At 50.4% G+C, this 129314-nt stretch overlaps 47 protein-coding genes across 47 annotated transcripts in view; 21 read left to right on the plus strand and 26 right to left on the minus strand.

Moving 5' to 3' along the window:
- Positions 1–17323: 17323 nt before the first annotated feature.
- Positions 17324–20787, minus strand: MIND_01061600 (WD-REPEATS-REGION domain-containing protein; the record flags this gene model as incomplete). The annotated part of the gene is made up of 12 exons (XM_037367196.1): positions 17324–17703; positions 17758–17926; positions 17973–18404; positions 18455–18568; positions 18618–18843; positions 18892–18931; positions 18981–19080; positions 19135–19374; positions 19424–19978; positions 20031–20231; positions 20295–20509; positions 20556–20787. 12 exons carry the CDS (start codon positions 20785–20787, stop codon positions 17324–17326), a joined length of 2904 nt encoding a protein of 967 aa, XP_037216590.1.
- A 45-nt stretch (positions 20788–20832) lies between these two features.
- Positions 20833–21422, plus strand: MIND_01061700 (uncharacterized protein; the record flags this gene model as incomplete). Its single annotated transcript, XM_037367197.1, has 2 exons — positions 20833–21224; positions 21275–21422. 2 exons carry the CDS (start codon positions 20833–20835, stop codon positions 21420–21422), a joined length of 540 nt encoding a protein of 179 aa, XP_037216591.1.
- A 12-nt stretch (positions 21423–21434) lies between these two features.
- Positions 21435–21845, minus strand: MIND_01061800 (uncharacterized protein; the record flags this gene model as incomplete). The annotated part of the gene is made up of 2 exons (XM_037367198.1): positions 21702–21845; positions 21435–21656 (listed from the first exon to the last, which is right to left on the minus strand). The coding sequence occupies exons 1-2, from the start codon at positions 21837–21839 to the stop codon at positions 21435–21437; spliced, it is 360 nt and encodes a 119-aa protein (XP_037216592.1). The 5' UTR covers positions 21840–21845.
- A 144-nt stretch (positions 21846–21989) lies between these two features.
- On the minus strand, positions 21990–24712 carry MIND_01061900 (Cell division control protein Cdc5; the record flags this gene model as incomplete). Its single annotated transcript, XM_037367199.1, has 5 exons — positions 24635–24712; positions 24002–24585; positions 23920–23953; positions 23404–23869; positions 21990–23356 (listed from the first exon to the last, which is right to left on the minus strand). Exons 1-5 carry the CDS (start codon positions 24668–24670, stop codon positions 21990–21992), a joined length of 2487 nt encoding a protein of 828 aa, XP_037216593.1. The 5' UTR covers positions 24671–24712.
- Positions 24713–24857: 145 nt separating this feature from the next.
- Positions 24858–27757, plus strand: MIND_01062000 (Zn(2)-C6 fungal-type domain-containing protein; the record flags this gene model as incomplete). Its single annotated transcript, XM_037367200.1, has 17 exons — positions 24858–24871; positions 24920–24977; positions 25031–25140; positions 25188–25539; positions 25588–25607; positions 25655–25736; positions 25786–25857; positions 25903–26070; positions 26115–26248; positions 26306–26450; positions 26498–26639; positions 26689–26786; positions 26839–26943; positions 26995–27054; positions 27102–27339; positions 27390–27622; positions 27674–27757. The coding sequence occupies 17 exons, from the start codon at positions 24858–24860 to the stop codon at positions 27755–27757; spliced, it is 2115 nt and encodes a 704-aa protein (XP_037216594.1).
- An 82-nt stretch (positions 27758–27839) lies between these two features.
- On the minus strand, positions 27840–29132 carry MIND_01062100 (WD-REPEATS-REGION domain-containing protein; the record flags this gene model as incomplete). Its single annotated transcript, XM_037367201.1, has 5 exons — positions 27840–28065; positions 28118–28225; positions 28277–28701; positions 28753–28852; positions 28900–29132. 5 exons carry the CDS (start codon positions 29130–29132, stop codon positions 27840–27842), a joined length of 1092 nt encoding a protein of 363 aa, XP_037216595.1.
- Positions 29133–29357: 225 nt separating this feature from the next.
- On the plus strand, positions 29358–30315 carry MIND_01062200 (Uridylate kinase; the record flags this gene model as incomplete). Its single annotated transcript, XM_037367202.1, has 7 exons — positions 29358–29424; positions 29476–29532; positions 29587–29828; positions 29875–30045; positions 30095–30115; positions 30160–30224; positions 30270–30315. 7 exons carry the CDS (start codon positions 29358–29360, stop codon positions 30313–30315), a joined length of 669 nt encoding a protein of 222 aa, XP_037216596.1.
- On the minus strand, positions 30230–31759 carry MIND_01062300 (DEAD-box protein abstrakt; the record flags this gene model as incomplete). The annotated part of the gene is made up of 7 exons (XM_037367203.1): positions 31685–31759; positions 31506–31632; positions 31145–31450; positions 30998–31098; positions 30749–30944; positions 30424–30696; positions 30230–30375 (listed from the first exon to the last, which is right to left on the minus strand). Exons 1-7 carry the CDS (start codon positions 31733–31735, stop codon positions 30230–30232), a joined length of 1200 nt encoding a protein of 399 aa, XP_037216597.1. The 5' UTR covers positions 31736–31759.
- A 139-nt stretch (positions 31760–31898) lies between these two features.
- Positions 31899–33707, minus strand: MIND_01062400 (Glucose-6-phosphate isomerase; the record flags this gene model as incomplete). Its single annotated transcript, XM_037367204.1, has 4 exons — positions 31899–31943; positions 31996–32456; positions 32498–33637; positions 33686–33707. The coding sequence occupies 4 exons, from the start codon at positions 33705–33707 to the stop codon at positions 31899–31901; spliced, it is 1668 nt and encodes a 555-aa protein (XP_037216598.1).
- Positions 33708–33825: 118 nt separating this feature from the next.
- On the plus strand, positions 33826–34703 carry MIND_01062500 (Snf7-domain-containing protein; the record flags this gene model as incomplete). Its single annotated transcript, XM_037367205.1, has 4 exons — positions 33826–33837; positions 33882–34202; positions 34248–34460; positions 34512–34703. The coding sequence occupies 4 exons, from the start codon at positions 33826–33828 to the stop codon at positions 34701–34703; spliced, it is 738 nt and encodes a 245-aa protein (XP_037216599.1).
- An 11-nt stretch (positions 34704–34714) lies between these two features.
- MIND_01062600 (Cog4 domain-containing protein) lies at positions 34715–37431 on the minus strand (the record flags this gene model as incomplete). The annotated part of the gene is made up of 12 exons (XM_037367206.1): positions 34715–34807; positions 34857–34988; positions 35039–35140; positions 35191–35370; positions 35416–35586; positions 35636–35908; positions 35954–36115; positions 36160–36345; positions 36396–36601; positions 36652–36883; positions 36934–37059; positions 37111–37431. 12 exons carry the CDS (start codon positions 37429–37431, stop codon positions 34715–34717), a joined length of 2184 nt encoding a protein of 727 aa, XP_037216600.1.
- Positions 37112–38812, plus strand: MIND_01062700 (Microtubule binding protein; the record flags this gene model as incomplete). The annotated part of the gene is made up of 3 exons (XM_037367207.1): positions 37112–37794; positions 37846–38398; positions 38444–38812. Exons 1-3 carry the CDS (start codon positions 37121–37123, stop codon positions 38810–38812), a joined length of 1596 nt encoding a protein of 531 aa, XP_037216601.1. The 5' UTR covers positions 37112–37120.
- Positions 38813–39590: 778 nt separating this feature from the next.
- On the minus strand, positions 39591–40123 carry MIND_01062800 (Glucose-6-phosphate isomerase; the record flags this gene model as incomplete). The annotated part of the gene is made up of 2 exons (XM_037367208.1): positions 39591–40013; positions 40082–40123. The coding sequence occupies 2 exons, from the start codon at positions 40121–40123 to the stop codon at positions 39591–39593; spliced, it is 465 nt and encodes a 154-aa protein (XP_037216602.1).
- Positions 40124–40714: 591 nt separating this feature from the next.
- On the plus strand, positions 40715–41366 carry MIND_01062900 (uncharacterized protein; the record flags this gene model as incomplete). Its single annotated transcript, XM_037367209.1, has 6 exons — positions 40715–40868; positions 40915–40968; positions 41025–41062; positions 41107–41188; positions 41236–41300; positions 41349–41366. 6 exons carry the CDS (start codon positions 40715–40717, stop codon positions 41364–41366), a joined length of 411 nt encoding a protein of 136 aa, XP_037216603.1.
- A 66-nt stretch (positions 41367–41432) lies between these two features.
- Positions 41433–42887, minus strand: MIND_01063000 (uncharacterized protein; the record flags this gene model as incomplete). The annotated part of the gene is made up of 6 exons (XM_037367210.1): positions 41433–41722; positions 41770–42433; positions 42489–42588; positions 42641–42703; positions 42753–42802; positions 42852–42887. The coding sequence occupies 6 exons, from the start codon at positions 42885–42887 to the stop codon at positions 41433–41435; spliced, it is 1203 nt and encodes a 400-aa protein (XP_037216604.1).
- Positions 42888–43001: 114 nt separating this feature from the next.
- MIND_01063100 (CN hydrolase domain-containing protein) lies at positions 43002–44493 on the minus strand (the record flags this gene model as incomplete). The annotated part of the gene is made up of 10 exons (XM_037367211.1): positions 43002–43087; positions 43135–43190; positions 43235–43333; positions 43384–43611; positions 43661–43751; positions 43797–43859; positions 43907–43960; positions 44007–44112; positions 44156–44414; positions 44471–44493. The coding sequence occupies 10 exons, from the start codon at positions 44491–44493 to the stop codon at positions 43002–43004; spliced, it is 1065 nt and encodes a 354-aa protein (XP_037216605.1).
- Positions 44384–44921, plus strand: MIND_01063200 (Glucose-6-phosphate isomerase; the record flags this gene model as incomplete). The annotated part of the gene is made up of 3 exons (XM_037367212.1): positions 44384–44428; positions 44477–44730; positions 44777–44921. The coding sequence occupies 3 exons, from the start codon at positions 44384–44386 to the stop codon at positions 44919–44921; spliced, it is 444 nt and encodes a 147-aa protein (XP_037216606.1).
- A 1214-nt stretch (positions 44922–46135) lies between these two features.
- Positions 46136–46504, plus strand: MIND_01063300 (Glucose-6-phosphate isomerase; the record flags this gene model as incomplete). The annotated part of the gene is made up of 2 exons (XM_037367213.1): positions 46136–46285; positions 46334–46504. Exons 1-2 carry the CDS (start codon positions 46172–46174, stop codon positions 46502–46504), a joined length of 285 nt encoding a protein of 94 aa, XP_037216607.1. The 5' UTR covers positions 46136–46171.
- A 65-nt stretch (positions 46505–46569) lies between these two features.
- Positions 46570–52207, minus strand: MIND_01063400 (Myosin 5; the record flags this gene model as incomplete). The annotated part of the gene is made up of 15 exons (XM_037367214.1): positions 46570–46782; positions 46835–46936; positions 46981–47102; positions 47149–47689; positions 47735–48908; positions 48959–49046; positions 49096–49523; positions 49574–50379; positions 50436–50489; positions 50536–51219; positions 51268–51484; positions 51537–51774; positions 51826–51955; positions 52014–52127; positions 52184–52207. The coding sequence occupies 15 exons, from the start codon at positions 52205–52207 to the stop codon at positions 46570–46572; spliced, it is 4935 nt and encodes a 1644-aa protein (XP_037216608.1).
- Positions 52208–52422: 215 nt separating this feature from the next.
- Positions 52423–54357, minus strand: MIND_01063500 (uncharacterized protein; the record flags this gene model as incomplete). Its single annotated transcript, XM_037367215.1, has 7 exons — positions 52423–52842; positions 52893–53182; positions 53235–53445; positions 53494–53562; positions 53608–53906; positions 53954–54013; positions 54060–54357. 7 exons carry the CDS (start codon positions 54355–54357, stop codon positions 52423–52425), a joined length of 1647 nt encoding a protein of 548 aa, XP_037216609.1.
- Positions 54358–54450: 93 nt separating this feature from the next.
- On the minus strand, positions 54451–57530 carry MIND_01063600 (RhoA GTPase effector DIA/Diaphanous; the record flags this gene model as incomplete). The annotated part of the gene is made up of 6 exons (XM_037367216.1): positions 54451–54804; positions 54858–55928; positions 55981–56307; positions 56363–56429; positions 56483–56566; positions 56614–57530. 6 exons carry the CDS (start codon positions 57528–57530, stop codon positions 54451–54453), a joined length of 2820 nt encoding a protein of 939 aa, XP_037216610.1.
- A 99-nt stretch (positions 57531–57629) lies between these two features.
- MIND_01063700 (RhoA GTPase effector DIA/Diaphanous) lies at positions 57630–61897 on the minus strand (the record flags this gene model as incomplete). The annotated part of the gene is made up of 20 exons (XM_037367217.1): positions 61846–61897; positions 61740–61798; positions 61562–61699; positions 61417–61510; positions 60923–61380; positions 60564–60873; positions 60414–60518; positions 60286–60366; positions 60204–60241; positions 60039–60152; positions 59888–60003; positions 59416–59832; positions 59295–59367; positions 58866–58997; positions 58749–58819; positions 58529–58697; positions 58285–58477; positions 58082–58231; positions 57938–58034; positions 57630–57885 (listed from the first exon to the last, which is right to left on the minus strand). Exons 1-20 carry the CDS (start codon positions 61883–61885, stop codon positions 57630–57632), a joined length of 3111 nt encoding a protein of 1036 aa, XP_037216611.1. The 5' UTR covers positions 61886–61897.
- Positions 61898–62303: 406 nt separating this feature from the next.
- Positions 62304–63031, minus strand: MIND_01063800 (5-demethoxyubiquinone hydroxylase, mitochondrial; the record flags this gene model as incomplete). The annotated part of the gene is made up of 3 exons (XM_037367218.1): positions 62804–63031; positions 62558–62757; positions 62304–62511 (listed from the first exon to the last, which is right to left on the minus strand). Exons 1-3 carry the CDS (start codon positions 63020–63022, stop codon positions 62304–62306), a joined length of 627 nt encoding a protein of 208 aa, XP_037216612.1. The 5' UTR covers positions 63023–63031.
- Positions 63032–63071: 40 nt separating this feature from the next.
- Positions 63072–64266, plus strand: MIND_01063900 (uncharacterized protein; the record flags this gene model as incomplete). The annotated part of the gene is made up of 8 exons (XM_037367219.1): positions 63072–63100; positions 63146–63223; positions 63273–63370; positions 63424–63480; positions 63528–63987; positions 64043–64126; positions 64175–64208; positions 64258–64266. Exons 1-8 carry the CDS (start codon positions 63075–63077, stop codon positions 64264–64266), a joined length of 846 nt encoding a protein of 281 aa, XP_037216613.1. The 5' UTR covers positions 63072–63074.
- A 436-nt stretch (positions 64267–64702) lies between these two features.
- On the plus strand, positions 64703–65984 carry MIND_01064000 (uncharacterized protein; the record flags this gene model as incomplete). The annotated part of the gene is made up of 5 exons (XM_037367220.1): positions 64703–64818; positions 64871–65221; positions 65274–65620; positions 65664–65927; positions 65977–65984. The coding sequence occupies exons 1-5, from the start codon at positions 64760–64762 to the stop codon at positions 65982–65984; spliced, it is 1029 nt and encodes a 342-aa protein (XP_037216614.1). The 5' UTR covers positions 64703–64759.
- A 177-nt stretch (positions 65985–66161) lies between these two features.
- Positions 66162–69328, minus strand: MIND_01064100 (Striatin-related protein; the record flags this gene model as incomplete). The annotated part of the gene is made up of 13 exons (XM_037367221.1): positions 66162–66427; positions 66476–66583; positions 66636–67159; positions 67207–67326; positions 67378–68034; positions 68087–68264; positions 68315–68454; positions 68504–68607; positions 68661–68954; positions 68996–69030; positions 69077–69085; positions 69133–69232; positions 69290–69328. The coding sequence occupies 13 exons, from the start codon at positions 69326–69328 to the stop codon at positions 66162–66164; spliced, it is 2574 nt and encodes an 857-aa protein (XP_037216615.1).
- Positions 69329–69470: 142 nt separating this feature from the next.
- On the plus strand, positions 69471–72703 carry MIND_01064200 (uncharacterized protein; the record flags this gene model as incomplete). The annotated part of the gene is made up of 13 exons (XM_037367222.1): positions 69471–69781; positions 69828–69992; positions 70179–70782; positions 70836–71025; positions 71069–71126; positions 71171–71287; positions 71347–71430; positions 71484–71532; positions 71584–71729; positions 71777–71969; positions 72021–72360; positions 72410–72599; positions 72652–72703. The coding sequence occupies 13 exons, from the start codon at positions 69471–69473 to the stop codon at positions 72701–72703; spliced, it is 2499 nt and encodes an 832-aa protein (XP_037216616.1).
- Positions 72704–72759: 56 nt separating this feature from the next.
- Positions 72760–73505, minus strand: MIND_01064300 (uncharacterized protein; the record flags this gene model as incomplete). Its single annotated transcript, XM_037367223.1, has 6 exons — positions 72760–72789; positions 72839–72854; positions 72905–73282; positions 73348–73381; positions 73433–73463; positions 73503–73505. The coding sequence occupies 6 exons, from the start codon at positions 73503–73505 to the stop codon at positions 72760–72762; spliced, it is 492 nt and encodes a 163-aa protein (XP_037216617.1).
- Positions 73506–84091: 10586 nt separating this feature from the next.
- On the plus strand, positions 84092–85986 carry MIND_01064500 (25S rRNA adenine-N(1) methyltransferase; the record flags this gene model as incomplete). The annotated part of the gene is made up of 11 exons (XM_037367224.1): positions 84092–84160; positions 84210–84538; positions 84588–84679; positions 84731–84970; positions 85019–85168; positions 85212–85223; positions 85272–85319; positions 85376–85574; positions 85623–85686; positions 85736–85775; positions 85823–85986. The coding sequence occupies exons 1-11, from the start codon at positions 84131–84133 to the stop codon at positions 85984–85986; spliced, it is 1368 nt and encodes a 455-aa protein (XP_037216618.1). The 5' UTR covers positions 84092–84130.
- A 565-nt stretch (positions 85987–86551) lies between these two features.
- MIND_01064600 (uncharacterized protein) lies at positions 86552–87459 on the plus strand (the record flags this gene model as incomplete). Its single annotated transcript, XM_037367225.1, has 6 exons — positions 86552–86696; positions 86748–86901; positions 86951–87035; positions 87079–87243; positions 87288–87350; positions 87397–87459. The coding sequence occupies 6 exons, from the start codon at positions 86552–86554 to the stop codon at positions 87457–87459; spliced, it is 675 nt and encodes a 224-aa protein (XP_037216619.1).
- A 159-nt stretch (positions 87460–87618) lies between these two features.
- Positions 87619–91337, plus strand: MIND_01064700 (25S rRNA adenine-N(1) methyltransferase; the record flags this gene model as incomplete). Its single annotated transcript, XM_037367226.1, has 19 exons — positions 87619–87856; positions 87907–88137; positions 88183–88249; positions 88303–88405; positions 88459–88510; positions 88698–88883; positions 88931–89044; positions 89085–89152; positions 89206–89324; positions 89373–89507; positions 89555–89564; positions 89610–89913; positions 89967–90124; positions 90175–90310; positions 90361–90490; positions 90538–90735; positions 90782–90894; positions 90945–91251; positions 91298–91337. The coding sequence occupies 19 exons, from the start codon at positions 87619–87621 to the stop codon at positions 91335–91337; spliced, it is 2709 nt and encodes a 902-aa protein (XP_037216620.1).
- A 10-nt stretch (positions 91338–91347) lies between these two features.
- MIND_01064800 (uncharacterized protein) lies at positions 91348–92008 on the minus strand (the record flags this gene model as incomplete). Its single annotated transcript, XM_037367227.1, has 5 exons — positions 91348–91436; positions 91483–91582; positions 91627–91718; positions 91767–91937; positions 91984–92008. 5 exons carry the CDS (start codon positions 92006–92008, stop codon positions 91348–91350), a joined length of 477 nt encoding a protein of 158 aa, XP_037216621.1.
- Positions 92009–94833: 2825 nt separating this feature from the next.
- Positions 94834–96599, plus strand: MIND_01065000 (Glycoside hydrolase family 28 protein; the record flags this gene model as incomplete). The annotated part of the gene is made up of 11 exons (XM_037367228.1): positions 94834–94884; positions 94926–94988; positions 95041–95124; positions 95173–95387; positions 95435–95454; positions 95498–95523; positions 95572–95617; positions 95663–95673; positions 96060–96214; positions 96266–96522; positions 96571–96599. The coding sequence occupies 11 exons, from the start codon at positions 94834–94836 to the stop codon at positions 96597–96599; spliced, it is 957 nt and encodes a 318-aa protein (XP_037216622.1).
- Positions 96600–96846: 247 nt separating this feature from the next.
- On the plus strand, positions 96847–101259 carry MIND_01065100 (FACT complex subunit SPT16; the record flags this gene model as incomplete). The annotated part of the gene is made up of 16 exons (XM_037367229.1): positions 96847–97186; positions 97252–97451; positions 97561–97869; positions 97921–98346; positions 98384–98430; positions 98481–98829; positions 98876–98978; positions 99355–99545; positions 99592–99679; positions 99729–99955; positions 100012–100053; positions 100107–100139; positions 100188–100244; positions 100291–100731; positions 100778–100911; positions 100965–101259. 16 exons carry the CDS (start codon positions 96847–96849, stop codon positions 101257–101259), a joined length of 3282 nt encoding a protein of 1093 aa, XP_037216623.1.
- A 42-nt stretch (positions 101260–101301) lies between these two features.
- On the plus strand, positions 101302–105317 carry MIND_01065200 (FACT complex subunit SPT16; the record flags this gene model as incomplete). The annotated part of the gene is made up of 17 exons (XM_037367230.1): positions 101302–101379; positions 101431–101544; positions 101626–101710; positions 101749–102044; positions 102095–102301; positions 102351–102551; positions 102598–102762; positions 102810–102934; positions 102979–103390; positions 103443–103613; positions 103663–103969; positions 104020–104135; positions 104185–104370; positions 104419–104708; positions 104758–104893; positions 104940–105141; positions 105190–105317. Exons 1-17 carry the CDS (start codon positions 101314–101316, stop codon positions 105315–105317), a joined length of 3207 nt encoding a protein of 1068 aa, XP_037216624.1. The 5' UTR covers positions 101302–101313.
- A 109-nt stretch (positions 105318–105426) lies between these two features.
- On the plus strand, positions 105427–106911 carry MIND_01065300 (FACT complex subunit SPT16; the record flags this gene model as incomplete). Its single annotated transcript, XM_037367231.1, has 12 exons — positions 105427–105481; positions 105529–105561; positions 105602–105677; positions 105723–105747; positions 105801–105862; positions 105915–105966; positions 106020–106116; positions 106162–106250; positions 106295–106320; positions 106368–106497; positions 106549–106644; positions 106690–106911. 12 exons carry the CDS (start codon positions 105427–105429, stop codon positions 106909–106911), a joined length of 963 nt encoding a protein of 320 aa, XP_037216625.1.
- Positions 106912–106987: 76 nt separating this feature from the next.
- Positions 106988–107406, minus strand: MIND_01065400 (uncharacterized protein; the record flags this gene model as incomplete). Its single annotated transcript, XM_037367232.1, has 1 exon — positions 106988–107406. Exon 1 carries the CDS (start codon positions 107330–107332, stop codon positions 106988–106990), a length of 345 nt encoding a protein of 114 aa, XP_037216626.1. The 5' UTR covers positions 107333–107406.
- A 45-nt stretch (positions 107407–107451) lies between these two features.
- Positions 107452–111767, plus strand: MIND_01065500 (uncharacterized protein; the record flags this gene model as incomplete). Its single annotated transcript, XM_037367233.1, has 23 exons — positions 107452–107669; positions 107721–107897; positions 107945–108016; positions 108060–108080; positions 108131–108650; positions 108694–108846; positions 108897–108943; positions 108995–109015; positions 109056–109159; positions 109210–109487; positions 109539–109617; positions 109666–109679; positions 109726–109771; positions 109813–109907; positions 109958–110010; positions 110058–110437; positions 110481–110706; positions 110762–110859; positions 110917–110932; positions 110985–111047; positions 111095–111283; positions 111335–111396; positions 111451–111767. 23 exons carry the CDS (start codon positions 107452–107454, stop codon positions 111765–111767), a joined length of 3249 nt encoding a protein of 1082 aa, XP_037216627.1.
- Positions 111768–111793: 26 nt separating this feature from the next.
- MIND_01065600 (Kinase-like protein) lies at positions 111794–114851 on the minus strand (the record flags this gene model as incomplete). The annotated part of the gene is made up of 12 exons (XM_037367234.1): positions 111794–112306; positions 112356–112727; positions 112780–112845; positions 112902–112985; positions 113032–113121; positions 113178–113224; positions 113276–113719; positions 113772–113957; positions 114005–114245; positions 114299–114393; positions 114444–114516; positions 114561–114851. 12 exons carry the CDS (start codon positions 114849–114851, stop codon positions 111794–111796), a joined length of 2502 nt encoding a protein of 833 aa, XP_037216628.1.
- Positions 114852–115030: 179 nt separating this feature from the next.
- Positions 115031–117720, plus strand: MIND_01065700 (Glycoside hydrolase family 5 protein; the record flags this gene model as incomplete). Its single annotated transcript, XM_037367235.1, has 3 exons — positions 115031–115365; positions 115418–115517; positions 115564–117720. 3 exons carry the CDS (start codon positions 115031–115033, stop codon positions 117718–117720), a joined length of 2592 nt encoding a protein of 863 aa, XP_037216629.1.
- A 725-nt stretch (positions 117721–118445) lies between these two features.
- Positions 118446–119750, minus strand: MIND_01065800 (uncharacterized protein; the record flags this gene model as incomplete). Its single annotated transcript, XM_037367236.1, has 8 exons — positions 119556–119750; positions 119361–119507; positions 119232–119310; positions 119072–119177; positions 119004–119023; positions 118881–118951; positions 118542–118823; positions 118446–118496 (listed from the first exon to the last, which is right to left on the minus strand). The coding sequence occupies exons 1-8, from the start codon at positions 119742–119744 to the stop codon at positions 118446–118448; spliced, it is 945 nt and encodes a 314-aa protein (XP_037216630.1). The 5' UTR covers positions 119745–119750.
- A 358-nt stretch (positions 119751–120108) lies between these two features.
- On the minus strand, positions 120109–121326 carry MIND_01065900 (uncharacterized protein; the record flags this gene model as incomplete). Its single annotated transcript, XM_037367237.1, has 7 exons — positions 120109–120414; positions 120463–120533; positions 120583–120602; positions 120649–120754; positions 120801–120879; positions 120931–121086; positions 121138–121326. The coding sequence occupies 7 exons, from the start codon at positions 121324–121326 to the stop codon at positions 120109–120111; spliced, it is 927 nt and encodes a 308-aa protein (XP_037216631.1).
- Positions 121327–121978: 652 nt separating this feature from the next.
- Positions 121979–123633, minus strand: MIND_01066000 (uncharacterized protein; the record flags this gene model as incomplete). The annotated part of the gene is made up of 13 exons (XM_037367238.1): positions 121979–122048; positions 122101–122155; positions 122205–122311; positions 122359–122532; positions 122582–122744; positions 122793–122816; positions 122861–122885; positions 122931–122949; positions 122999–123115; positions 123167–123341; positions 123400–123425; positions 123474–123486; positions 123531–123633. 13 exons carry the CDS (start codon positions 123631–123633, stop codon positions 121979–121981), a joined length of 1071 nt encoding a protein of 356 aa, XP_037216632.1.
- A 655-nt stretch (positions 123634–124288) lies between these two features.
- Positions 124289–125468, plus strand: MIND_01066100 (uncharacterized protein; the record flags this gene model as incomplete). The annotated part of the gene is made up of 4 exons (XM_037367239.1): positions 124289–124484; positions 124533–125001; positions 125056–125401; positions 125445–125468. 4 exons carry the CDS (start codon positions 124289–124291, stop codon positions 125466–125468), a joined length of 1035 nt encoding a protein of 344 aa, XP_037216633.1.
- A 52-nt stretch (positions 125469–125520) lies between these two features.
- MIND_01066200 (WD40 repeat-like protein) lies at positions 125521–127023 on the minus strand (the record flags this gene model as incomplete). Its single annotated transcript, XM_037367240.1, has 8 exons — positions 126952–127023; positions 126764–126904; positions 126603–126710; positions 126529–126552; positions 126367–126482; positions 126052–126323; positions 125691–125996; positions 125521–125639 (listed from the first exon to the last, which is right to left on the minus strand). Exons 1-8 carry the CDS (start codon positions 127009–127011, stop codon positions 125521–125523), a joined length of 1146 nt encoding a protein of 381 aa, XP_037216634.1. The 5' UTR covers positions 127012–127023.
- Positions 127024–127209: 186 nt separating this feature from the next.
- On the minus strand, positions 127210–128820 carry MIND_01066300 (uncharacterized protein; the record flags this gene model as incomplete). The annotated part of the gene is made up of 1 exon (XM_037367241.1): positions 127210–128820. Exon 1 carries the CDS (start codon positions 128782–128784, stop codon positions 127210–127212), a length of 1575 nt encoding a protein of 524 aa, XP_037216635.1. The 5' UTR covers positions 128785–128820.
- An 84-nt stretch (positions 128821–128904) lies between these two features.
- The window catches only part of MIND_01066400 (uncharacterized protein), a gene marked incomplete at both ends in the record, with an annotated part of 2338 nt that continues 1928 nt past the window's right edge, over positions 128905–129314 (minus strand). The window contains 2 exons of the mRNA XM_037367242.1: positions 128905–129176; positions 129223–129314. The exon at positions 129223–129314 is cut by the window's right edge and continues 256 nt beyond it. Coding sequence (XP_037216636.1) covers positions 128905–129176; positions 129223–129314 — 364 coding nt within the window. The remainder of the gene's footprint in view (positions 129177–129222) is intronic.

Here is a 129314-nt window from a genome sequence, read left to right on the forward strand (position 1 = left end):
TTCCAAGCTGACAGTTCGGAGGTATTGACAGGCGTAAACTGAGCTGGAAGCTTAGTCGGCAGGTTCGAGATATGGTGTTGCCGAAGCTTGACGTCAATAGCTAAGAGAATTTGCCACTTGATGTTTTCTCGGTCGTCTTCATGAACATAGATCTTCTCTGTTGAACGTTGAAGCGTCTTGAGAAAGATGTAGTCTTGGGAATGCAGATTCTCCCGAACTGTCGAGTCAACGGCTTCTAAAAGGTCATCAGGACATATTCGTGTCAATTCAAGCTCATTGAGAAGATCGTCTAGAGGTCCGAGAGCATGAGCAACACTATCATTCAAGATATCATGAGCGAATAATACTCGTTCGATAGGCAGCTTGAAGTGCGACTGGGTAACGGGTATATCACTTCCGGTAGCAGAACAGTGGTGGACTGCCTTGTTGTTGGTAGCAACTCCATGCCATGAGCATTCTTGACAAACTGCTCGGCGAGCACATTTGTTAACGTCGGTCTTGATGATGATCTTGTAAGACTTTGAAACTGCCTTCAAAGCTCTCTTGATGTGGTTACGTTCAGTTAGATTGTGAGGGAATCGCTGTTTGTTGAAGGCAACAAGGGCTTGATGGTTGGCGGCAGCACTGGCAGCTCCTTGCTCAGTACGACCAAGAGCATTGGCTGCTGCGACAATGTTGGTCCCTTCGTCAAGCTCCACAAACCAATCCCGCCACTTCTGTGTCTCTACAGCACGTCCATATGAGCCCACAAAGAAAATATCACCAGATTGACCCGACGCAATATTACGAAGGGCAACATCTTGAAGATAATCCGCCTGTGCCTCTCTCTCTTTGCCCCGAGGTGCTGCTATCCACCCACCCCGCAGATACCCATGGTCGTATGACGGTCCTTTCTGAAGATACTCGGCATGTCGTTGCTGGGAGGGAATGATGCTCCGCATGAAGCCCAACACGGATTCGCGACGTCGGGCACGATATTTCAAATCAACCAGCTGGCTTGTAATACCCACATTATCCAAAATTGTCTCTGCATTAGCAAGCACAGACTGAAGGAAAAGATGTCGTTGATCAGGTGCTGGAGGTGACTGGAAAGCCATATGACGAGCAATATGTTCTAGCGTATGGGCTTGTGCCATAACCAGCACAGTGACAGATTGGAGAAGGTGCATCTGGCGAGGATCATATTTGAAGCGGCCTGGATCTATGCTTGGTACTTGAATGGTTGGGTTAGAGCTGTCTGCTCCAGTCATAACAATTCGGGGTTGTCCCACCATCTCCAGGAATTCTCCAGCAGAACTGGGGGAAGGTTTGTCGTCTATGAGCTTCACTTCATCCTCAAGATCTGCTGCTACCAGCCGACCATCTGCAAAGGCCTTTGACACAATAGATGATTGCGTCAAAGTTACAAGTGGACGTAAATGTTGCAGGAGCTGTGATAACTGTCGAGCATGCCAAGTATAAAATCGTCCACCCAGTATTGTTCGCCAGTAATCAACTCTTGGGGGCATTGTTGGAGTAGTTGAATCAGACCGGGCAATGGCCTGAGCTAGGATACTCCGGATATGAATATCCTCCCGAGGACCAGCACCAGTGTCTCGACTCCAGTAGCCTCCAACGAAACCTTGATGTGTTTCAAAGGGGATGTCCTTGCCAATGTCAAGACGAATCAGCTCCCCATTCACTAGCTCCGACATTTCGATAAGATCCCTTTGAATATTGTCAAAGCAAGTATTGCTGATTGGAGGAAATTGAAACGAGTTCGAAGCTGCTCGTTCTTGTTCGAGTAGCTTTCGAATCTTGATTTGGAGTGCCTGTGGACACTTATCGGGAATAGGGAGACCTTCGAGAGGAAATTGAGCATCAAGTTGGACACCGAGTTGTTGGAGCTCTATCTCCAGTGGTGAAGGAAGAGCCAGATACGGCAGAATCCCACCATCTGTAGAGTTGAGAAGCGAATTTCCACCACTGATTCGGAGAAGGTCGCTCGTAGTAGCTGAAGATGGGTCGATATCGCACTTCCAGGACATTGGAAAGAAATGGGAGCTCCAGTTGAGTGACGCAATATGTTACTGTCGGAAGGCCACTAACTCGAGCAAAGTTTGCATATCTGACTGGGCGCTCATGTTTGACATCATGTTCTCCTCGTTTGTGAGCCTGGACGTGCATATGTCATACCAACATAGAGCAGATACCGAGCAATATGTCGAGTGCCGGCTAGTTCCAAAACTCTAGAGTCTCCGCGTATGGCACGAAAGAGGTATTGAACCACCTCAGAAAAACCTAGAGGGTCGAGCACTGCTACGAGGTCCATCTCCAACTGCAAGGTATTCCCATCGAGCATGATAAGAACGAGTGTAGTCCAGGCCAAGTCGGCAGGATAGCTTGCTGCATATAGGATAAGAGCTTGTCGTAGTGCTTGCGTGGTCTGTGCATCGATAAGGCGGATGTAATACTGACAAGCATGGCGGGAATGTGGCTGGTCCAAATCCAAGCTTTTGTGAAGAACTCCTCGTCGTTCCCATTCCTCAAAATCAATTGAGTCTGGAGCTTGTCGCCAAGCCACAAGAAAGTCGACGAGTGATGGTGGCAACGATTGAATATTCAAGGAATCCAAAGGGAGCTGACTCTTTGTCGTACACCAGGCATTCAACCATCCTTGTACATTGTGTGGAGATGGCAGTTGTAGGCTTAGCTCGCTTTCCATCAGCTCCTGGAACTCGTCCCATAGCTCATCAGAGATTGGTGCTGTCTGCTCAGATATCTTATCGAGTTGCCGCAGTTGATATGCCTCCTCCTCCGAATTGGCTTTTACCCAGTATCATGTAGCCTGATCTTGGGCCTTGCATATTCGCTTCTGTTCCTATGAACAGTTAATGATTAGAAATGTTATCGTGTCAGTACGGACCATTTGTGTCAGTTGGTCACCCTCTTTCCAGGGCTTGGTGATGGTCCGCCAGTTTGAGACTATTCGTTTGTCTTTCTGCCTGGGAGGAGTTTGAATCATAGACTCTGTTGGAATGACTGCCTGCCACTCAGAAACACAGCATTTGTCGACGTTTGGATGGGGGGATGTGAGAGTTGAATGTGTTGGTGGTGGTGGCAAGTGCGACAAGACAGGTGGTGCAGCTCGATAGATTAGAATGTAGGCACTGCGTCGAAATATGCTCTCGCTCATAAAGGGCTGTGATATCTGCAGAGGTGGGCGATCATCGTTGAACTGGAACCATTGACCAGCTTGTTGTCTATAAGCCATATAATGGCCACTGTTTCCCAGTTCGCCTTGATGTATAACGGCGGATTGGAGTGTAAACAGGCATTCTTCCGCACCAGGCACTCCAAGCTGGGACATGAGAAAAACTTCAGGGATTTCCACCTCGTTGGTGACTTTGGCGGTGCTATGAGAGAAACGTTGCAGCTGTACAATGAGGGTTTGTGGCGTTTTTTTGCCATTCCCAGTGAGTGATGACTGGAGAATTGTGACCACATCTGAGAACAAATTCAATCACTGTTGTCGGAAGGATGAGTGGAGATTATACCTTGAGCAGCGCATATCAAGTGTCTCCTCCATGTTCAGTGACATTTGTAGCTGGTGTAGCAAAGAGACGGCAGGGCCATATGGGAGACCAATGGGAACAAGAATGGACTGGAAGGTTTCTAGCCCAAACCTTCGATGCCCAGTACACGAATTTGCGCAACTATTGGGTGTCACACGTATACGCTCCCCAGTTGCATGAGCTAGCAACTCTGGAAAGGCAGTGACTAGTGTTTTTGCCGCCTCATCCACATCATGCTGATCACCGATGGTCAGACCTGGATGAACATCAGCCTATAAAATCACAGAACTTATCCCAACGAACCATAGAAGCCTGCTCGTACTTCATCTGGAACGAGTAAACCTCCATCACCTGTCTGAAGGAATCGTTTCATTATTTGGCTGAAACAGCCATCTGGGCAGTCGAAACCTAGTATCAGATTAGCTACCGTGTTCAAAAAGAGAGATAGGCACGGACAGTGATGGTTGAGAAAAGTTGGAATGAAGCTTGGGACAACAGAGTATGCTTGAATCAAGCTTCCGAGCCAGCACGTGTTGCCGACATTACGAATACCAACGAGTGGGATCTTATCTGACAGTAAGCCTTTGCTATAGTGTTTAGAGTGAAACATACCTTGTCCACCGAAAAAATGGACCTAAATAGACTGTCATTGACCTTCATCTCATTGTCTGAACTCTGTGTTATCAGTCAGCAAGGAATACGCTTGTGTATACAAGTCCTACCTTGCTCAAATCGAAAATAGCAATCTCAGTTGGCTCGTCATCATCAGTCTAGATCATAGTTTGAGTAGATAAATAGTCATCGAACAAGACACGTACATGCGTTAGGTCAATTATTGAGGGACATGCTGTTACGTTTATCTTGGGCTTTTTGACTGCTTTCTTTGGCTGCAGATAGTCTGTGATCTAGAGACAGTCAGTCTAGCCAGTGTATAGTATGGAAGAGGACTGACTTTGCGCTTTACACGTTGCATGACCGACACAAGGAATATTGAGAGCTGTGACCTGACGCGTCTGTCACAAGCGGCACGTGATAAAGAAGAAGGTTTGCTTACCTTGGGCTGTATATGGCGTGGCTTGCGCTAGATCACGTTCTCTTCTAGTGCCTAGAAGAAGTAAGTAGGAAATCTTCGATTGTACGTACTACGTACCTTGCCCTTCGGCAGCATAGATAGTAGTGATGGTAAGAAGTAGTCCAGTAAAGGACAGTGTCACACCCCATCTCTTTTCATGAACCCCAACAACGAAGCACACCGCAAAGCACTTGCAGCTCTTGAAGACGAGGCTGTTGGGTTACGGCAGCGGTTAGCAGAGATTGAGGTTGTAGTGCGGTTCCACCAAGATGCGTTGGATCGAGTAACCTATCCGGTCCTCACACTGCCCAAGGAAACACTCTGCAACATCTTGACTGAGGTGCGAAACGCAAGCGACAATAGCCTTCCCGACCTTGTAGGACTGTTCTCGCCACGGACACAGCTTGCTCCAGTCTGCAAGCGATTTCACGCACTCATCAACACCATCCCTTTCTTTTCGAGATGTTTCCGCATTCGGGGCAACTTCACAGCCCGACATGTCCGCCTTCTTCGCCGAGTTCTCCAACGATACCCCCATGTCTTGTTCACGGTTCAAATAGATGACTATACGCCTACGGCAGAAGTTACCGCGACTCTTGCACCATATCTGCCTCGAATTTCTCAGCTAGTAATCACAGAGCTTGACGCCCGTTATCTCCATCTCTATCCCGAGGCGACATGTCTAAAGCGACTCAAAATTTTGGGGGGGAGAAGCGTGCAGGCTGGGGAGGCAGTGGCTGGTCAAATTCCCGCCAGAGCCTCCAGGTTTCTTCTTAGAGATGGCGACTCCACAATTGGCCCATCTTAAATGCTTTGATGTCGACCAAGCGCGAGTGTCGATAGACTGGGCACATCTCCAAACAGTAGAGTGGGAGCAGGCTTTTGGCACAGCGCCTATCTGGCCCCACCTGTCCAGCTGCCCAAGCCTCGCCCATTTGCGCCTGATTGCTCGCGACAGCACACCCCCAGCAAATCCCATCCACCTTCCAGCACTTCAAACTCTCATCATGGAGCGGCGCTCATGCAACGAAGGGGATGACGGAACAATTGTTGAGATGTTGGAGGCACCCACGCTGCAACGCTTGCAGTTGACACGGAATCTACTCCATCGAGCGCTTGCCTCGGCAGCGGCAATGCTCACAAGCCTGAGCCAGGTGCCAATCCACATTCGCGTCCAGTGCCATACGGACGCAGATAGGCAAGATGTCGAAGCTCTCATCTTGCTATTGGCGACTTCGCAAGGCGTGAATATTTTGGGTGTGGATGCGCATTCACGGGATTGGGCTGAGCAATACTTTGTGTAGTCTTGAGCTGTAAAATAAAATATTAGTCTTAGCAATTGGTATATTTAAGCGATTGTTGTACCATACGACCCTGGTGAAGAAGTCCACCCAGGTCAGCCTGGTCTACTCTAGCACTACGACCAGCACGAGAATGCGTAAAGCAAGTCCCGCCGGTCAGCCATGCAGAGGGGAGAGGGGGAATATACATAAGCGATTGTTGTACCATACGACCCTGGTGAAGAAGTCCACCCAGGTCAGCCTGGTCTACTCTAGCACTACGACCAGCACGAAATGCGTAAAGCAAGTCCACCCGGTCAGCCATGCAGAGGGGAGAGGGGAAAAGAAAAGTAACTAAGTATTCAGACTTGGAAGAGTGAAAAAAAACAGTAATTGAAATGTGAATACTACATAGAATAGTTAGTCCATTTTCATCTTCTTCGACTTTTTCTTCTTCTTCGTCTCCACAACTAGTCGGTCTTTATGGTCGATAATGCGGTCCTTGTTTTGCAGCTTGGCTAGGTCGTGCCCGGAGATTCGGAGTTCATCGACAGTCCAGACTTTCGCCATGGAATTCACACCCTTGGCTGTCACTTGAATTGATGTTCCAAAACGTGTGTACCCCTCCTCGTCCTCGCTCTGAAGGGTCCCATGGAAGTCGATTTGACCCCGCCAGTAAATTTCAACTAGGCCCCTCGCTTTGGCAAAATCAACTCCTACACCATATTCATGCCAGATGAATTCTCCACCTTTAGTTTTCGAGTTGTCGTCGTAGGTGAGTGCCCAGCGAACCTTGGGTTTGTTGGGATTTTGGGTTCGCTCCAAGACGAATTCATCACCAGGTAGATCTTCACTATATCTGTCGCCCTGGACGATTTTTTGAGCACCAAACCAATACCCATAGGCAATGGCTGTTGCGTCGTTATCATGGTGTCCAAAGTTGGCGAATCCATCACGCGTGACGGTGAGGATGTTGGCAAAAGGACGTTCGACGTGGTCTCCGTCGAGGAGATCGCCAAAAGAAAGGATGCCATGCCTAATTCAAATGTTAGTCTCAAGTAGAATCACAAGAAAGAAAAAGAACGCACTTATCAGTGTATTCTTGCATCTCTAGAGCACCCCCAGGAAAGAGGCATGACAGCCCATGGCGATAAAAGGCTGCGATAATGGGAAGTCGCTTGATCAACTCTCGTGCCCGCTCTTGTGACGCCTTGTCCTTGAGGCGGTGGGCATAGCAGGCAAGCGTTTTGCCGAGCTCTTGAGCGTTATGCCATCCAATGGCGTACATTCTCCCCAACGGTTTATACTTGGGGTTGCCCACGGTTTCCCGCGCATGAGATGGGCCATTGGCAGCCGCATTGTTGACGATACTATAGACATGGTCTCCCCAGTCCATGATGTCTTGCAAGATAGCTTCAATAGTCTTGCAAGCCGGTGTGGAGTAGGTTTTCCACGATCTGTAAATCATTAGTCTAGAGATTACTAGAAGAAAAAAAATGTACGTTATTTTGACAGCAAAGACCAGCACTGGTACCTTGTAGCTGTTGTCGTATCCAAAGTGGATACCCGGCTCATGAATGAACTTGAACTCGGGAGCTAGTTCATCAATGTCCTTGCGCGTGAGAGGAGCGCCCTTGGCCTTTTCTCGTTCAAGGAGCTTGGCGCGCAATACCGCGTCCTTCTGTACTGATTCGGCATGAATATCATTTTCATTCATGCGATAAAGCATTGCAAGTGACTATAATAGTTGAGTTGGAATGTATTTACAACTGGGTTAGACTTACCTGCTTAAATGTCTTGACGACTATTGCTTCTTTTTCCCTTTTCTTCTCCTTCTCCCGTTGTTTTGATCTTTTGCGAGATCTTCTGCTGCGTTCTTGCTGACTGAGGGTTAGTATCTGGTGACAAAGAAGATATGTGAAGCTGACCTTTTTCAGTTTAGCCTTGTCTGACTCTGCCGCCACTATTTCGGGCCCAGATTTGGGCTGCTCCGACTCTGCCGCCATCTTTGAGGCTTTTTGTGGCTCAGGTTTAGGCTGCTGCGAGGGCCCCGCCATCTTTGGGGCTGTTTCCGGCTCAGAATCTTCATTATCGGTCGTCAAGGGCGAGTCGCCAAAGACGGAGTTGAGCGCCAGAAGCCACAAAGCGGGAGCAACCTTCTCGAGCGAGTAGTCGCCCGTCGTGGCAGATGGCGGGACCTTACGAGTCGAAGGCTCGTCGTCTGGCTCAGCCGACGAGTCACGTGATCGCCGGTCTTCGGTGATCAAGTCTGGCATGTCGTGGTCGCTGCCGCTGCTCCGCGTGTCTTGACGTGGAGCGTTGACAGGCGTCGGAGGTGCCATTGTCGTGGATTGGGATTCGATGAACACACTTTTAGTAAATTTTTTTCGAACGAACGAAACCCAGGTAATTTAGATAACAGAGTACACTTGATGCCAGGTAAAGACGATGGACCAACTAACGACCTGCAATAATTCGCAAGATCGCAATACGTCTGCGCGCTACCGACAGCAAGTACCTGGGGGTGGCGACGAGAGTGGCGACAAGCGTGGCGATGAGCGTGGCGAAGCGAGGACAGTCGCGAGGACGGTGGCTTTTTTTTTGCCCGAGCTGAACGGAAATGTGTCAGCAAAACGTTCATTGTCTTGAAAAAAAAAACAAGGCAACTTACGTGTGTAGATAGCGTAGAAAAACAACAAGATGGTGCCGAGGTCAAGGTGAGGGAGGGCAGTGGCGAGGGCAGTGGCGAGGGCAGTCGGCAGAGTGGCAAGGACAGCGGCGCCGAGTTCAAGTTGTCGTCCAGCACCGTCGCCGACAACGACAAACGATGAGTGTAGCGAGGGGAGAGGGAAAGAAGGGGGAGAGGGAAGGACTGGCGCGGCCGACAACGGCGAGCACCAGGTTGCTGGAGGGGAAGGTGCTGGGGGATGACGAGAGGGAGATGGTGGTGGTTGAGAAGAAGGAGGGTAACGCGTGATCAGCATCACGCGCGTCACATTGGCACGTGGGCCGTTCCCTTCTTCTTCTCGACCACCACCAAGTCCAACGCGCGCTGAGCTGTTGTCGGCCAGCGCGCTCCGCCCCTCAAGAGAGCTCTCCCCGTCTCTCCTATCGCTGCCCACGACCCCCAATCCCGCCCTCATCATCCTCCCTCGTCGTCTGCGTCGTGACCGCCGCCCTTCTTCTTCTCGACCACCACCACGCGCGCTGAGCTGTTGTCGGCCAGCGTGCTCTACACCTCAAGACCTGTGCCCCCATCTCCCCTGCCGTTGACGCCGCCTCCCGCCCTCGTCGTCCACCCTCGTCGTCCACCCTCGTCGTCCGCCGTCGCCGCCGCCGCCCCTCCTTCTTCCGGACCTCTACCACCAACACGCGCACTTAAGCTCAACGCTACTCCCCTTCGTCCTCGCGATTCCCATTGCCTCCCCTTCCTCGTTCTTCCTCTGCCCTCCAATTCCACCGCCAAGTAAATCGCCGAAATGTCGGCCAACACTTTTCGTCTTGTCCCACGAGCTGGGCTTGGACAGCATGAAACACCGCCGGTATGTGGTCTTTTCCTCAAGTTTTGAAGCAATACTGACTGATTTAGCCCGTCAAGGAATTCAATGGATTGGTCTACAATCGGGGCGCGTTTTACATGGCATTCAACGCGGACAGGGAGTTCATTACGCGAATTCCCACCGCAGAAGAACACCCCGCCCCAAATTACAACACCAATCCCGCCGACATCTGCAAAACGAGCTGGATCAACCCGCTTTACCCCCACACCATGCTTTTGCCCACGCGGAATATCTTTCGCAGCCCATTACCTGGACTGTCTCCATGTCTCTCAGCGCTCGCTAAAAATTATCAGCGAGAAAATGCAAATCAAAGACCATTATGGCTGTTTGACAACGGAACTCCGGTGGAAGCTCGAGCCCACAACGTGCAAACGCTGGCTGAAAGCTGAAGCGTTCTTGCGCAGCGTCCTCGGGTGGGTAACAAGCAGAACAGACCGCCTGTTTCCGTCTGCCTTCCTAGGGAATTCGCCCTTCTTGCCCGGCAAACCAAGGCTACGCTGGCAACTTCGAGACCGAGGCCCTAGCCGTCAAGGCCGCCATCCTCTCGCGCAATTCGTTTGGGCCAGTTATCGCGACAATCGTGTTGCGACTGCTGTTTCTTCAAACAAAGGGCGAATCGTGGCGCGTAGATATTATCGCGGACCTCAATATTCAGCCACAGTTGCGAGACGAACTCGACTACCTATATCAAGACTGTATGCAACTTTGTATGGGTGGTATCATCGACTATTCAACCCCCGAGGCCATCGCTAAAGCACAGCCAATCGAATGGATACTGGAGCTCTTCCTTGAACTTCGAATCTACATTCCTCTATACTTTTGCTTCTCGCAGTCTACACTACAGTCGTTTCTACTGGCAACTCCAATTAAAAGCTTGCACATATCCTTCGAGAACGAAAATTTGGAGCGACTCAAGAAGGACTTGTATCACGAATGGGTCTACGTTGACCCTGACGTTCGTATCCATGGTGTTCTGCGCAACTGGGACTACAAAGCTCCCATCGTCATGCACCCCCACCCGCGAGTTGTTCTGGGCAGTGGGCAAAAGCCAAATGAAACCCGTGTCGGGGTTTTTCAAGCGCCGCGAGGAGACAAACAGGTCTTTGGTGGCCAGGGAAACAGAGACAGAACGCTGGGCCCGAATTAAGTGTAAGAGGATGACAGCTAACTTGTCAGAGACACCGGCGCCTACGATGTCGCGAGTTTATATTTGGGAGGACACCAACAACGATGGGTTCTATATTCGCAAGCCCAAAACCATCAACGAGGCTTTCGATTGTTGGTGGTATTTCCATCCGAAACAACGTAGATATGATAGCTTTTCGAATGAATGGGACCTATGCAAAGCCTTTGCACCGAATGCAGTTCCAGAAACTTATCCCCCATTGGCTGACTATTCGATGGACGTGGATGAACCTTACGAGGAAGAAGATCTCCCCCAGGAAATGCGTGAGATACTGGACAATAGGCACGGCGCTCTCGAGAATATCAAGGAGTTTTATGCAGACAGCCAGGTTGTGGACGAATCCCATGGTGCACCAGTCAATGACCATGAACTGCTTCTACCGTGGTTTGGACTCGTCGAGCCATCAGTACCGACAGGCAAACTGCTGGACATGGATGACTCTCGCAAGACCCTTGGGGGGGATAGGAACGCCAAAAATCCTGCAGACAATATCCGTGCTCTGCTGAAAGCATTGTACGATGCAAAGTTTTTGAATGAAGTCCCCGAGACCCTCTACGATCTACGCCAACCCAATGAATTGGACATCTGGCCAGTCCGCGGAGTCAATATCAAGTTTGTGCGACAGCCAGACGCAGAAGCTCATCAGCGGAACGTCTTTATCCTTGAACCGCTGGGTGAAGGTGCCGATGATATCCACAAGATTGTGCTCTTCGATGCTACAGTCGCCACGTTTATTCTCCGCACTGGCTACAGAGATATATCCAATATTATCGCCCGACTGGTGGAATTAGGCGTGAACTTCCATATTGCAGTTCAAGGGTATGCCCCCAAAGATTGGTACCCTCCGACACTCTATGCCTCAAGTCTGGGTTATCGCCGCCGAAGACTATCAGCCTAAGCCTGTGGAATACCAGGCCTATGAGTACCGACGCAATAGTTTCCTGCGCTCATCGCGTGGCTTCCTTGCTATTTACTGTGGTGGTCTCATTGCTGCCACGCTCGCTCGATACTCGAAGACCCAATCTCGACTGTCCTGGAGGACATAGTTGATATTCATATGGCCGATGCGCGGATCTGTCTTCCGAACAGCGATGAGGCAATGTACTATCATTGCTTGAGTTTAAAGGAGGAGAACTTTATCTGTGGTGTGTATACAATGGAATTGAGTATGTTTGTTGTTTATTATGACTTTTAAAGTACTGATAATTGCAGCTAAACAACGTGAAAAGACTGGAGAAGATGCTATCAAATATGTCTCGTGGTGGCCGTTGCCTCACGCTTTCCATGGTTCGAGCTTGAACATTGGGTATTGGACGCAGAACTGTGAGAGCTGGTATCAAGGAGATCTACGCAAAGCTAAACAGGGCAACATTAAGTTAAAGAACCACGGGAAGTGGAGAAAGGACATACGGTTTGGCAGTACTACACCGCGCATCTATGACCATCATAGACAATTTAGTATAGAGTATCTTGGATCACAGCCATGGGTAACACAAATGTAGAAGCTATGTAATATACTGCTGTACCATACATATATTAAAGTTACTTGCTCTCATCTGAAGTGTGTGAGTCTTTATCTGGTTGGTAGCGCTGGTCCCCGTTCGTCATGTGATTGAGCTGAGTCTCTTGTACTCTCAGGTTCCTTTCCTCCCTTGTGCTCTCTCCACTCACTAAGCCAAGAGATGGCTGAGGTTTCGCCCATGCCGATCACGTTGTCCGGGGTTAAAGTCATTGCCTCTATTAAGCTGGGTGCCGGTCCCCGTTAGTCATGTGATGAGGGAGAGTACGAGAAGCTCCTCATGTCTTGCCCTTCTCCTCTCAGCATTTTATATTCTCTCCTCCTCATAAGTATTGCAAGGATGGGCAATCTTTTCCAAACTAATACTTAGCCTGTGATAGACTAACAAATGCTCGCTTAGCAGTATCTGAGCAACGGACACCGGTGGTCGATAGGGGCTGACTCAGATATCAATAAAGCCAGTTGAATGGCGTACACAGTACAGACACAATTGCTATTCTACTGTCCTCCTCCTACCTTAGTCGGTACACGCTTCATAAAAACACGCAGCTTGTCCTCCAGTCCCTCACTCAACGCTCGCACTATCCCCAGCGCAGCCGCTCTGTTGACAACATACCCTTGACGTGGAGTAGTTGGCGCACTTGCAACAATCTTCGCAACCAGTGTTGGATAAGTTGGTGATGTACGTGTTGGTCGCAGACGGTCAGGCGAGAAGTTTGGATTGAGCAGAATATGTGGGCCAAGCTATTAGGATATTAGAGTAGATACTACAGGCAGAGGCCACTTACAAAATGATACGCCTCCAACAGCCGATTCCGAGCTGTCGTTTCCTTACCATGCTTGCGATCCTTCCATCTAAGATAGTCGCCATACCAGAGCTCGTCAATCTGTGCCGAGCAAGCATCGGAGTCGTCTATGATATCGGTAAAGTGCACTGCGAACTCGGGGTCCCGACAAAAGCGTATGCGGGCGATAGCGTCTTTCTCGTCGTCTCCACATTTGTTGTATTCAGTGGCGAATTCAATGGCAGCCATGGTGCTAAGTATGCTATCAATGAGCTGGGATGTTGCAGAGCGTTGATCAGCCTCTTGAATAATCTGAACATTGTGAGCTTGTATGGAACAAGATAACTGATGAACCTTGTCAAGACGCATCGTAAACTCCAACTTGTCCAAATTCTGCTCCTCCTCCTCGTCAAGCTCTTCTGGGTATTCGGCAATAGCATCTTGACGGTCATCATTCGTGTCAAAGATAGGCTTGAAGGCCTGATACTGAGAACGAGTTAGTATAGAACGACAGAGTAGCATAACTTGCCCAGTGAGCTTGAATCTCGGCAGACCGGTTGCTGGGGATTGGCTTGCTAAACCCTCGGACTGCCCACCCCCACGATATGACCTCGCGACGTCTGTTGTCAGCTGGGTGTAAAACATGTTGCCACAGAAGGTGCGATACTCTGTCTCGGTTACACCATCACAAGCAGCGAGACCCTCATATTGTCACGGATAAGACCCGGCCCGTCCGCTCCGGCGCTGGTGTCGGGCCATTGCGGGCCCGTAACACGCAGCACGTGACGACGGGGAACATGCGCCCCAGTAGGAGGAACGCACACGTGGGAAGCACGTGACCGAGAACGACGCGTCGAGCCGTCGCCCGAGCCCAACTCGACACCAGGGGAATGGGGAGGAGTGCTAGGAGGTCAGGAGTAGCGCCTGGCCCGCAAGGGATGTGCGATCGTCCCCTCTGCGGCCAGGAACGGGAGTGAGGAGGAGGAGGAGGGGCCAGGGTGTCCGATCACCCCCTTTGCGGGCCCGCGTATATAATGCGCGATAGTGTACCCTGTACTCTATCGCTTAGATCGTCTGAATTCGTGTACCGCTGTTTATTTCCTTCTCACCGTCGACACTCCAATTGTTTCTACTGTCGGCTCCAATCAAATCGTTGCATTTGTACATTGACAAGACGGATCTTGAGCACGTTCAGAAGAGCTCGTTCATGGAATGGGTGTATGTTAACCCAAATATTCGTATTCATGGGGTCTTTCGCAATTGGGACTACAAGGGCCCAGTTGTCACCCGCTCACATCCACCGGTTATCCCAGGGAGCGGACAAAAGCCTGATGAAACCTACATCGAGTTTTTCGCTCGTAGAGAGAAGGAGAACCAGCGGACTTTAGCGTCTCAGCAGAAAAACGCCAAAAACTCCAAGGCAATACAGAGCCGAATTGATCGTGAGAAGGCTGCATTGAAGGCAAGAGACCCTCCCAAGAAGGGCCAGGTGTTTGTATGGGAAGACACGGACGATGATAAATTCTTTATTCGTAAACCTCTAACTCGTGGCGAAGCGAGTGAGATCTGGTACGATTTCCATCCCAACCAACGTCGATACGATGGATTCCGACAGGAGTGGGATCTATGTGAGCCTTTGGCTCCGACTGAAGTTTCCCCTCGCTATCTAGACGAGCTTGAAGATGACCCCAATGACCCGAACCATAGCGTCTTCTTCCCCCCCACTACTGCTCTGAAGCCAGCTGAAAGACAAAGCCTTCCTCCCCTTCCCAAGCTTTCTCAGCATATCCGTGATATCTTTGCAGAGCCAGCAAAAGCTTTCGAGAATATTACCGAGTATTACAGCAAGAATGGTGGACATAGAGAAGACATACCCGAGTACGATGATGAAATCCGGGAGCAGGAAGAATTTCCCGGGGCACCAGTCAATGATCACCGACCGCTTCTTCCCTGGTTTGGTCTGATAGAGTCATCCACAGCTATCGGAGATTTGCTTGACGTGAACAAGTCTCTCAAGGCTCTTGGAGATGACACCGCCAAACCTCCAAAAGACAATGCCAGGGCTCTCTTATATGCCCTTCTAAAGGCCAAGTCATTGCAAGATGTTCCCGAATCATTGTACGACCTTCGCAATCCCGACTCCGATGTCTGGCCCGGACGTGGAATCAATGTCAAGTATATACGACAAACTGATTGCCCGAGATATGAGCAAGATGTTTTTGTTCTCGAACCGTACGAGCAAGGGTCTAAGAGCATTCACAAAATCGTTGTTTTTGATCCTGCGATCGTGACCTTTGTCTTGCGAACTGGTTCAAATGACATCGAGGATATCATTGGTTGTTTGGTGGAGCTCGGAGTACAATTTCACCTTGCTGTTGAAGGATACGCTCCACGATACTGGTACCCTCCTCGCCCATTCGTGCAGAGTTTGGGTTTCTCGAGGAAGACTATCGGCCTCATCCAGTTGAATTCGATCATTATGAACACCGACGCAACGACTTTCTACGTTCCCCTCGTGGTATGCTTGCACTCTACCGAGGTGGGATCATTGCCCGCATTGCGCGTCAGATATTCGAATATCCCGAATCGATGGTGATGTCTGATGGTGTTGATATCCAGTCTGCAGATGCACGAATCTGTCTTCCAGATAGTGATAATGCTCTGTACTACCATTGCCTAACACCGGAAGAAGAAGACCTGATTTGTGGAACATATTGGATCGAAATGGGTTTGTTTTCTATTTTACTTGACAACTACAACATATTGACTTGTGTTTGTAGAGCAACAAGATCGCATAACCGGAAAGCACCAAGCCAAGTTTGTGTCGTGGTGGCCCTTACCTGGTGCATTCTCAACATGTGGTTTGAATATTGGATACTGGACACGTAATTGTGAATCGTGGTATCAGCAACAGGTCCACAACGCAAAGCAAGGAAAGGCACTCTTGAGGAATTCTGGGGGATGGACACAGGAAATTCGGTTTATCAGATTACCACTTCAGATCTATCAGAAGCAGAAAGAGTTTAGCTTGAAGTACTTGAAATCTCAGAAATGGGTAATACAAATGTAGAAAAAGTTATAGTCCATTTATGTACATACTAATGAATTCTTTACCTCTATTAAGCTGGGTGCCGGTCCCCGTTAGTCATGTGATGATGAAGACATGAGGAGTGATGGTAAGTGTCTTCTCGTACTCTTGCCTTCTCCTTTCCCTCTGTTATTTTTCTTCTTCTCAGTTCCAAGGACTCGCTTAGCACAGTGGTAGTGCATTGTACTTATGTGGAAACCTGAGATGCAAGGGTCCTGAGTTCGACCCTCAGAGTGAGCACTTTTGTTGATCAATGTGTTCCCTTGTTTTGTTCTTGTTATCCTCGCCAGCGCTTCGCGCTAGCGCCCCTCTCTCTCTCTTCGGTCTTACTTTTTTACACTATGAAGATCTTCAATCTATGCGGCTATACTTCGCCGTCCGCTACTCTCAAGTCCTAGAAATCAAAGACCTCTCGTGTCCCAAAAAGGCAATTTTCACAATGTACCAAGGAATCAAAACTGGTTTCATACTGACTGCCAATGTCAGCACCAACGCCAGCGCTTCGCGCTGGCCGCGCGCATGCTGTATATATGCCAGTACCTCATCAGCATAATTCCTTTGCTTTCCACTGGTCCTATATGAACTGCGATCACTGGCACCTGTCTTCCACTGCCAGCGCTTCGCGCTGGCCACGCGTACGCATGTCGAGGAATATCGGCGGCCAGTACCAGGCTGCTGTGTACACCAGCACAACTAGCTACAGCCCATCTTAGCCCTAATCCTTTGCCTTCCGGTGGTCTTATGTGAATCTGAACTGCTATCACTGGCACCTGTATCCCACTAGCCTCGCCTCGCGCTGGCAGGGAATCCTCCAGTCTGTGGTTTTACGCATATTATTAATAATACAGCTGGCACTGGGAAATTGTCAGTAGGATAACCGCTGAGTCAAAGTGAACAGGACCCATAATTATAGCAAAGGCAACACCAAGACCAACCACAATTCCATATCCATTGCCTTGGCTATATCTGTTGAGCACCAGAGTATCAAAAGCTAAAGAGATGCACTTGAGCAGCCTGGTAAACTCTTTAGCTCCGTGTTATGCCATATTACTCGCTCGCACAAGGGTTTGAATCAGATGTTCTTCATCGCATCCCTACTGAACTCACACTTAAAAATTTGCAGGGACCATATTGTCTCTAACTCAGGCGGCAGGTCGAACCGTTGCAAGACAACAAATTCAATGCTTTGATGAACAACAAAGGTAATAAGTATACAAGGCAAGACAAGATTTCAGTATACATTCTGCTTTTGGGGCGTCAGTCAGTCATTGTCCTCTCTTTACTCTTCCGTCTTTGCTTTTTTTACGCTGGCAATGGTGGGCGGGGCAGCCTTCCCACGAACGCCGACATCCGGGCCGCCATCCGGTTCAACTGCCCGTTTTCTCTTCTCCCCTGTTGGCGCGTCTTCTGCGCCGGTGTTTTCTGTTGCGCGGACGTCTTCAGCAGGACGGGCATCTCGGCCACCTTCCCTTCGGCCACCTCGGCCACGACCACGACCTCGCCCTCCCCTGCCTCCACTGTCCCTCCCGCCGCGACCCCCTCCCCTCCCGCCCCGGCCACCTCGGCCACCTTTTTCTTTTCCCATCCCACTAGCCTGCTCCCACGCCATCCGGGCTGCACTCTGCGCTCGCTCCAATTGGAACTCCTTTTCTTCTTCCTCTAAATCGCGAGTTAGCCAACAAATGCTTACACAGACCAAAGTCAAGCACAAACCTCCCGCGACTGTCCAAGTAATCTCGTTGTTGCCCAGTTTCGGTATCGCCTCCTTGACGAACTTGATATCGTCCTCAGTCAACGCCTTGTGGAACCCAACAAGACCAAACGACGCTCCGGTCGTGTATTTGATGAACGGTGGTCGACCGAACTTTTCCTTCAGCGGCAGCTTTACCCGAGATTAGATCAAGTGAGATATGATTCAATAAAAGCACCTTGATGTCAGTAAACATGACTTTTCCGCCCTCCTCAGCCCCGTCAAACCGCAGCGTAGCGCCTTTGACAAACGGCACATCCGCATCGTTGACCGCCCCCACGCCCTCCTCGTTGCGGTGGATCGCAATCGTCGACCCCATAAACTCAAGGAAAACTTGCTGCGGGGCTGTGGCCGTTTCCGCGGCCGGTTTTGTGTCCACATCCATTTTCGAGGCGGCGTCACGGAACGCGTCGAATTTCCGGCCAGGGGTGTAAAGATTTCGGCGACTGTCGGCTGCCTTGCCTGTCAAGCCCTTCTCTTTAATCTTCATCTGGCAGTAGGCCTCCTTGGACATGACGAGCAGGGGAGTGCCTTCGAAGGTTGGGGGCGGGTCAGCGGAAAGAAACGCGGTACAGGTGTCCATGGAAGAGAACTCTGCAAAAACGGACAGCTGTCCTACGTATTTAGCTCCGACTACAAGTGACAGCGGATAACTCATACTTTGAATTTTTTATCTTGATCTCGCCGCATGCGAACTGCGTTCGTGGGCCCATATTGCTCAAAAAATGCCTCTAGACGTGCCTGGAGGGTGTCATTTTCTTCCGGGAACCCTTTCTGCATGAAATTGTGAGAACTGGAATCCGAGTCAAAAGAGGCCACCAACAGCGTAGACACTGCGCTCGAACTGGTCTTTGGGCTCCTGCACTTCCGTTTTGCGGCGCACATTGGTGCCATCAGCATCAACTTCCAGTTGTGTGCTCTGTTCACGAAGTGCCCGGGCGACCCACTCAACTCCAAGGGGCGTGAATTCCCTCATTCTTTTGAACGATGCGACGGTCGCAAGCGATACCCAATGCTCGGGGGTTTTCGAATGCAGGGTCCACATAAACCTTGTGAGGTTGAATAGCCATACAAGATCAAACCAACCAACCACCTACTTGTCGTAGGGGAGATTGCTGTCCGCAAAGTAGAACTCAACTAGATACCCAATTCAGTACGCCAGAGAAAAAGTAAAAGGGACTCCGACTTTGCCGGACCGCTCGTTGCATGGTCGGGACATCCTCTGGATCGAGAGCAGCCATGGAAGATAAAATCGAAGGAAAAGGATGTGTGTGACAAAAATGTGACTATCGAATTAATCGTGCGTAATCCAACCGGCTGTCTCCTCCCCTCTCTCCAACCTCGCGCTTCGGAAACGCATTCCAGAACCGCAAAGTTTCGTCTCCAGCACCTGTGACGATGGTCTCCCCATCAGGACTCATGGCAAGGTACAACACTCGGTTGGTGTGGCCGGTGAGTGACGCGACCATGTTGAGTGTTGGATACTTCCAAATGCATATCTGGTTCTGCGCTGTTGTTGATGAGAATCCGTGGGTTGATACGAGTTCGTGGGAGGTCAAGGACCATATCAAGTTGCACACCTAACACTCATAAGTTCCAACGGACAGCAATTAAAAAAGGGAAACCAACTTGGCTACCGGTGTCGAGCTCATTCAACATTGCCCCACTGATGGTGTTCCAAAATCGAATGTGCTTGTCTTGAGTGCCCCCACCAGTTGCAAGCACACCAGATATGTGGGGGTCCCAAGCAAGAGCTTTAACGGCGGCAGTGTGTTCATGAAATTTCCAGAGAGGCGTGTCTCCATCGTCTGGCTCTGGTACGGTTGTTGCCCGGGAAGCACTATTGCTCCGCTTCGAGCCACGAAGATCCCATATGCATACTTTGTTGTCGTTGCCTCCGCTAGCAAGATTAGCGGCCCCGACACCACCATCCCCACTCCATTTCAGACCACAGACTTCTTGACGGTGGCCTGCTGAACGCTTGAATGGACGAGTAGCCGACTCGCGAACGTCACGATGGTGTATTATCCTATCACGCGAGCCAGAAGACAAAACATGGGCATTCCAAGCGATGGCTCCGATACGTTGTGTGTGAGCTTGGGTATAGGTGCGTAGTAATGTTATTCGATTCGCATCGTAGACATGTAGTCGCCCAGAAAGCGTACCAACAGCCAGTGTTGAGCCCTGACGACGAATGAGAATAAAAAACACTGTCGAGAAAAACAAATTGACGCACCTTTTGAACCCATGATACGGAGCTTATCGAATCGTTGGTGTCGGAAAGATCGCATAGTCGGTTAACGGCGGCATTGTGGGCTGTCCAGAGATACACACAGCTTCCGAGACCAACCCCCAAAACATTTGTACTCGACCAATCCACAAGGTTGAGGTAGAAGTCTTCAGCCAATTCTGGGGCATCGAGAACGCGATATGGTGTCTTGCAAACGGGTCTCAGTTGACGCCGAGGGCTCTCCAGAAGCTGTCTACTTTCGGCACGAACTGGGCTCATTGAGTAAGCAGAATCGGCTGTGGTATCGAGTCGTCGTGTTGGGGTTGATGGTGCTGAAGCGGAAGGGGAATTGTAGACAAATAGACGGCGTCGAGTTGGTGTAGAAGGTGCGGCAGCGATTGGTGGCGGTGGGCGAGGAGGGGAGGGTGGGTCCGCGGGAGTCACTTCTGTGTGTAATATCGAGTTGAACAAGGCATTCGCTTGCTCTGTAAAAACATCAACAAGGTTTCGGGGTGGGGTGGCAATTCAAACCTTTGAGTGCATCCGACTCTGAAGGGATAATTCTCGACTTTTTCGATGGCGTTGATGGTGTTGAATCGTCCTTGAGGTTGTAAGAAGTCCTCATGTCTCCTCGGTCGCGGGTTGGAATGAAGCGGTCGCCATATTCTCGTGTGTCGTCTGATTCTGGAGTCGGATTTTCTTCTTCCTGTTGTTGGGCTGCACGCAAACGCTTCCCGAATGTCGAGTTGCGGAGGTGGTTCATAGCAAACAATGAGGGTGTGACACGGGATGTGACATAACGCGCCATATGGGTTCATCCCACTCTCAACCCGTTGCCCCCGTCGAATTCGACCAAAACCTCCTTAATGCCTTGGCAGACAATGCACTCTCTCCAAACCCCTCTCCCGCCCGCCAAAACTCGTTAGATGCCCAGATCCAAGCCCGTATTCAGGCCGAATTAGAGCAACTTCGGGCTGAGGAAAAGAAGGTCCGGGAGCAAATCGAGGCGGCTCTGGAAAAAGAAAATCTTGACCGAGAAAGGGCGTTGGCCAATGATCCAGACTCGGTCGCATCGTCTGCCTCTCTTTTGGTCGACCTGGACGAAGTTCGTGCAAAGGTCGACCGTTTCCACGCCCGTAAAGATCTCGCCCAATATCCCATCGTTCAAGAGGCCAGAGACAAACTCGTCGCTTGCTACAAGTGTGTTGTCATCCATTACGCTATTCTTCTCGCTGACCTTTCCCTCCCAGAAATAACACAACTACTCCCCTCGACTGTTGGCAGCAAGTATCATTGTTCAAAACATCAGTATCGCAATTAGAGCAGGTTCGTCCGTTCTACTTCATCGTCCTACAATTATATCATCTCCGCCAGCAACACATCAAGTCTTTACAGTAATAGTCCACAAATTCATACCCGGGCCCATGCTTCCCCGCTTTCCGTCGAGTACACAGATACCGAGCTGACTGTTGATGGCAGTCGAGGCACCCCAACCAACCTTGTAGCGGCCCTTAGATGCCTGGCTGGATGAAGGAGTTGGTCTGCAAATTGAACTCTCGTTGGTCTCGCTGGAAGCAGTACTTGTGATTTCGCTTTCAGGATTGTGGGTGATGCAACCTCTGAGATGTCGGGCTGTTTCTTGTAAGGCAAGCCTGTGATTTCAAGGCCGCTACTTACGGCGCGTGAAACAACTTTGGTTCTCCTTCTACCATATAAACACCAACCCGCAATGAACACAAGAGCGATGGCGATGCCTCCGCAAAGCCCACCCACTAAGGCAGGGAGAGGGACAGAATTGGAGTCGATAGCGGGCATATGCGACCGTAGCCAGCCACGCGAAAGCAGACCCTCTTTTTATATCTCTGACAGACAAAGAATGTCAGCCAATGAAAGCTACAAAGGGGACCACGCCTCGACCTCGAGGCGTGAATCGATTGCCCTAAAATACAAACAAACAGGAGTTTTTTACTCCTCCATCGTGGCAAGTTGAGCTTCGTTAAGAGCCTCTGCATCATCCATCATACGCTCTTCCGCCACTCGGACGCGTTCTTCCGCATCACGTCTTTCTGCTTCCAATTCCCCGTACCTCTCCTGCAATCTCCGCTCTCTTTGTTCCAGTTTGTCAACCTCTTCTTTTAGCACTTCCAAACGACGTGGCCCAACCGCCGACTCGTTCATCCTTAGCCGTGAAAAACTCTCGTATTCAATCAATGTGTGTTGAAGTTCTCCAAATGCGTCGCCAAGTCGTTTCGAAAGAGTTTGAGAGCGGGACAGATAGCCCCCGAGCACAACCCCCAACTTCTTCTCTGATTTGGCGGCCTTTGCTGCCTCCTTTCCCATCCGCTCGCGATGACTGTCTAGAACGGCAGCATAGCCGTCTCGGCGAGCGTCTGGTGAGAGTGTTTCTGGTTCTACCCATATCTTTCGAGCCGCATCAAAAGTGAGTGTTTGCCGAACGTTCCCCCACGAAACTCCTTCTTCCACTGTGTCGTTCTTCGATAACGCCAGCAAGCCTTGATGTAACTGCTCAGGGCTGACATTCGTAAACCCTACAGCAGACGCCAATTCGAGATGGATCAAGCCTTTCGCCGTTTCCACATCGTCGTCCTCAGGCATGACATACATTGAGCGTGTCCCTCCAACCTGAGTGGTCCCAGGTAGTGGGTGCGATATAGCGTCGTGCTGGAGCAAGTCAACAATCTCTTGGTTAATTAATGCTTGAGCGGGCGAAGCGTCTTCATCAACTTGGAGTCGTTGCAACAATGTTTCGACATCAACATTGGCTGGCCGTGGCAAGCCTCTTTGAACAACTTGTGAGCGTCGAGCCAACGCCTTACGTTCAGCCTCCTCTCTCAAGCGGGCTGCTCTTGCATCTCTTTCCGCCGCGTCCTCTTCTGAAAGACCGACCCCGGTACCAGCCGATTCTTCTTCATCGTCTGGAACAAGCAGCTCAAAATTGTTCTCGGGTGTCGGAAGATTTTTAAACCCGGCTTGAAGCGCTCGTTTAGCGGAATTTGTTCGAAGACGCTGATCGCGAGGCGTGGCTGAAACTGACGAGAAGGATTCTGCGTTGATAGCCAAATTGTCGCGGATGGGAGTCCTCATCGGGGTCGTTAGCCCACCAGGAGTTGCTGAGCCATCCATGCCATCGGCACGTAGTGGTGTTGCGAGTGGGTTAGGTGTGAATGCTACATTATGGCGTGGAGTAGCACTTTCGAATCCGGTACCGCCTCCAGGATTGGCATGGAGCGGAGTGTTCTCTTCACCAAGTAGAGGAGTCTGAGCAATTGACATGTTTCGAAGGTTCCGAGCCTCGTTTAAAATGTTGTCCTCTTTCATGTTGTCAGTTTCTCGTAGAGGATCAGAAATAAAAACGCACCCTGAGGAGCTGTACGTGGGGTACGCGCCATGCGCGCATTTTCCAGGCCCGGATACTCGCCCAGGAGTTGCCCACTAGCATCACTACCGCCCTCCACCAATGTCTTGGCACTTTCGCCAGCATGTCCGATTTTGACAATATCTTCCAACTCCGCCTCACCTACTTGCGCAGTGGGTAAAACCAGCTTCCTCCTCCTGCCAATTGACTCTGCCTCTTTGAGTTTTTGTATTTGGGCGTCCCGAGCCGCGATAAACTTGGTCTGATTCCCAGAAGAGCTATCAGCGCCTTTTCCGTCCCTCTTTTGACGTTTTTTCCGCTCAGCATCTTCTTCGTCTCCTTGTTTACGCTTGTTTTCGAGACGGCGCAATGAACGGCCGACTGGAGCAGCGGCAATGCGCGCTTGTTCGTCCGAGGTGTCGTAAAACCCGGCTGCTGGTTTTTTCTCGAAGGGAATGTCGGTATTGTACTGAAAAACGTGATTAGATAGGAAAAGGGGAGACTGCTTGTATTACGCACATCCATGCCTTTCCTTTTCGTCTTGCTCCGCATTCTTCACACATGTCAGCATGTTGGGGGGAGCAGAATTGTTCAAACTCACATGATGCCTGCCGCTTTGAGCTCCCGCTTCTTTTGTAGAACAGCCAGTCGTCGTGCCTCCTCCAGTTGACGTTCACGAGCTTTGCGTTTGGCCTTTTTGCCTTGAGTGTTGGCAAGACGAGCGCGAGCCTCAGACAACATTTCCTTCTCGTCTTCGTCCATATCTATCGGGTCTGGCCGCGCAGGTTTGGTTTCTGGGTCTGGGTCGATTTCACCCGGCCGCAAACGACGAACGTCATCAGCACTTGGACCACTGTCGTTTGTCCCAGCCAAACCAAGCTCCTCGTTATCCTTCGCTTCCGCCTCATCAAGCAGCTTCTGGTAGCGCTCAAGACATTGTGTCGCAGTCCGGCCAACTATGGGAGCAATGGTCCGCCATTGAGTTGGCATGAGCTTTGCGAGGTGGAGTAGCTTTTCGTCCTCGGTTTTGGACCACTCCGTCTTCTTTATGGACGGATCGAGCCATTCATACCAGCGGGCTTTGCATTGCTTGGGTGTTTTGCGCACGAGAAGAGATGAAATTCTCGCCCACTGGTTCTTGCCATACTTCGCAATGGCAGCTTTGAGGACCTCGTCTTCGGTGTTCTAGCCGGAGTTTGAGTGGCAAGAAATTAGCTCGTCATTGTATACGCACCTTCCAGACGCCGCCCTTGATGATTATTCTGACCATTGGAGCAACACCGACGCGACTCGAGAGTTGAAGTGAAGTGAGTTGCCGTCACCTGATTCGGGGTCAATTTTTTTGGTCCCAAACTCGGCAACATCTGACAAATCCGATCAGGTCGCGACTGAAGAGGTCTAGATAAGTCGTGGTTGGCTCAGACTTCCGTCTGCCCTCACAGTCGACGTCCAATTCCATGGAGGATGACAGGTAGTTTCCTCTTTTTTCTCAGTCTCATAAAGGCTAACATTAGTCTAGTTCTAAACCTATGGTTGTTCGGGGGGCGCGTGCCTGCACTGTCTGTCGGCAGGCAAAGGTCACACACAATTACCCGCCGTTCATTCTAGTTGCCTCACCCTTGACTACCAGATGAAATGCGTCGGTGCAGAGGATGGTCAAAAGCAGTGTCAACGCTGCCAACGCGCCAAGGTTGAGTGTGTCTTTGAAAAACATCGTCGCGGTAGAAAACCGGGGTCAAAGTGGGCATAACTTTTCTCTCATCATTCCCAAATTCGACCCAGTGCAGACTCTCCGAGGCATCTAAAATGCTACGTCGCCTCGAAAAGGGCCTCAACAGCGCGAAGCTCAAGTCACACGTGGCTGAACAACCACACGCGTCTGCGTCCCCAAACGAGATACCAGAGCAGTCTGGTCGGGAGATGGATGAAGACGAGGACGACCCAGACCCAGAAAATCGCGCTCTTTTCCCCGCAAAACTCATTGGCAAAGAAAACCAACGCAACTCTTTCTTTCGCACAATCCTTAATCCGGCGGACCCTAATCCATCCCCCTCGCGTCCGTTGAATTCGCCTACGAGCGGGGCTCCACTGGATGCAATCAGTGCTGGTATAGTGGACGACGAACTTGCAGCCATTCTGGTGTGCTTAATCACCCTTGTACCAATTCTTTAGCTAACGAGACTTAAGTTCGACCTGTTATTCCTACGGTAATGTCTCCCGCACTTGCGCCGAGTTTGAAACTCATTGCACCAAGGTTAAACCCCTTCATCAACCTGTTCGATGTTACTCTACATACCCCACAACGAGTCCGCGCTCGATGTCCACTACTTTTCACGGTATTGTCGGTTCGCTACTTCGATATCAAGACTCATCATCCGTATTCAGACGCTAATCGCCGCAGCCACCAAATTCTTCAGACCTGAACTCTACAAATCATGTCAAAAACTCGCACACGATGTTTGTCCCTCGCCTACAAGTCACGTCAACTGAAGTACATAACAGCTTGCTGTTCGCGCCTTCGCTGAGGCCTGGAAGCGGGTGGAAGTAGTCCAAGCTTTTGCTTGCTTAACGTATTGGAGGGACCCAGACGACAACGCAAGTCAAAATCCATGCGACACTAGGTTTGACTTATCTTTCTATAGCGCACCTGGACCTACATCGGTTATGTTGGTGTTCCTTTTTACCAAACTTCTTCTTCTCATCTGATCACATAGGCCAGCCGCATGGCAATTGAACTGGGACTCAATCGCTATTGTTCAACCCCTCCGCCGAACGAAACCGAACTCCAGCGCCTTGAACGAAGGAACCGCGAAAGGACTTATCTTGTGCTCTTCATACACGACCGAAGGTGAGTAATAAAGGCGAGCCATCACTTATATATATTGATTTGAACCATCTTTACTAGTTTAAGCACTCAGACCGGCAGATCTTGGATGCTCCCCGAAGATGAGCTCGTTCGTCATGCTGCCACCTGGCATGAGAATGGGGGAGCGACTCTTCGGCCAGAGGATGTCATTGTCGCCGCTTTCGTCCAGCTTCGCCGCATTTCGGTGAGTGTGCTACCACACCATTGACTCGAGTTTAAACCTTGGTCCAGTCAGAAACCACAGATATGTTCTACACAAAAGGCGGGGTTCCGAATGGGAGCCATAATGATGTCAACTACGAGGTCGTTCTCCGCAACTGCAACGGAAAACTCACCCAGTGGTCGGACACTTGGCAGGCGGAGATGCAGCGGGGTCAGTTCTATTTCGTGCCGTTCTCCATGAAGCTGATAAACAGCATCAGCCGGCGGGGAATCATTCCATTTCTCGGTCCTCAGTTATTTCGGTCTACATGTTCGCCTCTTTCTCAACAGCTTTGGTATTCAAGAGTCCATGTCGCCTGTCAGTTTCTCTCACTACACCGGTCCACCCAACAAACCTAATCTTCTTGTAGTCCAGCCGAGCTAGTCCGAGCTTACAAGCATTATCGGCTTGTTGCACGAGTGCGATGGATAGTCTGAAGATCGTTTCCAAAGACTTTCCTTCTATGAGCATGCTTGTGCGTTTCTTTCCGTCGTGAATGTGGTCATTGCCGCTAATGTGTAGACAGCGATATAGCCAAGACTCGGTCACTGTGATGTCTGCATATTCTGCAGTGTTTCTTCTCAAGGTAAAAGAAGCTTTCTTCTGTTGATCAGACCCTGATACTCCAAGTAGCTGCTGCGTAGCTCGAACACCCTTGCCCAACTTCACGAAGGCGCCGCGCATGACATCAACTCCCTTATTTCCAAGACTGCTGACGCTTTCTACGATGCCTCAATGCTATCCCCAACATCAACTTCGGCTGCCTACCATGCACGTTTCCTACGGAGTTTGTTGACGAACGATATCTTCAAGGCCCGACAGTCAGAACCGGACCGATTCAACGGAATGCCGCTTGATCCCCGACTGTCAGGTAACAAAATAGTCTATCTCCACCTTCGAAAACTGATTCGTATTGTTCAGCTGTTCAAACTCAACCAGTCCTATACAACCAGCAACAAATTTCACCCACCCATGACCAACCCCAGTCATATCAATACTCCTCCGTCTCTCCCACGCACGAGCAGTATCAGGGCGAGACCGCTCCTCGACACGCCGCTGCCTATTCATCCCATGCGGAGACAAACTATGTCCCGTCAATCAACCACGCCTCTGAATTGGATGCACACTATTGGCGAAGCATGTTTGTCGAGCTGGTGGGTGATTTGAAACTCTAATCTATGTTGAGTTGCTTACGTTTCTAAAAGGGTTTTGGCGACTCTCAGTCAGACCACTCGCGCGGGGGTCATCCCCAGGGCGGCAACCATTATATGCATCCAATCCACTATTGACCCTGCCACATTTGTTTGACCTTTTCGCTGTCGCTTTTTTGTACTGCTAGTGTACTACTCTTTTGGATAATCCAGTTGTTCGTCATGTATCAATTTCTACACGGAGAATCATAATCCTTCGCCCCACTGCAGCCGCGATTCGAGGAGTTCGCAAGAAAATCCAATCAAAGTCCCTGACGAAATGTGGTCTTGGAGCAAGGACGATCGTAGTGGGAGACGAAGCATGGGTCAGTTGGTGGATGTTTAGCGTAGCGCCTTTGGTGGGCGAGCGACTGGAAATGGCAAAGGCCGGTAAAGTAGGGGACCACCTCAAGGTTTGGTTAACACGTGACGTACCACAACTTGAAAAAAACCACCTACCGGAAACGATCTGCGCCTTCAAGACAGACATTCCCAATCAAGGGCTTCCCACCTTGAAGTCTTGAAATGTCCCATACAGAGAACCGCGACCCGAAGACGGCGCCGACACTTGCAACAGGTCAGACAAGATGTTCAACCCAAACGAGAAATACGATCTACATGTCCACGTTGTCTTTTTTCCAGGACGCGCAACCACCAACCGGCGCAGATATCGATGCAGCTAATGCGTAAGGGTCGACGAGCTCAAACAGCCGCCACCCATCAGTGCCGGTTTCCTCTGGGTCCGACCGCCAGTCAGTGAGGAATATAGAGCCACGAGCATCCGCAACTAGAAATTCTTTCGAGCTAGATGGATGAGAGCATACTGAGCGCAGCTCGTGCGGAAAGGAGATCGTATAAGCAGTAGGTTGGGCCCGGGGTGGTGGGGACAGCGACAGGTCAGCGGAAGAAGGCGAGGAAGGAGTGGAGGTTGGATAGAGGTCCCAGATCAACATAAGAGCGTCTGCTGAAACTGTCGCTACATAACGAGCAGCATCATCTCCGAATCCACCGCAAAATGATATATCGTTCACGCAGCCGTGGTGCTATAAGGAGCTGGTTGGGACACAGGTAATTCTCAATCAAACAAGACTTACTCCACTCAGACCACCTCCAAAGGCGAAAATATGTTCGTTTGAGGCATGACTACTTTTAGTGAGGAGATGTAAGCCGAAATTGGCACTCGCAGCGACGATCCTGCCAAAACATCAGCAGTGGTAGACTTTGATGAGGAAAGCGCCTACTCGATAAACCAATCTTGACTGCGAGAAGGAGACACTGTTTTAGGGGAGAATCCAAGCGCAGTGACGCGCTGGCCGATATGAAATGACGCGACTGGTGTAAAGCTGTTGTCCTCTACGGTGAAAACTTCTACGGAGTGCTCTGTTCCAACAGCAATAAGATTGGTGGAGTCTTCTAGGGAAGCACGAAGCACATAGATATCGGCCCCGAGCTCTGTAGAGTGCGTTGTCGACATTTCAGCAGATGAGGACGCGAGAGAACAAGGATGGCATATGTCACGTCGCGTGATACGTGTCATTTCGTGCTGATCTGGGACTTTCCCTCCAAAATCAGCCGATTTAGTGCATGAACCAACAGCCACGACGGAATCCGAACCCTTTCGCATTCGCATTCCTCGCCCTCGTATCGTTTGGTGCCTTTGCATACGTCCTCAAAACCAGAGAGCAAGACCCCCGCAAGAATGGCCTCCCCCGTGTTCGACCATAGCAAGGTTACCGTCGTTTTCGTGCTAGGAGGGCCCGGCGCAGGTGGTTTCCCTCCGTCCAGCGTTGCTACCCTCTGATTTCATCGGCCCTCAGGGAAAGGCACCCAATGCGCCTATCTCGTAGACGATTTCGGCTTCTGCCATCTCTCTGGTCAGTTCCGTCCCGATTCAAACAACCACTGGAACCAACAACGTTGATTGGTAGCCGGCGACTTGCTGCGTGCGGAACAACACCGTGAAGGCTCGGAATTCGGTCAATTGATTCAAACATGCATTAAAGAGGGCACCATCGTTCCCATGGAAGTCACCATAAAGCTATTGGAGAACGCGATGAGCGCTGCGTTGAAAGAGGGCCGGGCGGGCGATGGATGGAAAGAGGGGCGGGGCCGCTTCCTTGTTGACGGTTTCCCTCGTAAAATGGACCAGGCCCTAAAGTTCGATGACGAGGTGGGCAACTGCTACAGTTTTCCCTCTCCTGTTAATACTTTCTGAGGTTTGCATGGCATCGGCCGTGCTCTTCTTCTCCACAACTGAGGAGGTGATGCTTTCACGTCTTCTCGAACGCGGTAAAACAAGTGGCCGCGAAGACGATAATGCAGAGAGTATCAAGAAGCGATTCAGCACGTCCCTCCCTCTCAATTTCAGGGTCAAAACTTACACCCCGGTTAGACACTTATAAGGAGACTACGATGCCCGTTATCAAACACTACGAGCAACTGGGCCGCGTAATTGAGGTATGGGTTATCTTGAATGTGATCATCAACTAAAGTTACTCCAGATCGACAGCAGCCCCGCCGTCGAGACAGTCCACGCGAGAGCGAAAGAGGCGGTAGGAAAGCTATTGTAATTCAAACATAAACCCTGAATCCACCGTTTGCGTCTGGAGAGGCCGCTGTGCAAACAAGCCGACCATCAGACTCGATCTTGGATATGATGCCATCAGTGCAGAGGTAGTGAGCAGACTCGTCTTCAGGATCTGGGATCCATTCAAACCCTGAGCAAAAAATCAGCTTCCGCAGACACTTCTCCTTTATGGCTTCACCTCCGCATCGAATATATTCGACAACTGTTTCGCCATCTCCAGTCGCAGTCGGAGCACCCTCCTCATCGTAAGTCAGATCGACATGTCCGCCTCCCCTGTAAGCTTCACCGAATGTCTTCCACAAAATAGGAACAAATGCGGCTCGTGCATCTGGCGTGTCGGATTCCACTGCTGGAGAGCGCAGCGGCCGCACTATGACTATATCGCAAGTTGCTTCTGTTGAGGGAAACTTGGAAGCGAGAGGCGTAATAACAAAATTAGGCTCCAACCGATCTAGAACAAGCTAAGCACAAGAAAACCACAAGAACTTTTTCGAATCACTGACCGACATTCACCGTCGCCAGGAAATACGAGAATGGCCCATCCATATCGACAATTGCGTCTTCGTCCGGATCTGACTCGGGATGGGCGATGAAAGCTTTGGTGACGGGATCGTATATCTGGACGACGCCCGCATTCGGCGCCGGGAGTAGTTTCACAGCGCTGTTGGACCATGTATTGGCATTCTGCTCTGCAGCCACCTGGATGGATCACTTCATTTTTGTGTTTTGATGAAGCTTGAATGGGTACTTGCTTTAAACCGCTCGACCCCGGGCATCTCGGCCCGTAGCTTTTCCGAGTCCTTCAAGATGGCGGCGTGCAAGCACGTGGAGACAACGACGGCAGAAACCCTAACTGCAGCGGGTCAGATGAAGGCGTCCACTAACAGGGGTATATTTACCTTCTGGTCGTTTGCGGCGGAACGGGGCTGAGGAAAGAGTGGAAATTGCCAGATGAAGAGGAACCGTTTTCGATCTGTTTATCAAGGCATTGACAGACTGAAGACGATAGTCTACTTCCGGCTGCTCTGGCTGAGGCGGAAAGAGCGTCGAGTAGAGCGCATTCGCCGTCCCACACGGGACCAGCGCAAACGAGACACGATGTGACCCCGAAGTAGCCCGCTTGCCGATGAACGGCGCTTTGGACAGCGCAGTCATGCACTCGTTCAGCGTGCCGTCTCCAGACCCCAGCACTACCGAGATTTCGCCTGATGTTCGTGGTAAGTAAGCAGAGATCGAAAGCTAAGTAATTTCCCCATGCACCTTCATGCGCCTCCATGAATTTTACGAGTATCTCGCCTGCATGGTCTGCGCGCTCCGTACTCGCAACGATATCAACACCGACGTCATTCTTCTTTAGTAGCGGAAGGACATGGTCCTCAAAGAAAGCCTGCAGAGATCGCAATGAGGGCAAGGTAGGGCGGGAGGAATGTGAAGGAGACCTTGGCAGAGCCACTACCGCTCACTGGGTTATAGAGGACGAGGAGCGGCATTTGGCAGGCTCTAAGCAGTTGAAGATTAAGACGCGGATGTTGACAGCATCCCATCACGCTAAGATCTACCTGACGTCATACCCTGATTTTATCTTTCGTCTTGGTACAAGTACAACGTCTATGTATCGTCTAAGTACATTTCAATTTGTTAGCCACGTTCCACTCATTCCTGGCGATGCTTCTGGTAGTAGTGGATCAGGCCAGTCGTCTATGAAATTAGGTTCAGAGCTGCTCAGCATGTATTTGTAAAGGGGACATACCGAGCTGTCGTGGCCTTTAACGTCCGCAGGCGCACCGAGCTGGGCCAAAATATTCTTCGCCAGCACTTTACCCAGTTCGACACCCATCTGGTCGAACGAATTGATACCCCACACAACACCTTGGACGAAGATCTTGTGTTCGTACAGCGCAATCAGCGCACCAAGCGTTGCGGGGGTCAGTTTGGGGAACATTAAACTGTTGCTCGGCTTGTTGCCTTCAAAGACTTTACTCTTATAGAGCGCCTCTGACTGGCCAGGGCCCAGCTCCTTGCGGACTTCCTCCTCCGTCTTGCCAAACGCCAGTGCCTCTGGCTGGGCGAAGAAGTTGGACAACAGGATGCGGTGGTGCTTAGACTGCGCGATGGGGTTGTGTGTCGTTGCTGGCGCAAGGAAGTCAGCGGGAATGATCTTGGTGCCCTGGTGGATGAGTTGGTAAAAGGAGTGTTGGCCATTGGTGCCTGCTGCACCCCAAATGATGGGCTGGGAACCGGTGAGAAAGCACAAACACCGGAAAATGTGACGCTACTTGCCCCGGTCTGGTAGGTTACACGTTGGCCGCCTTTCGTGACCGTCTTCCCGTTAGACTCCATGTCGCCTTGCTGGAAGTAGTCCGCAAATTTGTGCAAGTACTGGTCGTAGGGCAGGAGCACGTGTGTCTGGGCACCATAGAAGTCGTTATACCAAATCCCGATAACAGCTAGCAGAACCGGTAGATTGTTTTCGAGTGGTGTGTTAAGGAAGTGTTGATCCATCGCATGAGCGCCTTTCAGCAGTTGTTCAAAGTTATCGAATCCGATCACCAGTGCAATCGACAAGCCAATCGCACTCCAAAGACTGTAACGACCGCCAACCCAATCCCAGAACTGGAACATGTTTTCTTCGGCGATTCCAAATGCGGTAACAGCGGCGGTATTTGTGCTCAGGGCAACAAAGTGTTTAGCAACGTGGGCCTTGTCTTTTGCGGTAGCGAGGAACCAGTCCCGTGCGCTCTCGGCGTTGGTGATAGTTTCCTGAGTTGTAAACGTCTTGCTGGCGATGATAAAGAGGGTTGTTTCCGGGTTGCAAAGCTTAACGGTCTCTGCAAGGTGAGTTCCATCGATATTTGAGACAAAGTGCGCGGTGAGGTCGCGTTTGGAGTACGCCTTGAGTGCTTCTGTGACCATGACCGGCCCCAAATCGGAACCGCCAATACCGATGTTGACAATCGTGTCGATAGTTTTACCGGTATAACCCTTCCATTCGCCGCTCCGGACCGCATTTGAGAAAACCTTCATATGTTCCAGGACCTTGGCCACCTCGTCCGTGCCCGCCTCGGAAATGGAAAAGTCGTTGAAATTACGCAGCGCAATGTGGAGGACGGCGCGGTCTTCTGATGTGTTGATGTGTTCTCCAGCAAACATTTTGTTGCGGAAAGACTCGACTTGGGCTTCGCGGGCAAGCGACAGAAGTGTGTCGAGGATGGGTTGGGTGATCAGGTTCTTCGAGTAGTCGAGGAGGAAAGTTACATCTGGACCAGAGGTGGACGTATACTCTTTGGAGAACTTGGAGAAGCGGTCTGGGTCCTGGGCAAACAGATCGCGGAGAATAAGCCGCGAGTGCTCAGCGTCATATATCTGCTGAAGCTTTGTCCAAGAAGGGTATTCTGATTGAGTCAGAGGACATCCAAGGTGCAAAGGAGACGGCTACCGACCAGTTGCAGGGATCCCAGACATGATGGTGGTTGGGAAGAGAAACGGGCAAGTTCGGCGGTCGTGAGTGTGACCACGGAAGGAAGATAATCTTGTCACACCGGATCGACCTGCTTTCAGCGCAGTCTTGCCACTTTCACCCATGAACATTATCGCAAGTATCTGGATGTCGCTGATTCATCGCTCATTGTCTTCTAGGAAACACTGTTTGGCAGAACTGTCACACCCGCGGAACGTCTTCGCCAACACCAACGCTCCATAGCCAAAGCGCAGCGTGAACTGGACCGAGAAAGAACGAAACTCGAGGCCAGCGAGAAGAAGTTAGTGGCAGACATCAAACGGGCCGCCAAAGATGGCCAACTCAACGCGTGCAAGATCATGGCCAAAGACCTCGTTCGCACACGGCGTTATGTCCAGAAATTCTACCAGATGAGGACCCAACTCCAGGCTGTTGGGCTGCGCATACAAACCCTCCGCAGTAACCAGCAAATGGCGGAAGCAATGCGTGGCGCGACTCGGGTAGGCAAACCCACGAATCTGGTTCAATGCCAATAACGCTTATAGGCTATGGCATCCATGAATCGGGGCTTAAACCTCCCTGCTATCCAGCGTATCATGACCGAATTCGAGAAAGAGAGCTCCATGATGGACATGAAGGAGGAGATGATGTCAGATGCAGTGGACGATGTTATGGACGACGAAGAAGACGAGGAACTAGAAGGGGACAAGATTCTCAAACAAGTGTTGGATGAGATAGGCGTGGATTTGTCGCAACAAGTGCGTTCAAACCATTTCGACTGTCATGGAGATGCTTAATCACTCTTTCAGCTCACTGAGGCACCAACAGGCCTGGGGTCAACTACAGCACAACTGGCAAATAGACAACCAGTTGCGCTGGGCGAAGCAGTTGGGTCATCAGGGCCCAAAGGTGGTGACAGTGGCGGTGGTGGTGGACCTGTTGGAGGGGACACTGACGAAGACGCCCTCCAAGCAAGATTAGACGCTTTGCGGCGCGGTTGATATTTAATTTATCATAATTTTAAAGCTGCAACCGCCCGAGCCTCTTGGGCACTCAGCTTCCATGTAATACCCGATCCATTGTAAAACTCGTCCACATCCTCGTCCTGCGTTCGCATAATCAGCTTATCGTCCAGAACTGGTGGTTCTGCTTACGGCATCAAGATTGATGATGGTTGAGAATTGTTGCAGCCGCAAGAACTTTTCTCTCGCATCGCCAAACGCCGTCTGCGACGAGAGGTAGGTAGTTATAGCCCGGAGGTCTCTGTCGAATCGGATGGCACCCAGCTGGAGATTCTGAGTCAAACATTGTCTGTGCTTGATTGAAAAGACATTACCTCAGTGAACCGAAGCCCCATCATGAATTTCTCCCAAGGGCGCAACACGACATCTAGCGCGAGACCAAAGAAAAGTCGGTAGTTTGAGTCAGTGAAATTATCCTGTTGAAAAATTGGCCATCTTCCATTGACAAATACCCCCAAACTAATACCTTGTACCCGTCAACAAGGCTTTCCCAAGCTTTGACGAACCGTTTCCGCACAACATCTTGATACTCTGCCGCCGCGTACGCGTCTTCGTCCAGCACATAAGACACGTCCTTGTACACCTCGGTCGTCAAAGTCCGTAATTTGGGCCGCAGAAGTTGGTTGAACAGTTGCTCGATGCCAGACTGACCAAGTTTAGCGGTATGTAGAGAATAGTACAGTCCACTCACTCGAAGCGCGGATCGGATCTTTGCAGATATATTCGCAAATACAGTGATGTGCTCCTTGACCGTGGTTTGCTGAGTTACAAGGAAATGCTGCGTGATGGTGGGGCTCGTCATCACATCTCGAGTCAACCGCTCCAAATGCGACACTGAGAGATCGAGGTCGTTGAGCAGGATCTGGAACAAAATCCCATTAAGTCAGCCAAAGAAGACATAGGCAACACACAATAAATGCAGTACGATTGTCGCGTTCTTGCTTTTGGGCATTCGGCCCAGTCGGCCCGGATGTCCGATACACATCCTCGAGCTTCTTCTTGATGACGCCCACATAGTCTTTCTCAAGAATATCGCGCAGCTGCTGAAACATTTTCTCGACAGCATTCAAGGACCCCGTCGACAACAGCCGAGAAACGACCGTTTTGAGGATATAAAACACGTCGTCGGGGGTCGTGGTCGTCACAGGTGACTGGGAGGTATCAGGACTCGAAAGTCGATGAGCCTAACATAATCAAGTCAGTTGATTCCTTTCAAAGCAAGATCTGACCTTATCAATTGTAGTTCGTGTGTACCAGACTTCGAATGGAATGTAGCGTGAACGAAGGAGGTCTTCGAACAACGTTTGAGACGCTGTACTCTGGAGAGCAACAAGCTCGGGCGATTCTACCTGTTCGGGTGTTTTGTCGTCATCCTCATCAACATTGTCGTCCTACGAAAGGTAAGAAACTAAAAAAAAAGAGAAACAAATCTTACTTTGAGGCTCTCCGAAAGAAACTTCTTGAAAAGATTCCAACGGCCCGCCATGCCAGCCGTTTCTGAGCACAATCGGTCGATTTCCCGGGGATCAATGAGGTCCTCATCCGGTAGAGTAGATCCTTGTGGTTTACTACGAGTGCTCTGATTTAACGTGACGGGGGGATGCTCTGAGACGTCTGTCAACTATTTGGCGTGGTCAGCTCTAACCTTAGACAAGTAAAAGAAATACATACTCTGCGCTGAACACTTCGTTCTTCGTCCCAGCCCTCAATAATGCCTTTGACCACTCGATCACACTCTTCCAGCAGTCTTACCACGACCCTTTGCATCTTGCCTTTCCCATAGTATTTTTCGACGACAGGCTGATGTTGGTCTACAATCAAGGCAATGCTCTCAAACAATGCAGTGAGGGCGGTTATATAGTATAGCGGGGACGACGCTGTACGACTAGTTAATACGCAGGTCATTCCAATAAATGGCACGATATACTTTTAGCAGAAGCGGGGGCGCGCACTCGCACAAGATCGACGATGAACGCGGCGTAGGCCTGAAGACCCTCTTCTTCCCAGCCAATTTCAGGAAACAGCTTGAAGAAACGACTTGTGGTTGCCGAGTCCCGCGAACGCGACGCTTGCTCGAATTGTTGACGGAAGATGGTCAATAGATGTTCACGGGCAGCCTGTAGTGTCTGTGCGGGAGGAAGGTGACTGTCCGAAGTCGGCTGGCCTGAGGGCATGAGACATGCTCAACTAAAGCGTGATATTCACGTACCACAGCGGTTTCAGCGAATGGCCCAGAAATTACTTGGATCGGAAGTGACATGGCACGGGCGCAGTGTCGTGTCGCAGCCTCCCAGTCTTGAGATTGGATGGCTGATTGGAGGGCTGAAAGGGAAGTCTGGAGGAGTATTTGGGAAAATCAAAGTGCTTTGGGTTTATATTGACGCACCTTGAGTTCCATGACCTGGCCAACGCGGTCAGCTGCTTCTCTAACACGCCGCATTTCTTCATCCAGCGATCTCACGCGGCCTCCTACTCGTTCCGCTGTTGTCGCCGTTGCCGAGACCGTCCGAGACAAAAGAGTTGCATCCTCGGTAAGAGTGTCGAGGGAAGGAATCAAGGATTGCAGACGCGCGAGGGAGGCTACGATAGGCTCTCTGGCAGAAAGCAGTTCAGACAGGGAGTTGGAGAGTTGTGCTTCTTCAGATTGGTATTCGGATATTGAAGACAGAATTTCTTGCAAGCTTGTCGTTGAACGCGGAGACCGCATCTCGGTCACGCGTCACGACGCGCTCTTTTTTTGCTCAGCCATGGCATCCCAGCCGGCTGTTTTCACTACTCAGACGCCCTATCCTCTGCCGCCACAGTCTTTCATGATTCCGACAGCATGGTCTCGATACCAGCTATCTCAACTGATCAACAAAGCGCTTTCCCTTCCAAAGCCGATCCCTTTCGACTTCCTGCTCCGGGGAGACATCCTCAAAACATCCCTTGCTGACTGGTGCTCTCAAAATGCTGTGGGGGAAGAAGAGACCCTCGAAATAGAATATATCGAGTCTGTTTTACCGCCTCAAAAAATGGCAGATCTGCCTCACGACGACTGGGTATCCGCCGTCTCCTGCAAACTTGATCGGTGCGAGCGAAGTGGGACATACTGAAACCTTAGTCTGACCAGTCTTGCCAGATACTTCCTGACTGCCTCCTATGATGGGCAACTACGTGCTTTTGATTACTCCCAAAAGCAAAAATGGAGCACATCAATCCACCGCGCTGCTATAACATCATTTTGCATTGTCCCGGCCCCTGAAATGTGCCTAGTCGCAACCGCCTCTCATGACCTAACCGCTCAGCTTACGCGGATTTCGGTTGACGACTCCTCAGAAGCAAGCAAGCCGTTGGCTTCTTTACATTTGCACACAGAGCCAGTTTCCGCCATTGCCAGCAATGCGTCGGGGTCACAGCTTCTGACTGCCTCGTGGGATGGACTGGTTGGGCTGTGGACCACCGAAATACCTGACCAAGATGAGGTCTCCGAGCCCGTCCTGCCTGAGCGCAAGAAACGGAGAAAGGTCGAGGAAAATCGACCGAAAAAGAAAGCACCGTTGACGGTGTTGAAATCACACACAGGACGCGTTTCAGATGTCGCGTTTGGCGAAGAGCTGAATGCACACAGCTGTGGATTCGACTCCAGTCTGCGGTTATGGAACCTCGAGCTTGGTGTTTGTGCAACAACAATCGTATGTTCGATTTCTATGGGCCCTTATCATTCTTACACTATCTAGAACTGCTCCGAGCGTCCATTTGTAGCACTTTCCGCCTCGTCTGCAACAGTTGTAGCGGCTTCTACGGATCGGACCGTCTCTCAATACGACTTTAGAGAATCCAATCCAACACCTTCGGCTATAATGACCCATCCAGCAACGCCTTCATGTCTCGTCCGTTCACCGAGTAGTCCCCATCAGGTTCTCAGTGGCGCGTACGATGGAGTAGCGAGAATATGGGATCTGCGCAGTGTCAAAACATCGACGCCAGTTGCCAGCTTTAAGGTCTGGGAGGACAGCAAAAAAATCCTGAGTATCGACTGGCGAGTGGGCGGAACGGTAGCAGTTGGGGGGGAGCGTGGTCTGGGCGTCTGGAAGGTGGTATCGTGATTAGTAGACTGGTGGCTGTACTATCTTTTTCGTGCTCTGCTGTCATGCTCATGAGTGCGCCTGCTGAAAGATTGAACAACAACTTATATTAAGTAATCAAGTATAAATTCCAAGAGTGCTAGTAGACGTTGCAGCCCATCGTGTGTCGTTCGTACCTGGCATTCTTAGCGGTAGTTTTCGAATCAACAGGTCTTATGTATCTGCGCATGCAAGCAGGTCGCCTGTTTGAATTCTCGTCCGACTCGAGGGCCACATTAAAGCAGGTAGGATTCGACCTACCTCCCGTTCAGGCCGATACCGCAGTCCCCGACCCGCACAACCCGGGGCGCTACATGCAGCGCAGCCAGGCAGGCAATGGAAGACTCGGTGTGCTGACCTTTGCGGGGGCCACTCTCCAAAGTCACCCGGCCTATTGAAGATACGAGGCTCTCGGTCTGTGTGTGTCAAGACCCACATGGGCAACGCGGACCAGAAAATCGGGTGGGGCGGCCGTGGAGGTTGACCATCATCGAGTCTGTTGGTTGAGCATTTCACTGTAACTCCCAGGACGTTAAATATGTTTTTCTGAAACATGGAAAACCACGGATGTTTGATTCTATGTAGCGGATGCTCGGGTATACTGATGAGTGTGGAGAACGTCAGACAACGGAATGGAATGGAGGTGGTAAGTGTTGGCACTACTGGTAGTAATGGATCAGGCAGGCCAGTCGTCTATCGAACTTAATTCAGAGCCGCTCACTGGGAATGGTCAAGGGGACATACCGAGCTGTCGTGGCCTTTAACGTCCGCAGCGCCAAAATATGCGCACTACACCCAGTTCGACGCCCATTTGATAGAACGAATTGATACCCCACACAACACCTTGGACGAAAATCTTGTGTTCGTACAGCGCAATCAGCGCACCAAGCGCTGCGGGGGTTAGTTTGGGGAACATCAAGCTGTTGCCTTCAAAGACTTCACTCTTGTAGAGCGCCTCTGAGCCCAGCTCCTTGCGGACTTCCTCCTCCGTCTTGCCAAACGCCAGTGCCTCTGGCTGGGCGAAGAAGTTGGAGAGCAAGATGCGGTGGTGCTTGGACTGCGCAATGGGGTTGTGTGTCGTTGCCGGCGCAAGGAAGTCAGTAGGAATGATATTGATGCCCTGGTGGATGAGTTGGTGAAACGAGTGTTGACCATTGGTCCCCGCCGCGCCCCAAACGATTGGCTGGGAAAGGGTGAGAAAGCACAAACACCGGAAAATGCGACGCTACTTGCCCCGTCTTGGGAGGTTACACGTTGGCCGCCTTTCGTGACCGTCTTCCCGTTAGACTCCATGGCGAGCTATTACTTCCATGGAGTCTAACTTCCAAGTAATCCCGATCCATTGTGAAACTCGTCAACGTCAGCGTCCTGCATTCGCATAATCAGCTTCTCGTCCAGAACTGGTGGTTCTGCAAGATTTATAATGATTGAGAATTGTTGCAGCCGCAAGAACTTTTCTCTCGCATCGCCAAACGCCGTCTGCGACGAGAGGTAGGTGGTTATAGCCCGGAGATCTCTGATGGCACCCAGCTGGAGATTCTGAGTCAAACATTGTCTGTGCTCGATAGAAAAGACATAGGCAACACACAATAAATGCAGTACGATTGTCGCGTTCTTGCTTTTGGGCATTCGGCCCGGATGTCCGATACACGTCCTCCAGCTTCTCAGGTTCTCACTGGCGCGTCCGGTGGAGTAGGGGATCTGCGCAGTGTCAAAACATCGACGCCAGTTGCCAGCTTTATATAAGGTCTGGGACGATAGCAAAAAATCCCGAGTATATCGACTGGCGAGTGGGCGGAATTGGGGGAGCGTGGTCTGGGCGTCTGGAAGGTGGCATCGTGATTTCTACTAGACGTGACTGTACATACTCTATCTTTTTCCGTCATGCTCACCAACGAAGCGCTCCCCACAACATCGGCAACGGTCACTCTACGCATAATCAAGTCGTTTGAGTTTCGTACGGAGCGGAGTCTAGTTTTGCATAGCGTAAATCTCGAAACGACCACTGTCGGCCAGCTGAAAGAGATGGCGCGGGGAGGTAACAACTCACCCACCGCGACACTCATCCACATACCGCCCGCTAGCCGTGACAACCGAACGGGCATGGAGGCCATATCATAGCATCGCCGCGTCTCTGGGTCTGCATTTGCCCCCGTTTTGATGGGTCGATTGACTCATTCAACGCGTTCGTTAGATACGCTGAAATTATACTCTCATGCCCATGGCGCCAAGGTACCCCGATCCTCAACCGATTTCCGAGACGCTCAATAGTGCAGACCACAAATCTCATCATAAATCTTGACCACGACGACTGGATATTTGACGACGACAGCAAGCTGCTGGTTGACCTTGGTTTCGGTATGTTTGCCGCGATGTCCATCAAGCAATACTCATAAAGAGTAAAGAAAACGAGACGGAAGTGAGCTTCTTCAACTACGAGGACTATACCCGCTTCAAGGCAAATCCAGAAGTGAGCTCAAACCACCACCACCACGGCGCAATCTCATGACCACTACAGACTCGCTGGGATGCTTAGGGAATATTACGTATAGGTAGCACAATTGACAGCAACACACAGACTCTATAGAAAAAATGCACACAATCACTGGTTAGCGCACTGCACCCGCGGCTCCTCCGTGTCCTCGTCCATAGCCTCCTCGCGAAGCGGATTCCTGGTCCGCATATCGACCTCGTCCATGCTGACCTCATCCAAAATAATATTCTTGGGGAACGTCTTGACGGGGTTCCGAGGAGGGAGCGCTTTTTCGAGCAATGAGATAGCAGTGGGATCGATGCTCTCTGGGAATTTGACGCTCAGCTTGACGTACATGTCACCAGGCTCATGGTGTCGCTGTGAGGGCATTCCCTGTCCCCGAATGACCTTGACATCCCCTGCGGAGAACAATAAGCATTGCGAGAGAGAAAGTAGTAGATCATACCATGTTTGACCACTTCGCCAGGCTCTATTTTGACGACGAGGGCCCGGTCATCAAGATGCTTGACAACGAATTGGCCACCCGCGAGAGCAGTTAGCAAGTCAACCTCGACCTCGATGATAAGATCGTTCTCTTGTCGTTTGAACTGCTCGTGTGGCTTTTCTTCGATGACGATAACGACGTCGCCTGGCTCTGCTGTTGGCGATTCGTCGCTCTCTCCGCGGAATTGAACCGTTTGCCCGCCCTTCATGCCCTTGTCTATATGAACCTCGAGTACCTTCTTCTCTGGTAGAACCTTCTTGCCCTTGCACTGAGTACACCGATCTTTAGCGTTGATAACCTCTCCCGTCCCAGAGCAATCGTCGCAAGGAGACTGGATTTGCTGGATCATCGGGCCCATTTGACGAAGCGTGACTTTTATTCCACGACCACTGCAGGTGTTGCAAGACCGGACAGCGCCGTCCTTGCCGCCCTTGCCTTTGCATTTGGAGCAAATTCGGTTCCGTGTGAGGGCAAGTTTCGTTGTCTTGCCCTTGTACAAGTCTTCAAGCGTGACGTGTACACGGTGGACAAGATCTTTTGTCTTGCGGGGGCCAGCGCTGCGTCCGCCACCGCCTCCACCAAAGAAGCCGCCTCCTCCCCCGCCGAAAAGATGACTAAACAAGTCCTGATCGTCGATTAGTACGCTTGCAAAGGAGTTAGATAAAATATCGATCGCGTACTTGAGGGTCCATGCCGCCCATTCCTCCACCCTGTTCCAGTCCAGCCTCCCCTCGCGTATCATAGATGTTGCGCCTGTCTGGGTCAGATAGGACTTCATATCTTCAAATTCGGTGAGAGGGTTGGAAAAAAGCATGACTTATAAACCACCTACGCATGTGTGACCTCTTTGAAAAGCTCGGGATCGCCACCCTTGTCGGGGTGTAGCCTCAAAGCTCTAAAAAATGGGTCTTAAAACGTGAGCGGCTGTCGACGAAAAAATATACTTTTTGCGGTACGCCTTTTTAAGATCGGATTCGGACGCATTGGGAGGGACCTACATAGACTGCATTGAGTATGGTCACCTCTAAACAAGGAGTGCTTACTTCGAGAAGATCGTAGAACTTGGTTTCGCGGACCATGATGGATGGGAGGGGGCGGTCGTGGTGGAAGTGAAGGGTTAAAAGGCGTTAGCACAGCAGTCTGCCAAATGCGGATGGAATACGCTAGAAATTGCTGACTAAAATACATGACTACTACTTGCTCACATCCGGGTACACATCGAATCGACGCTGCTTCGTGACTGGAATGCCTGCTCTGGCGCTCTCCATCACAGAAGGGTCTACAGTCGTTATTAACCATGATTTGAACTGGGCAAGAACAACTTACCAATGTCAGCAAAGACAATTTCTTCGCCTTCTGCAGCCTCTACCAGGACACTCGCCCTAAAACGAGTCAGCGAGCCTGTTAAAAAAAATTGCATCCGTACATTGGGTCTACAACCATGGAATGGCCCCACGCATGGTAATTTGCTGTTAAATCCCGTGCGGGACTACACATAGCAAAGAATACTTGGTTGTCAACAGCACTTGACCCTATTTGAACAGATAGGTTTGAATGACACAGAAGAAAGCAAACCGTGATCTTTGAAGTACTTCCCAGTGCAGCGGACCAGTGGTCGTGTTAAACGCGCCAGGATAAATGAGGACATGACAGCCTGAAAAGATGTTGGATGACGAAGGAGTAACGGCGCGAGTACCTTTGCGGGCGGAAATCATTGCCAGTTCGGGAAACCTCACGTCGTAGCATATTCCAAGCCCGATGCGGGCAAACTCTGTGTCGAAGGAATTGATGGTCGTGCCAGGACTCAGCGTTTCGCTTTCCTAACCCAATTTCCTGAGTTGAATCTCAAGACCTTGAGTTGTTGTTACTTGCCTTGAACGTTATCTTCCCTGGAATGTCGATGTCGAATAGGTGGATCTTGCGGTAAGTAGCCACGAGATCGCCTGGTAGCTCTTATTTTATTGTTCGTGGCAGTTGAGTATAGCTACCTTGTGGGTTAAATACTGTACAGGTATTGTACAAATTGTCTCCGTCACTTTCAGGAATGGTGCCTAAACCAGAATTCATCATGTTGAAAAAGGTCAAGCGACGAAGTAACCTCCGATAAGCCACGTTTCGGTTAATTTTGCCGCTCTTGAGAGCATTTTTACGCCTAGAATGAGTTGAGTAGCTGCAGCATTCCACTCGTTTTGCCGCACTTTCACTCTCAGTATTCGCAACATCGTACCGCTTGCCGTCGATGAAGCCGATTTTCTCGGCGTAAACGGGAAAATGGACGTGGCCATATGGAGAGTTGAAGCACTCCTGGATCGGTGTGAGCTTGTAGAGAGGCTCTGGCAAGAAGCACAACAGGCAGGACGATAAGCTCGGGTCTCTTGCTGTTTGCGGTGGCCCTGAGGATCATATCATGAGCATGCTTGAGATTTTTGGACTTGTTGGCAGTAATTTCCCCGAGCTGGATGAGAGCCACCGTAAAAGGTTTGAAGGAGGGAACCATGGTGAGTATACGGAAGAGAGAGAAGGCTGCCCGGACAGTGACGCGTCTTCTCTTCCACCGTGACGATCCACTACTAGTATGCTGCAAATCGGCGCGCAATGTTCGCACTCTGACTGTGGCGAGGTGAGGCTGCTGCTCTCGCTGTCAGCGCCTTGAACGACGCACCTCGAGGTCGACTTTCTGCCCATCCTCTGTGTGGCCTGCAAAGACTATTTTTGTCGCTTTCACGCAACAGTCGACGGCCACTCTTGTAAAAGCGCCAGATTAGGTCAACAAGCACCAGCAACTAGCTCTTCTCCTCTTCTACGTTGCAGCGCTGGTAACTGTGGGAAGCCCAGTCTTGAAGCCTTCATCGCCGCTGCCTCTGATGACCAAGGCCGGACACCCGCCAAATGCACACAATGTCAACAGTCCTTTTGCGCCGAGTAAGTTCAGGCCAAACACTTCATACGCTGACTCATCCTCTACCAGACACCGCCATCCCAAATCTCATGGCTGCTCTGAACAAGCACCCGCCCCGCCGCCAAAGAACGACAAGGCGCGGGCTTTGCTCGCCAAACACTTTTCCTCTACCAAATCCACTACTGCCACCCGCACAGCGTCAAAGCTGTGTTGAAGAAACTAGACAAAATATTCGATGTTTATTAGAGTAGGACTACCAAGTATTTATACTACTCTCTTTATTCTAGTATATTCTGTATTCTGAGTCAATAGAAAGTGGGAGAACATTCCCGACGCGCCGAGCGTCGGTGATGGCGCAGCCGCTGACGTCATCTCTCGGCGATGACTCGGGTTCGCCAACCCGCTTACTTCAACACTCCCCCTCGAACACACGAGTCGAGCCGTGCTTTCGCAAGCATGGTGCGCAGTGGAATACCTCGCCTGGGTTAGAGGCTTTCTTGTGGTGTTGTAGACTCCCCCTTTCTCCATGCAGTCTCTGATGCTGACTGTAAATCCCAGTGTCTGTTGCCCATGTGCCGTTTGCTGCTTGGCCGTTCCTATGGTCCTTCCTGGCCGCCCTCGGCGCCAGCGTCAACCCGGAGTCCATGCCGTGCCCATACCAAATCCGTTGCCGCGGCCCATAAGCCCTCGGTGTCCATGTCCGTGTCCGCGAGTACATTCCCATGTCGTGTCGGTAGCCTCCGGCCCGGTTCCAGTTCAAGTCCATCCAATTCCGAGTCCGACTGTGATCCAGCCCATCGTGGCGATCCCTTTCGTGACTCTGTTCCATTCCATTCCAGGTCCCAACCAACTGATCCAGCCCATTGGCGATCCCATGGCGGTAACCCATCCCAAGCCAAGTCCATGCCGCTCCGGCGCGCCGGCCGTGAGCCCGAAGCTGTGTCGATGACCGATCTGTGCTGACCATGCTCATCTGTCCGTGTGCTGGCGATGCTGAGCCATCTGCCATCCGTGATCGAGTGTCCGGTACGTGTCGTTCCCTTCGCCGCTCTTTCCCGCGCTGCTCTGCCAGCCCATTGCCGTAGAGGGATCACATCCCAAAAGGCTGCTCCATGGAGCCGTCCCATCGCGTGGTCGCTGTGTGTCGGAGGAGGGTGGTGCAGGGGATAATAAGTGGTGTCGCTACTGTGGGGTGCTTGGCCAATGTGAGGTGCCGGGCCCCATAACCTGTTGAAGAAACTAGACAAAATATTCGATGTTTATTAGAGTAGGACTACCAAGTATTTATACTACTCTCTTTATTCTAGTATATTCTGTATTCTGAGTCAATAGAAAGTGGGAGAACATTCCCGACGCGCCGAGCGTCGGTGATGGCGCAGCCGCTGACGTCATCTCTCGGCGATGACTCGGGTTCGCCAACCCGCTTACTTCAACAAGCTGCCCGCCGACCCCGCAAAAGCACTGATGGTCATAAAACACCGTGCGGTCCCGCTCGACCCCAAGGACAAGTCATCCGCACTCGCGCCCAGCGAGCGCTTCATTTTCAGAGCAGAAGACAAGGTGTTCTGGACGCGAAAAGTAAAAGTGTGACTCACAATAGACAAACGCTAAACTGACGGCGCGCAGAATGTTGGAGCGGGGCGTGTCGCTGACTTGATCGCAACACAGCTCAAGCGAAGTTCTACAAAGGCACTCTTTCTCGCGAAAGAGTCTGGTGACCGATGTCAGAACGATTTGTCGCTTTCGAGCCAGCTTGTCGAAGGGGGGCTGGTCACGCTTTGTGAGGAAGACATTTAAAATTTTAAATACATTCTTGGTCGTAGGAGAGCGCAAGGTATCATGAGTGTAAAATGCAAGAGAGTCTACGTATAAGAAACGAGGGCAGCAAGCCGCCGCAGGTGTGACACATTCAGATACGCTGGCACGTAAGTCTCCAGGCCAGACACCTCTCGCGGCAGTGGCAGTTCGTAAGGGCCAACTTCCTCTGTCTCAAGTGGAAGCAGCAGATGGTCGTTTCGGTCATTAGCCTGTACCCGCGAGGCTACTACCTTCAGGATTTCAGGCGATATCGGGTTCTGACGATAGGGTTAGCAACAGCACTATGCTCTGGAAAGGGATACCACCCACCTCATAGTCAGCGACATAGTAGTTCGTGCACATTCGTTGGATCTGCATCGGACTCAACATCCAGCAGACGTCGTAAATTATTTCGATGTCAGCCGCAGTCGCCTAATTCATCAGACACTACTTTTAGGCGCAACACATCAACACACCTTCTTCAGTTGGAGGAGCTTGGTGGCCTGCATCAAGTGCTCCAATTGCAATGTACCCTCAGGCATGTCGTGTGATTTGCACCACTCCTCAATACGAGTAATGTTGTATTGTATTTGCATTGCTGTAAAAAAAACTTGTCAACAAAACAAAAAAGTGGCCCAAGAAACCGTTCTTGCCTCGTTTCCACGAAGAGAAGTTGCGTCGCATGAGAAGATCGTTGAAACTCGTGACTCCAATAAGCTTGAGCAGCTCCGTGACGACCTGCTGCACAACCGATTCCTCCATGTAGTAGCTCTTCAAGCTCTTCCACACCTTGTTCAGCAAATTGAGGATGTCGTCCATCGAGTAAGCAGGTGTGCTGTTGGCATTCAGCAGTCGGTTGAACAACCGCCCGCCGCCATCGCTCGTCGTAAACCCAGGAAGTGACTGGCTTTCAATAAGCGCCGGAATGACCATCTTGGACAGCTTCTTCTTCGTCTCCAGCATCCAGGTGTGGTAGATGTTGTACTCTAAACTGTCCAGGTCGTGCTTGACCACAGAGACAAGTCGCTCGTAGTCATTCCAGTCAAACGAGCGGACAGCGTTTTCTTCACCTGGACCAATGCCTTGCAGCATATCGCTCTCGGCGACGCAGATAAATGACAGCATCTCGTGAACGTTGGAAAGCCAGAATATGCCGGGGACGATGGCCTCTTCACCCGTGAAAGACTACACACATTAGTTTAGAATATATCAAAGCAGATTATGACTGACCATAACATGCCCTTGGATTGTCTGCATGACGTTTGCCAAGAACCGCTCGCTCTCCGGTATGAGCCCATATTTCCACATTTCGTTTGTGACGAGACTGATGAGGTTTGCGGGGAAGAGGATCTCCTTGACGGCGGACGGGTTGGTGAGGCTGGGGGCGGGGATCTTCAGGCCGCGGACAAGACCATCCAAGATATCCTCATCAAGCCGTTTAACGTCCTGCATGAGTCGGATTTTCTCTTCGGCAGGGTCATCGAAGTCGCGAATGTCGGGCAAGCCATTTGAGCGCATGCGAAGGTAGTTGTCTTCGCCGTTGTAGGCAACCGACACCGCCCGCGGGTTGAGTGCTTGGGTCTTCTTGACGCTGAACATAATTTCGTCTGTCGATGTCCGATGATCTGATGGTGCGATGTTGAAGACACCTGCTGAGCTGTGTCGTCGCTGGTGCCTTTGACCAGCGGCTCCCTGACCAATGGGAACAGTACCGTTTTGTTGTTGCTGTTGCTGCTGCTGCTGCTCCAACGCGCGCAAAGCTGGCGCAAAAGTGGGGGACAGTGGTGGGTCGGCACGAGAACCACGAGTCAGAGCATTAAGAGCATTCGAGCGGTTAAGTTGCTCCCGCAGACTGCTGACTTCGTTCTTGAGAGTCATAATCACTGAACTATCTTCATGGTTGCGAGAAGGAGCAGTGTCAATAGCCTTCTGCTGCTGCTCCAATTGAGCAGCTTGTCGGGAAACATCGTCCGTAAGCTTCTGAATGATCTCCTCCTTCTCGATCGCCTTCGAAAGCGCCTCTTCCAGACGCTTTTCTACCTCCGCTTTGGTTTGCAATAATTCATCGCGACGAGACAGTTCCGCTTCTGCTGTACGAAGAGATGCCTGAGATTGTTTGGTCCGTGCATCCAGCTCTTCGTGACGATTGATCCATTGCTGGAGCTGTTGCTCGAGCTCTGACACCCGGACTTGAAGTTGTTTCCGCTCTTCTGTCCGAGCTTGAAGAGTTTGCGTAAGCTCGACGACCTTATTCTCAAGCCTGTAGGATGCCTCTTTGTATGTGTTGACCGAGCGCGCCTCGGCACGTAATTCGCGTAGTTTCTTGCGGGCGTAACGCCGGCGGATACAAGACTGCAGATATACCACGTGACGAACATCGGCACGATGATGGCGGCGGCATAACCTTGGGTAATCAATTCAGACAATATTCAACAGAAAGCAGACAATACGAACAGGCCTCTGAAAAGACTCTGCAAGAGGACGGCGCCTTGCGTTTTGCGATCTTGAACAAACTGTGCACGAGCCTGGATACCGCGCACACCTTTGATGGAAATCAGTGATGTCATCATGGTTGATGATGGAACACATACGGCTTTGGAAGCGTCGGATGGAATGGCTGATATCCAAAAACTTTTTGCGCTGAACGAAGCGACGAACGGCAGTCTGCAAGCGTTTGGCCGAGACCTCCCGCCTGATGTGCTGAACAAGGCGCTTGGCCATAATCCCTCTCCACCATGTTTGGATCTGAATGGTGGCTTTCCGAAGCTGCTGGTACTTCTTGACTGCCATACGCCGACGCATGTTCTTCTGTACAACGGTAACCATAGCGTTGAGTCGATCGGAACGGAAGGCTTCCAGAGAAGCCAACATTCCCGCCCGGAAAAAGATCTTGGTCAGCCCATTCTGATACTTGTCTTTGTCAGTAATGGACTTTTCGAGGATGATCGTGCAAAGTTTTCGAAGATCCATAGACTTGATGAGCGGCTGCCAGTCAGTCGAGGGAACCAACATATAATAGCTAGCAAAAACTTAGATTGAAGAAAAGTGGGAAAGAGAAAATTGATGCACCGTTCAGCAAACTCCTCGTATGTCCAACGAGTAGGGTAGCCGGCACAGCTGATTCGAATTGTCTCGAGAACACCACAAGCACGAAGCTGGCCCAGGACTTGTTGAGGTTGGAACTCCCAAGGCCGTTTCTTCTCATTTGGTTTAATGCAACGGATGTAGTGCACATTAGTGACGCTGAGAGTATCCATGAGTGTGATTAGGGACGCTTTGAAGATGGATCCCTGAGTGGGTTTCTTCACAGCGCCAGGCCGTTTAGCCCCAGTAGCTGATGTCGGTGTCGCTGCATTACCGACAAACGACTGTCGACCAGGATCTGGAATGACAGACGAGCGTCGAGAGCCAGCTCCTGCACTTCCAGACTCTGAAGAGCCAGGATTGGGACTGTCAGGTGACTTGGTGGTAAGAAGTGCAGCATCGAGAACTTCCTTAAGGAACGGGTTTTTGGTGCTTGCCAATAGAGCCATGTGTTCATCTGGCACAGTATCTCTGTTCTTCTCCAAGAAGCCTTCGACTTCGTAGGTGACGTCGAGAGCATAATGGGCGATGGTAAAAGCAGAGTTACCGAACCTGGGCTTCTTGTAAACGTCCTTGAACTCGGGCTTCAATAATTGGGTGTTGAGCTTTTGTAGGAACGAGCCATCGCTACCAGAAGGCAGACGAGACTCTTCGTCAAGTAGAGCCAGGACACCCAATTTGCCCTCAATGACATCAATACACGGCTGGTTGTCAGAGAAGTCAATGAAGGTCCAGTTGATCTCCTCCTTGACGTATTCCTCCTGCTCGAGTTTGAAGACGTGGGAATTGAACTGGAAAGAGACAAAATTAGTCTTCGTGTATAGCCTTCCTTGCAAGTGATACGCACTTCTTGCTGAAGCTTTTCGTTGGCGTAGTTGATGCTAAACTGTTCGAACGAGTTCTGGAGGGGCAATTAGCGGTAGAACGGTCAAAGGTTATGTATATACCTTCTGGAAGTGCTCAAAGCCATAAATATCAAGCACGCCAATGAACATCTCTGCCCTGGTCGCCGCATCACCGTTCTCTCCAGCTAAACTCTCATTCACAATGGCCACCAGCCATTCGAACATGCAGGCATACACAAACTTGGCCACACTGTCCCTGACCACTGTCGCCTGGCCTGCGTTGAGGGCCGTTACGATCTTCTCTGAACGCGTCGTAATCTGTTTCTTGACAGTCCACTTCTTGAACTCTGCCACATTGACACCAAGGAAACGCGTAGCGAGTAAAAGTGCGGCATCGTCGTCGTCGATAATTGCGTCCGTCCGTGTTTGTGTGATTTTCACGTTACCCAGGTGAAGCATACCCGCAAGCAAACGGAAGACGGCCCATTGCTTCTCAACACTGATCCCGACGGTAGACAGCGCCTGTTGTGTTGCTCTGAACTCCTCGGAATCGTCCACGCCGTTGATAGGCGTAGAGCTAGGTCCTCCTTGCTTCAAGTAGAAGAATTTGTTGATATCAGGATCGAGACCAAGATCTTTACGTTCCTTCAACGGGGCACCAGCACACAGTTGATAGAATATGTGGTAATTTCGCTCCGTCAACGGTTGGAAGACGATTCTTGAACGCTCCAAAAGGTAGGTTCGTATCCGTGCACCGACAATTTCTTGCTTTCCATCAAACAAAATCTGGTGTGAGTTTAGTGTTAAGATCACCAGACAAGCGATGAACCCCACCTGGATGTACTTTCCGAACCGAGAAGAATTGTCATTCCTCGTGGTCTTCGCGTTACCAAAGGCCTCGAGGATAGGGTTGGTCGCGAGAATTTGTCGCTCGATTTCGCTCGAGTCGTCCAAAGAGAACTTGGCTTTGGCCTTGGCATTAGAGTCCGGGGGATTGACTGAGGCGAGGTATCGCATGATGAATTTGGCAGACTCTGTCTTTCCCGCTCCACTGAACACTCCGTCAATACGCCACCTCCAAAAAGTGTGCAGCGAAAGCATACCTCTCTCCGGAAACGATGATGGTCTGGCCCTCGCCGTCCCGCCTCATAGCGGTATAAGCGTCTTCCGCAATAGCGAAAAGATGGGGCTCCAGCTCCCCTCTCCTCCGTCCACTATACGCCTGGATAATGTCGGGGCCATACATAGTCACGCGCTGGAAGGGGTTGACCGCAATGAGCACAATTCCGCTGTACGTGTAAATGCTATGCTGGGCATATCGGTTGCGGATGGTGTGGAGGACTGACACAGATTATTGAGTTCACCAGAAAGCAGGGGGTACGCTCGACAAACCGGATGGCTCGTTTAGATGGGAAAGAGTCGCGAGATCATCGGCGGTCTCGAGTAGTGGAGGGTTGCGCAATGGGGGGAGGCCATCTTTGCCGTCGCGAATATCTTGCACAGTAGTGTTGACTACAATTTCCTAGATAGAAGATTCGGGTTGAGCTACTTGGCGGGAAGCCAAATATGTAAGAACGCACTTTGCCTCGCTCATCGACAAAAACGAGCTTGAGCGCATCACCAGTTCTGCTCACTGACGAAACCTCAGCCGACACCCATGCAAGCTCCTTGTCCTCAAAGTAGGCCCGGGTGCCCTTAGAAGAGAGAATTAACCGGGGAAAACGAGCCAGAGAGTGAAACGACGACAAACCTTTGTGTAGATGTTTTCCGCCATAATGGGAGTTAGGATCAAGCTGCAAAACGTCTAAGCCGTATTTGACGTCTACACCGGACAGATTTGAGTCCTCTGGCAGTGCTGGCGCGGGCGCGGACACAAATTTATGGTGGCTGTTGTCCGCGACCAGGTTCGCTGGTCGGGAGAGATTTGGGTTACGTAATGATGCAGTCCTTCGTAGATGCCAAATAAAAATACAATGCGTAAATTAGTCATCATGCTTCAGTATCTGTCGTTGGGCTGGCCAGGTCCTCATTTTCTGACGCCAAATCCCGTCGTCTCCGCCTTCGTTGAGCCACCCCGATTGTGGGTGACGCCGGTGTGACAAATCCATCGGACTGTAATCGTGCCAGCATGTCCCTGGCAACATCAGCGGTTGCAGCTGGCGTGTCTCCATCCAGATTGAGCGAAGCAGGAACTCCAACTCCATCTCCCCTTGTTCTCCTTGTTCTTCGACTGACAGCGTCTCCGTTGCGTAACTTCTCCAGAAGCGTATCGAGAACATCGTCCGCTTCGTTGCTTCCTGCCTCGTCCAAGATCTTTTGTCGGTTGGCTTTTATTTCGTCGGCAGCCTGCCTCCGCTTTTCTACCGCCAGTCGCTCCTCCAAAAGCGTCTGGTTTTCTGACTTGCATTTCTACACACAACTTGGTCAGAAAACAAGTTCGCTGCGAGATATTCTCTTACCTTGTAGGAAGTTACAAAAGTCTTGAACACCGCGTAGAACTCGGACGAATTCATCGCTTTTTCGTCCTCGCCATAGTACTTGATGGCCTCCGTGAACGTTGTGTCAGCGAGGTTGACGCTATCGGTAAGGTCTTCCAGTTGCGCATTCGCCTTCCCAACAAAAGTCCACATCTGCTTCCCGTACTTTTCGCTCTGGTCCATATCAGCATAATGATCCGCGAGCTCTTGACGAATTCGTTTTAGGCCATCACGCAAGTCTCCCAGCCCCTTTCTCAAGTCTTGAAGGTTCACTGGATAGGAAATCAGATAACATCTCACGTTGATCAGGCCGTAAGAACCGACCTCGGTATGCCTCCGCAGGCTTCGCAAGCTCGTCCAAGAACGTTTCCATATCTGGGAAATGTTTTGCGACCGTCCGTTCCAAGAAATGCAGCAATGTAGTGTTGTTGACGGATTTAGTGTCGACCATCTTGTTGATACTACTGACACGGAATCCAAACGCCCCTCCCTTGATGCCCGTTCCGTTCATATAGTTGCCAATCAAAAGGATGAGCTGCAAGCCGTCAATCCACATTCAGAACCAGTGCGAGTTGTCACCAACACTGAGTAACTCCTTGAACGCTCGGGCATCTAGAAGCGATTGACTAGCTTCTGAAAGTTTCCGTGCAGACTGAGTGATTGTTAGAGCGGCATTATGAGAGGAGAACAAATATACCTCATCAAGCAGTGACCATTGCTCCTCAAAGTCACATTTGTAGAGCATGCCTTCTATGCGAGGCCCTAGTCGGTCTATTTGAATGAGTTTGACCATGAGACGGTCGGAAGGATGAAGGCCAGCGAGTTCCTCGGCATCAGAATTGCGATATACGTTCAGTTTCCCGACTTGCTCTGGAGATGGGAGGACGGGCTTGAGCTCGCTTAGGAAGCCTTGCGTACACAGATCTTGATCGAACTGTTGTATCTTGAAAGCGATTTCTTCGGGTTGGAGCTGCTTGACTCGCTGGATTAGAATTTCTATGCCCACGTTCAGGTTGTGGCCCTCTTCAATCCAAATCACGTACCGACTCGTTTCTTCGTCTGCGGATCCAGCACACTCTTGAGCTCGGCATGCTTCTGTCGGGCTATGGCCTGTGTAAGAACAAAATCAGATGTGCGCGAGTAACGAACCCATGAGATTGATGACGAGCTGTTTCGCTTTGAAGTCCTCCTCCATTTCCATCCACACACCATCGATTTGAAGCTTGTTGATGATCTCTTTCTCTCGCTCTGGTGGTTCGTCGTTGAAAACAGTCTTGGCAGCTTGTTGTTGAGGAAGCTTGTCCCACTGAAGCTGCTTCATCTTTGTGCTTGGCGGGGGGATAGGGAGATCTTTCCGAGCAGACAATAATGAATTGATATTTGCACCCAAAAGAGATGTTCGGGCCGAGTTTGGAACAGAGTTGGCGACTGATCCGGGCATGGACATTGGTGGTGGTGGAGGGGGTGGCGGAGGAGCGGAAGATGATCCGGGAGGCGGTGGGGGGGGGCGGGGGGCGGAGGAGGCGTGGCTGTGCCAACCCTAAAGGCTGGCGGTGGAGGCGGTGGAGGCGGCGGAGGGGGGAGGAGGAGGAGGTGGTGGCGGCGGCGGCGGTGGTGGTGGCGATGCACCTTCTTCTGGTATTGGACTGGCTGCACCTCTAGCAAGTAAATGCTTGCTTAATTGTTCTGCCAGTGTTCCAGGTGCTGCTCTCTCATCTTCTGTTGGCCCAGGTGATGATGACCGACTATAATCACTATTTTCCGCATCCTCTCCACGAGCACGCAGATTGCTTGATTTGTAAGGCATATCGCCTCCCAGCGGTGGTCGATCCGCCCGTCGAGGTGAGCCTCGGACACTTCTTGAGCTGGAGAGTGGACCATCTCGTTGTGGATACTGGGATGATAAAATTCAAGAGAAAGAACAAAAAAATCAAAGTGGGAACTTACAATCTTGACACCGGCAGCGATTTGTTGTTGGATTTGCTCATCAGCCGCATCATCGTCCGCATCCATAAATTGAGAAACTCGTCCATTCTCCTCCGGTTTCGGCCGCATGGATTTAGTTAACACTGAACGTCGCAGACTTCCTTTCTTGCCAGGAGTCCCATCTGGATCCTCACCACGTTGTCTCCAATTCTCCGAGCCTTCGAGGATTCCAATCGTTTTGGCGCGTTGATAGTGCTTTTCGAGTGTCTCAATCAGAGTCTTGCGGTCCAACTGTCCTGAACTCGAGTCGAGAATGCTATCAACCCCCCGACCCATCTCCTTAAGCATCTTGAAAAGCTCCATAATTTGAGCCTCCAGCTGGGCTATCCGCTCCTCATAGCCCTCTCGTTGGGCCTCAATTTGCCCTTGCAAGCGGACTGTGGTTTCCCTCGATATACTCAGTTTCTCATCCATATGCGCCACTTGACTCTTGAGTCGCCCGACGAGGCCATCTTGTCCCTGAGAAACCTCTTCATCCAGCATTTCCTTCTCCAGCCTTAACCGGGTTAGCTCTGCTCTTGCCTCAGCAGCCTCCTCCTCGATTATTTTGTACCGATCCGCCTCATTGAATTGCGCGATTATCCGCTCAACAGACTGGCCCATTCGCTGTTCTGCCCCCGCCAATTTCTTGTCTAGCACAACATCCGTCACCAGCGAGTCAATGAGCTGATAGTAGTGCACCATGGGTTGGCCGTCTTCCCGTATCAACAGCAGATGCTGCATCATCGACAAGAAATAGTCTCGCGCCTTGGTGTCCTGTGTCTTCGCAAAAATCGCATTGTACACGTCTTGCGGGTTGTTGAGGTCGCGAAGGATTTCCTGGTCGAGACGCTCTCGGAATTTCGCCTCGTCATCATCCAACACAGTTTGCAGGATTTTGAGCTGTTTATCGATCGTAGGCACTCCGAAGCCTTTGCACAACTCAATGATACGCTTGAGACCAGCGGCGTCCATTTGAGATCGATGGTGCAGTCGCAAATCCAGGTCCTCGACGAAGCCAATAACACCATTGATCAGGACTAAATTCGCCACCTAGAAAAATAATCATTATTATTCGCCTCTCCAGAGAGGATTCGCTACTTACCGCATACTCGTTCAGATTGGTATCGATTCCACCAGTCTTCTTGACCTCATCACTGGCGCCGACAAGACTGCCCATTTTCCCGCGTCCTGACAGTGACAATTCCATTGACTTGAACCAGTAGGCGTAACAACCCGAGCCTTCATCGTTCGCGGAGCTGAGGGCATCTAACGCAGCCACCACAAGTGGATGGGTTTCGCCATCATTCCAATAGGCAAGGAAAGATAATAGGTCGAGGAGAAGTTTGCGTGTGGGGAGATGGGGGGTATTGAGAGACGAGGCAACTTGCGTGACAATAAGATGGTGTGTTAAAGCTTCATTAGTAGCGGACTGGAATCGACTTTCAGTTCGCTATTCGTGCTGTCACAAAAAAAAAGCTACACACTGGATTATTGAGGATTTGCTTCAAACACTTGACGACTTCATATTCCAGGTTTATGTCAACTTCCCGTCTTTAAATCCTATCAGAGAACTGACACCTACAAAAGAATGAGAGCAAGCTTACCGAGAAGTGCGTTTCCGACTGATATGGGTTAGGGTCTGAGCAAGCACAGATGTTCCGCGCAGGGAGATAAATTGTCGAAACCAGCTGTGGCGAGTTAGATCTACGTCGTCAGCATACGATAGTCCACACACCTCAACTCTTTACTCCGTAACGATACCAATAGACTACTTGCTTGTTTGGGTGTAATGGTCTTGTCAAGAAACTTGCGGATGAACCACTCAGGCGACTCGTGCATTATGGGCGCAGGCTGACCCGAATCCACCTGTCGGCGGGCTTGGTCTTCCCTAGCCTTTTCCTCTTTCCACCGTATGTGATAGTCGTTGTACACCATGTGCCACTTTTGCTCGATGGGGAGGTTGGGCATGTCGCCCAGGTCGCGGGTGCGCTTGACGTTCTCGAATAGCGCCTCGATTTCGTCATCCGTCTCTGGACGAGGGAAGTTGAAATCGTCTGACCCGTTTGCGTGTCTGTGGAGATGGAAATGGGGTATATGCGAGCCTTCGGAGTATGTGAATGAGGGAGCGTATTTGGAGGACCTATTTTCATTTGAACGAGTAGTCATGGCTGACACTGGACGCATCGTTGCAGCCGACGGCGATTGGGGGAAGGCTGAAGAAAAGCCAGGTGATGAGGGGAACCCAACGGCGCTATTTGGAGTGGGCGGAGGGAATTGGCCAAAGTCTGACATTGCTGGAGAGCGCAGGCCAGATGATGAGGTAAAAGATGTCCGGGAGTTGGACGATGAAGCAAACGAGTCGGTGTAGAGCGTTGAAGAAGAGTCGGATATGGAGGAAGCGGAGGAGGCTGTAAACGCGTCGTAGGCCTTGTCGCGTTCTTGTTTAGAGCGCTGCATCGCATACTTGTTGAGTTCGGTCCCATTGGTAGTGAGCGTTGGGTTGGTGATTGGTGCTGAAATGAAGGCTGAGTTTGGAGGTCGGTTGGGAGACTTTGGCGCTGGGCCCAGTCGGTCATACGGAACCGAACGATCCCCCAAGTCGCCTGAGGGCACCCGAGACTTGTGTCTCTTCCTGCCAAACAGGCTGTCCATGAATAGGGAAAGACGCGACTCGAACTTGGTCGAGAGATGAGATCAAGAGAATATGGTCACGATCACGAGTAGTTACAATTAGATGGGTTAGTACATTTTTTACACCATATTATCGCCATTCTGTACACGAGCTCCATTTGTTGCTGCCCCACCGCCCAGACCTAACGCAGTAGCATCACCAGGTGCGCCAACAACTCCCTCTGCACCACCCAACCCCCAGCCTCCCTCTCTTGTGAAAGGTAGTTGATGAGACGAATATTCTGCCTGTCGCGAATAATCGAAGAAAGGCATTATATCACCAGCGCCATGGCGATGGAACAGTGAAGTTGCTCGAGGAAGAGCTATGTGATTGTACCTGTGCAGTGGACGGTCAGAAATTGACACTATCAACAGAGGCTCAGTTTTACCTGAAGTCGGTGACAGCGGCAAAAGTTGAGCGAAAGGCGACTATCGCCGTGCTGATACCGATGATAGCTCCAGCAAGCACATCATACCAGTTGTGAACTGAGTCACCTGTAAGTAGAATTCAAGCCTCAACAATTCTAACCCACATTCGTCAATCGTCAAAGCCCCTGAAATCAAGGTTGCTCCAAGAAGAGGGCAGAACATGAGTATCATCTTCCAATATGCCGAGTTATGCGCGCTCATGACCTTCAATTGAGCATTGAAGTATAAGGAAAGATAGAATAAGCCAGCCCAAGCTTTTATCAGGCTCGTCAGTCTCGTTGTGGAAGGGAGGTGAAGCAGTAAGTACCGGCTGTTGAATGTCCTGATGGCATGGACTCGAGCGAGTCGTTGATCGTCTTTTCATCGCCTGTGCAGATACTCCGGTCGTACATAATCGACGCAAAGCCATTCCCAGAAGGTGCAGCCCCAGGTTGTATGTTGGGCATACACGCAACAAGGAAATGGGGTCGCAAGCCACCAATCAACCATTTCACCCATACCTACAAGTCGCGTTTGAGGAAAATTGGCATTAGAAGAAAAAGCACCCTTACTTGGAACACTGCGGCAGTGATAAGACTCTTCAATAGCCCAAGCGTTGTTGTGCACAGGTCCTCGAGACTTCGGCGTCGAAGTTGGAACAGACAGAAAAAGAAAAATGGCACAAAGAACGCTATCAACGCTGCAGCGACAATGGGCACAATTTCTTTACGCATTGGGTATCTGGTAGCAGAGCATCAGCTTCAGTCACCGACAAATACTGCAAAATCGTACGCGAATTGTGGATAGACCACTTGTCCGTCCTGAAAGTAGACAGGAAATGACCTGCTCGGAGCAGGAGGAGCCTGAACGAATTTTAGTGTTTCACTCCAAAAACATTGACGATAGCACCTCATAGATCCCAAGGCCAAGGGCGCCCATCAGGGCCATGGTAATGAGGTCGACACCGTGAAGTCGAATCCAAGATCCGAAACGGAATTTCTGGTTGGCTTTCTGGTGGGGCATTGCGTTGAAAGTGGACTTCTTGCAACCAGCTCATTCATATACGGTCGACGCGTTTGTGGAGCGCACTTCAACTTCGTCATCGGTGACACACAAAGCGGGGAGAAGATGAGAAAATCATCGTGTCGTTGTGTGAAACTCGTGAGTCTGACGCGTGCCACATCCTCATCCTGAGCGAATAAAAATAGATGCAATATGAGGAGTCACATTCTGTTACATCAAAAAAAAATTACATAAGCGAATACTACCGTCGATTACCCTGATAGTGAAGACGTTGAGAACAGGGCGACCGCACAGGGAATGACCCAGTCGACGTACCGAGGTGATCGTCGTAATATCCTTCCCTTTCATAGCACCCAGACCAACTCCCTGAGCGTAAACTGCGGCAGATCTGGGAAGTTTTCTCAGTAACTGATGGACACGAAAACAGAATATTTACATTGGGTCTACGCGGCCTTCGCCACTAGTTCCTAGGCCTGTGCCTTCGGTCCAGCCCATCATCTTGAGCAGTTTGTTGCCGACATTGCTGTCATCCTGGCCTGGATTGACAGGCGCTGGTGGAGGAGAAGGCGGCGGCGGTGGGCCATCTGCTTGTCGCTTTCGAGTGCCCGTTTTGTTGTTGTCTTTCTCTGGGACAGGAACTTCGGGTTGATTGAAGAGCACTCGTCGTTCAGAGGCTCGGTCTCTATATTTCGGCTGTTCCGACCCACTTGCGGCCTTTCGTGTGGCGACCTTCTGTCGTGCAACATCGCGAAGATTTGCGTCCTTGAGGTTTTTCTGTGGGTAGCAGAGCATGCCGGAAAGTTGCGTTAGCCCAGTCTCGCCAATAAGAAAACATAGCAGCATAGATGCGAGCCTTATGAAGTCCAGATTCTTTATTGTGCCGCCCCAATTGATCGGCACCTTTGAACTGTCGCGCACAGAGGAGACAGGTCAACGCATCGAGATCGGAAAACTCGAAGTCGTCCTCTGGAGGCTGGGTATCGACCACCATGGAAGCAACAGGTTCACTCTTCTTAACAGGCGCCTGCATAGACGGTGAGCATTCAGAACCAGAGTAACCCAGATTTTCGGGAGGTATAGCCAAAAGAAGGTCACCAGAGAAGAGGTTGTTTGAGGGGCAGAATCTTTCAGCTCTTCTTGGACTTGATTCCATTTGTTGATGTTGGTTGCCGTCTGGAAATCCCATATCAGTATGATGTACATATTGCGATCAACCGAACCGACCTTCTTGCTCGCCATTAGAGGAACAACTCGTGCAGAGCCTGCGAAATTGTTAGCTCTTCCCTTGAACCCAAGGAACGCAAACCTTTGGCACGCTCCTCTTCTACTTCATTATCGATACCACCGTCATCGAGGGAAAACGCCGGGTTAACAGGCTTAGCAGGAACTGTCGAGCGGGTCAACTGGAAATCTTTGGATCAGCAACCAACATACCAGGACCTGCCCGCCCAAGACCTTTGTTGAAGCTTAGGGTAACAGGTTTGTCGGAAACTGGTAACGCAGATGCAGCCGCCGGCATATCCTGGACAACCTCCGTATCTGGTCAAGTCAACTTGTGAGGATGACAAAGAAATAAGTGAGTACCTCGGTGCTTCTTCTTTTCTTTTTTGTCCTTGGTTGTCGCAGTGGCCGCGGTGGGCTGAGTAGATTCCTCGACTTCAAACTCCAAATGGGCAATCGTTGATGTCTCGTCCCAATACCTGACCAATGTGTTGTCCTCTCCGCCGAGACTTGTTGACCCAGCTATGCAGGCGTCGTCGCGGATCATCAGGTCTGCAATAGGTTGAAATGAGTATGGATGAGCGAACGAAACAGCGACAGGTCGGTCGGAAATTCGAAAGCCGGATGGATGGATTTGAGGCGACATCGTTGCACCGAGGACAGTGCTTGCCGCCTAAAACTGTATGAGAGGAAGAAAATACGGTATACGGAGCGTAGGGCACCTGAATATCCACAAACTCGACGAAGGCGAAACCCAAACTGGCCAAAGTCGTCTTGTCTTTGATCAATATGATTCGTTTCATGCCCTTGGCACCGATTTTTCCCGGTCCTGAGGATGAAAGCATAGCTTGATAAATCGCCTGAGGACCGGAAAGAGGGTCCAGTCCACGGAAAAGTAGAACGGCCGCTGGTGCACTGCCAATGTCACGAGTTCCGTCGTTTGCGTTTGCCCTGTTTCCTTTCCCTCTGTCGCTTGGGTTGACGCTTTGTGAGAAATCGATTTTGACTCGACGACCATTGTGAGGAACACCACTCTCAATCGCCTTATAGAAAGTTGCAGTGGCAGTGGCTCCATGTGAGGCGGGAGGCGGTATTTGAACAAAAGGGAATCGTGGGTCGACAAAAGTCCGCGCGTGTTCGATGGAGGAAAAGCAAGCGAATCCAAAGCCCTTGGAGGCACCTTGCAAGTGCGCATAACGTCAATAGAGGTCCACACGATGGAATACGAATGAGCAAGTGCCTGATGTTCTCTCGCGGATAATTGTGACAGACTCGATGCTACAGCCAAGTGAGACGAGATACTTTTGCAGCTACGAGAAATTTGAGCATGATGAGAATATAATGAAGCAATGAACAAATACATCAGCTTCGTTGAAGTCAGGATCCAGTCCAAGGAAGATGACATGTGGACTGGGTTCCGAGGGTTGGAGGCGCTTTTTCGGAAAAGACGCCCCTGCTCCGTTGTCGTAGTCGGTGTAAGCTTGAGACGCTTCATAACCCTGAACGGAGTCAGAGTGATCATTAATGGGGTTGAGAGACAAGTATAAGAACCCCAGAATTAAATTTTCGGCGTTTGCTGTCAGCATAGTGGTCGTCATCTGAGCCAAGTTGAGCTATTGGTTTGGTTTTATGGCATGCAACGCACAAGATGGTTTGCCCTGGTCCCATTCGCGATGGTAAGCCATGGAGGTCAGGAGAGTGGCGCAGTGTCACATCAGGTCACAATCACACAACTCTCAAATCCACACATGACTGACCACGGTTCGTATCGGAACGCAGCTACTCAGCTCACTCAGTCTTTACAGCCCATGTAAAGGTCCAGGATGCGGCCATAGAACGCCAGTCTTTTATGGTTCGTCTTCCCGTTGTCTAAGATATGGCTAATTCGTCGTTAAGCGTGAGGAGCAATTCCGACACTTTCGTTGGACATCCAGAACACTGCGAACAACATTTTGGGGGGCCATTATCATACCGTTTGGTCTTTATTTGACCATCAGCGCGTCAACGGTATATTTCCAGTTCCCACTTACTGGGCCGACTAATACCTTCTCAGAACAAGTGGGATTGGACTGGAAAGAAGAAGGGCGAGTCATTATCGAAATCTTAGACTCTTTTGCACAATTCTATCGCAACCTTGCAACCTGCCCCAATGACACTGCTTAAAAGCGCGTGAGCCGGGGCCCGTTGAGCGTTGTGGTCAACCGCAATATCCAGATGCTCCAACTCGTCATCTCGAAACTCTCGAATCACATCTCGCAACAGTGCTACGCTTGGATCGCCAGAGGGAAGCGATTCCATTTCTTTCAGTTGACTGGCCTACGAGTCGGTCATCCAGTACACCAATGAACAACACTCACTCGTCATAGTGCTCTCCAATCACAGTTTCAACAGCCTCAGTGCATGCCATTGCTGCCTCCTTCCCCATCAGGGCCGTCGCAGCACCCAAACCGAAGCCTGCTACCTTGGCGACTTCAGTGAAGAGTGTCGGGCGCACGCGGTGTTGGAGCTGAAGCTTGTCCATAACTTGAAGATGTTTCTTCTCTTGTTCCCACATGTCCTAGATATCATTGAGCCTTGCTTCGACACCAATAATAATAAGTAACCTGGATAAGTGGCTTTAATGCGGGGTTTCTCCCTAAAATCATCATTTGGCCCATATAGATGTAGTTGGCCGCGATTTCGCCTGCTTGGTCGACGCGCAACGCGCTATCCAGTTTCTCTCTTTGCGCATGCGAGAGAGCCGGAGTGGTGGACACGGAGGGAAGAGTTGAGCTGGCTTTGTTCAAATAGACTGCTGAAGCTTGGACGCGACCACGCAGCATGGAATGCCAGTGTGACGGATGTGACCGAGACGCGCACCGTGACTGCTCATTAATGCGCTCATTGACAACCATGTCTACGTGCGTTTCCCGCTTAGTTCGCGTTAATGCTTTCTTATTAAACAGATTCAATCCGACTTCGCCGATAAATATGGCAAGTGAGAAAGATTGGGCTGCGAATCTGGGTATCTTGGACTGGGATACGTGGGTGGCTTACCCTCATGCGATTGGTTTTTGTTTAATGGCAGCGCAGAACCCAGATCGTCTTCACTAAACGCTCTTTGATCGAGTTTCTTAAATATACGGGCACCACGGTAGACACCAACTTCTCAAACATTCAAAAGTTACCTCGTGAGGACTGTCCGAGTCTACCCACTCGGCTTGCCGATCAACGCGTTTCTTAGGTTATGCGAAATTTGGCAAGCTCACTGAAGGGCCTGCCGGAGTCACTAAAGCATCCGGTAAATTCCTGCATATCAGCGTTTTCCCCATCCATTGCCCAACACAGAGCAAACCTCAACAACTTCGGTTACTTCCTCACAATCGTCGGACGATTTCAAGCCAACACGCCGTGTCCGAGATCCTCCAGGCGGGGCTCGTAGCAATATCTTTGGGGACGATGACGTTGTAGACGCTCTTGCTTTGGCGCCGCCCAAAGAGTCGGCGACTGAATCGACGGAATTCAAACCGACTCGTCGTGTCAGGGAACTCCCCGGTGGCGCTCGAAGCAACATTTTTGGCGATGAAGACGAAGAAGATGTTCCTACTTCAGTACCTCCTACCGAGTCGGCTGAATTCAAACCAACTCGTCGGGTCCGAGAACTCCCTGGTGGCGCTCGCAGTAACATCTTTGGTGACGACGATGAAGTCGATGCCCTTGCTTCGGCTCCGCCCAAACAACAGCCAGTTGTTGCAGATACTGCAACCGCTGAACAACCAACAGCCGCCTCAGGCTTCAAACCCACACGGTGAGCCTTTATGATTCCCTCCAGTTTCTAAATCAGCCTGATCAATACGGGCCAGACGTGTGCGAGAGGGTCCAGGCGGTAATAGCAGCGTGAACTCATTCTGGGGAGACGAACCCGAAGAATTCAAACCAACCCGCAGGTATGGAATCTTTTCCCTAGGCCAGGGCATTCTCCGACAATGAGACAGAGTTCGGCAAGCGCCAGGAGGTGGAACTTCCGGTGTCTGTGTGCATACTTCTCAAAAACTACACCATGACTCATTTTTATTAGATCTTTTAATGTGCTTAGTGTATACCAAGCAAACAATGTTGTTGCTCAACTTCCATGTATTGATTGAAAGAGACTTTCGGCTGACGTAGCTCAAATAGACACGGGGTAAGCCATACCTCACAATTGTGGAACGCAACACAAGAACTGTAGCTCAGTGGCTTAGAGCATACGATTGCAACCAGCTCTTGGTTATCGTGAGGTCGCGTGTTCGATCCACGCCAGTTCCTTTGTTTTGTCCTGTTTGGCCTTCGTCAGTGGAAGACAGTCATGTCTTTTTCCATTTTCTGATTTAGTTCATCTTTTTTTTTTTTCCTTTGTCCTCCATTTATCTCATTACGAATCATGCGCGCAGTCATGATTGGACAGAATTGGAACAAAGTCCCGTGTCATTGAGAGTCATGTTAGCTGTCGCCGTCGATCATCACAGCCATCAACCCAGCCTTATAACATCGGGTCACTCTGTTCATCCAGCATCGCGCCTGTCTACGCGTCCCCGTTGTTCATGTTCGACCTTGTCGTCGTCGGGGAAGGCGGTGGGCCCGATGAAACCAACTTATCAGGGTAGGAGCCACTAACTTTTACGCGTCGTGTGTTTCCTAACGCTGCCATCCAGCTATCTTTTGAAGCCCTCAGACAAGGACTGGAAGGACGGAATAATTGCTCTCGAAGCGGGTTCGGGTCTTGGTGCACTCCAAAAGCTCATCAACAACGATTCCCGTCTGTTCAACTCGACATCGGCTCTCGAGGTCTACTCATATGTGCATTGCTTCCTCGTCACCCACGCCCATCTCGACCACGTAAATGGGTTAGTGCTATCTGCTGGCACGCTTTCCGGCCCCCGCAAACGTGTCTATGCGTCGCGACAAACGCTTCAGGATCTCGAAAGTGTTTTCGCCGATCGAATTTGGCCAAACCTGGCTTCGTGGGATAAGGACGACGGAGACTATAAGCTGCTCTACACGGTGTCAGTATGAGCCTCTTCGAATTCCACTGTGTTTTTTTTTTACTTGGCATAGGATTGGGACGCGGGACCTCTACGAGCAAATTATCCCTGGCGTCTCTGTGCGCTACTTTCCTGTCTCCCATGGCCACAATGAGCGAGGGGACTACGATTCCGCTGCTTTCTTCATTCGCCACAACCCCACTGGCCATGAATTTCTGTTTTTCGGCGACGTTGAACCCGATCTGGTTTCCCGCTCTCCTAAGACTATTAATGTTTGGCGTGCTGCCGCTCCTAAAATCCCTGCCACGCTTCAAACAATATTCATCGAGTGCTCCTGGCCGTCCTCCCGCAGCGACGATACGCTCTATGGACACCTGAGTCCTGTCCACCTAGTTCATGAACTTGAAACACTTGCGAGTGGTAAGCAAAGCAGATCCCCGTGTACCCATTTCACGTGCTGCAGAGATCGTCAAGGTGCGAAATTCGACTCGTACCTCCTCAAGCCTCGTTCGGCCAAAACGGAAAAAGCAGCGTTTGGATCCGGCGCCAGTCGATTTGCGAGGATCTTTGACTGGTCTGCGGGTATTTGTGACCCATTGCAAAGACACGCTCAATGGTGCACCTGATCGGCCCAACCAGACACTTATAATGGAAGAGATAAAGGCCTTGTTGGAGCCAAAGGAATTAGGAGTGGAAATCATCGCAGCCCGTCAAGGAATGCGTGTCCGTACGTGGCGCTCTTTGCACCGTCTTACTGACCAGAACCAACCCAACAGAAATCTGAGTCAGCTTTCTATTACTCCAGTGTATCAGTAGTCCTCCTGTAGCTATAGCATGCTTTGTGAATTGTTTGATTAGTGGACGTTTTTTTCCAGGTATGAATTGCGGCGTAAACAGTCGTTAAGAACATGGGTGGGTACAAAGAAAGAGCAATCTAGTTGAAAAGCAAAAACCAAAGCGACTACGAAGAAGCATATAGCTTCACCACACCATCGGCACCAGCGCTAGCCATGAACGGAAGCGAAGGGTGGAACTCGGTGTCTAACACGCCTTCACGCGCCTTTTCTCGATGTGTGGTAACCTCTTGCACGCATTGATGGGAATCCAGCAAGTCCCAGAACCGGACAGAGCAGTCATGGCTGCCGGATACCAACGAGAAGCCAGCGGGGTCAATGGAAAGCGAGGTAACACCATCCAAATGAGCCAACATTGAATGCGTGCATTGTCCTGATCTAACGTTATATTCTTCCTTTCAGAGAGACAAGGTTCACGAACCTGTGACAATGTCGAATATCCGAATGTACTTGTCTTCATGGGCAGTGACGAGCAGAGACATGGTGGGGTGCGACACAATACGGTTGATCTGTGTGGCTGGCGTGCCATCTAGCAGAAGAAAATGAATCAGAAGAGGTAAGAAAAGGGTGTGTCGGCGTACCATAACTAATATCAGTTGGTAACCGCGTCAGCTCCTTGCCATTCTCAATGTCGAAAATCTTCACGACGGCGTTCTGATAAGCTACAGCGACCTTTTTAAGGTCACTTTTAAGTGCCTCGACCGCTGTAGCACCAGGAGCATCCAAATCGTCATGCATATCTTCAGACGTTTCCAGCCCAGCCCATCCCCATGTGAGCTTCAGTGACCCGCCACCAGAAAGACCACTGACATCCCAGACCTTAACGGCTCCCTCTGCGCCACCGCTAATCAGAGTGTTTTCGTCACGAACGAGAGCTAGATCCCAGACAGCATCGGTGTGTCCAATGAGTTCACCACGGGCTCGAGTCTCGTCGTAGGGTGCGTAAGTTGTATGTGACGGCGCTGGCAATGCCCATACACGAATTGACGAGTCAAGCGAGGCTGAATATAGCAGTCCTTTGGAAGGAGCATGGATGAGCCGGGTGATAGCAGCTGAATGGCCCCGGAGAGTAAGTTGAGGCTCAATCTCCGTTGTTGGACGTGATCTAAGCCTATGAGAACGAAGAACAAGATATAAAAGCAGATTACTCACGCAGAGGAAGCGACACCAGCCACATCCATCCGCCAAATTTTAACAGTACAATCATCTCCACCAGTTGCAAGCGACAACTCGTGAGGATGGAAAGCAAGGGCTCGAACAGCGTCCAAATGGCTGCTCGAGGGTGAGAACTCAAACAGTAAACATGACTGCTAATAAACGCACTTTCTTAGTGTCCGCTTTGGTCGCCACACTTTGCTGCCCTCGCCCTCGCCCGTAACGACGTTGGTTTCATCGTCTTCGAGTTCTCCTTCGTCTTCTTTTCCGTCGTCATCTTCAGTTCTTCGATCCCAACCTTGTTGACTTTCTCGGGCAAACCGAGCCTGCTCTGACGCCTCGTGTGACAATCGTAGCTTCTCTTTCCATTCTCCAGCGTCGTCTGGCCGGAAAATTGCCGTGAGTTGCCGGGGTTCGTCGCCGTCTCTGTCCCGGTCCGAATTAGGAGGTGGCGTTTGTGAAGGCACAATGTTTTGCTGCATCATAGACATGTTGGGTGAGGATTGTTGAGGTGGTTGTTGCATGTGTTGAAGCTGTAAGAGTCCAGGATTGATTGGGTTACTCCTTTCCAGATTGTGCATTTGTGGGCCAGCTGCAGCTGGGGCAGAGGATGGACCTGACATAAGGTTCATATTTCCGTTTAACATCGGAAACTCTTTGCCAGTGTCGGGTAAATGCTTGCGGGGGCGTCCATTGAAAGCCATCTGTTCAAACGACGGCGCATTGGGAAGAGTGAGCGGCATATTGCCGTTATTGAGCAGTGGTCTGTTCGGAAGCGGGTTCATGGCCTGGGGGGAAGTAAGATACGAGACTTCCTGAAGACATCTTGAGGTAATAAGAGTTCAGTACAGGGAGTTGACCGAGAGGAAACGCGCACTGTTTGAGGTAATCGCGACTGCGTGCTCGGCTTTTTGGGTCGCGACCTGGAGGTGGTTTCCCTAATCCAGCTACAGTCCCAGCCAACGGTCCATTAGGCCAATTCGAGCCTCCCCATGACATTGGTCTCCCTACAGCAGAAGCGACACCATTGACACGCCCATCTGGGAGTGGTGAATCTACGACAGCACATGAGCAAAAAGTTGCAGGTCAACCACAAGAAGCCAACCTTCGCTGCGAGGAGAGCTGCCACTACTATCTTCTTTGTGGCTACTTGACTCGTCTTTTTGAGAGGTAAGTGCTTGGATGGCAGCTAATTTCGCTGGCGGCGGCTGAGAGGTTGCTGGAGGTTGTGTGAGTTGCTTTGAACTGCAACACGGTCAGAAGGAGGATATTATGGCTGGTTCTTGCCACGCACCGTTCCATACGGAGCGCATATTCAAGCATTTTTATTCGTCGCATGAGGTCGAGCTTGACATTCTCAAACGAGCGACGTTCACCTTCCAAGAGGGCAATTCGAGCCTGGCTGGCAGTCAGCACGCGCCAAACAAGCGGCAACGAGGCCGTAGGCGTACCCGCATCTCAGCGCGCTCAATTTCCCACTCGTTTCTGTCGCGTTCATACTTGCGCCATTCAGTTTGGAGATAGTGGAGAACACTTGAGAGATTCCAGTCCTGGCCGCTCTGAAACGGAGGGGGAGGTATTTGGTTTTGTTGGAGTTGAGGTTGGGGAGGGCCCTGCTGCTGGGGATTCGGGTTCGGTTGAAGACCCGGCAACATGCGTGAAGAAGGCAAGAGACAAATGCTTTGTGATGTACAATATGGCAAAAACTCTACTACGATTCCCTGCATTCTTACTTCTTGCCAGACCTACAATTCAATGAGATTCGAGTTATAAAAGCCGTATTCACCCACTTCTTGATACCAGCACCACCCATTGGCCCAGCTGACGTATGTTTATGGCAAACTCTCCAAAAGAATTCATAACTCACCCTTGACCGCTATATCCAGGCGTTAGCCTCGCAGATCCATTAACCAAATAGCTCACCTTTGGCCTGTGCAGCCTTGAGAGCTTCGGCATCGGCTTTCTGCTTGGCCTTGAAGGCAAGATCATCTTCATCGGCCTCTTTTTTCTCTTTCTTCGCAGCCTATTTTCCCTTTTGTGTGAGACACCATTCCATCCCATAAGCACGCTAGCAACTGACCTTCAAAGGTTTAAGTTTGCCTCCTTGCCGACCAGACATCGTGGTGAAGTTGCTCACTTACAGTCACGATACATATACTTCTCGTCACAGAGCTTGTCCAGTGCTTGTCCTCAAAAGACCTGCATACTCAGGCATTGGGCTTTACTAAGCCTTCGGCCGGAGAGGCCTCATCTGGATCCAGATGCTCACTCTGGTCTTGCTCTTGTCTGTCGTCGCCGCCATGAACATTGACCTTGACATTCAAACCACTCTCACGACTGAGAAAGCCTCTTGGACTCTGGAATTGTCTCGCACATGGGATGTCCTTGGACCGTTTCCAATTCACGCCCGCGAACAACATTTCCTTTCGCCATCTTTTCCCATCAATATCTCGGAGCCTCTTGACTTAGAGAAAACATACCCTTCGGCATATGCAGACAACGGGACTGTTGGATGGTCAACAGCGGAGGCCTCCGCCGAGGGTAATCTCGCTATAAGCTTCCCAGATATTCGGTAGGTGCAATGTTGTGATATATACTCCGTTGTTTACTTATTACAGTTGGTCTGAGCTTCGTGCGACGGAAGGTTGGAGCGCTTTACAACACCACGCTGTTCTCCACACGACCTTGACGGCTTACCCTCCAATTGGAGTCACGAATACTGCACCTCCTCGTTTGATTTTGCAGCTGATCCAAGGCGCTTATGTCACTATTCTCGACTCCAAGTTCTCAACGATTCCCCAATGGCACGCCGGCAATATCTATGCAATGGACAGAACCTTGCCACGAGCCATAGAATTTCCATCTGCACCTTCAGTCACTTCTCCGACAACATATCATCTCTTCGTAAGCGGAGACTACGAGGCATGTTGTGCTTCCATTTAAAAGTGTTGACTCTGAGCCCATCATAGATTCGACTCTTTGGAGGCCCCAAAGACCATCCCCCCCACACAAGATATCAAATTGACAATTGACATTGAAGCTGTCACACCCAATGTGCACTTGGAGCCTTCGCAAAACGTTATTTGTGACTTTATCGACGGACATGCGTTTGGTGATGCTCTCGGTGTGGGGCTGCACAGTGTAGGAGGCTGGTGGACCGTGCTTTCTGCCAAGGCGGAGAATTTCTCCCTCGAGCTTACGCGGAAAGTGGTCCTGGCTCCTTCACAATCTCGCATCGTGCCTTTGCGGGTTCTTCAAACAGCGGAATATCCTGACTCGACATTAAATATCACGCTCGTCGTTGCTTCAAATGAAGGACGGGAAATAGAAGTTGCTGTTACTCTCGCCGTGAATCAGCTTACTTCTGATGCTGCTTTCATTTTTGCGTCTCATTTCGCCGCTGGTGTGCCGATGATTTTCACGGCTATTTCGCCGATATCGGAGAGCAGCGGGCCGCCAATCCTGGCCTTACATGGTGCTGGTGTGGACATCGTATCAAACTCTTTCTGGGCGGAGGCACTTCCGCGTCAGCAAGACAGATGGATCGTTGCCCCTTCTGGCCGCACGGCATGGGTACTACGACTTTGGTCCTCTCTCCTCTCTTAACCTTGGCTTACTCCGGGCAGGGTTTGGATTGGCACGGCCCCAGTGCATTAGAAGCATGGGCGTGTGTTGATTCTCTGGTTTCAATTCTTCGGTCAAGTAAACCCTCAATGGCTTTAGAATATGGAACACCCGTTCTATTGCTAGGCCATTCCAATGGTGGACAAGGGTCCTGGTATCTGGCTTCGCGCTTCCCTGACAGAGTCATTGGAGGTCAGAGCATGTCTATCTTGGAATGCTCGCTCAATCAGTGCAGTGATTCCGCAAGCCGCATATATCAAGTCTCAAGCCTACGTCCCACTGACTATGTCGCGGTAAACCTAAGTTTGGTATCGTGAACCATTTTGACTTGCAACAGATCAGCTCACTTCATCGATCCCGCCGTTCGTGCCATCTTGGAAACCTCGTTGACCCCGGATGATAACGACCTTTTCCTCTCCAATCTCGTCGATACCCCAATTCTTGCGCTGCATGGGTGTGTGAACAAGCTATTCATGATTTCAACGCTATTCACCCTCCAACTTACTTCTGCAGTGGCGCCGACGATAATGTACCAGTCTGGCACTCACGCGAGACTCTAAGTGTCCTCAAGACATGGGACAGCGGAGTAAATGCAACGTATAGTAGCTCTTTATCACTACTGGGGAAACCCTTACCCATCGAAACCACAGGTTCAGAGAGGATCCTGGAATGCCTCATTGGTATCCGGACATCATGATAGTCAGTTTTGGCCTGTTCTTCGCGCTTTGTCACTGACCATTCGTTCCTCAGAACGACCGGGTGCAGTCTTTCATCGATCAAGTATTCTCGTCTCAGTCACGTGCACCACCAAACACTTTTACCTTGACGGTAGCAATCCCTACTGAGAGTGGATCTCTACATGGCTTCACGATCGAGTGTCTGACTACTCCTGGCAGGTTAGTTGCTTGACCTGGATAACTGATGACACCTAAAATTCCTGGAGACTAGCGAGATTGACGGTCCATGTCAGTGCTAATGGCCAACTGCAAGTGTCCTCGACCAATGTCCAACGTTTCTCTATTGCCTCGGGCAAATGGAACTTGAGCACAATCGTGATCGATAATTCGCCACTGCTTCATATCGCGCCGGATCTCGTTACTGCTACATTTGAAAGGCTTAACCGCAAGTCCTGGAAGGTACTAGTAGAGACAGTCTCTGAGTGCCCCCACTTCTAAGAATACTTCCAGCTTGCCGACGCAATCGAGGGTGCTGGCCCACAACCCTCGGGCCGGATGCAGTCCTTCCTGACATCGAAGGCACCTTATCATCTGCTCGTACTAGACGGTTCAAACACGCAGCACCTGTCTCTCGCTTTGCGGATCGCTCATGATCTGAACACATACCATCGACTTGATTCTGAGATCCACGTTGGCCCCACCGACATCGCACAGGAAGGAAATATTCTGGTGATTGCCCATACCAGTGACCCCCGGCTTGCCGAGCTTCTCCGAGATCAACGAACCCCGTTCAAAATAGAAAACAAGCATCTCGCCCTGCGAGAAGCTGTGTTTGATGAGCCAGGTTTAGGTGATTATAGTCTTCCTGTAAACGTTACCTCTTTTATGACGCATCCAAGGCATTCTATTCCTTCACCCTCACCCTCAAGATCCAAAGGGACAGATGCTATTCTTGCTGTGTACAGATGACGCAGGATTAGAGCGCGCTGGAAAATTGTTTCCGATCCGAACAGGGGTTACCGTCCCCGACTGGCTTGTCATCAGTAGTCGAGCAGATCAGATGGGTGCGGGCGGCATCATTGGCGCAGGGTAAGTAAAGCACCCCCGGAATGCATCTAGCGTGTAATAATGCTTCTCGTAGGGTGTACGGAAATAACTGGAGCTATAACGACGTGGCCTCGTGGCTATATTGAGTGTGCTGCCACCGCTGACTGCAGAGCCCTCGCAATAATACCCTAATAAAAAATGATCAGGACAGAGTTGAGCCACAATCAGTTATCTGGGGCCAAAGTCAGTCGACATGTGTGTACTAGTCGAAAGTCCCTCACCGTCATACCACCATTACTGGCGAAGCCCACGTCAGGATGCGCTCCTTGTAAAACCGCGTCAAATACGAGCAGTCAGCGCGGATGCTGTGATCTCGAATGACCCTTTCCAAGCTTTCCACAAAGCTGGATATGCTCGACGCTTTCTGCCACGCAATGTGACCACGGGCACACAGCTCAGACAAGACGCTGAGGACGAAGGTACGGCAGGTAATGCCGCGCCGTCTATTCTCGCAGACGGTCGTATAGCTCGTTATAAAAGTCGCTGCACAGATTTCTTGGAAGATGTTGGGAGCTGGGGGGGAAAAGTCGGAAATTTTATAATAGCCCAACACTACGTGTCCTGTCAGCGACTTTGGCTGGACAATCTGGGACCCGTAGCCCTCTATCGCGGTTGAAGCCGCATTGGGCGGTATTTGGTGCCAATGGTGTCTCGTTGCGACACAACTATCGTCCGTTTGAACGAGCGCCCAGTGAAATCGAGCAGCTTCGGAGAGTTGAGTAGTAGTCACATAAAGACTGTTTTCTGCCAGTAAGATTGACATTCTAATAGCTCGGGTGAGTGGTTAGTTCTCGGAACTCGTCCCAAAAACCGACTTGGTTTATAACAACTCGGGCAATACGAGGTCTGGGCGAGAGCACCCTAGAAAGCACCGGAGTGATCCACCATGAGGCAGAGCGACGCAGAACCAATCTGGTTAGTAGTGGTGGGAAGAAAGTTTAACTTGCAACTAGTGCCGAAGCGGAGTCAAAGCCTGAAAATGGAGTGGGAAAAATGGATATAGTGATACAAGAGTACAATGTGCAGAACCCGATAATAAATGGTACGAGATAGCAATGAAACAGCGACAATACTCTATGGGAAAATGGATCGAGCGACCTGGAAGAACGGGTGGTCAGTCACATTTGTCAGGGAGTGGCAGAAAAACACTCGTACACTTTCAAGGAGCATGGTAACTTCTGGTGCAATCCGAACAAAGTCCTTGCTCCAAAAGTCATATTTGGAGTTCCTCAGCAACTCAATGAAGGTGACCAGGGCCCCCCATGGATGTGGTCGATGAACAATGAACCGCTCAAGAAGAACCTTGGTCATGATTTCCCTGAACCGATCGTCCTTGACCTCTGCGAATAGGTGGAGAAGCAAGGAGCTGAACCAGTGCGTATGAGCGTTGGGATAGCGCAGATGCAGTACCATGGCGCTCAGAAGATGGTGATTGCCTACAAGGACAGATAATCAACACGTGGCAATAGAACAAGATTGTTGGAAAAATACCTTCATCGTCCAGGTTTGTCGTCAAATATTGGAGAAGCACGACACCTGGGTCACTTGCAACAAAGACCAAAGACCCATTGCGGGCCTTGAGCTGGGCAGTTGAAGAAACACCGGTATACATCACGAGTGAGTTGATGAGCGAAAGGTTGTAGCCATCTGGAGCATTGTCAGATACGCCTGAGAGCCTCAAACGACTTTTGAGGGATGGTAGGAAGGCTGGATTCCCACGATGGAGAAGGTAATTCTCCAGATCATTGCCAAGGCTAGCATTTTTCAGGACGGTCGAAAAGTCGGACAAAATGGGAGGAATTGGGCCCATTTCGGGGATATTTTCAAATGCCATATGAGGGTCGGGTAGAATTAGGGTGGGGGGGAAGGCACTGAGGATGATGTTGCGCAGTTGAATGCATCGCGGAGGTATCACATCACATAGGCTGAAGTAATATTCACTCAAGAACTCTGGGAAGTCGTGCAAGAGTACGAGCAAGAGTCGAAGAGCACCGCGATACAAGTCTTTGAACGCAAGTTGGAGGTTGGCATCTTTGAGGAATGGCGAGAGGAACTTGAATAGCGAAAGCAGCAATTTGTGGAAGGCAGACCATCCCTGAGAGATGCATTAGAGTGGGGTACGAAAAAAAGTAGCAGATAGCCGACCTCGCGGTTGTCGGAAAGGAGCAGCTTCGGCATGAACGATCTGTGCGATATGAGGCTCATCCACGAGAACGCAAAACCCGGGAAGTATGTGGGCTGCAGTGAGCTCAAAGTGTCACTTGAAAGGGCGGGTGGTGAGCATCAGAAATAATTATTGACAGTTGCCAAATACCTAATGGCGATCAGGAGTTGGAAATAGACGGTCCCCAGATGGGACTCGAGGGATTGCAGGTCGTTGATCAGACTCGAGAAAAATCTGAAAAACGGTTTTTGCTGGAATGATGGACCTTGTTCTTCGTGCATGTTGGCCAAAACAAGCACAAATATGGAGAGGATTTTAGTCAGATAATGGACCTTGGCCTGGTCGTTGTTTACGCCAGAAGCATCGCCATGATATTTAATCATGTAGACGATCAGCCTCGACATAGCATCCAGCGCTTGGAAAGCATAGTCGAAGTCACCGTTGGCGATGCACTTGACGTAATTATTGACACTGGCCTCCGCGCAAACACGGAAAAAGAAAGACGACACGTCTTCAACCTTGAGAATGCCTTGCTTGGTGAGCTGAGTGATGAAAGGCACAAAGTTCTTCTCGGGCGAAGGTGATCTTTGGAAGATGTTGACCCATTGCTGGAACCAGATGAAGAGGCGCTCTCGCAGCTGCTCTGTTTCTGGTTTGACGACTGGAGCTGTGGGACGCTGCTGGCTGTCGGGAGCAGTACGTCTAACACCGCGGAGATCGTCAAGAAGCCTATTTGCACTACGGTCGCTCAGCGCCAGAACATTATTGGAAGAAAAATCGACTGACGCATCATTAGCCTTGCCATCACGCGACAGCTGGTTCAAAACTTCGATCGAGAAGTGAAACTGCGTTTGTGTTGCAACAGGGGGATCATTCGACAAGCATTCGCGCACGAGAGCGGAAACATAGCTCAAGAGTGACGGTCGGGCATCAGTAAAAAGAACCTTGGCCAATTGCTGGTCGAGCAAGGCGATGTTGAGCAAACCACTCCGTAACAAAGTGACGGTGACAGGAACATTGAACTTGCGCTGTGGATGAATCAGAATCTCAAACTTGCGCTATCGTGAGTTCCTAACCTCGTCTTCGGCGTATAGAAGCCACGTGATGGCTTCCTTGGCGACATCATCAAACGCCTGACAAAGTTGTTCCAGGAGAGCCACATATAGCTCTCGTCCAAGCTGAGACGGAGTTTTATACAACAACTGCACAATCTTCTGGGACATCAACAGTGGAGTTCGTGATCGATCAGCAGACTGGGCTGCCAGGATCAGCACCTGCCGCACAAGATGGCGCAAATCATGGTTTGCAGGGAGGCTGGCGAGTGACTGAACAGGAAGTTGTGACATGACGGCCTCCAAGTCGCGAGTTAAGACCTGTTTCGATGAGAATACTATCAGCTTTTCAAGAATGTACACTTACACCGAATCGCTCCATTGCATCTTGATGATTGAAGTAGGACGGGACATCCGGCGCGGGCGACGGGGGGTAGAGCGCAGGCGTGAATGAGGTCGTAGAACTAGGCCGACTTGAAACAATGCCCCCAACTACGCTTCCACGTTTGTTGTCCATGCCTATGACTCGATCAGTCCCTTCGTTGCACCACAACAAATTTGAAAACCAACCAAAATCTTCATAAACGCTCTGGTGCAGTTGTAGTCCGTGTGGCTTGACGCGCAGCGGGTCCGGCAGGGTTACGGAGAAACTGGATGGCGCCGCATTAGGATCCCAGAAGCTTTGAGTGTTGCGGGACTACGATGCACATAAAACAGTCAGGAAAGAGTGCAAATAGAGACAAAAGGTACAATTACCTCGCGATGACGACGACGAGCTTCGAACGAAGTCGCAAAGGCCTCGTCCACATCCGAGACTGCTCGCTCCATGGCCGCTTTTTCGATTGCGTTGCAGGCCACTTCAAGATTGTCTTGCACTAAGAGGGCAACCACCTGGTCAGACGCAACCTGAAAAAATGGTCAGTATCCTCTAATCACGGTGTCATCAATCACACCTCATTGAATCCATTGTCGACCAAGAACTGGCGAACATGGGTTGACATGTTACTCTTGAGAGGTTCTTTGCACGTGACCAGTGCAAGGCTTCCCGCAAGCTTTTGCGCCATTAAATGTCCAGCCTTCCGGAGTTTCTCTTCGTTGGTCTCTGTTGCAAAGTCTTTGGTCACCAGCTCCCGGGTGGAGATGCCAGCAATGGTGACAGACCGTTCAACGACAGGAACGATTATTTCACGAACTGCACGGTCGACCGCGAGAGCAACAGCTCGCTTGAAGCTGTGGTTTACACTCAGAGGGCCAAGTTGCTGGCTGATTTGAACATGCAACGCTAGAGCGGACAGGATTGACTCGATGTGCGCTCCTACAGCCCGAGAAGGATCGGAGGCGGTAGCAGCTCCTAGTCCAATAACCTGCGGCTCGCTTGAAGGATGAGTTGAAGCGTAGTCATCAATGGGGAGGGAGGATATATCGCCAACATAGTCGGGAAGTTGTGGACCGGCATCAGTCAGTGGCCGACTTCTCAAAATTGTCGAGGGTTCCACAGTGTCCAACGGGATCTCGAGTCCTTTGCAGAGAACTTCAATTTCGAACTTGAGGTTCAATTTGAGCTCTGCAAAGTGGTACAACTCCACCAATAAAGCAAGAAGACCCATAAGCCACGGATTAGGAAATTTGAAGACTTTGGATTTGGCACATGGCTCAAGCGTCTTGCAAACGAAGGGAATGGCGACCATAAGTCGACCGCTGTCGTAGCCCTCGATCAATAAATCCTTGAAAGAGATGTTCTTGTGCTTGATTGGACGATCACGTGCAAGAGTGAGAGCGCCCAAGAATGCAGCGACATTTTTGAGTGTGTTGCGGTCCGCTGCAGACTGCATCGACCTTTCAGAGTTGAGCATCGCGGCCGACTTGATGAATGTTTCCTGAAGAACCAGCTTAGATAACGACTGGCGCTCAAGCGCGTCCAGGAAACGGAGGTAAAGTGAGTGGTTGTTAGGTTCTGTGCTGATTCGTTGGTCGACCAGATAGTTGGCGAACCAACGAGAGAATTGGTCGTCAAACTGCTCCCTCATTTCGGAAAGCTTCGAATCGAAATTTGTCGGTGCGAGATTATTGATGATGAAGAGGATCTTGTCGGAAAGCTCCTCGGGAGGGTTGTGGATGTCGCCCATGATTGGATCAGGTCGGATAGCAGTGAAAACTAGCGTGGGTTCGGGGGCAATGGCGTTACGAGGGTCAGTGGTGTTGTTACTGTCTTCAGCGATGGCCAGAGCTCGCTGAATATTAGCGAACAAATCAGGCCGCGCTTCGGAAAGATGAGGGATACGGAGAAGGCGGGAGCAGAGTGGCTGCCATTCTGACAGGCGTGCTTCAAAACGGCCTAGTGCGGTTACACCAAAGCGAAACAGGTTGGTCTCCGGTGGGCAGTTCAGAGCATCAATGATGTATCGTATGGCGATCCCCAAAGGAATATAGTCGATGAGTTGGTGCTGAATCAGCGACCCGAAAAGGTAAGCGGTCATGGCTAATTCGCGAGCGGGGTAGTAGGATTGGAAGAATTTGTACTCGTCGAAAAGGAAATGCAACATGCAGGCAAAAATTTCGTGGTCGCGAGGATTGTTGGATTCCTTGTGGCGCTGGAGCATCCCAATGACTTCGTCGATGGTTGTTTGCTCGTCATACATCTGACGGTAAATGCCATCGACCTCGGTCTCTATTTCCGCGGAGTAGGTGACGACAGAGAAGCCAGGTTCAACATCAGAGCCGGGGATCAAGCTCATAAGACGTGGATGGATTTGCAGGCAAATGTTTCGGACTTCAACGCAATACCCTTTGTCGGCTTCATCCATAGAGCTAGCACTATTAAAATGATCAAAACAACACGGCGAAGGGAGGCTTGCAGTTGCTCACCTATTACGAAGGACGCGAAGAATGATCGCGATGGTATTGGGACTTAACGCCATTGTTCGACTTTCAACAGCTGGATCTGACATTCGCGACACTTTCTCGCTATCCATCTTTTGGTCCAGGAAGAGGATGATGGAGTGAAGAAATTCCCCTCCGTGATTGGTGACATTATCAGCCAACCACTTATCGAGGTTGAGATATTCCCTCCTAGACGCAAGGGCAGCGACATCGAGAGCAAACACGAAGGGGCGAACTTCCAGGAGGGATTCGAGTATCTGGTCGACGTTAGTATGGTAAGAGAGTTCAGAGAGAAGTGGAATACTTTGAGGTCTTGTGCAACATCAAGGATCCGCGTAATGTTGAGTGGATTCTCTTCGTAAAAGTCTCTGAATGCGTCGGTAAGATATGTTGGCTCGATTTGCCATATCCGCATGAAGACAAGTTGATGGTTTGGGTGTCCCGCAAGAAACATACCCAAAAGGCGGCGGGAGTATTCTCGTCGTATTTCGTTCCAAGGCAGATCCTGTCACACTTGAGTAATTTTCGGTGTGGAACCGAGTCGCACTTACTGGGACCTGCAGAAGACCCATGTGTACCAACTCCGCGCTGATCTTTATAGCTTTATCCAGCATTTCCCTCACACAGCTCCGAATTTCCAACGACTCCGAGTCCGCAAGGCGCACTAAAACTTCGAACAACTCGAGGGAGTTCCAGGTATGTCCTTGGACATTGGCAGCCAATGACTTGATCGTAGGGCTGGCGATAGAAACATCGTCAACAGTAACGATCCGCTTTCCGGGGAGCTGCACGAAGTTGAAAGTATCAGCAGGTAAGGAAAGCAAAGCGTCCAGAAGTCGTAATTGGTACAGCGAGTTGGACCAAGTTGTCCAGAAACCCGCAACGGCGTGGGGCTCTGCATCCCGCGGGCTATTGACCAAGATGGCAATAAGTAGCTTGAGCGTAGCTGTATCAACCCCAAGCCGATCCGGCCAATCGAAGGATTTGATGACATTTGCCCAGTTCAGGCCAGCAGACTGTGGAAGATCAATAGTGAGCGGGTGAGCTTTGAGATGACGCACAAAGCTGCTTAGAGCCCGGACCAGTGCACCAACATCACACAAGCTGCCCCCCTCTGACGCCAGACGACTCAACGTTGAAATTGTGTCCACCACTAAAGCATCTCGCGGAGGATTCGACTCCGAGATATTGAAGCGCGAAAGAACTGCTCGCACAATTTCAGTTTCGTTAGTGACCTCGGGACCCAGTTGAACAAGAGTGTGTATGAATGTTGCCCCGACAGGTAAACTAGGTCAATTAGGAGAGCACAGCAGGGGAGGTCATGAACAACTAACCTCAGGTTTTGAAGGATACGCTGGAGGATAGGAAGCAGCACATCTTTGCCATATTTGGATTGGGCTGCGACAATGAGCGCTTGCCGCTGTGTGGCATCAAGAACAGGCGCGTCAGAGGGTGGGTCGGAAAGAAGATTGGACATGAGTTTGGAGAGTTGAGTAGAATTCAGGTCGGAGTTGTCAAAGCAGGGATTGTGGCAGAAGGCCAGGATTGCATTGTCGAACTCGACACGTATGATGTTCGAAGCTTGGGTGGCGAGCTCCTTCCGCGTAGGAGAGGCTACGACTGAGGCCGCAAGAACAATTCTTTCCAGCGGCCTCAAGCCAACTCGATCCGAGAATCGCACAAGATCGAACTGGCGGAAGAGTTCGCCCTCGCCTTTGTCAATGCCTTCGCGAAAACGAGCCGCTAAAAGCGGGTCACGCGCCAAACGCTGAGTTTCTTGGACGAGAAGCCGGAATGTGAGGGAGTTGGATAGTTCAAAGGCGGAAGGAGTAGCGGAAGGAGACAGGCGGGATTGGGAGTGTACGATGAGGCGGCGGATGAAGTGAAGGTAGGTGTCTACGCCATGCTGCTCTGACAACTGAGCGCGTCAACAGATTAGTTTTGGTTCAAGTTCAAGTCTAAAATGACATACCGAGCGGATTTCAATCTGGTTCCTCTCAAAGTTTTCTTCGGTGAGTGTGGAGAGCAGAAAGACGATCTGGGCTTTGACAATGGTATGGATGTTTGTGTTGGAGGACGTTGGCGGATTGTTGTCCATGGAAACCTCCTCGGGAGCGCGTGGAGCGTGGAGCCGGGGCAATCGTGGTGCCCGACTCACACTCAACTGGGTGTCTGCACCAAGTTCGTTCGTCGCTCGAGGGAGTCACAAGTCACACAGGCAGGTCACGCAGTCATAAGCTTCGCTTCGAATGTCCCAGCTCCACAAGTACTATACAACGCCACGCGTACTACCGCAAACCCAAATGTAGTGTAAAAACCATCAGCAGTAAAGATATAATAGGTCCCACAACCGCACTCCGAAGTGAAGCTGACGATTGCGTCACCTTTTGTGTCGTTGAACCATCCGAATGGAAAGCATCTATTGTTGAGCCACATAGACCTGATTTCTTCAGTATTGACTCCTCTGCCAACACCACGGCAACACCGCCCTTGGTGTATTCCACCTCCAGGTAACCCCTAATATGCAGTGAGAGGAAAGAAGGAGAAGACGCAACCGCACGTACTGAGAAGCAACGACGAATTGTCGACATCCAATCACACTAGCGGTATCGTCAAAACGCAAAAGCAACTCAAAGTCTGTGATACTTACTCGATTGTGACTGTCCCTGTTGGCCATGATGACTTGAACGCAATATTGGTGCCATTTTGTGGCGGGGCGCCGATGTTGGTTAAGATGGTCACGGCTTGCCCTTTCTGAAAAGCAATGGCGCGGTTATTCGTGGCCAGGACATTGACGTGTTGTGTCGCAAAGTCGGTGGTATTCAAGAGGAAATTTCTGAACTGTTGGCTCATTAGAAGTGACCAACACATGAAATCAGAGCGCGACTTTGTTGAGAGTAGTCATTAGCTGATATGTAGTAGTATTCGTGTAATTCGACGGCCACAGCGGCTCTCGATTATACTGCAGGAATGTCAGTAGTTCGCAAGGAAAGGAAAGAGTATTTACCGGATCAGCATTACCGCTGAAGCCTTGTTCTTGGCCATAATAGACGATTGGGATTCTGAAAGAGAAGTTCCCTGTTGCCAAAGGATGACCAGTGAAGCACATACCCGTCCGACATGAATGTGAACGTCATCGCATTACTGGAGTGCATCAGCAGCCAACAAGGAGAAAAGATCAAGTCGCACTATAAGCTTTGAGGATCGACAGAAAGATTGTGCCATCGTGGAACATCATGGTTTTCCAGAAAGTTTCCCAAGCTGCGTGAAGCATTAAGTAACTAGCAATGGATGGATGGCCAATCATACAGGGTAGTGTCCTGAATGCATTAGATCAAGCTTCTGGGCGAAACAGTGGCAAATACCTTATATTGCGACTTGGACAGTGCCAGATTCTCCGTCAATGCACTCATATTCTGTGGTCCGGGAATTTGGAAGGCGGTTTGGAGTGCAGTCCGCAGAGGAAAGTTGAGAACAGAGTCCAGAGCATCGGGACCTTGGAACTCCGCAACAGCGCTATAAACACATTAGGCCAGAAAGGATCCATGATATTTTCCATACGATACGGCTGGATCAAACACTTCGCCAATGCAAAACACGCCAGCACTCTTCACGAATCCGGGCCAGAATTGTTTCTTGACATGCCTGAAAAAGCCTGAGTTCCCAGGCGGGCAATATGAATCAAGTTTCTACTTCGCAGCGTCTATTCGGAGACCATCGATAGCGTAAGTCTTCACCAGATCGGCCACCCAGTCGGAGTATTTGGAAACTACCGTTGGATTCTCTGTGTTGATGTCGGGAAGAGGAACTTTGGTGTCTCCTAACCAGCATTGTTGTGCCGACGTCGTGTTGGCAAAATCAACAGGGCAGTAAGGATGATATAATGACTAGAGAGAGTGTGTCAATCATCTGTGTTTGATTCTGGATTGCTGACAAACCTTGTCCTTGAACATGTATTTCGAGAAATCCGGAGTCAAAGATGTGCTCATGACATTGTTCACGACAACATCGACCTGATGATGCCTTTAAAATAACGGACTTAGAGCGATAGCAACCAACCATAAGGTACATGCCCCTGCGATGAACCTGTGTTTCCGTGTGAAAGCGAGAAACGCGAGAGTCAATGAGCGCACCTCCGCTGACAGCGCCTTAAGATCGTCCGCAGTACCAAACTATCGATGCTGAGAGACGTAAACAGAGTACACGCGACTATACCTTCTCATTTAATTGGGTATTGTCTGCTATCCAGTATCCTGAATTTCACTGAGCAAAATTACGCAACACAGCGTCGGCAACGATATACCATGGTATGGATCGCCATAAGGAGTGCGTGCGCCTTGATAGTTCTGGTTAACAGGACTAATCCAAACTTCAAGACGAAGTGAGAATGGGCTGCGGGTAGTATTGAAGTGGTGCATACTGGCCGTGAATCCAGCCTTCTGGATGTAATCCAAATTTTGGCGGATACTGTGTCAACATAAGGCCATAGTCATGAAGAAAGTATGTGTGCACGCACCTATTCCAATTGCCTCCACACCATGTCTGGTCTTGAACATTACATGTCGGGACAACCGCGTTAGGTTCGAGCGCAAAGCGATCAGTTATAATTTGGTAGATGCTTCGAGACTATCATTCCGCTTGAGTGTGAGGAAGCTGGAGACGTAACGAAGACAAACCCTCCACTGCTCAGCAGTTGCTGCGAGGACCACGGGAGTTGCGCAGAGGGTTGCGAAGATGAGTGAGAGCATTATCAGGCGTAAAAACGAGAGGCGGGGAATGAGTGACGGAGGGTTGACCTCCAAAGGACAGCCAACGAGCGGTCAGAAGCAGGCAATTGAGCAAGAGCGAAACAGAGTGAGGACGGAGCACATGTCCGCCTGTCAAAGCGTTGTGATATGTGATTTGCTAACGACTGTTGTCGACATCCAAAACACGACACAAACCTCCACCCTTCTCTTGTAAAAATTGTCTGTGGGCCTTAAAGTGTGGTCGCTTTTAAGCTTTTACGCGTCAAGCGGATGGTGGCGCCAGGCGCGTTGTCGATCATAGCTGCTGTCAGAGCCACGTTTTCGGAGAACTCAACGAAGCCAAAGAGGGGTCTACATCGCAAGGAGTGAGGGGTTTGACGTCGTCACTCGGAATCCACGTATGACTTCAAGAAAAATGTAAGCTCGAATGCACGCATTGTGTAAGCGCAGCAATCTGGGATTTCACAAAATGTATAAAAAAAGTGTTGGGTCTGGGGCGAAAAAAAAACGGCGGCGACATTGATATTGAGTGCTGAACGGTTGTTGTTGTTACACGGTAATAATGCCTTGTTCAACTTGAACTTGTTGTCGCAATACGCTTCAGCGGCCGACTCATTGGAGCACTGTTATGTAATCCATCAGAGTCCCACACTTACAGGACCGCATAACATGCCTCGCAATGGCGAGCAGTTCACGCAGGTAGTACATTCTCGTCGTATCGCAGTCTCCTATTGAACAATGCGAGAAGACAGGATGGTTGGTCTGCGCCTGGGTGCTAGTGACCCCATTCAACTATGGCTACCACATCAGCCTCCTCAACCAAATACAAACTGTCTTGACCTGCAAGGATGTTTCTCCAAACATTCCCACTGCTGGATGCATTCCTATGTCCGACTTCGTGTTCTCAAGTGTCACCGCAATCTTCACAGCTGGAGGTCTTGTTGGGAGCTTGGTGGCCAACTATTTCATGGAGCGCTCAGGTCGCAAAGGTGCTTCACGTATGTCTGCGATATTTGTGGCGGTTGGCTCTGCCCTCATGGGCATCAGTACCTCCGTTGGCACTCTAGCCTTTGGCCGGTATGTTTGCTCAAATTCGTCTTCCGAGATTGTTAATGAAGACCTATAGACTGCTTGTTGGTATCGGTGCTGGCATAGGCATTTGCGTTTCCCCCCTATATTTAGCAGAAATTGCCCCATCCAAGATTAGCGGTAACGTGGGTGAGTGAGGCTTCACACGAAATCAGTCCGCTAAACGACTATGGTTCTTAGGGGTTCTAACTCAACTTGGGATCGTTCTTGGGATTATGATCACCCAAGCGATAGGCCTCCGTTTTGCGACTCCGTCTGAGTGGCGATATGTGTTGTTTCTATCTTCCGGCATCGCCATAGCCCAACTCTTCCTCAGTCCAGCAATTGTTGAATCGCCCGCTTGGTTGGGAAGTAAAGGTCATGTCGAACTGAAGAAAGCCGCTGTTATCAAGCTTTGGGGCTCCGCCGCCCCTACTACCCGTACGCATATCGTGCGGGTCTCTCAAAGGTGTCTTATTTTGCATCTAGCTTCATTGGAGGACCCGCTATTGGACAATCTCGAAGCACATCGCAATGAGCAAATAACTGCTCTTACCGTCCCTCAAGCTCTTTCTGCTGAAGACATCAGACGACCTCTCGCGACTGTGTGTTTCGCAATGCTTTCTCAACAGCTTTCAGGTACTGTTGCTTACCCAAGTTAGAACTTGCTCATCCCGTCTAGGTATCAATGCAGGTCTGTTACGACTTCGTACTCAAAAATCAGTTTATGAGCTTTTTCCAGTTCTTTATTATAGTAACGACATTTTATCCAAGTCATTGCCGAACCTGGGTAAGTTGCAAGATGGCGCGTTGAAAAGCATCGTCTTGATTTCGCTGCATATGTAGGCCCTTACGTGTCTCTTGGAATCACTGTTGTCAATGTTGTCATGACATTCCCCCCCATCCTCCTCATCGACCGCATCGGCAGACGGCAACTTCTCTACATCTCAAGCATTGGCGCAATCTCATCCCTTGTTCTTGTTGGGTTTGGGCTCAACCTTGGCTTCGGAACGCTGAGCAGTATCGCGATTTTGTCGTTTGTGACGTCCGTCTCGCCTTTTTTCTTCTTTTCTTGCTCTTACCCTTGTCGCAGCTCCTTTGCTTGTGGATTAGGACCCATTCCTTTTGTGCTCATTCCAGAAATATCACCCTTCCATGTGAGTCTTCGTGAACCAGTCGTGAAGCCCTGTGTGACGTTGTTGCTAGGCGGTTTCTGCCCTCTCATCTATCGCTCTGTCGTTGAACTGTATATTTTCGTCCACAGCTACGTGATTTGTACTCATCTTCTGGTAGGGTCCGCCAACTTTTTAGTTGGGCTTGTTTTCCTACCACTCCGGAACGCATTGGCAGGACATGGAGAGGGAACGGTCTTCTTCGTATTCGCTGTTGCCCTCTTGTGTTCGATGGGTCTTGGCTTTCGAACTGCGGACAAAGGACTTCGGAGACGTGGACCGTAATAGTTGGTTTGCGGTAGAATCGTTTCACCTTATGTCCGGTATCTGTGATGTCAATGGGTAAACGGGAAAATTCGACGACCCATGTACATGCCAAGATCGGCCGTTGGCTTGACCGGGACGGAAGAGAAGGAATTGACGGGTGTTGTGCTTCCAAGTAAAAGTTCCAAGATCGTGATTTAGGGTGATGCTTCTTGGATGGCAACACCCAAGTGATCATTGTTGAGCCTGTCCCGCTGCTACTTATATCTAGAAACGCTGTGTTTCTCGTCTCCTCTTGGTTTCGGTTCGAGTTTTCCGGGCTTGTTTCTTCTTTTATGCTTTTCGAGTGCTAAACGCGCTGCACGTTGAACGTCCTTTCTTCTCTCCTCTTGCTTTGGGTCTTCCTCTCTGAGAGAGTCTGCAATTTAACCAAGCCAACCTACATTCGCTTATTTGCATCGTGCGTGTAACTGTTTTTTCTTCAAGAGCAAGCTGAACCTAACCAAGTCTAGATTTCCTAGTACCAGTCTGTGCGTGACACGCCGCGGCGAGACATAAAACTGAATGTCTCTTCAGCGCCTTGTAGATGGTGTCGAAGGGGTTGATGGGCTTCTGGGCCTTTCTTGATCTTCTCCTGCTGGGTGCGGGGGGGATGAGTATTGCCGTGTCGATCATGTGGAGAAAACCAGACGAACTGATGAACCTCACTATCCACGACGACTTCCTAACAGGTGTGTGGTGTTGTTCGATAGCCAAGGTCGCTCATTAACCGCTTTGAGTAGCCGGGATGGTGTTGGGTATCGCGTTGTGTGCGACGTTCGTCATATCGTTGGGGGCAGTCATCCAGCGAAACCACATTACTATCGGTTTCGTCATCCTCAACTATGTCCTCATCATCGACTCGATCATCGTACTCGTGGTGGGGACAATGATCTGGTCCATTGTTCTCTTTCCCAATGGCGCGGTGTACTCAGAAGAATTCCAGGTTTTTCTCTCTCCGACAACGAGCTGAATTCCACACGCGATGGAGTGCCCTACCTGCTGTTGACAGAATCACACTGCAAGACCAGGTGAGGCGGTCCCTTAAACGTCGGCCAATACCAAATGTTCTAGCTCAAATGCTGTGGTTATTTTAACGCGACGGACACTGAGGTTGGTGGCAATTTCTGTGTGTCTCAAGACTTCGCAAATCGCCTTGCAACCAATGTCACCACAAACTTTTGTGTTTCCCCCATCACCAAGTTCACCGATTATACTCTGGAAAACACGTTCACGACCGTAGGCGGCCAATTTTCTATGGGGGTTCAATAATGACTTGTCAGATCTACGGCTACATGTCCATCGTTCTCAGTCTTCTTATCTGCTCGTTGTGTGTCATAAAAAAGGTGCATATCCTACTCCTCCGAAGCATGGGTTCTGAGCCCTCTTTAGAGACAAGAAGAAGAACGCTTCAAACGGATTGACGCCAAACGAGGGGGCGGGGGATTCGTGTGAGAGGGGGCCTCAAAGTAAGGGTATCCGTAGAGAGGATTTTTTTGCGTATTGTACCATGGATTCTTCACCTTCTTTATATCCCGTAATGTATTTCTAGAGCCCGGCTCTGTGAGGACTCTTGGCCGCACGTGATCGTGATATAACTATCCGCAAAACCTGATGGGCAAAACAACTCGTAAACGAAAAACGCCGGTGACAACGACCCACCAAAACTCGTCTTCTAAGCCTGAGTCAACGCGTCATGTAATCCGAGCATACCATGGTCTGTTGAAGAAGCGAATGGCTCTTCAAAATCGTCCATCTCGCGACCCTGAAGTGTTGGAAGACTTGGAACAGGTACAAGCTCAAATAGACCAGCTCGGCGGCCTGGAATCTTACCAACACATGTCTGCTATCGGTATTCCTTTCGTTTTCGTTTCTTCTCAGACGCTTCACTGAAATTCGTAGGCCAGGGTCACGATAGAGGCGGTGGTAGCGAGAGGATCGCCATCGACTGGTTTAAAGAGGTATTCAAGCCACCTCGCACCACGTCGTGTAGGTATGACATCTATAGTCCTTTTCAATCTCTGTTGAGCCCTTCAAGGCTTCTGGAGGTCGGAGCATTGAAACCAGACAATTATCGGTCCTGCCGTAGTTGGATGAAAACAACACCAATAGATTTGCACTCCAGACATGCAGGTCAGCCTACAATGGCTCGTACTACCTACCTCCTGAATATGCTAGATATCTTGGAGCAAGATTTTCTTACCATGGATGAAACCGAAAACTTGGGAAAATGGGATGCTATTAGGTACGCTTCTGTGCCAATGTGGGGGGTCTACATGTTCTCATGACAGCCGTTAGTCTCAGTCTGGTCCTCAACTTTGTCCCAGAAGCCCGCGATCGTGGTCGCATGCTCAGCTTGGCTCATCGCTTTTTGGTCCCAGAAGGACTACTATTTCTTGTCGTACGTCGTAGGCCTAGCATTGCTTCCTGTCGTGTTACTGATCCAACTCGTAGCTTCCCCTTCCCTGCGTTTCCAACTCTCGATATCTGACCATCGACCACCTTCGTGCGCTGATGCAGAATGTAGGATTTTCTCAGTTAAAAGAGCGCTGGAAGCCGGGAGGGAAAATCATCTATCTGCTGTACAGGAAAGCAGAAAGCGGAGGCTTAGTCACGTCATTCAGCAGGAAATCTGTCCTACGGACAGGAAATAGAAACAATTTCTGTATCTTACTCTAACGATCACATGTCAGAATTGCTCTTGAATCTTGATTCCCCGCGTCGATCCATATTGTCTGCTGAACACACAATGCAACTGAAAATTCTGCATTTCAACGACGTCTACCGTTGTGCACCGCAGAAACTCACTCCAGGATCGCCGGAGACAATTGACGTAACCCAGTTCGCTGCTCTTTTGGATGGTCTACGATCTCCCGATAGTAAGTTATATGCTGGGTTTGGGTCAGCTCTGTTCACACCATTGCAGGTCTGGTGTTGTTTTCTGGAGATGTCTTCTCGCCCTCCGTGGAGAGTTCAGTGACTAGGGGAAGCCATATGGTACCGGTCATGAACGAACTCCGCCCAGCGGTGGCCCTAACCGGTGTGTACAATTCTTCAAAGGGACAATACTGTACAAACAGAAAAAGGAAATCACGATTTCGACTTTGGCTACATTCATCTTGCGAAACTCGTCCAAGCTACCAACTTTGTGGGTCCATCCTGCGCCCTACGTGATGGCTGGGCTATAGATTTGGTCTACAGCCCTGGCTCCTCAGCAACATAATCGACACGGAGACATCTCGGGTTCCAGCTGGTTTAAACGAATTTGTGGTCATCGAGCGCCCACAACTCAGGATTGGAATCATCGGGCTTGTTGAGAAGTGCGTCACGGTCTTACGATCAACTTGAACCCTAACCGCGGCTCGAAGAGAATGGATCGGGACCGTGGCCACTTGGCCAAGCAACTTCGAGTACAAAGACATGAAAACTGTTGGACTAAAACTATCAAAACGTCTGAGAGGCGAGCAGAACTGTGATATTGTCATCGCACTGACCCATTGCCGGTACGCGTCCACTTCATGTCGACTCCTTCTTCAAATCTTAGTAACAGAGTCCCCAATGTACGTTCTTCTTGATATTCTAGCTTGACTTGACCATTCTCGCAGGACATCGCTTTAGCCCGCGGACTGAACGCCCTATCTCCATCTGCTCAGAACGAGTCATTCGCTTCTTTGCAGGGCGTTGATCTCGTTCTCGGTGGCCACGACCATCTATACTACGCCAGTCGTGGCATGTCTTCATGGGTGGATTATGACCTTACCCAGGAAGTTCTCGGTGCAGAGGCTGACAACGGCGACGTTTTGGTGTGCAAAAGCGGAACAGATTTCCGAGATTTGAGCGAAATAGATCTCGAACTGGTCGAAACGCCGCCGGGTAGTGTGAGGAGGAAATTAGTCCACACAATCAGGGGTCAGTGGCGAAAATGAATGCTGTTGACTAACTAATCTCATGGCCACCGACAGGCAAGAAGCATTCAACAAAACCGGGCTCTGATTCTTCCCCAAAGCTGAAAGAGATTCTGGACACAGTGCTGTCCTCGGTTTCTTCTTCTCTAAAGTCGCCAGTTTGCAACACTGATGTTGCGCTCGATGTCCGCTCTCAGTACATCCGAACTGAAGAGGTATGTCGTGCTACACTCATAGGTCTTCTTCTTCGCCGACCATCCTGCAGTCCGCGGTTTGCAATTGGTTTGCTGACATCATTCGCCATGTATACGATGACACCCTCACCATGTCTGGTTGCGGAGGGTCCGACGCTGTTCTTGTTTGTGCTGGTACATTCCGCGGCGATTCGGTTTATGGCCCTGGTCAATGCCTAGCATCTCGAGCATCTCAAATCATTGAAATTGTTCAATAGGACCCGTCACTCTGGGTGACATTCTAGAGATTTTGCCTTTCGAGGATCCCATCGTCGTTATAGAGCTTGATGGAGCATCACTGTGGGATGCGCTGGAGAGCTCTTTAGCAACGTGGCCAGCACAAGAAGGGTGATTCCATTGCGGAAATAAATCAGCTCGGGACTCAATCCTTCCAGACGATTCCCAGTTGTTTCAGGTCTGAGGGTCTCATGGGACTCGAGACGCAAACCGGGCGAAAGAGTGTTGGGGGTCTGGTTGACAAAAGAAGTCGAAGATAGCCATACCCATGGTGAAAGTGGACACGACACTCCGCAAATTATCGACTCTATGCCAATTGAGAGATCGAGCGGCCAGACTTTCAAGATTGTGACCAGGTACATGCGAAATTATCATTGAACTGGACACTGAATTGTTCCCCAGGGAATATATGGCGGAGGGACACGATGGCTTCGAGGCTTTGAAGCGAGGCAGGCACCTGATCGACGACGAGAGTGGCCAAATCATGAGCACACTCGTCCGCAAATATCTGATGGGTGAAGTTCGACTCTTGCAACCTGGAGCTACCGGGCTGACGTACAATAAGGTTCCCACTTCGTCAACATTATGTCGAAACTTGTATCATCAAGTCACGAATTGGCGAATTTGCATCCTACGACCCAGTCGGTGATCGAACGAGAACAAGCAAGAAAGTCTGCCTCTACGCGGTGGAAACACGCCGCGAAACTTGCTTTACATTGGCACAAGTCTCAAGCGCATTATCAAGACCACCTTCGCGTCCCAATCATGGAGAGCATGCATGCAGTCGATCCATGTGATGGAGAGAAAATGCGTCGTGGCCATGTTCAGAATGAACCCGTTTCGGTTCAAGATGAAGACCTTCTCAGAATCAGGTCGGTGACCCTTGCTTCAAAACGTCACAGGCTGAACCATTCGCAGTCCAGCAGTTGATGGAAGGTTGAAAGACGAGAGCCATTAAGTCATCTATATCAAACGCTAGCAGGATTATTGGACATTCTCTTCAGATGATGTACCATGAATCCTGACCCATATCCCCAAGTTAACCCTCCAGTCGTCACTGTGAAGCATGAGTTTTGTCGTTATGAATAGGACATGAAAATTACGGTAGACGAGACTAGCTCTAGTCCAGAAAACCGCAGGGACAACGCAAACACCTAAAACTGCGCCGATTGTAGCGAAATCATCTTGGCGACGTCGAGAAACCTATCGACAGGTTAGACTTCTGGAGAAAAGTACAGTATTATTACACTGGTAGAGAGTAGCAAGCGCCGCTTTTTCAGTGTCGCAGCATCTGAAAGGGAGTTCCGTGAGAATTCAACCAGCCCTCCTGCAGTAGCCGCTGGAGAACTAATGAGTGCGAAAGCTTCAAAAGCGCGTGGTGCATTACCTCCAACGCCGGCAAGTGAAGAGCTATTCAACAACTCCTGGATAGAAAGGGATTTATTCCTTTTTCTCAGGTGGTATACCGAGTACAGAGGGAGTCCGACAACAGTTCCGAGCGCGAAGTAGGTTTTCATAGACTGCACAGTGAGATAATTGCTATCAGAGTCCCAGGTTTCTAGATACAGATGACAGCAAGTATAGTTGGCTCGAGACCCTCTTGCCTGGTGAACTTGCAACTTGAACCATTTCGTCCACCCTGAGTCGATGTCGACTTCACCTGACTAGGAAGAATGTGACTTGCGTGACACACTTCCAGACAACGCCCACCATGTCCATGGTCTACGACACACATATGGACTTCATGTCAGCCGACGTCGACATGGGCCACACATGGTTCGATGCTGAGGCTCCAATGGAAGATGATCAGGCGCACTATTCAGACCATGCAAGCACTCAAAGCGTTGAGGTCGACATGGATGGAGAATACCTTGAAAACGAGTATGAGATGGCTGACGAAGAGCTCTACGAGGAAATGAGTGGAGATCTGGTCGATATTGAAGTTTTACAGCCCTCAGAAGCGTCATCGCTTCCTCCTGCCCTACCACTAGACTTGGCCGTTGAACCGACAGAACCACTTGCTCCTTCGCCGCTGCCTCCAACGGACGCCGACCTTCTTGATGCGACGGCTGACTCACTCTCTGCTACCGCCCAACATGGGGCGGACGAGGCGCCTTCCCCATTACAAGATGCTGATTCATCGGTCGTTGTGGAAGAATTGACCCAGGTTGTCGATTCACATCCGACTGACGAAGTAGAATCTGGGGTCCTACACGAGACAACTCTCGAGAATGACGGTCATGAGGAGGGAAATCAAGCGTCAGCAGAAGAAGAGTCGGTCGTGACAGAGGTTCAGCAGTCGTTGCAAGAGCCACATGCTGGCGAAGAGCAGAACGGGGAAGTCGATCCCCACGAAATATCTGATGGCGTTTACATCGACCCTCCTCCAGCCATTTTGGTGTCGTTCGACCTACCGAATGTTTCTGAAATTTCTTTGTTCAATCAGCCGCCTGTTTCTCGCTCACCTAGCCCTGCACGTGACGCCGAATCTCATCAAGTCCTTTTACACAATCGTCCCATTTTGTACTATGAGCCACTTGCGACTGTCTTTGAAGCGCTTCGTCGAGAAGAATTTTTCGGGCGCATCGCTAATCTAGCTGATTCGGAACTGATCTTCGATGCATACGACTTGCAATTAGTCATATCCGAGGTATGCTATGTTTTCTTCTGCTCAACAAATTCCGTTAACTCGCTTGTCTAGGACAACGTTTACACTCGCGAAGTTTCTTTACACGATTTGAATGTTCTTCATGACGCTTCAAACATAACTGGGCCACTACGACTCCGTTTGAATACAATGCGGCCACGCTTCATCGTCCGCTACCACGCATTACAGGCGCAGACTACTCGCCAGAATGTAGTGGACGGGGACGAAAGTCAAGAGCTTCTCGCTAGCAACAACTTGAATGAACCTCAAGGTAATTTCCAGTACTTGCTTGAGAATTTAGTATTGACATAACTGCCTAGAAGTCCACGAGCCTCAAACAGACAATCATGAAGATGAAGAGGAAACCGAAGCTTTGCAGCCCTCTATTAAGGCCACCTCGACTGAAGAAACCTCAATCATCGAATCATCCGTCGGTCAACCGAATGAGGAGGACAATGACGACAACGCACAAACCGAAGAGCCAGAGAAGGACGCATCCGGTGAGAACCCAGCGCAAGGCGGAGTTGACGAGGTAGAAGGTGTTCCACCATCTGCCCCCCAAGAGGAAGAACAAGAAGAAGAGCCACAACAAGTGGAAGAGTTGTTACAAGAGGAAGAGACACCCCAAGAAGAGGGATTCGTCGTCGTCGAGTCCTCGCAAGTACCTGAACCCAACCCAGATGAAGGTAGACTGAACCTTCTATCATATCTCTCCTCTAACTTTAGCTCGTCTAGATTCGGCCAGTGTGTTGACAGAATCCTTCTCTGCAATTCCTACAACTGAAAATATTGTTCCAGCAGGTTTGTCGCTGTTCTCGATTTGTAGATCGTTTAATTGAGTCCCCCCTAGGTCCTTCTAAGCCCTTGACAACTCCTGCTAATGAGCAGCAAGAACATTTACTTCCAGCTAGTGAGCACGCCTGGGCTGACAACTGGTTCGATGACTCATATGGGGTAGACGATTCAGCAGATGGATCATATGATGATGAGAGTTATGAGGAGCAGTGGGATGAGCAGGAGACAGGCGACGTCGATCCTGACACGACTTGGGAAGCTGATGTGGAGCAAGATACGCTTTCCAACCAAAGTTCAGTCACCTTGTCAAGTAAAGCATCCAAACGCTCCATCGATGAGGTCGATGTCGAAGACGACCAGTTTGGCGTGTCTCCACCTAGCTCCCCAGGTGCGTTTTCAAACTTGATTCGTTCTTGCCAACTCAAAGATCTCTTCTCTAGGCACAAAACGGACAAGGGTGGAATAAGGCCCGTTTCTTTTCTTTCCTGAGCAACCTTTCCCGCACATTCAGCATATTTTTATCGCACTCCAAGGCTAGGTTTTCTTTGTTTCCATTCGTCATACCACATCGTAAGTTGCTGACTTCTAGGCACAACCCTCAAGTGTAGAATAGTAGTTCACATTTCTTGGTGTATACTTAGCTCCTTCAAAATAATCAACGACGCCGGCCCGGCTAGTATGGCGCGTGACATTTTCCGAGTTTATAAAACCATCCAATGAAGGCTTCCAATGGACAATGTTACCTATCCTTCTGTTCTTCGCCTTCATTGCTGCGGCAACGTCGAAACCAACTTGCACCATCTCTCCGCTGGGTGTTGGATTCGATGATACTGAGCAGGTCAGCTGACAACTGAAACTTAATGCTCCACGAAAACAAAACTGCAGGTTATTTCCGCAATATCACTCTGCGGCCACGGCGGCCATACAATTTTTGAATCTGGCTCTTACAACATTACACGGCTAGTTCCTTGTTCCTCAACTCGGCGCACTTGACTGACAGCGAGGTAGAAAAATGACTTGGGACCTGGTTGACGCGAAGGTGGATTTATATGGGTCGCTCAGCGTGCGTATTTTCTCTTTAAAGCACTCATCTAAATTTCGCAGTTCGTCCCTGACATCGACTACTGGCTTGACCCAAACAACACCTACCGTGTTGTGTTTGTACAGGTCGGGATGAGCCTGAAATGCTTGTAGCCCGACTGAACAAACTGAAAAATAGAGCCAAGCGTCCTGGTTTGTCGTGACTGGCAGCGATTTTGAGATTGACGCGCACAACCTGGGCGGCATTCAAGGGAACGGCCAGGTTTGCCGTTGACATGTGACCGCGATTATGCCATTGAAATCCCTCTAGCCATGGTGGGAGTATTTTAGCTCCCACACCAAAGCGGACGGAGACGGCCGGCCTATTTCTCTGACGGTTTATCGCGCTGAACGCGGTGTCGTTCGCAACTTTGCCATCCAAGCCCAACCGTTTTGGTGCAATTGTGTCGCCGAGTCTCGAGACATTGTCTATGATGGGATGCGTTGCAATGCAAGCAATACCAACCCTTCCTTCGCCGGAAAGAAGTGCGTGCTTCGAGGCTTGGATTTCTCAGAGTTGATCTTGAGACCAGCATTGTTCCAAACACGGACGGTGGGTCCAATTCATCGCCAATGCCAACTCTTATCTACCGTAGGAATAAATACCTATCGAAGCGACAATGTCTGTTCTCCTGATTGATTCAAAGGTTTGGCTGATGATTGCGTCGAGGTTTCCTTGTTGCATTGGGACGTAACTTGTGGTGACGATTGTCTAGGTGTGTCTAAAATGCTGTAGACCACTTCTATACTGATGTTCACAGCTATCAAGGGAGTGAGTGTTTATCCTCAAACCCGTATGATCAGCGACACACAAGTATGGCTAGAACTCGACTAACATCGTTGCCCGCGATATAACCTGTCGCGGAGGAAATGGGATCGCGTTCGGATCGTTGGGTCAATATAATAATCTGGTGAAACAACCGGCCCGTGGAAGCGAATGCATACTGACCGGGAGATGCTGCTTAGAGTGACATCGTCCAACAAGTCTTGCTCGAAGATGTTCAGGTGGTTGGTCTTGCTGATCGGGGGATGCACTGGTTGACGGTTAAATCGAGCTCATCCGGATCAATGCTTCGATCCAGCCCAATATGCAAAACGGAGTATGGCGCGGCGGAAGCAAGTAGTAACGGTTTCCGTTTGGTCTGACGAAGCCGACAGGTTTACTTCAAGTCTTGGGATGGCTCTATCAACGGTGTGCCGCCAACAGGTGGCGGAGGAGGTACAGGCCAAGTGAGGAATGTGGTTGCTCGCAACATCAATCTGGTTGGCGTCAACCTGCCGATTCACCTCTATCAAACCAACGGCGGACATTCGTGAGCACGCTTTCGTTGCTACGATTGAGCCCTGACTGAGAGCTGGCGAAGTCTTGATCTAAAGTCAACACTGAGCTTCGGAGGGTTGCGATTCGAGAATTGGACTGGCACGGCACTTGCCAACAAGCGTGAGAGATTTATTTTCGTGGCGGTCGTGACAGCCAATGAAGTTCGTCTTGCAACAGTTGTTGACATCGAATGCGCGGTCGACTGCAACGATGTCGAGTTTTTTTCGTTCGAAATCAAGCCACCCGCGGGTCAAGCGCCACGCTATATTTGTCAAAATGTGACACAACTAGTTTTCGATAGTGAGACGCCTTGAGGTGTTCTGCTACTTCAAGCTGAATTCTGCCCAGTGCCGTGCAACGCGACTGGATTAGCCTGAGTGCTGTGATTGGTTGTAGTCTTGGCAATAGTTATGACCTGAATATTTATGTCTTGGATGCCGGAGATCGGCTTTGTTTCATCAAGGAGACGGAGTCTAGACCCCCAAGCGACTTGATAGGCCGAGAGTATCTCAGCAACGCCCTTTGACTCTGCCCCCCTCCCTTCCCTTCTCTCTCTTTTCTTCTCCAAACTGACCAGCAGGCCGGTCTCCATTTTGTTCAACTTATTCAGAGCACCCACCAACTATGCCATCCCGCTCTTCCGGTTTGGACTTTTCGGATCGCTTGCCCGCTCTGGACCAGCATCCAGACGTGGCTAATGTCAAAGGCGCGGCCCTCCAACGCAACAAGACGGAGCGAGGCCGGCTCCAGACCCTCCAACGCAACAACACTACGGCTAAGAAGAACACTGGTCCTCTGACTTTAACTCAGAAAATCGACCTATGGATGATCAACGAGGGACAGCGTCATATCTTTTTCGCAGTCTTCCTGTTTCTCCATCTAATTCTCGCGGTCTTCGCTTGGTTCCACTATGCTCTTAAGGATAACTTGACGAATGCCCGTGCTACTTTCGGCGTGACCTTTGGTGAGTCAGCAACACTTTTGGTTTGATTTGGCATGTACTGACTTGCACTTGCTCCTTCCTTCTAGTCATTGCTCGTTCAGCTGCAGTGGTCCTACATGTCGATGTTATCTTCATCTTACTGCCTGTCTGCCGAAATTTCGTGTCAATATTGCGCAGAACGCCTCTTGGGACGGTTATACCCTTCGACAAGAACCTTACGCTCCACAAAGCTACGGGATGGAGCATCTTCATTGGCAGCTGGGTGCACACACTCGCGCATATATATGTCGGGCCGCTTTCTATCTAACCAAATACTGACAATGTATTTCCCTTCTCCACAGTGAATGTGAGTTGTGGGACAGTGCTTTTTCTTGGTATTTCTCATCATTCTTCAGCTCTACCGTCTAACAATGGCCGACACTTCTGCAACTACCACCGGAGACCGTGTCAAGTTCTTCATTGTTGCAAACTTCATCATTGGCCCGCTCATTACAGGCTGGATCATGCTCATCTTCTTGTGCGTTATGGTCTGGTTTGCTATGGAGAGGCGTCGTCGTCAGAAAAATGGAGGATTTGAAAAGTTCTGGTATACTCACCACCTTTTCATCCCCTTCTTTGTCCTCTGGCAATTCCATGGCATGTTCTGCATGATCAAACCAGATCGTCCACCTTTCTGCTCTTTTAACACCATCGGTGTCTTCTGGGTGCGTGTTCTCTTGTGAATCAGTTAATCCTGATTTCTAACCCCCTTCTAGCGTTACTGGATTGTTGGTGGACTTATTTGGATTTGCGAGCGTATCCTCCGTGAAGTCCGTTCTCGACATGTCACCTACATTTCCAAGGTCGTCCAGCATCCTTCTGGTGTTATGGAAGTACAGATCAAGAAAGAAAAGACGACAACTCGCGCTGGCCAATACATCTTCATCAACTGCCCTGAAGTTTCATACTTCCAATGGCACCCTTTCACCCTCACCAGCGCTCCCGAAGAAGACTACATTTCGGTTCATATCCGTGTCGAAGGAGACTTCACCACCGCATTCGCCAAGGCTCTAGGCTGCGATTTCGGCAAAGGAAAGGACAAAGACAAGGAGAAGGGTGCTGCGGCTGGTGGTAAAGTTATCGGCACAAACACGAACCCTCCTCTTCAATCGGACTCTACCTCGCGTCATGGTCGACGGACCGTTCGGGACTTCGTCCGAGGAATTCCTGAATTTCGAGACTGTCCTTCTCGTTGGTGCTGGTATTGGCGTCACTCCTTTCGCTTCGTACGCGTTTTATTTCGTCTACTTGCTGTTTGCTGACGGGCTCCGTGTAGCATCCTGAAGAACATCTGGTATCGCATGAACAACTTCAACACTTCGAAGCCGACGCGGTTGTCCAAAGTTTACTTCACTTGGGTCATTCGTGACTTCGGGACAGCGGAATGGTTCCACAGCTTGTTGCATGCTATTGAAGAGCAGGACACACAAAACCGTATCGAAATCAACATCTACCTTACTGCCAAGATAAAGGAAGACGACATGAACAACATTATTGTTCAGGACGTTGGAGCTGAGAAGGATGCTATCACTTCTCTTCGTGCGCCGACCCACTTTGGACGACCTAACTGGGACAAGATATTTTCTTCCATTGCTGAGAAACATCCAGAGTCGGATGTCGGTGTGGTATGTAGCATTGTCTGGCAGTTGATGATGGTCTAATCTGCGTTAGTTCTTCTGTGGACCTGCCGCCATTGCTCGCGATCTTCATATCAAGTCGAATAAGCACTCCGATATAACTCAGAAGGGAGGCACCCGTTTCTTCTTCGGCAAGGGTAAGAATATTTTGCGCTAGCTTTTGTTGGCTCTCTAAATTCCCCCCACAGAGAACTTCTAGACGACGTAGGGATCTGACAATATACTGTACGGCGTAGCCTTTGTATATTTATTACCATAGTCTTTCATTTTTTCGACCTCAGAATGCATGGCCATCATATGGGGGAGTCCTATCACGTGACCGACCGACTTCTCTTTTTGTCGCATAAATTATGGCTGATGCGCAAACGACGCGTTTGTGTACTCACATTATCCACTCCCATTTCGGACCGCTCACTGCTGTACGACTGGTCTCATCCCTGTCGTCAACTTGACGTTTTCACTAGAAAGTCGCGTCCGTCCTGTTGACTCGAGGTCGATTAACTTTACCGCAAGTTGTGCGCTTTACATCCATCAAGCCGAGGACAGTGCGAGCCTCCATCATTGTCTTGGTCCAACACAATGTTCTCTGGCATGCCAACTCAGAGGAAGAAGGAGAAGTTTTTGAGATGAACATCGAGGAATGTCTCTTGCGTCTGCGCTTTGGCCGCTTCGTCTGGCAGGCAACACAGATCTTTGGCGATGCGGTATAAAACTCCAGCCTCACCCGGAACTGTGGCTTATAGTTTGTAGGAAGCAGAAATTGTGCAACTTATTCTTGACCATGGGAAGTTACGACAACCAGAAATCATCTCCCACCTCTCTTACGGGGACGCCCAAGGTTCAATGTTGTTTATGCCGAGAACCTTTCTCACTCTGGTCATCCACAGCCGCCATTGCCTACACTCAGGCGATGCATACTCTCGTGACGGCCTCGTACCTCAAACCCTCCACTATTTTGGCTCATGTGTCGCCCCGAGACAAGCGTATTCGCTATGAAGCTGAAGAAAAAGCTAAAATCAATGGTTTTCCAACCGCAAAAGAGCTCCGCGAAGCCAAGGAGACCGCGGAAGCGCGTCTCAAACGCGAGGAGGCGGAAGCCGAGAAAGTTGGACTGGTGAGTACTCCAAATCCTGCCTAGTTTTCGTGTGTAAATCATGCAGTGATGTACAGAAGCGTAAAGTGGTTGAACAAAAAGCGCCGCGGTCAACAAAGGTAAGGTTTATCCAAATGAAATGTGTGTGTGACTTTGACCAGCGTATTCTCAGCGTAAAACTTCTCAAGAGGAAGAAGAGGTAGACGTACGTGTCACTAACTCAATCATTTCCTTGATTTTACTCCATTTGTAGCCCACTGTTTATTTTCGCGTGAACTGCGATAGGTTCAATGTTCATATTCGCAACGCTGTGGGTATCATCACCAGCTCCTTCATTGCCGCTCAATCCTGCTTAGCTGATCGTCAAGCTTGCCAGCGAGCGTTACAACCGTAGCGCGGCTGTCGTTCTACAAACAGTTCTTAAGGCCACGGAAACCAAGCAGAAAGATGTCTCCGAAGTCAGAACAGACCCCGTTTCCATTTCCAATATTACCCTATCATTGGCAGACGAGGAGGACCTTTCTTCAGGTCTGATACAACGCACAAAAAATCCAAGCAACTCTGCTTGCATCAAAGACTACGTCGGCATTCTGTCTGGGGCCGACAACCCCACACCGGAAGGCCGGGCTGGCGCATTTTTATCATTCGGGTCATCCAAAGTGCAAGTCGAATTCGAAACCATATGTAGAAGACTGAGACGACGAGTGCTCGAGTCTGTTACCAGAGAACGATATCAGACGGAAGGGCTACGCATTCTTCGACTTTTACTAGATACCGGCAAAATGGACGAAAAACAAGTGAGAGTTGCCTTTTCTGCCGTCTTGGTCTTTTTAACCTGTATAGATCTCAAAAGTTGTCATGATACCACAGAACGACGTTCGAAAACTGTTGGCAAAAATGTCTGCGGAATCGATAATAAGCACACAAGAAGTACCCAAAAGTGCTGACCGCAATCCCGCGCGGATGTTCTACCTCTGGTCAGTAAACTCTTTGTCCTGCTCCTCTGAATCGACATCTAACCAAATTCCAGGCACGTGGATGTCCCAAAAGCAGTTTCCGTCATTCTGGGAAATTTGTACAAGACGCTTTACAACATATCAGTCCGTAGACAAGCCGAGCGAGAGGAGCCCATGGTCAAGGCGGTTTTAGACAAGCGAGAACGTAGCGATGTGAGCCAAAACGAGGAGGAATTCATGTCACGTATGGAGCTCGACATACTTCGTGAATGGGAAGGGAAACAAGAGAAGTTGACTGTCTTGGAAAAGAGGGTTGAGGAGAGTGTGTTTATTTTACGCGATCTTGGTGTATTCAGCGGACAAGAGTGACCTTTTGGCGGTGTGACAGTGTGACAAACCGCGTCTCGCTCTCTTCCTTTCGCCATGCTCGTGGAGCTGAACAAAACTGCATTTCAAAGCAGAATTCAAACTATCTACCAAGGCTGGCGTGTAAGTCGGGAGACTTTCATGATAACACTCAATCAGTAACTCAATTCTCAGAACGCGGCACAAAACGAAGAATTGAGCTCAATCGACGGCGTAGATGCTCTTCTTCTTGTAGCTGGAGACCCGGCGCCTGAAGATGAACCCGCGCGGAAAGGCACAGCGATTCAAGTATGTGCTTTTGCTTGCCACTGAGACGTCCTTGCCTGGCCCCGATTTGGTGTTTGGTACTCACAAATAATGACTCAACAGCAATGGCTCCTTGGATATGAATTTCCCTCCACATTAATACTTTTTGCGGAAGACAAGATCACTATTCTCTGCTCAGCGTCTAAAGGTGCGACCGTTTATCTGCTCGTGCTCCATATTTACTAGACGCGTTTTCACCACCAGCCAAAATATTGTCGCAAATTCAAGGCTCGTCAGCTACGGTCCCGGTTGAAATCATTGCGCAGGCAAAAAGCAAAGAGCCCACCAACGACGCCTTCCCACGCTTCTTTTCCCTATACGCGTCGAAAAAGCGTGTCGGATCCCTGCCAAAGGAAGCCCACCGAGGGAAACTCATCGATGAATGGAAAAAAGCACTCGCAGACGCGCAGGAAAAGCCGGAAGTTGTCGAAATGAGTCCAGCGTTTTCAGCATTTATGGCAGTCAAGGACGAGGAAGAATTGGTGTGTTTTGAATTCCACACTCTGAGTGAAATTTCACGATCATGTCGTAGAAATGCCTTCAACTCGCTAGCGTTCTAACCTCAACGTTATTGAAACACTATGTCGCCGACAAGCTAGAGTCGATTCTGGACAAGGAGTCCAAAATTTCTCACGAACTTCTCGCCGCTCAGATTGAAGCAAGGTTAGGCACCGGGGAAGGAGATAATGCAAAGCCCCCAGATGCCAAGGTCTGGAGTAAGGGTAAAGGCTTGAGTGATGTGCGTCCTAGATCCCATACTGCAACCTCACCTAACCGCAACCGCTTAGATTGATTGGCCATTAGTCGAATTTTGTTACCCGCCCATAATCATCTCCCGCTCTAGCAGCACCGGCTACGATCTACGATATACCGCCGAATCATCAGCTGACAACATTTCACACAAGGGCGTGCTACTGGTCGCTTTTGGCCTTCGTTACAAGTCATACTGTGCCAATGTCGGACGAACATTTATCGTTGATCCCACTCCGGTCTGTCTGTCGGTGGACCATTCTTTTTTCGGCTGACGTTCTCCAGGAACAAGAGGCACAATACAACCTGCTGCTTTCGTTGCAGCAAGAGCTACTGTCGAAGATCAAGCACGGAATTTCTGCTCAGAGTGCATATGAGGCCGCACTTGCCTTCGTCAAGGAGAAGAACCCCGAACTCGAAAAACATTTCCAGAAGAATATCGGATTCGTCGTAAGTCTCAGGCATTATATGAAAGCATTATTGCTCACACCTACCAGACCGGCATTGAGTTTCGGGATTCTGCCTACTTGCTCAATTCCAAGAATGGCAAAGTGCTGAAAGAGAACATGGTGATCAGTCTTGGTCTGGGCTTTACCGATCTTGTTGACGCCAGCGGCAAAAAGTGAGAATCGTGACCTGACGCTGAACTAAACATTCATGTTCTAGATATGCTCTGCAGCTTGTTGACACAATCAAGGTTGAATCCTCCAAGTCTACACTTCTCACCGATGGGACCCGCTCGGTCAAGGACACAATGTTTTTCCTGACACCAGAGGACGAAGTTGAAGAGAAACCGAGGAAGAAGGCACCTACAGTTCCTCGTTCGCCTGTCAAGAAGACGGCTGGTGGCAAAGTTCTTCGGAATCAACCTCGCCGAACCCAGGATGAAGTGCACCAGAGTGCTGCTGCGAAACTAGCCGAACATCAGAGAGAAATTCACCGCGAACTTCAGACTCGGGGTCTGGCCAAATTTTCAGAGGAAGGTGCAGCACAGGAAGGAAAAGAAGGCAAGGGCTGGAAAAAGTTTCAAAGCTACAAGGGCGAAGGAGGACTGCCCCCAGAGGTTGAACGTCTGCGGGTGAGTGGTATATTGCTTCGCTTTTGTTTCCGTTCAGCGCGTCTTTTTCTAGATTTTCGTTGATCGCAAAGGTCAATCAGTTATTTTGCCCATCAACGGCTTCGCAGTGCCCTTCCATATCAACACAATCAAGAATGCGAGCAAAAACGACGAGGGAGAATACACATATCTTCGTGTCAACTTCCAGACCCCTGGTCAATTGGCAGGCAAGAAGGAAGACACGGTCAGTTAGGCTCTCTTGTAGTTCGATGTCGGCTCATTGTGTTGGCCAGCCCTTTGAGGATCCCGATGCAACCTTTGTTCGATCCGTCGTCTTCCGTTCGCCCGATAATCACCGCTTCGACAATATCTACAAGCAGATTACAGAACTCAAAAAAGAGGCCAATAAGCGGGAGCAGCAAAAGAAAGAGATGGCCGATGTTATCGAACAAGACAATCTCATTGAAGTCAAGGCCCGAAGACCAGCCAAACTACCAGAAGCATTTATTCGACCAGCACTTGATGGTAAACGACTAGCAGGCGAAGTTGAGATCCACCAGAACGGTGTTCGATACCTTTCACCCAATGGCCAGAAAGTCGGTATGTGATTTTGCCTGCATATGGCAAGCACGAGTTGTAACTCTAGCCAGACGTGTTGTTCAGCAACGTCAAGCACCTCTTCTTCCAGCCTTGCGATCATGAACTCCTGGCCATCATCCATTTCCATCTGAAGGCGCCGATTATGATTGGTAAGAAGAAGACCCACGTAAGTTGTGCTAAGGTTATGGTCGTGGAACCGTCTGACTGCTATTTAGGACGTCCAATTTGTTCGCGAAGCCACAGATGCCCAATTTGACGAGACTGGTAATCGAAAGCGGAAACACCGATACGGCGACGAGGACGAAATTGAACAAGAGCATCAAGAGCGAAAGCGTCGACAAGCGCTGAATAACGAGATGCAGAGTTTCTCCAAAAAGATTTCAGATGCTGCTGGTACCTCGGTAAGTTGTTATACTTTGTGTCGCCTATTGGACTGACAGCTTAATCAGGGTGGCGACCCACTTGAAGTGGACCTCCCATACCGAGATCTGTCCTTCGAGGGCGTCCCCCACCGAACCAGTGTCCGCCTACAACCGACTACTGAATGTCTAGTGCATTTGACCGATCCCCCATTCCTGGTTGTGACATTGTCCGAAATCGAAATTGCATCGCTGGAGCGTGTTCAATATAACCTGAAGCAGTTTGATCTCTGCTTCATCATGAAGGACTTCACTAAGCCGCCTCTCCACATCAACTCCATCCAGAGCGGTCAGATGGACGACGTCAAGATTTGGTTGGAGTGCGTGTAATCGCATCGTGTTGTTGCGGCTTCTCTAATCCTTCTCAAGTTCGGTCGACATTCCCATGACGGAAAGCCCAGTCAACTTCAATTGGGGACCTATCATGAAAACCATTAACGAGGACCCACACGGTTTCTTCCAAAATGGCGGTTGGACCTTCCTTGGAAGAGGAAATGGGGCTGATGTGAGTTGTTGGTTTTAACCACTCGTGATGTACTGACGAGCAACAGAGCGACCATTCTGACGATGGTTCTGAAACTGAGTCTGAATTCGAAGCTGATTCCGAGGAAATGAAGGAGGTTGAGAGCACGGACGATGAGAGTGCCTATGGGAACTCTGGAGGAAGCGACGAAAGTGGATCTGACTTTGGTGGCGGTTCCGATGAGAGCGAAGGCGAAGACTGGGATGAATTGGAGCGCAAGGCTGCCAAATGTACGTCTTTCCCGAGTGATATTCGCTGACACTCACACATGAACACAGCGGACCTGAAAAGAGCTGAAGGCCTCAAAAAGACAGGCTCGGACGATTCCGACTCGGATAGACCCAAGAAGAAAAAAGCCAGCAAGCCTAACGGAAAACCGAATGGGAAAGTTAAGGGCAAGCGGTAGCTTGCTCTCATGCATTTGTGTACTATATTTCTGCATATATTCTCTGTAGCTTAATCTCTTAGTCTCAATTTTTTGTTTGCACTGAGTGAAATCACATGTCACACCGATCATGACTGTTGAGCACCTCCCCACCATCTTCAGCAGGGCTACTTGTACTGACCGAGGTTTTTATTGAGCTGAAATGACCGTTTCAAGTGCTCACACTTGCTAGGATTATGTCCCGTTACGCGCCTTCGCAACCAAGGTACTTCGAACAACCTGTGAATAGCACTCATTTTTTTCAGTGGAGGCTATCGAAAGTCATTCGTTGTACTATGAAGTACACGGTACCGGACCCAAGAAAGTGGTTTTCATTATGGGGTTTGTCGTTTGCTTCGTTCACGGCTAGCATTCAACGAAACAAAGGCTCAATTCGTCGTCTTTTGCATGGGTAGTCATCCCGCGTCGGCTATTTTATCGGCGTTATCCTGAACTGCTTGACAGGCCGAACAAGCTGCACACTTTGGACAAAATCCGGAGTACTCTATTGTGTTGTTCGACAACCGGTAAGTCGAGGCGTTCTGTGCAAAGCAGATTGAATGACGTGGACGGGTCCAGCGGTGTTGGCCATTCGTCCACTCCTCGAGGACCGTATACTACGAGTGGGATGGTAAGTCCCGTCTACAGTTCTAGGCTGCATTCTCGTAAGCAACAACAATTCAGGCGGCAGATGTCATCGTCTTGCTTGACTATCTCGGGTGGAAGGCGGAGCGACAGCTTCATGTTGTGGGTACTTCTATGGGAGGGATGATTGCGCAAGGTATAGCAGCTCAGCATGAGTCAACCATACTAACCAATACCTCAGAGCTTGCCCTCAAGATACCTGGTCGGATAATATCGCTGACACTGGCTGTAACCACACCAGGCGGCCCTCCGTGGACCAACTTGCCTCCCGTATGCTTGCGTTTCCGATAACAAGCGAAGCTCAAGAGTTTTAGTGGAAAGGTGCCCTTTCGTTGGCCAAGTAGGATTTGCATTGCAACGCTTGAACGCTGGTTGACTATTTCCAAGGCTCATGTTCACGACAGACATCGAGAAAAAGATACCCATTATCTTGGAGATGGTCTATCCATTGGCGTGGTTAGAGGCGACCGCGGAAGACGACGAGCAAGGGCGGACAAATCGTGAAATCCAGATCATGGTAGGGCCCTTTGTTCGCACAACTTGAACCTGAACTGAGGAGGCCATATAGACGTATCGCAAAAGAATGTTGACCACTGCTCCTCAGCATTTCCTGGGTGCCGTGTCACAGATGTCTGCTGGCCTCACCCACCATGTAACCCCACCCGTAAGTTTAGTGTGTCCGACAGAGCAACGATTAAGCTTCTTTCAGCGCCTAAAAAAGATATCCGACTCGATTCCCTACGTTCATATCGTCACTGGTGATCAAGATAATTTGGTTTCACCCGAGAATAGTCGACTGATCAAGAGCTGTATGCCCGATGCTGAGTTGGAGGAGTGGGAGAAAACTGGCCACGCTCTCCATGTACAATACCCGCATAAATTCAACCGGATGCTGGAGAGAGTGTTCGCGCAAGGAGAAAGGAGGTGTTAATCGGAGTACTTCTACAAACAGCTGTTTAATACTGAGGAACATTTACTTTCGGATACCAAAAAAGGACACTCACGCGTCAAGTCTCCCTCAACATCCGTTTCAGCTTCGACCTGATCCCCATTTTCACCGGCTCCCATGTTTGTCTGCTGATGACCGGCTCTATACGCAAGTTGGGTGGCCAATCTTCTGGCGCATTTTTTTGTCGAGCCAGCAGTGTTTCCAGTAAGCTCGGCGGTTTGAAGTGCTGGGATTTAGGTGCCGGGGCAGAGAGAATCGCAGTACCGTCCGCTACTTTGTCGCGAGGTATGATTCGGGGTAATGTCGACGGCGGTTGTGCAAGCCTGTCCAGATGGAATACTTGAACTTTGAACTTCAATGGCTTCGGCAGCTTGCGCGCAAGACAGACTGGAGAGCTGCGCATCCTGGACTACAGGAAAGATCAACCGCGTAGAATAAAAATCGGGAAAGGCTGACGGTGGTCAAAGCACGAAATGTCACACACCGTGACCATGTGACGTTCTTGGACGACACCAGTCGACCATGGCTCCAACACGCAAAAAAAGGAAACTTAACGAGCCTAATCCTGAACAATGGCCAAGCCACTTTCAGGACCTGTATAAAGTGTTCAAGGCACTCAACACCGTGCTCGCCTTTGTTTCGTCCAGGAAACAGATGGCCAGCTCGTTTCAGTCCATCAGGGCGTCTGTGGAGAGTCTCTTGAAGCGCCCACTCGACCTGGAGAGTGTGGCGGAGCTCAAGTAAAGATTCAGGATCCTGTTTGCTGCCCAATTTACTCATGGTGTGGAAAGGAGTCTGCTTCCGGATCTCGTCAAGTTCGCCTACATCCCGCGCAGTGAAGCGCTTGCACACCAGGAGCCTTCGCGAGAACCTGATTTTCGGCTCCGTGACGCTAGTACCCACGACGAGCATATTCTCGTCCTTGAATTCGTTGACAAGTCGCACGGCAAGGCGATCCAAGACCAGTCGTAACTTCAACTTAATGCATGCTAATAATTTCTCAAAACTGTTGTAGACAGATGCTCAGCGCTCCGACGACCCTGACTCCCGCTGCGATGAAAAAACTCATCGAAAAAAGGAATCAACGGTGTGCCATCCAACCGAATGAGGATCGAGACTGATCTCTGTAGGTTCGAACAGACAGTCAACGAGTGAGTTTAACACGCGCGTGCGGCCTGGAATGCCCTCATTCGCGGAACAGACTGCTTCTGACTGCTGCACCCGGGGAAGACTCTGTTGCACTTCTTCAAGCTGCAGCACGAGACCATCTACCCGTCCAACCGAGCCACTCGTCGACCTTGCCGATCTCTGCTCCAAGCGCGGAAAATCGCCCCTCGGTGCACGCGGTCTTGGATGAGGTCATCCAGCAAGACTGGTACCTGGACCAAATCGTCGAACGTCGAAGTGTGCCCGCAAAATCTGCAGCCATCGGTGCTTATTGGGTCCTCTTACGCCCGGTTGAATTGAACACTAATATTCCAGGATCTCTGGAATTTGCGCTCTCCGATGGTATCGCGGACGCCTTGCGACATTCCCGAAAGATCACGAGCTTCTACACTCACCAGGCAGAGGCACTGAATGCGATAAACCGCAGGAAACATGTTATTGTCAGTACAAGTACGGCAACGGGGAAGAGTGTCACGTACCAAGTTCCCATCTTGCGGTTCTTGGAGTCAGACAGAAACTCGACTGCGTTGCTTGTTTATCCTACGAAGGTTGCCGTTTGTCTACTAAAAGTGTGCTTTCTCTCAAGCCCTTCTTTAGGCTCTGGCGCAAGATCAGCGCGCAGCTCTCGAGCAACTTTTGGCATCGTGTCCAGGGTTGGAAGACGTCCAAGTTGCTACCTATGACGGCGACACGCCTCCGGAGCTCCGGGCCGGTATCCGCGAGAACGCCTCTATCATCTTGACGAACTTCGTATGTTTGACTTGTCTGTCCGCCTCATGTAACTTGATGCATCTGGGTAGGACATGATCCACGCTGGCATTCTACCATTCGAGGATCTGTGGAGAAGGTATCGTTCTCTTCTAACGCTCGATGTTGCTTTCCGACTCCGTTGATGCAGATTCCTTAAGAATGTCAAAGTGTGTGTCACAGGCTTTCTTCGTTGATGTGCAATGAACCAGGCAGCTTTTGGCGGTGGACGAGCTTCACTACTACTCGGGTGTTCTGGGCAGCCATGTTGCGCTGATAGTCCGCAGATTGCGGCGCGTATTGGCTGCGTTGGGAAGTATACTTTTTCTCTCTGCATCCACATTCTGCAAGTTCAACGAAAACCAGATCGGTCTTTTATCTGCGTCTCGTGCAGCGCGACATTGTCCAAGCCCGCTCTCCACATGCAGCGTATATTCGGCTTTGACGCGGCGGAAATCCAGGTTGTCGACGCGGAGTCGGCGCCGTCTGGCCCCAAGGAATTCGTTATATGGAGTCCACCTTCCAACACCACAACAGATCGGCCGATCAGCTGCATCTCCGAAGCCACCACCTTGATGGCGTTTTTGATGCAACACGGAATACGCGTCATATTGTTCTGCAAGCACCGGAAAGTCTGTGAACTGGTATGTTGTCGAGCACTTTTTCATCGAGCGGCAAACTGACATTGAGAAAAGGTGATGAAAAGCCTGCGCTATGAGTTGACGAAAGCAGGCCGATATGACGTCTTGAACCGTGTGAAATCATATCGTGGCGGTTTGTTTGTTGCTTTTATCTGTTGACTCTGGTATTGATACCGCGCAGGTTACTCTCAACAGGTGAGAATGTACGCTAAGCAGATGAACTCGTCATTGAATTGCGTAGGATCGGCGTCAAATAGAACACGATGCATTTACTGGTCACCTTTTAGGTATGGCACGAACCCTATTTCTTCTTCTCAACTCCCCCCAGGAATCGTTGCGACGAACGCTCTCGAACTTGGGGTTGACATCGGGAGCTTGGACGCCGTCATTATGCTCGGTTTCCCTTCCTCGGTCGCAAGCTTTGTACAAGGATACTTACTTGAAATGTCCAGAATCACCGATTTCTTTTATAGCGTCAGCAAGCTGGCAGAGCAGGTCGTCGTACCCGGGACTCGTTGGCCATATTGTCTGTCTCGATTATGTCACCTACAAAACTCTGAACCGCCAGTATAGCGTCGCCGAAGCACTGCCCATCGACCAGTACTACGCCAAGCATCCGGACAGGATTTTCGATGGCGACGTTGGGGATCTGATGGTCGAGTTGGACAACAAGATCCTGCTTGAGCGTATGCCGTCAAGCGTCCCCTCAGCGCTAATTTTCATCCCACTTAGCCCACCTGCAATGCGCCGCCCAGGAGATGCCCCTTTGCGACGCCGATTCTTCCTATTTCGGCCCGCTGATGAAGGAGATTTGTCAGGGGCACCTCCGCGTCGACAACGAAGGATGGCACGTCGCCCTTTTTTTCTCACTATGGTGAATGTTGGTGACCTCGGCTACAGGTACCACCCGCACGCCAAGTTCCTGCCCTTCCCCTCCAAGTTCATCTCGATCCGTAGGTCGTTAGGTAACCATTTATTTGCTCTAATCGTCTGCAGGGAATATTCAGGACGACCGCTATATGGTGGTGGACACCACGGTGCTGGGCCGCCCGCGGCTGCTCGAGGAAATCGAGGTGTCGAGGGCGCAGTTCGAGATCTACGAGGGCGGCGTGTTCTTGCATCAGGGGCGTTCATTTATCGTCCAGGATATTAGTCACGATGCGAAGCGCGCGTCGGTAGTCGAGGCGGACATCAACTGGCATACGTCTCCACGGGACATCACGTGCGTATCCGCTATTCTTTTTTGTCGTCGTCGCCGGTCGGTAAATCATCTTCAGGAACGTTGACGCAGTGCAAACGCATCGCATCAAGGAAATCAGAGACTCGCCGCATCGGGCATACTATGGACGCGTCAGCATCCAGACGCTCGTTTTTGGTGCGCAATGTCTTCCGCGAAAATGTCACGTGCCTCTCATACGTAGGTGTCATCCAGGATTTTTGAAGATCAGGTAAGAGGAATTAATCGACCACGATGAAGCTCGCTTTGACATGAGAACCTAGAAATGGTAGCATTCTCGACACTGTGGCGTTGCAGAACGAACCATGGGAGCATGAGACTACTGGGTTCGTTCCACTGCCCTCCCAAGTTATATTGCTCACTTGGCAACTAGTTGCTGGATCGACGTGCCCGCATCCGTCCTCGCGCTTCTGCGGATCAAGCGGTTTAAACCCGCAGCTGCTATCCACTCTGCACAACACGCGATAATGAACCAGTTCGTGCTCAAACAAGTCGAAACAGAATGCAAGGCCGCCGAGAAGGAGTTCAAGAAGAAGGAAAGCGCGCGCAAGCGGCCTGCCAGGTTGGTTCCCTTGTGTCTTGCGTCAATTTGTTAATTTTTTTTTGTTTCAAGGCTGATATTCTTCGATCCTATCGGGACGGAGAGCGGCGCCTCGTCCAAGGCGTTTGACAATGGTGTGGTTCATCGTATTTCGCCTTGGGCTTATATGATACTGACTGACCTGTTAGTGCACGAATTGTTGCGGAGCGCTGAACATGCAATTGCGGTCTGTGCTTGTGAAGAGGGGTGCGGCGAATGTGAGAGCATCAATTCCTCTCCACAAATTAACCTCCTCGCAGGCATCCACAGCGGCAAGTGCAAAGAAAAGAACGTCATCTCGTCCAAACTCGGGGCACGCCTGATTCTGCAGGGTATACTCGACATGCCCATCGACCCAGAGAGCATCGCAGTGCAAACAGACGACGAGCGCGGCCACGACACTATCGTCGAGCCGCCGACAGTGGGAGAGCTTATAGGCATTGATGTGGAGCGTGCAAATACATAAGTATGGATTAAATTAACGTGATTAGCTCATCCTAACGGGTCGAAATCCGCCCAGTCGTCCTTGCTTGGCTTGGACGCAGTCGACCAGGACGGTTGGGCGGGTTTGGAAGGCGCCAGGACACCGCTGCCCATCGTGAGCGGTGCGGCCATCATTGGCGAGGACGTGAACATTGGTGGTGTCGTCGCCGCCATTGGCGCGCTGGGCGTTAGGGAGATGTTGTAATTCGGTTTCGGGGGCTGCGGCTGCGGCTGGGGATTCGAGGACATTATGGGCGTGGTGGACAGCGATATGTTGTAGTTGGGTTTCGGAGGCCCCGACGGGAATGCCGGCATCGCTGACGTCATCGAATTCAAAGACGGCCGCGACAACGGCGGGGAGGGGAAAGAAAATGGTGTCGGTGTGGCAGTCGAAGCGCCGCCACCCAATGGCGACGGGCGTGATTGGAAAGTCGACTGTTGAGGGGAGGAAGGCATGGAGCGAACGGGAGGAAGTGTGACGGGGGATGTGGGCATGGCTGGGGAGGTCTGGAAAGACGGGGGCTACATAACAAACTCAGTGCTTTGACCATTCATGTTGAGAAGAACGTACATCATCGTTGAGCATGGTAGCCCATGGATCGTCATCCCAACCAGTGCTTGCTTCCGAGTCGGGCTTGACAGAGGCCCCATTTGCCCGACCGACAAGACTCGCAAAGTCCACGGAGCCTGCTGCTTGCGAACCGTTGCCGTTCATCGCCGTTGCCGACCGGTCTTCCAGTCTCTGCGAGTCACGAAGGAACTGCTTATGCTCTTCCTCGACACGTTCGCCTAGTTTCCGGATAACCCCCATAAAGCGCTGGAATTGGTCCAGATTAAGCAAGGGTCCCATCGACATCGTCCAGAGCTGGGGAAGAACCAGAGTAGCGACCGCCTCGCGGTCTACTTTCATGCCCATGGCCTCCTGCACGTTGAGCGTGGCCATCTAAAGAGAAGCCATTGATTGACCAGCTAGTGGAGGTGATCATATTACTCACTGTTACAGCCGGTTCTTTGGTGCGAATTTTCGACAGAAGCGGGACCAGCTTTTGTGTTAGGCTGCTCTTTTTGAAGAACATATCTATCAGACCAAGAAGAGCACAAACGCAAAAGGGCGTACTTGATCCAGCGTTTTTACCATTGCGAGGAAAGTAGTAAGCGTGGCCACCTTCACGGTCAGGACCCGGGTTTTCGAAAAGACCATCTATTTCCTTGTCAAAATTGATTCAAGAATCCAGCAGTTGACAAACGGCGACACGAGGGAATAAGACTCCTTGGACTTCCGCATAGTCGATGCTCTCGCAGAGTTCTGGGACAGTCTTTAATGCGCGCTCTTGAACCTGACATCATTTGTTGTCAATTGGGAAGCTGTGCTTAAAAGATTCAGAACACTGACCACCGCGTGCTCAGACTCCAGAGCATTATAAACCAAAGGCAAAACCTCTAGACTAGAATTCAGTCGCTGCAGCCAACTTTGCATATATTCCCACATACGCTCTCGGAAAGTATTCTTGTCTGTTTTGTTCTGCAGCATAAGAAGATTGTCGAGTAGCGTCAACATATTTTGCGGAGGCTCTTTGATGACGAACAATGGCTTCAGGCTTGGAAGGACCATTCCAGCGAACTGAGGAGCAGAGAGAATGTTGGATATCGAGAAAACGTTTGGCAGGATGTAGGGAAGGAGGTGGGTGTCCTTCATTTCCTCGAGCAAACTAGGGAGGATTTTGCGTGTTCTCAATCCTTCGGAAAAGCGTTCCAAAACAGAAGCCAAGCCTTTCATGAAAGAGATCTTCTCCTCTCGCGTTTTTGTCGCAAACGTCGAGCGATCCAGGAAGTTGAGCGTGGAAATAGGCAGACTGCTGAAGAATGGGTAGGAAGGGAGAGTGGTCGGAGTTGGGCGACTGGTAGCTTGTCGTGTGATGAGAGTTCGTAGCAGATCTATTATTAGATGAGGCGACACACTTTTTTTCAAAGCCGAGAGGGAACGTACTTTGTAAATCTGGGTCCAACGACTCCATTGCAGGGACAGGCTTTCCCGCATTGTCACGAAGCCCGCTCAAACTGCCGTGATTCTTGAATGGGGGTCTTCCTTTGCAATGGACTGCGTAGATGACACAGCCCAAAGAAAACATATCAGATGCTGTCAAGAGCTGCTCATCGAGAGCATATTCGGGTGCTGCATATGACTTCAGCATTCCGGTCTGGAGGCGAGCTTTGAATTACCCATGTAGTCAAACGATCGTTGGATGTAGGAGGGGACATGGCCGTCGAAAGTTGGGAACTCCCATCTCGTGGGTCCACCGCCAGGAGCCATTAGAGGAATTGTGAGACCAAGCCCCGCGATTTTCCAGTCGCCAGAGCTGTTGATTATGATGCTTTCCGTCCCAAGATTTGAGTGAATCAACTGCGCTGACGAGTGCAGGAACGAAAGACCCTTGCAAATTTGCAAGATGCCTTTTTGAATCTGGAGTGAGGTTAATAGACATGTCCTGCGAGTCAGAATACCATGCAAGTTACCTCAACCTCGTCCAGATCTACGATTGGTGTTCTGCCCATACCGGGGATGGAAAGCTCCAACGACGATAACACGGGTTCGGTGGCAAAAATAAGCTCTTGAGCAGAATGAGAAAAGATTAGTAGAGCAAAGATTAATTCACGCAACCTGTCCGTGTATCCTCCAAGGGTTCCACCATCTCCAGAATTGAAGGGTGTCGTAGTCGCGTCAACGACGAAGCCTATTCCATGTTCAGTGAAGAGGTTGAATCGGAAGAAAACACACCTCTGCTTTCAAGACTTCAAGAGTGCGATCCTTTGCAAGGGGCCGGAGCCGCTCCATTTCTGGACTGCGTTTATCGAAGGACCAGACACTGACGCGTTTGTTGGTGACTTTGTGTGTGGCCGACTGGACGCGCCATAAACCGATATTGAGGGGCGGTGAATATGTGGGTGATGAGGATGAATTGCTTGGCCCTGGGGTAGACGAGCGACTGCCGGGAGTGGATGAAGAGGAAAGGTTATAAGAAGCAGAAATATTTGAGCGAGCAAAGAAGCTCGTGGCCGCAGCAAACATGGTTCTGGATCAAGAGTCCAGCTCGTCGTCACACTTGACTCGCACTTTTACCGTCAACGGGCCAGAAATGTAGAACTCGAGGGTGGTAGGCAACGGACCGAGGTCTACAATTGATCGTATAATTACTACCCGTGACCGACCAAGTGGTGCGACTCTGCTAATTATCGACCACCACCTCCATGCCTACCGTCCCCTCCCATTCTCCCGCAACCGGTAGTGCAACCTCGTCATCCTATATTCATACGACCGACTGCAATTTTGTCGACAACGCTGGTCGAACCCTGCTTCTTCGTGGAGTGAACTTGTCTGGCTCCTCTAAAGCGCCTGTAGACCGCCCATCATATATTCGAGAAGACTTTTGGGAAACAGCAGAAGCCGGAGGAGAGTCATTCATTGGGAGGCCACTCAACATCGACGATGGTTCAGCAGACGTTCACCTAGCACGTCTCAGTGGGTGGGGCTTTAACATGCTTCGCTTTCCTGTCACCTGGGAATCGTTGGAGCACGAAGGCCCGTAAGAGCTTTCCGTCTAAATCTTTCTATACGTTGGTCCTCATCCTATCTAGGGGAAAATTCGACTATGACTTCATGGACTACACTGTTCGTGTGTTACGAAAGTGCAAAGAATATGGCTTCCGCGTGTATATGGACCCCCACCAAGACATTGTAGGTGAAACAACCTATCCTTATATCCACTCTTCATTGTGTCTAGTGGTCGCGTTTCTCTGGCGGTTCGGGAGCCCCGTTTTGGACCCTAGCTGCTTGTGGTATCAACCCCCGGAATTTCACCGCAACCCAAGCCGCCATCCTCCACTGTGAATACCCGCTTGCCCATGACCCCGACCCCGCCTCCCTTCCCGCCATGATATGGTCAACAAACTACGGGCGCCTTCTCTCCCAAACTCTCTTCACACTATTCTTTGCCGGTCAGGAATTTGCACCAAGATGTGTGATCGACGGCATGAACATCCAGGACTATCTCCAGTCACATTTCATCGAGGCCATGGGCCAAATGGCCGACCGCATTCGGGCTGCAGGAGACCTTTTAGAAGACTGCGTCATTGGGTGGGACAGCATGAACGAGCCTTCAGAGGGTCTTTGTGGCTGGGTTGATCTTTCAGTCAACCCCTCAGCGCAGGGTTCGACGCTTCGAAAAGGCACATACCCAACTCCACTGCAAAGCTTCCGTCTCGGTGTCGGTCAAGCTCAAACGGTTGACAGCTACTCGTTTGGTGCCTTTGGACCCAGTCGTGATGGAACTGTGACAGTTGACCCAAAAGGTCGCTCAATATGGGCTTCGCCGGACGACGAGCCTGACGGTGTCCATCCCACGTGGGGCTGGAAGCGTGATGTTAACTGGCCACTGGGAACTTGCATTTGGGCTCATCATGGCGTATGGGACATCGAAACGGGTTTCTTAATGCTTCCCAACTACTTCCAAACTCTGCCTGGAACAGACACTATGGTAGAGTTCCTTGAAGACTTTTGGAAACCCCATTTCATTGCCTTTGCCCGACGAATACGCGCCGCACACCCCGAAGCCATACTCTTCGTCCAACCACCCGTCTTTGCGCGGCCTGTAGCTCTCGAGGAAGACATTCTGGCCGGTCGTGGCGCTTACTCGGCCCACTATTATGACGGACTGACGTTGATTTCGCGGCACTGGAACTGGTTCAACGCTGATGCACTGGGTCTGTTACGCGGGCATTACAAATCAACGCTGCAAGCAGTCAAAATCGGGACGGGAGCTATTCGCAAATCTCTTCAAGAGCAACTCGGTATTCTCAAAGCGGACGCCCTCACACTGGGTGCTTTCCCAACAATCATTGGCGAGATAGGAACGCCATTCGATATGGATTCGAAGCGTGCCTATTACGGTGACTCACATGGGCGTGGCGTTGGCGATTACAGTCAGCAGGAAAAGGCGCTCGATGCTAGCCTAAACGGTGCTGATGGTCCCAACGCTGTCAATTGGACCGTTTGGACTTACTGCCCTGACTCGTCACATGAGTGGGGCGACGGATGGAATATGGAGGATCTCAGTTTGTGGTCGGCGGACGATATGCGGACGCCGCGAAGCCCGATGTACAAGATTGGCTCTGACGAGAGCTCTGCCACGGCTGCTTATGGCAGCGAAGCGGTGCTCCTCAAGAAATCAGGCGTGACCACGACGGTCATCTCTGCGGCCAACTCAACGTTAACGCTCCCGACAGGCACCGGGCTAGAAGCGGCTGGCTGGAGAGCGAATCCATACGACTTTTTAACTGACGGAGCCCGTGCCGTCCGTGCATTCTGTCGACCATGGCCAATAAAACTTGTCGGCACCTCACGCTCGGTCGAATTCGACATCGCCTCTACCCTTTTCCGGCTTGTTGTCAATGTGCGGCCCCAAGACAGACTGCGGCCGGAGGAAGACGACGACGAGCTTGCGAGCGAGATATTTGTGCCTCTGGTCCATTATGCCAATGCGCGGTTGCTGCGGGACAGTGACACTCGGAGCGTCGCAAGCCTCGATGAAGAGCTCCCGACTGGCAAGACCTCGATGAATGCGTCCACCGTCAATCTTCCGATGTTGCGAGACATGACTGCGAGCACAAGCAGTGCCAGCACTGAAGTCGCCAGTATGGACCTGCGCGTGACTGCTGAGAAAGGCAGGGAGCTGGTGGACGTGGATGTGTCGGTGAGTGCGGGCCGGTGGGCGATTGAAGGCCAGACATTGCGGTGGTGGTATGATGTCCCTGCCGCGGGAGAAGCTGAGCGGCAGTTCACGATAGAGATACGACGACGGGGCGGGGGCATCAAGACAACGGACTTGGCGCCAGGTTGGACGGAGAGTTTGTGTCCACCAGAGAGCTGTAGCATTATGTAGCATCGTTGGACTTTTTTTTGGATAGCATGTACTAGACATTACTTAAGCAGCAATACTTTATCTTCTAATCTAACGCGGTCACATGATAGGTCATTCACATTCCTCAGTGGGACAAGGTATATAATGAAATAAGGCCGACGCGCGGCGGAGTACAAACAGAACCACTACTATTAGTACAACAAGTACATTTCCCTGTCTTAGTGGCCTACTGGACTTCAACAGTTTCCAAGGTGAGTATGTTTACATTCCAGCTGTCGATATGCGGCATCATCATATGCCGCACTTGAAGTTCATGGCATCAAGTCCGGCAGTCGCCGCCGAACCAGTCAATTGCAATGGTAGTATTTGCCCTTGGAGACATTGCCAAAGTGTAAGACATGTTGAGCGCAACGAGCAGAGGTCGGCGCGAAAGAAGGGAAGGAAGGAGCGCGGGGGCGGGACGCAGGATCAGCGAACACGCAAGTGGATGAGGGTCCGGGAAGAGCAGCAAAGAATGAATGATGTAAGTAGGACAGATGTGCTACATAGGTGCTAGCTACGACTATCAACAAGACACAGGAAATTTTCTTGTTTTCAGCCTCAGTTATCCTTTAGTTATCCTCCTTGATTGCTCACGAGCTTGCCGGTCCGTCACGGTGTGCCGATGCTTAGATCAGTGATTGATTGTGAAAAACCGGCCGAGCTGACGAGTGTGCTTTTAGATAAGCACTCAGTCCCACTTTCGGTCACCCATAAGCACAAACTCCGAACTTCGTTCCGTTTGTGAATATTTGATTCTGTACGGATTAACGCTGCCTGCGAATTGGACTAGTGATAATTACCGCCTGACTTTCCTCATCAATCGCGAATTTCCTGACACTCGCCGACCGCGTTGAAAGTTTCATGGTCGATGCGGCGTACGAGCCGACGACCGTTTCGTCGTCCTTGGCCCACCCTAGGCCAATGCGCATGTGTAGCAGCACGGTACAGATACCAAATGTGACCCCAGCGATGCCTGTCGAAATAAAAATGCCCGCGACCCATTGTGCTTGGAACGCGACGAGAATGAGGATGGTGAGGGCTAGTTGCAGCGCAGCGCTTTCGACAATGATGGCGAGGAGTGACTAAATGACAATGGTTTGAGTTCAAGTCGGTGTTGGGAAACGGCAAATATAACCCACCCGCAGCTGCGCGTTGCGCGTTTGCATCGGGAATGCCCGCACCATCCACATCAGCTGTGCAAAGATTGTAACTGTGCGAGTCTGAGAGAAAGCCAGTGGAGCAGGCTATGGTCAAGAGCGTACTCGTGCTATATATGCTGATTCTGGCGGAAGATGAGTCGTAAAGCAGTGTCCAAATCCAAAAGGCATACATTATCGAGGTCACCAGCTTGCAGGCAAGCCAACTATTTGACAAGGAGAGGTAGTCTTCACCGCGCTCAGCGAGCACAGCTCGAACGACAATTCCGGCCGCTGATACTGCAAGTAAGGTGTGAGACTGCGCTGGTGACGCCACATATAAGTAGGTACTACCTATCTGCACAACAAGACACGCGGCTGGAAACAGAATTATCTGGCGGTCGCGGGAGGATAAGACGTATAGTCTCTGAAGCTAATGGATAATGTTGGTGGACGACATTGGATCGTGGGCGAAGAACACACCACAAACGCATCGGTGATCGTATGGCTGGTGACCATGAAGACGATGTTTGCGATGAACGCCGGCTGTGTCATGTCAGAGTAGAATGCCACAGCACCACCGAGAGTCCCTATAGCGTAGATTGTGCGGTACAGCGTGATCACCCAGTGCTGTTAAATTGTCAGCATCGGTAGACGGCCAACTATACGAAGACGCACACCAGTTATCACTACAAATTGAAGCGTCAGTCCAGCAAGCACAAGCCGTGCCGGTCTTGTCTTGGGTGGAAACCCATGTCGACCGACAAAAAGATGGACGGTTAGTGTGAAGATGACGAAGTAGATGCCGTAGAGGAGACATTCGAGAAGAGCCTGCACCAGGTTGGCTCTCAAGAGTTCATCGGGCATAGATGATGGGCACGGAAAGGAAGAGTTGGAGATGCGATACTTGAAGAATTGTGAATACTAAACAGTCGTCATGTCGAGCGTCCGTGCAACCCGTTTGCCTAGACCATCGTCGTGTCGTTGTGCGAGCGCCAAGCAAATGTGCTAGGAGTAATTGCTTTTGACATAGAACCGTAGTCAGGTCAAAGAAACGAGGTTACGGTGACCGGCCGAGGATGTGATGCGATGATTCCAACAACGTCACACATGTCACCATCATCTTCTAATCTTACGCGGTCACATGAGATCGTACTCCCAAGCCTCTTCCCAGTCCTGCGAATTTCTGGCTGCGTATAGCGAAAAGTATTCGACAGTTTGTGGATTAACGCTACCTGCGGATGGGACTAGTCTCCGTCTGGCCTTCTTCATCGATCGCGAACTTCCCCGCTGTCCCCGACCGAGCCGTAAGTTTCATGGTGGATGCGGCGTATGAGCTGACGACGGTTCCGTCATCCTTTGCCCATCCAAGGCCAATGCGCATGTGTATGAGCGCGGTACAAATTCCAAACGTGACCCCAGCAATGCCCATGGAAATATGAATACCCGCAATCCATCGTGCTTGGAAGGCAACGAGATTGAGAACAGTTATCGTCAGTTGCAATGCGGCGCTTTCGACAATGATTGCGAGAAGGGACTAATGATGATGGTTCAAGTTCATGTCAAAGACAAGGGAAAACCTGACCCGCAGCTGTGCGTTTCGCGTTTGCATTGGGAATGCTCGCACCATCCACATCAGTTGCACAAAGATAGTAGCTATCCGGCTTTGAGGCGACAAATGAACCAGACAATACCGAGAACGTACCGGTGCTATATACGCTAATGCTGGCCAAAGTTGAGCAGCAACCAATATCTAAATTGAAACGCATACATGATAGAAGTCACCAGTTTGCAGGTAAGCCAGCTATTAGACAAGGTGAAGTAGTCTTCGCCACGCTTAGCGAGAGCAGATCGGACGACGAATCCTGTTGCCGCCACTGTAAGGGTATGAGACCGCGCTGACGGCAACAAGATTAGTCTTACCTATCTGTACGACAAGACATGCAGCCGGGAAAATAATAATCTTGCGGTCGCGGGAGGACAGAGCATATAGTCTTTGAAGCTAGTGGGTACCGTTAATACCGTGACATTGACTTGGAGGCGAGGAACACACCACAAAAGCATCAGTGATCGTATGGCTGGTGACCATGAAGGCGAGATTTGCAATAAAGGCCGGCTGGGTTATGTCGGAGTAAAATGCCAAAGCACCAGCCCCGCCACCAAGAGTCCCCATGGCGTAGATCGTACGGTACAACGTTATTACCCAGTGCTATAATGTCTGAATTAGCATTAATAAACGGCTAACGATACTATCACGCACAGCAGTTACCACTACAAACTGGAGACTCAGTCCAGTAAGCACAAGTCGCGCGGGTCGCGTCTTGGGCGGGAATCCTTGTCGACCGATAAAAAGATGGACTGTCAAGGTGAAGATCACGAAATAGAGGCCATAGAAGAGAGATTCGAAGAGCGCCTCGACGAGGTGGTCTCTCAGGAGTTCATTGACCATCGACAAAGGTGGAGAAGGAAGGGAAGGGTTGCGAAATGTGGGGAGATTTTTTCAGAATTTTTGAATGTCTGTCTTGCCGAATGTCCGTGCCACCCGTGATCGTTAGCCCGTGGCCCCCGTGCGTGTAATACTATCAGCGGTCCGTTAAAGGTATCTAAGAGGCAAGAGCCAAGAGCCAAGCAATAGTACCAATTCAGTGTTGTGAAAGGCGATGAACTTGGGCAATCAGAGGAACAAGTTCTCGCCAGACCACACCGACCAAGATTGGAAGCGGACATAGGGCAAACCTGGACGTTTGACGAGTGGAAGCACTGCGGGGAGTGAAAAAACAGCGGTGAGGCGGTTTGCGCCGACGAGAATTTGAACACATCGCCGTTGATTGTGAAGTTTTTGTGTGTGACGAATGGTGACTGGCCATGAACAAATCGAAGTCCAACAAATTCAAAAAGGGGCTAACCCGGGATCGAACCGGGGGCCTCGCCCATGGAAAACTCTGTAACAGAGCGGAAAACCCGAAGGGCGAATCATACCTCTAGACCATTAGCCGACGGTGAATGGTGCGATGGTTAATGATACACCGTATAACACCCAATTCATGCCCAGTTTACTAAGACAAAACGTTTCCAATTCACTTAGACATAGTCAGTCTTGTCTACAATTTAGCCTTCAAGTTATTTGCAGCGCTCAAGCTCTTTTCTGCGGTGTGAACCAATTCATCGACACTTGTAAAATTTGCGATCAGCCAAAAACATATACTCATGTCGATAAACTCACATCTCCTTTGCTGGTTTAATATCTGTGATACTGCCAGCAACTTTGCCCATGAGGACTGGAGAGATGAAGTCAGCAGATGTCTTTCAAATGCAGACAACACGTACAGAATGTCCCTTCCAATGAGCGCTTAGGGTTCTTGTCCAGCTCAACTTGATGAGGGATCTTTCCAGCGGCAAGTAGTTGCTCCTGCTCTCCCTTGCGTTGTGTTTCCCTGGGAAAGTGTTGTGTACTTCACAACGCGATGAGGCTATGGCCTACCATTCTTTCACATATGCCGTGGTCCGAACACTCATCGGTCGGCCACTGTAGATCAAGGTTCGCGCAACATCATCATACCCAGCGCTGAGCACGAGCTGTTTGTGGGTTCTGTTGGCACCGGCTTCCTCACTTGCGACAAAGCGTGTTCCGACCCACACACCCGAAGCGCCGTACCTGATATAATATGTTACAAATAAACCCACTATCAGAACGCTCGACTTACGAAAGAGCAGCAGCAAGGCCACGTCCGTCTGCAATGCCGCCAGCGGCGACAACGACAATGGGTTTCCCAGTCAGCGGGCTCTTGGTATTCTTGCATAGATCCACAACGGCTGGGATCAGAATAGAAAATGGGGTGTCTCCTGTGTGGCCACCTCCTTCACCTCCTACGAATGACGTCGTTAGCGGGCTTCCATGCTGGAGACAAGTCTAACCTTGAGCGCAAATGATGTCGACACCTAATTGCGTGAGCGCGTCGACTATATGAAAGGGTAAACCACACCTTGAGCTAACGCTTTAGCGACATGCTAATGCAACATAAGTCTCAAGGGCGTGCAACTTGGAAAGCAGACCTTGGGATGCCCAATCATACTAATTTCGTCCATTAGAATGTGAAACATAACGCTTTCACCACACTCACTTCATCACCAGAATATTAGCCGCATGCAACTTGTCGACCACCCATTTGGGAGGAACGCCGACGGCACAGACGAAGAGAGATGCCCCTCCCTGAATGATGACATCAATGAGCTCGGGTCTAGAGGCAAGTCAAGTGCTGTCGGTAGCCAAAAAGTTTGTGACGACGAACAATTGGCCGCTGGTATAATCCATGTTTGTCTTGCGCGCACTTCCACCTACTTGTGGAAGGAGAAGGTCTACGCCAAACGGCGCATTCTTGTCTTCCAGATAGCTCTTGAGCTCTTCGATGGAGCCTTTGAGGAACTTGGGACTTTGGCGAACACCGCCAATAACGCCGATTCCGCCTGAAAGGCACTGTTACTCCGAGTCGCCGTCACGAGATCAAGAGAGAGAAATGCACACCAGAGTTGGTCACAGCGGCAGCCAATCTACAGCATGTCAGCGCTTGCAGGAAGTTAGACACCTCTCGGACTCACTTTGGGCCTGCCGCTGTAATATTTCGTGAGCATAAGGCACTGTTTCGGTCAAAGAACTTAACAGAGACTTGCCTACGTTCATTCCAGCCAGCATGACCGGATGGTTGATTTTAAACAACTTGGTGAGCGGTGTCGAGAAAACCGGTTGAGAAGACGGCATTTTGGTTGAGACTCGAGAGTGGTTGAAGGACTTTGTGGTTAACTGACAGGATGTTCGGCCTTTATGAACCCGGCGTAATAGTAGCCGCCTCAAGACGTCGAACGATAAGAATCCGGCATCCGTGTGACCAGTTGAGGCTTGACCCAGGATCAGGTGCCCGGATTTTGTGGACGGAAGTATCTCGTTTGGGATCACTTTGCGCGCTAAATTTTTCTATAGGCAAGCTTCTCGGCCAGATCCGGCGACTTTGCGGAGGAGGAGCCGAATGAAATTTTCGCTTCATCGTTGCCCAGGAGGTCGATGCGCTGATGAAGGAGTTAGAAAAGCGAGTAGCAAAGCACCAATAAGCTGATAGACATCGACTTAGACTGGATACATTCAAGTTCGCTGCTCAAGTTACTTGACTGAGCTTGACTGTTACTAGTCATATACTTGAAAAACCGCATGCCTACCCTGGGGGGTGGTTGAACACTGACCGGTGACCCCGAGGCCCGAGGTCTTGACCCGGACTGCAATCGTGTTGGACTTTGAACGCCAAACGAAAAAAACCTCCTGTCACGGTTCATGTGACCGCGACCTTGGATTTTGGCCTCCAGCATGTTTCTCATGCTAAGACTATTCTGCCGGCGGCAAGAAGCCACGCTGCACCTCCACGATGAATTCTGCAACGATAGCCTCTGCTGTCGTCCTCTTCAGCTCGATCATCTTTTGGTGGTATCGCAGCACCCGCTCAACAAATTATTTCCAGCTATCAGGCGTCCGCGCTCCAACGCCTCTTCCTCATTTCGACGTCGATAAGACCCTCGCCAGACCATATCGTCCTTTCAGATGGGAGTATCACCAAACGATGAGCAAGTCTGCCCTACTTTGCGCGTTTTCGATGCTCACAAGCTAATCAGGCCTCAAGGCCATGGACCCAGACCGTTGGATTGAGCTCGAGTCCACCTACAAGGAGCGAATCAAGCAACGAAATGCACTCTACGCAAAGTATGGCAAGAAGATCATCGACTGCCTGCCCGGCGCAGAATCTGCATGCCGCGAGTTGATGGAAATGGTCGTCCAGTTCATTTGCGTGCGCTATCCAGGCCAATTTTCGGTCGATTATCGTTCTGGCCTTTTCAACAACCGTATACTGGGGACAACATCGAATATCTTCACTATAGAGCCCCTCCACTTCCTCCTGCAGCACGTCCCTGAAGACTTTCTAATCACCCAACCCGATAGCAAGACAGGGCTTTACACCTTCCGCGCAGGCGTCTCTTGCTCGTCTGTCGGGTGGAATGTCTCCACTAAAATCGGTCTCGATCTCTCCGGCATCCATGCCCCAGTCCCCGACTACGAGGACAAAATGGCCTTCTCTATGAACAGGTTAGCATTTAATGGTCGCACTTGCATCTGAATCTTCGTCTGACAGAATGCCAGGTTCTTCTCAAGCATGAAGGTTGACAAACCAATCCAGCGCGGCTCATGGAGTTTAGAAATTGGCCAGCCACTATTTCTTCAGGAGGACGAGCCAGATTTTCGGCAAAGCAAGCCCAACGTTTCGCTCGATGACATCCATCTACGGGTGGACTGGCAGACGTTGAGGCGACTGCCTCGCTCCCGAGCTATCGTGTTTAACTTCAAGCCACTCTTCACATCCGTCAAGCAGTTCAGACATGAACCGTACATTCCTCGCCTTCTGCTGCGAATTCTTCGCGAAAGCAAAGCGTCATTGTTGGAGTACAAGGCTACGTCACACGTCGAGCATATCGTTATCCCCGCTCTCGTTAAATGGTCCAAAGAGCAAGAGGAGAAAGGTTTGGTTCCAGTGGATTGGCGAGAGCGGACTTTAGCGGAGGACCCCTTCTTTCCCGGCTGGGAGCACAACTGTACGGAACATGGCTTCTAATCGTCCATTAACTCTGCCAGCTCCCGCTCCTCGTCTTCTGTCATTGAAAACTCCAACTCGGCTTTGGTGCTTTTGACCTCGGGAGGTGGGACCGGAGGTCGCGGTTTGAGAAGATCTGGTTTCAGTTAGAGATAACTAGGCAAGTAAAAAATGCAATTCAATTTACCTGCAACCCTCCACTTGCGAATAGTTCCGTCTAAGCTTGTACTTATAAGCCAAGGCTCACCCCCAGTTGCTCTTGCCCAAAGTTGTAACACCGTTACGTCATGCCAATGTGCGTCGATCTCGTTCAAAAGCTCGGGTTTGTCCAAGTCGGAGACATCGTAGACACGAATAACATCGCCAGAGCCAGTGATAATATATGGCTCGTCCAGCTCACTCAGCGAAACAAGACAACGGACAGCAAGAGGATGCGTGATAGAGCATGCTGTCTTGGAGCCAACAGTAAGTTGTGCCGTTTCGTCAGTAGAGGCTAGGAGGAACAAATGAGGAATCACTGGAAAAACTGTTGGAAAAAAGACAGCCACCTGTCCAGAGTCGGTCGCCAGAGAGTTGCAGGTCGGTTATTCCGGTCCGATGATGCTGCAATTCCGTCTTCAACGTCGCTTTCCACCGCGGCTCAGTGTTGCCTTCCTTGACGAGGTCCCATATTCTGATGATGCCCATGGTGTCAGCCGTATATAGAAGCCCAGTCGACGCCGAAAGTGCAACTCCTTCGATGCAAGCGATGGGACGAGTGTGAGAGGAAATCGAGCCCAAGCTCGTTAATGGGGTGTCGGCTTCCACTTTGGATAAGTCCCTGCACCATTAGTTCGAGCAGCAAAGAGGTCACGTATACCCACCAAAATCGCACAATTTTGTCCGAGCTCCCAGAAATTAACAGGTGGAGGGACTGGACGACACAGAGACATTTGACGAAATCGGAATGCGCATCGGTTGATGATACCATGGCCTTAGTCTTCCAGAGTTTTATAACAAGACGGAGGACCCGGAATGGCGCGTACTGTGGTGTCCCAGACTTTGATCGTCTAGAAAAACATCAAGTCTGCAGACAGTGGAGACCTGGATGTACCCTGACCTTATCCCAAGAGCCGGTCAGCAAATAATCTTTCGACTCCTTCTCATAGAATGCCAGCGATGTGGCTGGGCCCGTATGTCCTTTGTAAATTTGGAGCGTCTTTCCCGTCTAATCTGCTTATATCAGTCGCGTCGCCTCAATTTCCACTGACATGGCACGACCTCTAAGTCCATTTTGCGGGCGACAGTGGTGTTTTCTGCAAGCCATCCGTACCCCTTATAGACCTGCAACGCAAGTGCCTTGCCCGCGAGTTGAATTGGCTCGCCGATGTCTTTAGTTCGCTCTGCTTTTTGTCGTCGAGCCTTGCTGGTTGAAGTGAAAGAGTCCGCAAGCTACCAAGACCACCCACTTCTGTGAGTTCAAGCTGGGCTTCGGAGACGAGATACTCTGGCGACTCTGCGGTGGACATGGTGGTTTGAGTTCACAAGGGTCACATGTTACAATTATTTTACTCGTACTTGGTTTTCTACGATACTATATATGCTGCTGACTATCAATACGTGCAGGGGAATTCTACCAGATACAGTTTGTGTCGTTGCGTTCGTGTTGCTGTTGATTTGGACCATGCGTACCAGAAAGGGAAAATGAAGGGAAAAAAATGAACTGCTCAACGCCATCCAAAGCGCTCCTCTTGCTCCCGGTCATACGATCTCGTTCCACGGGAATAGGGCAACGTGGTGCTGGTCTTGTGGTGATGCTGGGGGTTATTGGGTTTGGAACGCGATTTTGCGTCGTTGGGATAGATTATTGCAGCCTGATACTCCCTCGCCCAAGCCTCGATTTCTCTTTCAGCATCCACCACAGTTACGCCAGCATCAGCAAAGTGTCGAACAACGTCTTCCACTCGAATAGTTTCCCCGTTTGAAGCAGAGTATGGTCGGCGAACGGCCATGTGGCCGGGTGCAACCACCAAACCCTCCCGACGCAGGAGATCAGCATACATCCCAGGCGTAGCAAACATTCCAACTACACAAGACATCCATTCGTTGCGGAACGAAGAGTCCCCGCCAGTTGGCCGAAGTCGAGCAACTGTACGACTGGCTTTGAGGTCGTCGAAATGAGGGCTTCCATCAGCCTCTCTGCGGACCCCACGAGGCCAAGAGCCCTGATGCACTGTCAAATAAGCGTGCCAGACCTCAGTTGGGTCATCAGCTCGTGGGTTGTTGACGTGAGGTTGAACAGAGTGGTGGGGGCCCAAAAGAAGAGGCGGCTGGGAATGACCATACGAGCTGGACGGTGCTGTCGCTGGCTCAGGATTACGCCAATTGGCAAGAATATAACGCTGCATCTCCGTTTTCCGTTCTCGCGGAGTATTGTGGGCTTCAGTGCAAAGAACTTTGATGCGGGTGAGTGTGTCCTCGTTCCCCGGCTGATGGGCTTTGCTCATAAGCAACTGAAGCTGTCGCAATGTTTTTGGCATGCGGATCGGGTGGTGGAAAGGAGCATGGGGCGGGTACACCTCTGGCCGTGGAGGAAGGGAATGTTGAGCAAGCAATTCAGGTTCGGGTTTAGCAAATCGTGAGCCAGATTCTGGCTTGGACAGAGAGTTGGCGTTCTCCGTTGGCATGGCGAGAAGGAGTTCTTGTACACGCTTCCTGAGAGCCTCGCACTCCGTTTGAGCGAGACGAAGCTGAGACTGCAGCTGATTCTGTTGGGCAGAGGAGTCGCGTATTTCTGCCCTCAGACGGGCAACCAGCGCAGTTGCGTCAGATTTCGCCCCTTCAAGCTCGTGGATTCGATCCTGATCTTGGACTTGTTGCGCACGACGGCCTTCTTCAACACCGTCAGCAAAATAAGTATCGAGCTGCTTGTCCCGGTCTTGGAGTGCCCGCTGAATATTTGAAGACAACTTTTTAGCATCGGAAACATGGGCCTTGTAGGCGCGACAGGTAGTGCAGTCAGAAGCGTGGACAACTGCATATGCAAGATCGCATTCCCAATCTGAGGACACGTGATCCTCGCGCTCAGAAAAGTTTCTGGCGCGTTTGAGAGTAGGAGATTCGGCAGAAACCGAGTAGGTCGAATAGGCAGTCGGCAATGAAGCAACAAACGACGAAGATGCAGACGAAAACCCACTCGACCGTCTCGAACTGGGCGAGCTTCTGGGTTGGGAAATAGGCGATCGCGAGTCGTTGCTAGAGGTATATGGCGAGTGGCGCTGGGCCCGTGAAGAGAGAAACATGCTTCTCAAAGCACGCAAGGGAGTGGCAAAGAAGAAAGGCCGACTCAAGTGCACAGCCACTGACAGTCGGTTTACGTAATTGCCTTTCTCTCGATGTTCATCCATCCTGCACATTGTCAACTACGAATTTTCATTGGCAAACGCTTGGCGAATCAATTCAGATGCACTAAGATATGTCTCCGTCCTCTGGCGCTTGGGAGACGGCTCCATGGCCTCGTCCTCACTTATTACTCCGTTCCTATCCAAGTTCGTCGTCTTGGGGTTATATTTGTTTGCAAGGAAGTCGAGGTAAAGGAGGCTATGACGTGGTCCGGGCGGCCGCGCTAGCTCGAGTGGGGGTCCCGGGAACCACAGCAATTCGCCAGTCATTGGATCGCGTTGGAAGTTTTGAACTCGAGAATGGTTATCCAAGTAGGAGTCAAAATTCGTCAAGCATACCTGTCTCCAGCGGTAGTTTTTCCGTGCCGCTTAAAGCCGCTCCAGCTGCAGAAACCAATGACCGATCTGTTGGGAGTGAAGTGGCTGGGCGA

The sequence above is a fragment of the Mycena indigotica genome, assembly GCF_014461135.1.
Source record: "Mycena indigotica strain 171206Taipei chromosome Unknown Mind.scaff0009, whole genome shotgun sequence".
Taxonomy (NCBI): domain Eukaryota; kingdom Fungi; phylum Basidiomycota; class Agaricomycetes; order Agaricales; family Mycenaceae; genus Mycena; species Mycena indigotica.